Raw genomic sequence first — 143,228 nt, 5'->3', positions numbered from 1 at the left:
GTCGCATCAACGCCAACGCGCTCAATCCGGCTGGCGCCGGTGAGCACTCCAGTGACAATAGGAAGCTCATACAAAACTGATGTACAAATGATTTATTGGCAACTGTTGCGAAAGAGACCACGTGAGAAAGAACAGGACTTTTTCTCTGGATCAGGTATCGCGATGGGCGATGGCGGAGGAGCACGTTGCTGGAAGAACACGCTTAAGGATGCAGCGAAGGCGATGTATACCGTCCACGGCAGTAGCATGCTGATTGCAGCAACGGTGCACTTTCCAAATGGACGAGGACAACGAGATGCTTGAGGCCAATCACAGTACTCGTGAAAAACAGGAAAATCTTGCCCGACACGCAGCTGTCGCTGCAGGGCCAGATCCGAGGTCAGGCCGCACCCGATATACGGAACAGGATTCCCACTTGGCGCGTGAAGTACGGCAAAGCCACAGCCAGCGCCCCTGCAGACACAAAAGTCGATGTAAACAAAATGTTACAAGCCGGGAATTCGTGCGAGGTCTCCGACAGCATCCAACCAGCATTAATGTAGGCCCAGAAAGTTTATTTTCCCCGCCTGACATTTGCCCTTGTGGTAAGGCGAACTGCACGGGTAGCTGGCATGGATAGCCTTGATGAGACGAAAACGAATAAAATAAGTAAAACAATAGACAAGGCGGTTACAAACGCCACATTGCAGACAGCGCATAACTAGCAATTAAAGCTCGTACATACATGGCAAAAAAAACAGAGCGAGTCCTATCAATAGCTAATCAATTTGGAATAACAGAGGAAACCAAAGTGCGAAAGGCGTTTGCTCACTTGGGGTAAACACTGAAGGCCTCGACGCGCCGCCTCTCCCGTGGTTGATGACCGCGGACAGGAACAGGTTAAGGTGGCAGATCCGTACGTCACGTCGGCAGTTACTCGGAGCTTGCACACTGCATGGAGACCTCGCCGCGGCGACGACGGCCCGGAAGCATCGATGTCCCGCAGGCGCTGACCCTCATTGCATTGACAGCAAGCAGCAGCGTGGAAACCGTTGGTGTTCACGCCCACTACAGGTAGGCTTCTGGAAGGAGACGACGAAGCCCGCTTGCCGCGTTGCACCACCGGCGATGAGAACGTCATTCTTGTCATGTGTCGAGTCATTGTGCCACGTCGCTTTTTTTTTTGCTTTTACAATCCTTGCTTCGCCTTTCTCTTCTGAGCACGTTGCACGGGTCTCGTTGGTTTCTCTTTCTAGTATTTCTTACTTCATCCAACCTTGTGTACTAATAACTCATGACAGGAGGAAGTCCAGTGAACATCTCAACACTCGAATATAAAAACTGGAAGGCTCTGATATAAACAAACATATAGGTGAAATACGTAAGGAAGCAGGAAAGGCAGGGTAAGAAGTGAAGTATACAAATAGGGACTAAAATATTTTAGAGAAGAAAGCAACCTTGCACACCACAAAAGAGCCGGACTGACGTCCACCTTGCCTGGTCAAGAGGCTCCCTCGAAAGTATGCAATGGATGTTAATTAGTATATACAGGTGATAAGGAATGACTCCGCTGATGAGAAGGCCTGTTTGTTTTAAACTGTACTGGCAAAGGTGCAACATGAATCGCGATAAGTGAGGGAATGAAAATTGTGTATGAAATTGTTGGGCACTTTGCTGGGCATTCGATAAAACTTGCGTAAAGAACAATGAATGGCGAAAGCTATGAAATTCAAGAGGGAAACGTGTGTAGCCCATAATGGTGTTACCGAGAGGTTTGCAGACAGGGAAGTATTTGCTGATATTGGGATTATTACGCACACAAACGTAAAGCTCGCTGTCTGAATTATGACAACTCCATTGTAGGGACATAAATGTAAGACATGTGCGAATTTGGTTAGGTGCAGATAAACTCTGAAGTGTGTGGCCATAAATAAGGGCACTAACCGCAGCTGAATTGGGTGAATTCAGTGCAACATGGGTGATCGGTAGCAACACGACCAAGCAAGACAGAGACAAGCGCAAAAATAAGAATTTATGTTGAATGAAGGGTGAACAGACCAAGTGTTATATGGGCCATCAACTGCTATAGACTCGTCATTACACAGGCTTGTAAGCAGATAAAGCTCTTGTGGAGGGAGGAGGCATACGTGAGGCAGGTATGGAGTATCCCGCGCGGCGCATGGATACCGGATCGGGCCAGAGATCCGAGCTCGCATTTGCAGAGGCGCCCCGAGAAACTAAGTCGGCGTATCTGAAAAGACGTGGAAAGCATGGATCTCGTGCTCGTGATGCACTTAAGCACGAATACGCCTATACGGGAGTAAAAAGGGAGTAAACAACCCTCTAGCACACTCCTTTTAAAAGAAGAAAGTGCCCTAGAGGATAGCTTACCTCGTTTGTACTCCTTTCTGGCACTTCCCGTACAGCCAGGAGCAAGAATGGCGAATGCCACGCGAGCTTCGATTCAACTACGCTTACCTGGTGTCAAGGAGACAAAAATGAGGTGGAGCTCTTTCATCTCCAGCCCTGTCGCTTATCTCGCTTCGGTCCGTCGTGGTCCGACTAGCAGAAAAAGCGGAGAACTTGACGCTGCAATGCAGTGTAATGGAAACTCCGGACAGTACACCGCTTGCGGCGGGAGGCAGCAGCATACACGAGGCAGAAAGGGAACATCTTGCGCCGTGCATGGATGCCGGACCGGGGCCAGACATCCAAGCTCGGACTGCCTGGTTTGGCTGCCTGCTGTCCGTGTTGGCGTACCTGCAAAGATAAAAAGAAACCTTTGGTGAAAGGCGAACACGGATGGAAGCGACTGAACAGCTCTAACAGAAAGGGCGGCAGAAAACACAGCCTCTTCCGTCCGGTCTGTTAGGGCTGTTCAGTCGTTTCCATCAACATGCACCGACCAACCCGACTAATCCCTCTTGCAACCGTGGATGTCGTCGTGAGCATTTCAAAGGCTTCCGAGGGTCCCGCTGTACACTAGCTGTACTGTCGGCACTTCGACTAAACTGCATCCTCGACCCCCTTCAGCGGCACCTGCTGTTGATACAGCCTTTTGGGGTATCGCTTTTATTTGCAGTCATGCCAGTCTTCTCGCTTCGATAAGTCGCGGTCCTGCTTATTGAAGACGTGGAAAACTGGACGCTGCGATGCAGTGTGTATTCGAAGCACCCGACAGTGCAGCGTTTGCGGTGGGAGGCAGACGGTGCTCGAAAAGAACTTGCTCGACCCGCAACTGCCATATATCGGGCCAGATATGTCATTGCGGGCCGAATGCACCCGTGCCGTTGGACCAAGTATAAGAACGCTGGAGTGAGCACATCTGCAAAGAATAAAAAAAAAGATGTCAGACACGGAAGCATATCGCAGTTGCACATACTCACCGCGGGAGCAAAGTAGGCGCGACGGAAGCCTTACGCCGCGGGGCTGAAAAAAGTAATATAGAACTTCCAACCTTGGCTGCAGCGGAAACACGATGTGCCGCAGACCGTAGGCAACGTCCGTTCTTCGGAGTTGCTGGACGAGGCTGGCGAGAATTTCCGAACGCCGTATACGGCCACAAACCACATGTCACTCAATAGCATGTCCGCCCACGGGCGTTCGGTGGCACGACATGGTGGCTCGGTCGCAACTACGTTCGGAACGAGTTTTTGTTCAGTGACGCAAACGGCAGCGGGCTCGCGTATCTGAACCCCGCTTATCTAAACCTACAGCTGACCTGCATATAGTGAGCTATACCCTAAAGCTGTGTGCATCGCGTATCCTAGCTCGCCGCGCTTCCGTCACTGAGCAGAAACCCGATGGCGATGGCCCGTGAAACCTCTCCTCTAGAGGCTGCGTGTTTCTTGCCGATTATTATCCAATGCTCGCGGTAGCAGCGCGAGTGATCCTTAAATTCCCTCTAACAGGTTTCACGGACACGTCGCCCTCGCCGCGAGGCTTAGCCCCGCACTCACCTTCGATGCCGACGGCCCGGCTCGAAGAGGTGCATTCCTCGGCAGTCGTCGGTCGGTGGCTAGTGCAACGGCTCCTACGAGTCCCCGCTGGACGGTAAAGACGACAGCAATCCACTGGAAACGGGCACTAAGTAATGTCCAGAAGCACTGCCGCTCGTACGGCGAAAGTAATTTCGCTGGCTAGCAGCAACGAAGAAAGAACGGTGGACTGACGGGGCGCATGTATGGACACATTTCCCATCCGCGAGTCGGCTGCTTGCGCATGCGCGTTAATGTCAGCTAGATGAAATTTTCGAGCACGCCCTGCGCTGTGTCTCGCTTATCAACGATAGGAAATTTCCCCTGGCTGCAGAGACCGGGAACCGTGACAGTGCACTTCGCCGCGCCGCTGCTTCCATGGGCGGATGGCTCGTCGGCGCGTTTCCTGCTGCCAGACATTTTTCTTCTCTTTTTTTGTTGTCTGCATCTGCCCCGTCTAGATGAAGCGATAACAAGACTGCTTTAGGCGCGCAAGTTTCGCCATGCATGCACATGCCACAGCTTGGGCGAGGTTTTTCGTGTTCCTCTGATCTGCACTTTAAACAAGCAAACTGATAGAAGAGCAATAATTTTCGCATTCCTGCGTTTTAATTTAGAAACTTAATCGGCTCTAACATCCCCAGAGTGAATGAAGCGCCTTCAATGACCATAGGAGACAGTTTTGCATAATCTATTTATACCCCGACTTTGCAATTTATTATCACAATGTTGCAATGATTGAAACGCGTTGGCACGCATTTCCTTACCAACTCGCAGTTTTTCAGTCTATGGCAAGCAGTGTGCTCGCTGGGTTATTCGTGAGTCTCTTCTTTCAATAAGCCCAGGGGGGAAAAGAAAGCGCATGCACCTGCACACTCTGTTTTGCGTGAACTTGATATCGCAGTTCTTGAAACCTAGCCTGAATGCGGAATGCGCGCCCAGCAGAGATGTGCGCTTGCCCGCTTTCAAAACTTAACGATCCCATCATTCATAGCGCATTAAATCCGATTAAGAGAAGCTTCAAAACAAAAGAACGCAACAAAAATAAGAGGATGCCTGCCTATGCAAAGCGAAGACAATCGCATTTATAAGCAACGTACAATCGCATCACTTTATCTTCCCGGGCGCCTATTGCTGGTAATCCCTATGTGCGACTCGGTGATAAAGTACATCGGTCTATTTTCTTACTCGCCTCACATTTAGCTCTCTTCATGAAAAAAAAAATATTGTTTTTCTTAAGACCATGAGCACTCACTGCGGAGGCTAGACGCCATCAACCGGGCCGGGGCGTTTCAAAAGTCTGTGATGGATGTAAACAAAGTCGCAAATTCAAAGTCACCAATGAAAAATTTTCCAATGACGCTCGAACGTTGTAACTTCGCAATTACGTTAACAATAAATATGCCCTAAGCAGCGGATGTTACGATTATAATTTGTTTTAAGAGAAAGCTTCAACCGGGCCCTATATTCCGCAACGTAACGAGAGAACGCGATGTGTCTCGGCTCTGTAGAATAACTGATGATTCGAATCGTGCGACGATATGAACATTGAAAAGACACTGAACACAAGAATACTTGTTCTTTTACAAATAAGCATGAAAAGTGGTTAAGGCGCCCGTCTACTGAGCCGCAGTACCCGGGTTGGAACCCGGCCGCGGCTGGCCGCGTTTCGATGGAGGCGAAACGCTTAGGCGCCCGTGAGCTGTGCGATGTCAGTGCACGTTAAAGATCCCCAGGTGGTCGAAATTGTTCTGGAGCCCTCCACTACGGCACCTCTTTCTTCATTTCTTCTTTCATTCCCTCCTTTATCTCTTCCATTACTGCGCGCTTCGCGTAGACACCATAGTTCGGGCGTCTACCGAGATATGTGACACAGTTACTGCGTCATTTCCTTTGCCCAAAACCAAATTCAAGTTCCGTGATAAAAAAAAATAAGAGCCCTTCATACAAATTTTCCACGCTCTACTTGTGGACAAGTGACGACATCTTCAAACCGTTGATGCTGGCGCCCTTTCAAGCCTTGACCGATTAACAATAGGTGGCAGCAATGTTCTTTGCGCGCAAACCTGCTGCACGCGCGCGAAATTTAAAAGTATGAGAGAGATCGGCAAGAAAAAGATGCCTCGCGGCAAGAGAGTGCAAAGCAGCGGGATGCTAAACACATTCCCAATTTTCTCCGGAGGGCATTTCTTACACAAAGTTTAGGGCACCGTTGCGACTTGTCCCCTCGGGATGCACTATGCGGTCGCCATACAGACGCATCATAAGGCCTTGATGCGCTAACTTCCCGTTTTATTGCTTTTTTTCATGGCAGCAATATTTTACGAATATTGAAAACAATATCTGCAGCAAAGTTGCCACTAAATAAAATTTTGAGTAGCTAAAATTTGTCGCTTCTATTTGCTGTCAAAACATAGCAATAAAATATATATAAAAGAACATAGGCTCGATTATTTTTTTAAAGACTATCATTGAGGGCATCGCCTTTTTCGTTTGATTCTTCGTCATTTGATTTTTTTTTTGTTATAATAAACATAAGGGTTTGGACTTCCTGGAATGAGGGCCCATCCAAATAATCTCGATTTATTCTGCGCATTAAATTTTTTCTCACTTACTTGGACTTGCTGCTCTGTTTTTCTTCTTCACTATACAGGCCCACCTTGGTAGCACAGTAGACAATTGGATACATCGGACATCAGTAAAGTGCTAGAGTAGGCACTTAATTAAAACCCTTCTCAATGCAGCGCTCGTTGCTGTAATATGCTGCAACGGAGAAGGCGGGAAGTATGCTGCACACATGCGCACCACAGCACATTCGATAATGGATGCGTTTTTGATAGGCTTTGTAAACGTTCGTAGAAAGACCAATGAACGCCTCATAAGGACCCTAAACTATGCCCCGTTATACCTCACAAATGTTTAATCATATTGGAGGCAACCATCAGTGATGTATTGTAACCAAGGCGAGCTGTTCATGTGTGACGCGCTTCAACCATATATCCACTGAGATCAAGAAAGGGGCTTCATCACCCGGAAAAGAACAGCAATGTGACTTTTACTACTGCGGGCATAGCCTCTATGCTGTTCGATGGCGCAAGTTACTCCCAAACTTTATTTAACCTCGCATTTCTCAGTCAATAAGGCATCTGGAATCCCTCTATATATGACTTAGCAAGTTAGCTCGCAAGTCGGCCTCGTTGGCGAACATTCATGTTGAAAGGATACATACAGCGCGAAAATAACAGATGGTCGTGAACGGTAACGGACTGGACTCCCAGAGAAGGCAAGCGTAGCAGGGGGCGTCGGAAAGTTAAGTGGACGGACAAGTTAGGTGGACGGACGAAATTAAGAAGTTTCCAGGGATACGGTGGCCGCAGCTGGCTAAGGACAGGTTTAATTGGAGAGATATGGGGGAGGCCTTTGTCCCACAGTGGGCGTATAGTGGGGCTGATGATAATACACAGCGTGAAAAAGAACAAAGCATAAAGAAAACTGCATGGCAACTAAATTCTTTATTCTGAAGGGAACAGTAAATGAATAAGGAATCAAAATTCGCCGCATGTGCAGCTGGAAGATGAGGCAATCTTGGGAGGAAAAAAAAAACGAAAAAAAAGGGTAGTGCCCAAGGGAACACCCAACCGCATACCACGTGGTTTGCAGAAAACGAAGCTATTTCGCATAGAGTGCCACTTGGAGCTGGCTGACGAACATACCATTATTTTGAAGAATAAAGATGATGATGACAAAAATATCTCCACTGGAACTAATATTGGCCGTCGGTCCCCTATGCCGGGAGTCCATTTGAGCTTGCAGCCGCTCTTGACCTTTCGGTCAGCTCCTGCTGGACTTCCGGGTCTGAGCCGTACAGTATTTCCTCCTACCGCTCAGTCGTCGGTTCTTTTATCCTTTCTACTACTGTGTTGTTTTGGTGGGACCATATTGTTACGTGATGGCCAGCCGAAGAATGAGGCGAGATGACTGATGGCAATGAGATTATTTAATGGCCGCTGGCCTAGCGCGAGAGGTCCGTCCCGCGTCATTGCCAGCTTCGTCGTCTTCGTCGCAATATCATATGGTATATATAGGTCCGCCTCTTTGCCACAGTGCGCATTGTGGCTGATAGTCTTCTGGGTAGACGACGTGGAGTCCCTTTGGCATGGTTTACGCAAAAAAGCGTACAGGCGCTAAAAGAGGAAGACAAGCACACTCAAGACAGGACATGGCGCCTGTCCTGTCTTGAGTGTGCTTGTCTTCGTCTTTTAGCGCCTGTACGCTTTTTTGCGTAAACCATGTCAAGCTACAACCAACTAGCTCAAATGAAAGTCTTGCTGCAACATAGTCCCTTTGGGCTTGAGTATTTGTTTGTTTGTAGTTTCCTCTGTGGTATTTCCTGTTCCTTGCCAAGAATAAGGAATGCCTCCATAACCACTCACATGCGTTGATTCCGACAAGTGGCATTCCCGAAGACTGGCTTAGAAATGGCCTCATTATCGTACTCCGCACTGTGCTCAGTCACGCGTGAATACGCAGATTCTGGCGCGCCTTCTCGTGCTTGCTTAGGGAAATATTCAAGCTACGATCCGTTCGCCAATGTACACCTCGTGGCATGCACTTTTCATGTCACTAGGTAAACATTGGCAAGCGGATAGATGCCTGAATATTCCCCTAAAGAAGGACATGAAAGCGTCGTCAGAATTATCATATTCGCGCATGACTGTGCACAGTACGGACTCTGATAATAGGAGTGTTTTCAAGCCCCGCCTTGAGAAAGCTATTGTCCTCCAAGGCCACCAAGATCAACGCACGTGAGATATTATGGAGGAATTCTTTGTTCTATAAAATAAGATGTGATCCAGCCAGCTCTCAGTCACGCTCTACGGAAAGAAGGTGCGTTTTTGGAAAAACGTCTGATATGTCGTAGGCCATGACCTCAAGGAATATTTCTTTTTTGTTTCTTTGTTTAGCTCTTCTTTTCTTTGTTCTTTTTTTTTTGTACAGATTTCCTCATGCTCCTGTTCAAGACGCGCTTAACTCTGAGTTCGTATTGAAAGATTGTTTTCTTCAGAACAAAAAAAAAATTATTTGCGAGACATACTTTGTGTTGTGTTTTTTTTTGCGCTTTGTTCTCTTTTGCGTTTCGTGTATCGTTTCAAAATCTCACTTAGTGGCCCCCGTGAAAATATTTGTTGATGCTGGAATTAGCAAATGGAACCGATGGACTGGCACGTAATAGTGAATATAAACAAGCTTTTGGCCCCCCGTCATACCTGGAGCAAATTGGAAAGTGTTACCGAACAGGCTTACAGATCTATAATAGTTTTTGTGCTTGCATGGCGACAAAAAGAGCTGAAGGGGAGTTAAAGAAGCTTGAAGCAAAGTTATGCCGCGATGTTTTCCTCTTTCCTATCGCGATAGAGCTCCCATAGGACAGCACGTCAGCATCGATCAGCTTAAAAGTAAATTCGCGGAAGACAACTTGCACTTGAATACTTATTAATTACTCCATTTACTTTTCCTATGCATGAGCTCTCACTAGAAGGTCTTCGCATGTGATCTACCAGAGAACGTCACTGACTGCAGTCAGTTCCAGAAATAAAATTATTTCTAAAGGGGTCGTTTTGCAGCATCTTTGTACAAGGCGTCGAACTGCAGCTGGGTGTTTGCGAGATCACTGGCTATACTGCAGGCAGTAGAGGTGGTTTTATTTCCAAAGACGAATAGCGAAAGTCCTTTATGTATTGGCATTAAAGTACGTTGTAAATACCTTAGCGCGCTTAAAATTATCTTCAACGTCATGAAAAAAAAGGGCGAGAAATGAAGGGAAACAAGGCACACTTACAAGAGGATAGAAGCTGAGTACATACCTTTCTTTCACTCACCGCCAGTCAAGGATGAACGATACAGCATGCTCATAACAAGAAGGACTCTCAATACCAGTTATTTTCGGTAATAAGAGTAACGTGCCGTTAGTCCCAGACTCTTACCCTGTTCATTCAATGTCCGAAACCAAAAACTAGCCAGCCCAACTGTGAGATTATAATGATGTGTCTCTGTCCTTACTTATAATTGTGTTCTTTCTCGGCGCGCATCAGAAATACTCTGACATCATACCACCCATCCCAAATACCTATTCTACTCAACTAACGCTGGCCAAAATTTGTATTATCCCACAGCCTTCTGCTGTGGCGCGTTTGGAGCAGCCCATATGGCCTTTCTCGGAAGCGTCACTTAATCAATCAACACGGTTTTCTTCATACGATCTAGTCGACAGGTCCTTGTGAACCACCTTGATTATTAGCAGTGGCAGCAGCTGCATTACGTCCATCTAGAACAAAGGCTCACACTAAGCGTCGCTGAAAAGCCTCCGCCACAACCACCCTACCACAGCAAATTCTGTTATCTCATAACTTCGGCCAAATTTCAGAAGCCTCGACTATGTTTACGCTCTATTTGAATGCACTCAGTTACCCTAAAAAATTTGCCCATTCTGTTTATGCATTTCTGTTCAAGCCTGCGTCTGAAGGAAGAATAGTAGCAAGGAAAAGAAACCAGTTAAACTCTCGGCTTTCATTCAGCCATCCAACGGCATCCCAGAGTTACAGAGTGACCACAATGCGAGTCAGAGGAACGTGCGATTTTCGAAGCTCGTGCGCAATAACTGTTTCAGCCGGACGCAATTCGCGGACAAAGTATCTCTTCTTGGAAACGTGGTCAGAGCGTTTTGCTTTAGCGAACGCGCGCGCAGGCGTATTTTTGTTGAAGGTCACTCTTTCGCTTCGCTAGCAGCATATTCGTAGTCCAGCAAAGTGTGTTCTTCTAAAGACAATAGTCTGAAACACTCCATGCTGCCCATGTCATGTGACGTATCCCAACGCGTTTCAAGCTTCACTGAACCACGTATTATCAACTTGCACTTGCCTTCGCGCATTTGCACTTGTGAGCAAGCAAGCAGTACACAAATCAATGCCGCCCCTTAGTTTGTTGATGTGTGATAAAAGAAAAAATTTTCAAGGACAAGTCCATTCTCCTGTTCAGGATTTCCATGTGGGCCTTATGACAACTTCTTCTTTCTGGATTTGCCGATAATTCAACGGAACTAAACAAAATGCAATACTCTATTTTATTTTTAATATGTACTGAATTAGACTCCAGCCTTACACTTCTAATTAATAACGTCCCTTGTCTGCCTTTCAAAATAACTTTTCTTAACCACGAAGGGCTTTGGTAACAGCCTGCAGAAAGTTGGCGGAATATTCCAATTACGTTGGGAACACTAAAAAAAAAGAGGAAAACAGAAACGGCAACCTGTCCCTCAACAAACACAAGAAGGAGTTCAACTGCTTCCTTTAGAGACATTGAAAGGTTTCTATGACCGTAGTTAGCGACGCACGTACATGGTTCTGTTCTGTCAATTAGATAACTTTTAAGCACATGGATACGAGAACAATTAAAGCACCCATTGTCATCGGTTCTGGGCCACAGTATTAGACTGAATGCGTAAAACAGCATTTCGAATTCTCTGAACCGAAATAAATTTTTCTCGTCTTCTTTTCAACCAAGAATTATCAGCACAAAGGTAATTTACCATTTGCCTTGGGCATGTGATACCTTAAATGCTTTCGAGCACAAATTGCTGCTTCAAGACCCCTGAGACTAACATAGAAACTAAATCGGAAGTTGGGCTATTGCGGCGATGACAAGGCGGAATTACTCGACTAAATTAGCTTGCAAACTGGAACCCCACCCACCGGAAACTCTGCAATTGAATCCGGTTATCATGCATGACCACGACCACCACGGCCGAAAATCATGGGATGAAAAATATTGGTCGCAGTGTAAAGCCTAGAGATCTGGGTCAAAGTCATCGTAGCTGGGAACCAACTCAAGGACTGTCAGCGGAGCAGAAACTAGACAAAAACAATAGCAACGACGTCCGTATGAAATACTTCCGAATAATCAACTCAGAGAGAAAGGACACATACGTATTTGTAGAGTTCATGACTACACTGTAAAAAAGCACGTAAAGGAACCATCTGCTTCTCTTTTTTTTTTTTAATTCAGCGGTTACAGTGAACAATTTTATATTGCGCATTTGTGAGGTCTCCGTGAATGTGTGGGCTTATTACGCTCTGAATGAATCATTTGAAAGCAGAGCCTGCGAACTTTGTCTCTTGTGTTCGTATCTGGTCCCCGTTGCCTTGTTGCGCTAACATAGTCTGAGAATCTTGAACCGATTGGACCAGCAGCGATCTTTGTAGAGAGCAAATTTAATACCTGCAAAACAAGCGGTCTTCGCAGGGACTCCGGGGCAGGTGAGGCCAAGGAGGGCGGGTGCCTCTTCAACATTTCTGCAAAGAGTGGCAACCCCCCCCCCCCCCCGCCTTCCTACACTTGTTTGTACTCAAACCAGATTTCTCACAAATGCTTCAGTTCTAGGACGTCATCAATGCAATGCACAGTGGGACTGAGCTAGTAGTTATCGTAGCCAGTCGTAAAGCACTTCGTGTGAGAAACCTGCACTAGACTGTGCGCAAACTTGTATAGTGAGGCCGATCACTCCTCGAATTAGCCTAGACATGAAGAGGGAACGGAAGAAGCTAGTGAAGCGGAAGCCCATTAAAGACTTAGCGGTAAGAGGGAAAGTACAGGATATCGCTTAAGAATAGATATTCGGCTTTAACTGTGGACGATGGCCTTAATGTTCACGCTATGAACTATAATCTCACAGCTATCATCTAACAGCTGTGAGGGCTCCCAGGATCTATGAGTTCGAATTTCAGAATGACCTTCTGTATATATGGCAATATAAGCAGAATGACCCATAAAGTATGACCCATGTAGCTATGGCTTTATACCCTTAAGGCGGAGCTTAAGTGTCTCATCCAAGTTTTCTCCTTGTAAGTATAGCTGTTCCTCAGCGCTGCCCTTGTTCTTTATTCATGTGAATGAGTAAATTAAACTGCATCTTCCTTCATGACCTCCCTCACCATCTTTGAGAAACAATTCTGTCATATTTCTGGTTATTCAATGCAATTCCCTTATATGATCAGAAATTTTAAAAAGGCAGGCGTCAAGAAACAAACTACCGTCTTCTAGCGCGACTAAAAGCCCTGGTAGAGTCAGCCATTATGGGTGGTGCTGCAAGACTTGTTCCGCTAATTACAGAGTGTCCTTTAGCCTTCTACGTATGCGGAACCTGCATATGCAACGTGAGGCCCCACTAGTTGACATATTTGCCGTATACTGGGCCATATTCGCACTGTTTTCATTTTAAATGAGTGGCGGTCCACGTTAAGAATGATGGCATGATGAGTTTTCCCTAGTTCCCCCTTTACAAGTGCTTCGTTTCGGAACTGAATATGAAAGTATATATATTCATTAACATCCACGTCCGCATTGAGGTTGTTAACGAGCAGTTCCCCCTAATTGAAATCAGTTCAACCTGGGGGTTTCCCCCAAATGACGAGACGTTTCGTGAGTGGTTATAACAGTTCAATAAAATTTCTGCCCAGAAACCGTCATGAATTACGTGAGTAGAGTCTGTACTTATGTTTATATTCTACCGTAATGAGCATACTTACGAACTAGGACGTGTGACCACCCTCACGTTGACATTAGCATTCGTTATTTGCACCGCTGGGTACAGGGCAAGCTCCCCCTTTTCAGACACAAATACGCATAGGAATACCATTGCGAAGTATTCTATACCTACCGACTACAGAGCACGCCTATTAGGCGGGCGCCAAAGACGATCTAGTTATCACATTTGCATTTAAGCCCCTTTTCATGCCCTGCACCTGAGACACGTCTGGTGGAGACAGATCTTTTCTCCTCAGTCACCACAACCAAGTGTCGTGGCTATGCTCCGTCGCTCACGTAGCATTTTGCACACTGGGGCGTCTTAAGCAGTCGTGGCCTCGTGGTAGAGCACCCGCCTCGGCTACGGGAGGTGGTGGGTTCGACTCCCGCCGCCGGCCGGTTACCCACCGGTTTCCTCAAAATGGGTACAAGCCATTCCCCGGCCTGGTGCTCGGCTTCTCAGGGTGCATGGCTTGGGAAAGGAGCCCGCGCCTTCAAATCCCAACACTGTGTGAGGCTGACTTCACCCCCCTTATGTAATGCCTTCGGGCCTTTAAGGGACAAATAAATGAAATGAAATGAAATGAAAAATACCTGTGAGTTTGTGAACCACACCGCACAACACCACTGTCTCGACGCGGACATCACTTGGCACTCCACTAACATTTCGGGTTTTGTTGTTAGACATACTTATTTTCATTTCATTTTCATTCATTCACACTCAGAGCCGATCCCTTTTACAGAGAGAAATGGGTGATTAATAAAAAAATACATGTGTAGTAGGCAGAATAATGAAGATGAATATATAAAGCAGACTTGAAGACATCAGCTGCAGTGATGGACGCGACGGACGCGGGAAGGTGGTTCCACTCCGTGCTAGCCTTTGGAAAAAACGAATCAAAATTAAGACTTGTCCTGCAGCTTGGCACGCCAACTTTGAATCGGTGGTGCATGCGAGAAGAAAATTAAGTAGGGATAATGAAAACTGATTGCTTTATGTCTTGACTGTTGAATTTAGTTCTCTGAAAAAGACAGGAGCGAGAAATAGGACGCTGTAAGAGAAGGCCAGGAAGATCTAATGTGTTCTTCATAAGTGTTACACTTGCTGAACGGGAGGAGTCAGAAAGTATGAAATAAGAAGAGCGATTTTGAATGGATTCGAGGGCTTGTATAAGTGATTTGGCGTGGGGATCCTGGACAGAACAGGCATACTCTGGTTTCAGGCGCACAAGCGGCACAGGAACATTAGAAAATTACAAGGAAGGAACAAGTGTTCGGTTAGCATTATTAGCAACATTGGTTGGCGGTAATGCGTATGGCAAATACCTATAATCAGAGACAGAAGTTAAATTAGAGTCATTAAGGAAATAGGTGCATGAGAACTGGTTATGAGTAAACGTTACTGTCATTGCTCTGCACTTACCAACTCATAGTTTCATAAAGCTTCTGTGGCACCAAGTAGAGATGTTAGGAGATGTTAGTAGATCAGGCTGAAGGAGTGACTGCATCAGGAGGGTTAGATATTTGTCTGTGTATTACGCAATAATCAGAGTAAAGTCGGATTTGTGAATCAGTGGAATCAGAAATGTGGTGAATATAAATTATGAAAAGCAAAGGACCTAGTACGGAGCCTTGAGGAACTCCGCATTTTACAGTACAAACAGGTGAGTCACAGTCATTAATTGTAACATTCTAGGTGCAGCCTCATTCTATCGTTCTATCAGAGTCTATCAGACTCATTCTATCAGCCAACACCAGACATTTATTTTCTTTGTGCCACATTGCTAGTGAGCACTTTGTTGGCAGTTTTCCCCGCAAGCGATTCAAAGGCATTTTACACATGTTTTTATTTGAACACTGTCGGTGTAACGTTAACAGAAGGAGAGGAAGCAGCATCGGTCATAGCAAACTTGAGTTAAGTGCATTTATCTGATATTAAAATGCAAGAAATGCACATCGGAAGAACAGAACGCTCACAACAACAAATAGTGGCCTATTTGAGCGGCAGAATGAACACTAAGTGAGCGAAAAGCTAATCTTAGTAGCTTACAATTTTGGGATATTCGAAGCTTTTTTTTTTTTCACGAATGTTGGACATCCCAAAATTGTAAGCTACTGTTGTGCATATATTGAAGGTAATGGTCTATTCTTGCGATGTGTAGCAGAACCTTTCTGTTTAAAGTTTTGAAATTTAAGACTGCCATAGAAAACCAATGAAGAACGCTATGAGAGCCCGAAGGAGCCAAGGATGGCTCATAACAACAGTGATTAGATGTCATTCAAGGTCATTGAGAAATGTTGCCCTGAACTCCGTTCCGATGACGATGACAGTGTTAATTAAGATTGAGACATTCCAGCGCAGGAAGTATGGAGCCATTGCGGGGGGCGTCGAATGTGAGGAATCATTTGACTAAAAGAAAGCTCGAGTGAAATATCACCGGAACACTCCGTGAGAATTGTACTTCGTACTTAGAAACAGCGCGAAGAAACGCGGACACCACGAAGAAACGACACACACGAGCGCTGACTCACAACTGAATTTTTATTTTGAAGGAAAGATGCTTAAATAGAAGACATGAGAAGGTGGTTAACAGGGCTGCTGCAGCGATAACCGGCAATCAGTGTGGTCGCGTCACAAAATTTCAAAAACAGGAACGAACGAAGTAAGCGATAAAAAGACAGTGTAAAGAGCCGCAAAAAGGTGGTCAGGTGACAGTAACAAAAACAAGACCAATGAAAAATTACTCAAAAGTGGGGGGGGGGGGGGGGGGGTGCGTTAAAACCATGAGGGACACAGATGGGAAAATACAAGTGAATACATAAAAAATGAAAGGCGTAAAAGCTTTAAAAACGTTCCCCCCCCCCCCCCCCCCCCCCCCAAAAAAAAGGGGGGGGGGTTAAAAGCGTAAAAATCTTAGAAGACGCTGCGGAAGGTGAAACAAGATAAAGGCACTACCAGCAAGAGATCATTGAATCATTTAGCTGTAAGTGGCGCAAAAGAAACCTTAAGTGTTCATAAAGCCACCCAGAAAATTCAGCTCTTTTTCCGAAAAGGAGAGGGATGCAGTGCTCGCGCATTGTTCACCAGCATGATGAATTTGGAGGGCTTTGACGATTTACCTCGTCAACGTATCTCATCCTCGGCATATAGTGGTGCAACGATTAAAGTCAGGGGTGCAGATTCTTTCGGAGTCGTTTTCTGTGATTTTGCACTTCTTACAGTGCTTAGCCAGGTGCCCAGAAATGGCTATACTTTTTACGTTGTTTTGATGTTCTTGGAGACGGATATTGATGCACCTTCCCATATGACCTATGTACCTCTTCCCGCATGACACTGGGACAGGGTAAATTATTTCTGAATCACATTGGACATACTGGTCAGAGTGTGAAGCTGCCAGTCCACGAAATATGAAGCAAGGAGTGGGCGTTGCTATACCTGCAAAACATATATATAGCCCCGTGCTACGCAGTCACCTCGTGCGGTGATCGATGCACCGGGCCCACTGGAACAAAAAAATAGACGTTCATACAGAACTTGCTGCAAAGCCTGGAACAATACATTTTCCTAGCTTTCTGGGCGTGCATGTTTTCTGGTCCGAACACAATGGCATCCCCTGAAACTGCTGCTGATGTCGTAGAGGTCTGTGCACAAGGAAGCCCTTCGGGGTAATGCGCTGGGGCAAGCGCTGCGTACAGCTGCGGCGAAAGGAACAAATTAAAAATTTCGGTTTCTTTTTCTTCATGTGCTGGGCTTCACGGCGCACAGCAAAGCGAATGGCGAGTGGAAAGGCTTGCAGTTTTGATAGCCTTCCGCTGGACGGTCTCCCAGTAAATCGAGCGTTGAGCTGACGGAATGACGACCACAGTTGGACGATGACAATACGGAGGAACCCACTCGGATTTCCTTTGTCCTCGAAGACGTTGCTTCAAGGGTGACGCCAGTTGGGAGAGCAGTGCCGGACGCAAAGGCGACTACGTCAGGATCGGGGTCTTCATCCGGCGTCAACGACGGGATGCAGTCGTCCACTAAACTGCGGCCTCGAGGGTGACGCCAGTGTAATGTGTTGTCGGTAACAGCGGCAGCCTGCGTGACTCTACTGAACTTCGGACACGACGCCACCAGCTAGGTGTCAAGGTGTCGCGAAAACATTTGACTGACGTCACCATCTCACAACAGTCAAGCTCGACCACTGCAAATCGACCGAAACGCGAAGCTTGCGTCACGAAGGGTATACTCACTCGGACGTGTTCGCATCGAAGCCTCGTCTGCTCGTGCATGTGACTTATGAATGTGTGATTTTCGAGAAGCCATGTTGCCTCGACTGTTGCTGGTGTTAGTTGTTTCCGTGGTGTGGGCGACGCAGACAGAGACGGAGACAGAGGCGGAGACAGAGACAGAGACCAATAATGATTATTTTCCCTCGTGGTTGATTGAATCAACCAAAGAACCCGATGACCTTGATACCCATATCATAAGCTCCCGAAAGCCCCTCATCACAGGGAAGGTGAGTGCCCACAGGTGTGCTTGTCTCGTGTCAGCCGCGGCGGAGTTGGGCTGCACAAACGCGTCGTGTCAGATTTTGTTCACTGACATATGTGTTTTACTCGTCCTGTGATTCGTTAGCCAAATGAAATAATTATATTTTCTATAGGTTGACAGAGAATAATTTCGGATATTCTCCTTGGCTAGAAGGTGCGAATAGCAGCTTGGCTATGGCTTCAAGAGTCATTAAATAAGACAGGGGTAGACGCATATTTGCTGGATCAAAGATAAAAAAAATAGCGTCGAATAAGCAATCACAGGAGTACATATTCTGAGTACAAAAATTTCAGCACATATGCAAGCATATTATGCAATAAATTCAAGGATACTGAAAGATTAAGAACGTGCACAATGTAGATAGAGCAGAAGATACATCTATAACACTGAAACAATGAAGTGTTTGCGTCTAGCATTGTTGTCAATAACCTCAGGTCACAATACCTTGACTCAACTATTATAATTAAATTGATCTTTTACTTTCTGCTTTCCGGCCAATAAACTTTCCAGTTCACAAAATTATTGTAAGCGTTCGTCTTGATCTACACTGCAAGTCTGTATTTTGTTAACTTGGCTCTAAGAGATTTCATAACGATTTCTTATTTGGTCAGCATACCCGCTTCAGAACGGGTGTTGCTCTTCTGTTGCAATAAATTATTTATTTTTTGTTTAACACCTTCGGAAATCACTATGTAATGGATGCGGTCGTTCTATAGTAGTTTCGTTTGAGGCACGTAGGTATTTCACAGTTCAAGAGGAAAAAAGCCGCAGCGAGCAAGCGCTCAATATGCCACTGCGCTCTCGTAAGTTGTAAGCATTTTAAGTTGTGATGATAATGATCGTGAATTTTTTATTGCGCAAGAGCAGCTGCGGCCAAAGAGTGCCGGGGCACAAGGTTTTTTTCGTTTTGCTCAAGATGTGGTCAAAGACCGATTTCCCAGGCATTTCTCCCTGAATAAGCCGAGCTCCAGGCCAGGGTATGCTTGGACCCATTGTAACACCGGTGGGTACCCGGTGGCCCTGGGGATCGAACCCGCGCCTCCAGCATGCGAGGTGGTTGCTCAATCAATAGACTACCGCTAGGGTTCAATTTCTGTTGTGTGTTGTGTTGTGTTGTGTTTTATGGCACATAGCTAGGGTTCAATTTAAGGGGTAGCTACGAGTGTTATCTGCGGACACGAGCAGATAATTTGACATCACCGATGTTTGCTTCAAAAGTGCTTATTGAAATAACAAATGAAACTCCTGTAATTCCTTTTCAAAAGACCGCCAACAGCTTTTCAGATTAAAATCTTTCCGCAAGCTTAAAGGGATGTCCTGCTGTTTGACGTGTTCGCGTCATATACATATACGCAAATCTGTGTATTCGATATCGACCTGCACAGGGACACATTTACCGCCGTTGAGATATGAAACTGCTTCTTCTTCAGCAGGTGTCTGTTGAGTAACCAAAATGCTTGTGAAGTGTCACTCATGTTTTACTCGGTAAGGAAGTTTCGCGTGTGTTAAAATGTAATGATTAAAATTTTGATTAGCACATGGCTCACTGGGTGGCATATTGTTATCTCACCAAGTGGTGGTCACTGAACCAGGCCAAATATCAGTTGGAGTTCTCGACCTTAGGCGGAGCCCGATTCATAGTAAATGACCACAGACTATTACAAAAAGAAGTAGACGTCATTTACGAATATTTGTGCGAGTATAGGATGAAAATAATAATTAAATTCAGGGCTTACAGACGACCATAACGTGCGACTGGATGAAAAACTTAAGAAAGTGGCGCATTGGTGACTTCCGAAACGTTGGCTGATTGTCAGTTTGTCCAGGGACTGCAAAGTCCTCCTTACCCTTAAACAGGTTCTAGGAAGGAGTTAAAGCTGGCACGCGTGCGTGGCTGATATCTTAAGATTAAGTGGGACTCACTCGAGGGATGGGGCCGCTTACCAGTAGCGACCGAGTCATCCAACTGGCTGTAAAACTTAAATGACTCAAAGAGAGAAGACAGCAAGAAGGAGATTCCTAACTACACAAGCCAGATTGAACAAGGGTCGAGGGGGAGCCTTCGTCCGCTAGGCTAACGGCTGAGGGCCCGCCTCGATCCTTGTTCATGTTGTTTTGTGTTGTTAATTGTTAGAAGTTTTACGATGAGACAAGGCAAAGAACCCAGTGATAGAGAATAGACCCTTTCCTTCCACCGTCCACTTCCCCCAAAGAATAGAAGCTACAGTGCCGTCAGCTGCGCAAGCGAACACAAAGGCTGCTGCGGAGTAACAATACAGCGCTGGCCGGGGAAATCTTCCATGCTGTACGACCACTCTTCGCTGTCAAGGCATGCCCAGTAGTGTGCGACAGCCAGTGTGGCTATGATGGTTCGAAAAGCAACCAGAACAAATGGACCTCCTAACTTTGCACTCCTCGTGAACCTTGGTTGCACGTGTTTTTAATAACGAGTGGTGTGGGGTGGGATGCAGTCGTGTTCAATCATGAGCCGTCAGGGATGCGTACGCATTTTTGAGTCAGCATAAAATTGGAGATTTCGCTACAAGGCGATCTTAATTGTGATAGGATTAGTAGGGCCATCAAGGCAAACACTGCCCGGCGATGGCGGCGTCGGTGGCATAGGTGTCTGTGTGAAACCTCCACCTCCCATGTGTAGTTTAGGAGGATTTGCGTCTCTTCACCTGCCACCTGTCAGCCTTCCCCCTTGCTCTTATCCACTTCTTGGAGAGAGGAGGGAGACGCCAGACGAAGAATACCCGTGATAATGTCTAAGAAGGAAATGACTCAGACAGCAGCAGGCTTCCGTGCGAAATGTGCAGCCTCCCGTCTATCTGTGCAAAAACGAGGCTTGCGGGAGCTATTCCTTCTCATATTGTTCGGGAGAGCAATCTAGGACTCACAAACCCCTCACAAAGCAACAACTGCCAATGCAGTGGCGTATCGCTTAACCGCACAGCCACTGCGCCGGTAGTTTGGTTTGGATTGGTTTGATTTGTAGGGGTTTAACGTCCCAAAGCAACTCAGGCTATGAGAGACGCCGTAGTGAAGGGCTCCGGAAATTTCGACCACCTGAGGTTCTTTAACGTCCACTGACATCGCACAGCACACGAGCCTCTAGAATTTCGCCTCCATCGAAATTCGACCGCCGCGGCCGGGATCGAACCCACGTCTTCCGGGTCAGCAGCCGAGCGCTGTAACCACTCTGCCACCGCGGCGGCCCACTGCGCAGGTAGGGATGTGAGAACTGGCCGCGGTCTGACGATGTGACCCATTTTGCGTAATTAGGTGGTCATAAATGAAACAGAGTCATAATTGGAATAGATTGTAGAGTGAAATACAATGTACTCTGAATTGGAATAAAATCAAAACTGCAATAGATGGGCAAGTGAAAGAAGGTTGCCATCTCATTTCCTCCGCATCAATCCAGTTAATTGTGCGTAAATTTGTTTCTTTGCTGAGGCAATAAACAATGTACCCTGTATGTTCATACAACTTTTGCACAAGTTCCCAAACACGCTTCATATAGGACCACAGCCAAGCCATGTTCTTGATCTCTCATCGTACTGTTGGCGCTTAAGCTTAATACAGTGACGTGAGCGGTCTTCCTCGAGAGCAACTGGGTTATTTTGCTTTACTAGGTGACTGCTGCCGAAGGGACTTTATGGGTCGCAGACATTTAGCAGCCATCACATCCCGAATACCTCGTTTTTAACAGGAGGTGCGCGACACACTCTGGACTACTTCTGTTCTTTTTCTTCCCAAAAATCTAAAGCCGCCCTGTCTTCACTGGGTAACGGGAACGTGGGACGAAAAATCGACTAAGACGCTCCGAGTTTCGCTTCCGACAGTCAGTTAGCGTGCTTCAGAAAGATCTTATTAGGCTGCTGTGTACCATCCGGTACATCCAGGAATATATAGCGAGCCAAATGTAAAAAAAAATACTGTAACTAGAACTTCATTGAACTTCGACGTACTGCAAGTAGATGCAAATACTTACAGCCCACACTTGTAGTACGTTCCCTGCAAATATGGTTCAGTGCTCGCCAGTCACCTCTTTCTCAAGGGCATTACATAGTGTGTCCTGTCACACAGAAATGCCTTTCACATTGTTCAAACGCTCTATGTATATGTATTTTGTTTTCTATGTGTTATACGCATTATTTCTATGCTAGCGTTCCTTCGAGCAGGTGTAAGTTGTACTGCAGAATAGCGTCTTACTGTGTAACACCCACTCCTGCATAAGGATCAGAATTCTATTCTTCCTGTGTAAGGCCTAGAGCACAGGCTGGCAGTATGTGATAAGCAGCAACCATTAGCCCACTGGCAATCATGCCGGTGCTTCTTTTTATCGGGTTATCCGCTAACCAAAGAACGAGTGCGGTATTATGTATAGTCAAAAGTACAATTACGCGAAATCCTAACTGTGCTTCCAAAAATGAAGTGCTAAAGCATAAAGCAGGATTATATCATCACGCCGAACAAAGATATGCATCTTGAACGAATGAAACAGCGAAATTAAAACCAAAGACCAGTTTCACTGTTTTGTTCTTTCAAGATGCGATACCAACTCACCCACTGTGCTATGCTGCTATAGATATGCAATGTTAGTATGAGCAATACAAATAATTAATAACTGCACAGCGAATAAACAAGACGACTTCAGAGTGGACAAGTAATGCTACGTGGCTGTTACGAACTTTAGAACCACTTTGCAAGGAGCTGGTTTAGGGACAAAAGGTTTCATTTCCGCAATACATTTCTTGATCTTACGCCGTCGAAAAACAGGAGGCAAACTGGTTTGCTACAAACAAAATTTTATTTTTATATATGTGCCCTTGGTGCATGCAGACCACACAGCCCTTACTAAAATGGTCTATAGACAGTCTATAGACTTCTTATTGACTCTATTGCCTTCCTATAGATATTTATTTTTGTCTATTCGTAGTCTATACGCTGTATATAGACAAATGTCTACTAAAAGTATATGGCCATAAATCTTGTCTATAGACTGTCTATGAGATTTTTATTGCCTATAGCCTGTCCTCTAGGGTTTGTCTACAGAGAGTCTATAGACTTTATAGACAGAAGTATATGGAAAGTCTATAGACTGTCTAAATAAATTTTTGTAAGGGAGTAGGCTTCAGCAGGAAACATCTAGGAGACAACAATTAGGCTTTCGCTGTGTTCAATGACTGTAGCAGCTAGCGATCTTTTCCCAGAGAGAGAGAGAGAGAGTGAAATAGGCAAGTAACACCGTTGCTATATATACGCTTTTCCTTCCTCCACCAGGTGAAAGGCGGCACGATCTGCCTCAACACGGACGAGTGTGGCCGCGGCAAATGCTGCCTGCGTCGATCGAAGAGTCCCCGGCGTCGGTGCCGACGGCTGCAGCGGGCTGGTGAGCGCTGTACCGAGGAGCAGATGATGGGCGGCTACTACTACGGCTTCTGTCCCTGCAACAGGCACTGTAAGCGGCCTCCTTCCTCGGTGGTGAAGCCCCATGTTCCATCCCCTCACTTAAGAAGCTGCCGTGGCTTAACTTTCCTGAATGGCTTCTGCTGCTGCTACGCCTCTAATTCGTTACCGCTACAGTATACAGGAGTTACGTGCAGCTTCCTTTAAGAACGGTTCGCTTGCGGTGACCGATGGTTGCGAAAATACCGTGCTTTATGATGGTGCCATACTAAGCTCTGAGAATGTGGCCCCAAGCGTAATATGACCATCGACCTCATTATCACGGTCTTGTCCGATCATTAAGAATAGATGTTACCCAACGTTCCGAAAACGCACGAACAAAATACCATCATATCTTTCTTGATTAAAGCAGCGCCACTGCAAATGTTTTAAAAATCGATGAACTTAAAAAGGGTCGAATGTGTGGAACTTGCAAGTAAAGCATGCGAGATCCTTTCGGCATAGCGTATGAACTGGTGACGTAGTCACCGATTGAAATAGAGACGGCCATCAAGCTTCTCCGCAGCGCACAGCTCCAAGTGAGGATGGGGGGGAGGGGCATCATGACGTCATCGAAGGCACCAGTACATTTCAAGCGCATAAACGCTTGCTTTAAAAAAAAAGAACCAACGCCATCGAAGGCTAGCTAAGGCCTCCGAATGTTACTCGGCAGCATCCAACTAGGCAGGGCAGGGTACGGTTGGCGGCAGCGAACATTTAAATCTTACCTTCCGTGACGTCACACTGAGCTTCTCCGCACTCGTCTGGCACTGTGAGGAGAAGCCTAAAATTTAATCGCCGACTACGCCACTATTCTAAATGCTAGCGCAAAAATATACACTTATTATATACTCTATTGCCTTCCAATAGATATTTATTTTTGTCTATTCATAGCCTATATAGACTGTTTATAGACAAAAGTCTACTGATAGTGTTTGGCCATATATCTATAGATTATCTATAGATTGTCTACAGGGTTTGTACTGCCTATAGGCGGTTCTCTATGGTTGTCTATAGAGAGTCTAAACACTTTATAGGCCGAAGTCTATGGACAGTCTATAGACAATCTATAGATTTATGGCCCTGTATAGGATGTGTATTGCCTATTGACTGTTCTCTAGGATTGCCATTGAGAGCCTACAGACTTTATAGACAGCAGCCTATGGACAGTCTACAGACTACTCTCTATAAAGGGTTGCCTATAGAGCGTCTATAGACTTTATATACAGAAGTCTATGGACAGTCTAAAGACTGCCAAAATTTTTTTTTGTAACGGAGCACATGTCTGAATCTTTCAGCGACAACCGCTGGGGTCGATGTTCGCAACTTGCTATGGCGCTCGTCCACGGGAGTTGGCGGACATGGGGATGGGTGCCATTGTGCAGGGACAATAACCTCTAGTAGCAGACTACGAAAAAAAGTTTGACTCATGGTCTCCAAGGGGGAAGACCTCTTTGGGCGGATGACTGAGAACAATAACAACTTGAACCTGCTTAGGCTATTCCGCAACAATAGCCTCGGCGATTTCTTAGCGTAGCAAGTAGGCCCAAACATTAGCGTATGGCAAACCTTCGAATGAAAAAAAAAAGATTTCTGAAACACTCAGGTATTAGCACATTCTAGCGCTAGCTCTAAAATCAAAATGAGCTCCTGAGGGAAGAATGGGGATTCCAAAAACAAAAAAACTGCGCTGTTAATGAACAGCAAGCCGCACTAAACAAGCAGAACTAGTGGCCTGTATACTTTGAGAAAGGCTGCACTCTGTCGCTTCTTTATTATCTGTTTACTTTCGGAAGCTGAGCAGGGACTCACCGCAGTATCACAATTCTGCTTACCGTTCTTAGTTGGAATATACCATCACCTAATTTCGCCTAATTTAGGCTTGAGTGGCAGTAGCTATAACCATACAAGAGAACAAGTGGCACGTCTGCTGTTGTTGTGCAGGACAGCGCATCCTACTGTGCGCAAGTGCAACTGATATTATCGTACCGTGCCCACCAAGCTGTAAACAAGAGAAATTACTGTTAGTATCGCGTAGAGCAGCGCGTCATGCTTTGCACAACAGGAACAGCTGACGTTATTGTGCAAGATAGCCCATCCTGATGTGCACAACTGGTAAAACTGATATCATCGTGCAAGACAGAGCATCCTGCTGTGCGCAAATGGAACAACCGCTAAAACTGCGCAGAACAGCGCGTCCTGATTTGCGCAAATGGAACAACTGATATCTTTGTTCAGGACAGCGCATCAGCAGTGCACAAGTGGAACAACTGTTATTATTGTGCAGGACAGCGCATCCTACTGGACACAGGCTTAGCAGTGGCAGTGCACTGTGCCGGCGCTGCTGTCTTTTGTGCCGCTCGTTCTATCCAGCTGTTGCGAACAGAAAGAAGAAATTTCTTTGTTCTTCCCGAGCGTCGCTGAGCTCGAACAGCAGTGTTTTTCGGAAGCGAAATTCGTGGCTAACAAAGAGAAATTGAGCGACGCTACACGTGCGGCTGCATTCGTGCGCGAGAGAAAGGGCACTACATTGATCTTACTACATTTCACAGGAGGTTTTCTTTAACGTAAGAAATGAAATGGAAGCATTCTTTTAGGGCTAGTCAAGTTGCTCGCTGACTACGTTGACTACCAGGGGATGTCCTGCAGTAAACTAACGCAGGCAAACTAAGCGTAGGTAGCATACGAGCCGCAGAAGTGAGACAAAACCTAACTTTAAGGACATCCAAAGTATGGAGACTGAAATGCATTCGTATAACAGCCAGTTTGTATAGTAATGCTTCAGTGCGTCCTTCCCTTTCTTGGGCGCGGCAAAATCACGAGAGGAATGAAGGGTTTTCAAGTACTCATGAACCGCAGACATCTGCAGCCGACTGAGTGTTGATACAGTCCCTATGTTTCTGTTTTGTCATTTGTGTTTTTTTTCTACAATGCTGGGTATACTTAATTCAATCTATACAGCAGCTTTGCTCGATAAAACGGCTCTGCTGTTCACACTCACAGTTCTTTATTTATATTTGGAGGTATCTGTGAACTTCCTTGCTGTTCATACCGTCTTCGTCCTGCTCCATTTGGCATCATCCTGAACCCCGGCAAACTTTCACGCCTTCACACAGAAAATAAAATCAAATCTCGCTTGAAACTGACCACACAGTCGATTGCATGCGCAAAATAAATATGCCTGGCTACGATCATGAAGGCGACTTAATTGCTTTGCTGTGTACCAAAATGCACTTTTCTTTGGCTTGCCTTCCTTTACAAGAGGTCATGCCTACAGACTGTAGAGTTTCTGTTGCCACTAGACTAGTCTATAGGATTTGTCTACTGAAAATTTATAGACATATAGATAAACGTGCATGGACAGTCTATAGACTGTATAAAGAAATTTTTAAAAGGTACCTTCAGGAAACCCGGAAATTCTGAACAAACGCTTAAGGGCTGCTGCCACCACGTGCCGAAGGCATATGAACATTCAAAATTACCGCGGCAATTTTATGTATTCGTTACGCCCAGTTGATTTCCTAGGGAACTAGTCATTGCTACTACAGAGGCTGTTTTACGTTATATTTTGCAGCGTATCAATATACATCACTCATCAATAATAATAGTGATGCAATATGCATCACTATCAATATGTCCGCGCGGCATCACCCAACACTGCTTTTTCTAAGGACTATATTTAGAAACCTGCAATAAGGACTAAACAACACCACTAATAATAAATTTACCATAACGGTAATGAATAAAATTTCTCTAAAATTGAAACTTGAAAATATTCCCAGTGAGTTCATCATCACCATCCGGACTACACCCACTGCTGGGCAAAGGTCTCTCCCATGTCTCTCCAATTAACCTTGTCATTTGCCAGCTGCGGCCACCATTTCCCCGCAAACTTCTTAATCTCATCCGCTCACCTAACTTTCTTCCACCCCCTGCTACGCTTGCCTTCACTTGGAACCCACTTCGTTACCCTTACGCACCAGCTGTTATCTTGTCTTCGCATTGTGCCCTGCCTAAGCCCATTTCTTCCTCATGATTTCGACTGGGATGTGAAAGTGAATTTTTTTATAGCGAAATTTATTGCCACAGGGCATCAATAATGGGTGAAGGTGTGATGAAATATGTAGTAGTGATTAAGTGAATGGAAAAAGCAAACTGATTTGATGAAGTCCAGTAGAGAACGATGGTACGGTCCCTGCGTCCAGGCAATGTATAAAGCAGGGTTGCTTGGTGAAAGACCCGCTACATTCAGGTGCCGGATCCTTGTAGGCTTGAGTGAAAGTGAGTTACGTAACGCTTTTGTCCGCAGCCGTCAGATGGAGGCAATGTATAATGCTCAGGAAAGCTGGGCATGATGGCTATTGGCTAATGTGCAGTTATACGCTGCAACTACATCGGTAGGTTATGCAAACGTAAGAGAGAAAGAACTTCATTGCGGCGCGGCAGTAAGTGTCGAGGATATCATGCGTCAGAGTCAGCACGGCCAGCTAGTCCCAGGATGGCCAGGGTCGCCAAACTGGCCCAAACCTTACGCTAATCTGGGACATTCGCTTTTCCTATACCATGTTGCCATGGAAACACAGGAGCTATAATGCTCTAAATACGTAGTGCACAGCGGCTTATGCGTCTTGGCTCGCGTAGAAACGCAGCTATTGAAAACGCTGCTGCGGTTGTCCACCTAATCGCTTAAGGGTGGATAATCCGCTACCTTTTAGTTGCCCTATCAATCACATGCTAAAGGACAGTTGAACTTATTTTAATTATTTAGTGCAAAATTAATATGCCATTTAATGTGAAGCGAAGAGAAGGGTAGGAAGACGGGATGTTATCGTTTGTTTTATCGCTCTTCCTTAACTTCTTCGCGCGCACTTCGCCGCCAAGACTGTGTACTTAATATTGGTGATTGACTTACCGATGCCTTTTATTTTCACGTCTTAAATATTGCCAGTTAACATGTTCCTCGTTCATACCGCCCTTCTTCCTCTTTTTTCTTTATTAATCTTCCCTAAAGAACGTTCGGTTCTAGCTCCAGAGATTGATCAGCATCTCTCCATCCAGATGAATTTGTAGCGAAATTGAGCAGAAATCCATTGCTAACTGACCATAGTATCTGGATCAGCGTGATGGCGTGCGGTTTCATATCAGCGAAATTAGGCTGACACTCTTTTTTCTGGTGCGACAAGAACCTCATTTCTCCGAAAAAGAAAAGTTGCAAACTAAAAAACCCCGAGGGGAAGTTAAATTAATGTATATGTGTGCTTTTATTTTACATGTAGCCGAAACAGTCTGCCACGGACTACTTGAATTCATTTTGACTCAGCCTAAAATGAATAAACTTTAAATCGCTTCATGATGTAAGTCTGTATGCAGGCACGCTAGTTCTCAGCCATAGTTAACTATGAACTCTCATGTTCAGACGTGATTATTCTTGCGGTTGGTTTCAAAGACTACGAGTCCATATACTTAAGGTGGAGGAGAAACCAGCACACGGCTGAGGCCTTGCACTCTCTTGGTTCTAGTGGCCGTCGAACTTTTCGATGTTATTTTCTCATAATTATGCGTCATGACTACTCCCATTTTCTTCTTTCTTGCAGCCGTTTGCATGTACGTCAACGGTACTCAGAAATGCGTCGAAAAGAAAGAGCAACGGCCACAGAAGCCGGTGCCTCTGCCGACAGTTCCTCCGAATAATACCAACCAAACGCAACAAGAATCGCAAGAAAGCCAGGAGAGCCAGGAGGTCCAACAGACACCCAAGAAACCCCGTTTTAACCTTAGCGGTAATAATTTCCCCGAGATTCCTGATTTCCTCACGCACAAGTTGCGGCCCACTGCTACACCAGTACCTGTTCCAGTAACGCCTTCATCTGCGCCAGCTGAAGGGGAGGGCCCAGCACCGTCAGTACCCACAGTGCCAGTTCCAGCCGGACCACCGGAGATTCCTGGTGGCACAGCTATACCTCCACTGCCATATGGTTTTACACTTGTTCCCAATCAAGATGAAGAGGAGGAGGGACTTCCGGGGCAGGGTACCGTACCTGAGCTACCACCACCCCCTATGATGGCTCCTCAAGGGCCTCCAGTCGTCGAGGAACAAGGACTACCGGGAGAAGGAGATGTGCCCCAACTACCACCACCACCTCTGCCACTAGACAATTCCGAAAAGGACGGAGCAGCCTTAAATAGAACTTCACGGTCAGCGCAGCCACCACCCGATGCCCTCTTGGAAGAACAGTCGCTGGTTGCTTCACCTGTGCAAAGCGCCGTTGACGGCCCTCCTTTCAATTTCGACGCTCTCGATGGAAATCAACAGCGAATTCTTTAGGACATCTAATCAAAATGACACTTGTTCCCGGCCTAACAACGCGTGACTATGTCTTTAGGTCAAATATGCGTCGGTTTTGCAGTTGCAAAATATCTTCATACTCTAATTTGGCATAAATCGTTACGCTCATGCCACCCTGCAAAGAAACTTTCCAGCTGCACAAACGTCGGCATCGGGCGTTGTTTTTAATTCCCAACTTAAGCTCTACACTCTGTGATGGCTGCAGAGACTCAGGACCTAGCAACCATTCCCATAGAGCAGCATTATTTGTCATGCTATAACAGAACGTGCCAAGAGCGTTTAAGCAATCGCATGTGAGAGGCCATATAACCTTAGGTACTACATGTTAATTTCCCAGCCGCCACCGTAATCGAAGGCGAGTTTGACAGAATTTCGTGTAGTCGGGTCGGTACATGACGAAAACACAAAAAGCACCGACCAGAAGACAAGCGAATTGACGTTTAGGCTCACTCACGGGAGCTCTTGTGGGAAAGCCGAAATGTCACTTGATTTTATTTAGTCAACACCTTTCTATTTTCGTCATGCCAACGCCTTCGTTGGCTTCTCTAGTATTACAAACCCAGAAAGCAAATTTTCACCCTAATTGACGGGATTACTGTGGTTCAACTATGGCCTATGAGAGAAGCACTATACTAGTTCTATACCATCATTTTTTAAGTAAATTTAAAGTGTCGGCCCGCTTAGATAAACACTAAACGTGTTACACTAGCATCCCGTAAGGTGGCGACGTGCTTATCTGTCTTCACATATTGCCTATGTGCGGCAGGTGGAACAGCTGAACAACACCCAGTTCACATCAGCACCCCATAAAACTGCGTTTCTAGAAAACGTATCTTAGCCTCCTGCCCTTCATGTCAGAAACGCTTTTAGGGCTCAAGTGCAGGTTTTTTTCCCGGCCAACATTTCAGACCATAGTTTGGGACAACACCTTAGCATGCGCACTGCAGAAATCACCTGGAACTCGCTTGAATAAAATGCAAAGGCTTCTATGAGCAACCGGTGGTAATCAATTTCTGCATCAGTTGCATTCTGCGCATTCTTTCCAAACATCTAGAGCAGACTGTGCATTTATATTAAATATCGGTGCATGCCGGCGCTTGTCATTGAGATATTGCACCAGCAAGCTTCTCTTGCTGTGGTATTGTTGAAACAAGTCTCGCTGCACTGTCACGTAGAAGAGAGGCTATTTCTAGACAGAAACGAAGGAAATACCTGGTGCAGATGCGGTGACCAGTACGACACACGCCAGTACTCGCAACAAATTGACGATCATTTCTTGAAGTAAGAAACTAGAACTGCCGCTACTTGAAAGCAGGAATTGAACAATATTGACCTGTAAGGTTTGGTTTATGGTTTATGGGGGTTTAACGTCCCAAAGCGACTCTGGCTATGAGGGACGCCGTTGTGAAGGGATCCGAAAATTTCGACCACCTGGGGTTCCTTAACGTGCACTGACGTCGCATAGCGCACGAGCCTCTAGAATTTCACCTCCATCGAAACTCAGCCGCCGCGGCCGGGATCGAACCCGCGTCTTTCGGGTCAGCAGCCGAGCGCTATAACCACTCAGCCACCGCGGCGGCTTGACCTGTAAGGTATATTCCAAAATCGGTCGGCAAAACTACCGTAGCGTGGCTCACCTTTCAGAAACACTGAAATTCTTCGTTCAAGCGTCTTGTGTCGGAGTTGTTGCATTAGCAAGGGGACGTTGAGTTCGTCATATGTTTGTATGTCTAGCACGTGGCGGCTCGAGTACTACACAATGCAGGTGCCATGTAGTAGCACAGAAGCGCCAGAACTTCGGTCAGACAGGCAGACGTTACAGGGATTAAAATTCGCTCAAGAAGGCGAAGGCACTACAGAATTGAGAAAAATGCTGCATCGGTTCAGCTGGAAGAAATTTAAACTAAAGTTTAAAGCAAATATCTTGACTTCCGTCGACTGTAGTCTTTTTGCGGAAATCTAAAGTTCTTTGCTCAAACAAACGAATGAGAAATGCAGCTAAACAATTTTAAACCTAACTTTTTCATACGGAGATCTCGCTTTCGTGTTGTAGTGGGCGTCTGCAAATACTGGCATCAGGCACGCGATGACACTGGCGCCGCCTATGCGGCGTTAAGTGGCAGTAGTGAGCGAGACATTAACCGAAATGCGTAGGTTTAATTAAAACTGTAGTTGACAGCACTAATGTGGTTTTAAAAATGCTCTCAGTAAACTAACACTGGTGATAGCAGCAGATATCAGCAGTTGCTTTTGTCGGTGGCAGCGCTGCCGATGGCAGTGGCGAAGCTGCACAGTGGCAATCCGCCCTTTCAAAACGGTTGAAGAGATGATGACACAGGGTTAAGCCGTGAAAAAAAAAGTGAGGACAAATTGCTTGAGAAAAGTAATAAAGAAGCCTGAAATTTTTTCTCGCAGAACTAACGTTCTCGCATATTCATAAAGCGTAGTAGCCTTATCAACTCCAGTCGACGTAGCAGAACTACTTAGGAAGAAGCGAAATTTTAACACAGCACGGCGCATACGTCGGCTACGACCTGACTCTTATTGCTGAATTAAAACAAATTTCTGCCAAAATGACGAGTTCTGCACTCCCTACTCTCGTGATAGGAAAAGACCTCCAATAACATGTCAGTGCTTTTATACTTGTCTCCGGCAGCAGCCTGCCCCTTTAAGTCAACGTTATTACGATGTGCAAAGTACGGAACAGAGCATCTCACTGTCATAGGTGCACCATCTTCTGCTCCCTTGGGTTACCAAAATGTAAACGGCTTTTCAGGAGCAAATGTCTGATCATTCGAGAAGTCGTGGAAAAAGCTCCAATAGCACTAGCTGGTGTCTCTCATAGCCCGAGTCGCTTTGGGACGTTAAAGCCCGATAAACCATAAACAAAATAGCACTAGCCGGCAGTATATATGAAAATGTTCCGTCAATACTGCTTCCCAAAAAAAGAACTGACCTTCTTCTCTCTGGGCCAGACACATCGTTCACCACCCAACCGAAAACCCCTATCACGTAGTGTGAGAGCAGTGCCAGTGCTATACGCAGGAGTCAATGAATCGCGTGTGGTGCTGTTACCAACAGTAAGTGCTGTTCGTTGTTGATTGTTTCAAAAGGTAATCGACCTTACTTCAAGAACTACCTCAGAGATTTAGGCACCCGTCCTTAAGTCCGAAAAGGGGGTTTTCGTTTTATAGAAACCTCTTCGTATTTCTGCGCTTTAACAGCAACGGGCGTTTTTTTTTTTTGACTGCCCACCCAATGCTGAACATGGCCAGCGCATAGCAGTGTTAGAGCGGCATTACCGCTCTTCTATTATGTACAGCTTTATTGAGCAAAAACAAACCAAGCACCAAAATGATGGTAATCTGTCACCAATGTTTTTTGTAATTCCTTCCAGGTTTTTAGGCAGTGAAGACAACTGTCTTTTCTTGCCCATTCACCAAAACAAATCACTCGCTTAAAAAAAAACACACAGGACGGTCCCGATTGTGTAACGCGAGATTCAGCGATAGCTGGTGCAGTGGTCAAGTGATGCACCCCTCCACTGGCAGGCGGCTGTTCCAGACAGAACCCCCGTAGGCTTATGAGGCCCAGGTTGACCGTGATATGAGGTGAGTGCGTTAATGATCAGTGCGTGCTTTAATAACATCCACCTAGATGTCACTAGCGCACCCACCTGTTATTCCAGCTGCGACGATGGCGACGACAAAGACGCGCAAACCAAAGACAGGCGTCTAACAGCTATCGCTGTAGAATACTTAATAGCGGACTTCAGAGCCTTTATCTGGGAAATCAACAATGCATGAATTTTAACACTTGTCTTCCTCAGTTTTGTCGCCTTACTTTTGCCACGATGCGACGAAGCCACTAAGAGCTCTACTACATGCCCACCACTTGTAATGGCATTCGCTTAAGGAACCCAACACTGCACGGAAGAAACCTCCCCAAGTTCAAGAATTATGTACACTTTATTTGCATCCGTTGCTTTCTGCACAGAGTGCAAAAATTGCATGCCTATTTATTATCCTAGGCAGAAAATCGAACGTGAAAATATGCAAAGACACTTTAACGATCAAGATATGGGTCAAAACAAATTAATTCGAAAAATTCCTCGCCACCGTCTCCCAGGTGCCGTCCAGTGTGCTGGCGAAGAAAACTGGCTTTCATATGCGTTGTTACTAATATGCTGCCATTACAACTGAGCTTTTTGAAACAAGGCTTTTAAGCTGACGCCAGCATGATTCTAAAAACAAGCCTAGTTACAAAGGCTTATTTTCGTTTGATTTCTTTTTGCTCGCGTCGTGACAATTTCGCATCTGACAAAGCAATGCATTAGTCGACCGCAAGGTTTTCAAACATGAATCACGCATATCCTATCAACCGTGGGGTAACTATGCAGACGAATTGCACTCACTGAAGCAAGGTTTGTCACAATACACCACACCTGACAGGTCAAGGTTGATAGCTTTAAAGGCATCGAAACATTATATTGCTATAATGGAGGGACGGTTCTTGCATATTGCGTTGACCCTACGGCAACGAGCTTTTCTAGCTGCCATCTTATCAACGAAAATTAGGTTCTTTCCCGCAACCACTCCCTGTTGCACGTGTCCTGGTCAAAATATTTCGTTTTTTTTCTTCTTTAATTGATGTCACAGGTGTGCCACACGAGCTGAGAAAAAAATACCTGTTGAAGATGTGACTCCTACTTTGAACAGCACTATTGTAACACCACATGTCTGCATGCCTATGCACATTTACTCTTCCCCCTTCTGTCAGTCGTAGTTGTCGCCCCATTTTCGTCGATGATAGGTTCACGACGGAAACCTAGCCGTGTACCAGTCGGCGATATCCTTCAGCACCTGTTGTCCCATCTCCCCAGGCTCCGTCAGCAGGCTGTGATAGCACTCCTTGTATACCTGCAACAGACGGCACGGTTTTTACGATGGCACTGTAGACGAGTCAGCGAAGATTAGTGGCCAAGAAACACGATGACATGAAACAAAAGACACACACACAAAGAACACTTAAGGAGAGAGGCACCTCCTACCCGTCCGTGTCGTCAGCGCTAGCGACCCCAACAGCACCAAAAGCATGGCGATGTGAAAAAAAAAGCTCCCTATCCAAACTCTAGCACTGACTCTCTTTTAGAAGCACAAAGCGTAGACTTCGGTCAAGAAATCAGTGAGGCCAGGCTGGTGGCGGAAACATATCACACTATGAAAACAGGTAGCACGTGTGTCAGCCACATGTCAGTTTGCTTGTTTAGCTAGAATATGACTTATACTGATTATCCTTTAGTTTTGGCGTTAACATTTCCTGCTATCTCAGCTTGCATACATGTACAAACGTTGCTGGGTGGATTTACAGCGAATGTTCAGAGCCAAATTTTGCTTGGTAGTCATCATTTGTAGTCTTTTCTTTCTGCTTTTATGATGCATTTCCTGCCTTTGGTGCTTGCCGTGTATGGAATGTTCAGCGTTTTCTTTTAGGAGCCAGAATTTCGATCCTTAATTTTACCATTGAGAAACGGACGAATAGTGGCCAGCTTCTTGTCCTTACTATGTCTTCTCTCAAAATAGCCTAAGCTTAATTTTAAAATATAAAGTAGCAGCTAGGGTATTATCACGACCGACTTTACACTGCTGAAAATCTTTACAAGACTGTCTGTAGAGTAATGCTTCGACTAACCGCCTTTCTGGCTTTTAACACAGACTTTTCATTGCCTTGTGGCCTGTAATTTATAGAGTTACGCTTCTTTGCACCCGGCTAGACTGCTTGCAGTGCGCCAAGCACTGCAAGTATTTGAAGTATTTGTGTAAGAGTTTTATATATTCAAGTCCATTGAAACGCAGCATGAAACCTTCAAAGTAAGGCCATCGCACATCATTAAGACCTTGAATTATTAGGTGAGCTCACGCAAAGCCAATGCACCCTCCAGCCATTATATGTGGCATAAGAACACCTTGTCCTGGAAAAGCTACAAGTGATCATTACCGCCAAACCAGTCTTCAGACATATGCCTCGTCTTTGCAGGCCTCAAGCACATGCCATGGGACTCCATTTCATCCATGACTTAACCATTAAATACTAAGCAGAGAGCAGCGACATCAAGTGCCACCATCATCGAATACATACAAATAAACTCCTTCATTCGAGAGTGTACCTTCATGCTTTTGTCCTTGCTGGGCGCCTTCTTGTAGAAGTCTTCGGAACCAGCAATGTCGCAGAGCTTGTCGGCAGAGCCGTGTTGGATGAGGAACGGAATGTCGACCAACTCGATCTTGGCTTGAAGGTCCTGTAAAATACGGAGAGAAACATACTTCGTATCACCTTCATCTGCTTCCGAATAGAACCTCTGACGTTGAAAATCACTCGGTCAGTTTATTGCTTGGTTAATATCACCAAAGAAAGATGATAGCTGAAAGCATTCCCTACCTATTGCAGCATCTGCTCTGCAGTGGCGTTAGCAAGCAGTCGGAAAGAAATCTAAAAATAACTACATGCATGTAACAATAAAATCGGCAAAACGGATACGCTAGCATTTGCAATTACCTGACCACGAGGTTCTGAAGATAACAGTTACGGTTGTGTACTCGCCTTTCGTGACCGTACAGCCTTGACTCTTCCCAGAATAGCATCCTTGGAGAGGACTGGGAGCACAGCTATAGTTCTCCGCGTTCTAGACCACGCCCCCCTGGCCGGCCGATTCTCTCAATTCCCTCTTCAGTTACAAGCCACGCGTCTTACGTCAGAGGTGAGGTAAAAATAGGACGTGCGCAACGCATCCAAGGGCTCGGGTGTGCTTGGTAAATATCTTTTTTTTTGTTTCTTCGTCCTGGACACTTATGCTTTCCATACAATTATTGTTGAGCGCGCTCATTTCTTATTCCATGTCGGAGCGTCTCACAGCACACCCAGCCATTATAGGAACGAACTGCGTAAGATCTAACTCAGCGAAAGTTGATCAGTGTAAGGAAGCACACACGGCAGCAGAGTGAGTGTACCACAAAAGCAGCAGCATTCTTCTGCAGACCTGTTCACAACGGCAGTAGAAAAGAAAAAAATCAATCTGTGCAGCAGCGATCAATAACTAAGGGTACACTTACCTATATGCACCTATATGTATTAAGGCGAAAGCATTTAATGGCTCATTCCCCCGTCCGTCCGTCCGTCCGTTCGTCCGTCCGGCGTTACATTCAGCGCCTGGGGTGACTCATCGACGAGCGCAGCTGCCAAAATATTAAGGCGAAAGCCTTTAATGGCTCATGCTCGCGTCCGTCTGTTACGCTCTTCAACTTGATAAGAAAAGAAATCATTGTGCACGATTGGATTAGAACCACCATCCTTCCGTTCCGCAGCCGAGCGTGCTAACGACTACGCTACTTCCTTCTTTTTTATTGCCGGACGACTACGCCACTTACTGCCAACGCACATGTAGTTCTTGTCTGATGACGCTGGAAAATGTTTACAGAAAGGCGTCGAATCAGACGGATGCCTCCAAAACGCCCTCCAGTGCCTCCAGCATTTAAGATTCACAAACAATTGTGTACTTAATTGACATCTTCACCACACCTCAGTGACACAAGTCGCAACACCGCGCTAAAGGCTTTCGCCTCACCGCACTTGAGGTCAACAAAGTGCTTCCCCTGAATTTTTGTACCTTTATGACAAGCTCGTACTCTATGTTCGTCGCCTCATTTTTGGTGAAAACCACTGAGATAAAAGAAATCACAGTCTAATGATTGCTTTAGGAGCACGAACAACAAAGACCAGGATTCTCTGTCTGGAGTCACTCGCGAAATACCAACGGACGCTGCTGAAGGTGCCTTGTGTATGGTGTTAATAGTCCCCCATTTGGCGTATTTTCTGCTTGCAAGGTGGCCCAGAGGGCGTTGTGGCTCGGGGCCAACGGTTGATTCCCATGTGAACGTCACTAATGGTGCATGCGTGCGTGTGTGTTCGTGCGGTGCGGGGGAAAGGGAAGGGGGGTGACAGAGAGAGATGTACGGCTGCCAAAATCTAAGCAGTACGTATGACAGATACAAAAGAAGGTCAGCATGTGAGAAAGCGCTGTGACTGAAATCGTTGGCGCACGATTGAGTGTGTTTATTGCATGAAGCAAACAAGAAGAAATCAGCGGCAAAGACCTAGGGCGGCACTTTCAAGGTTACCCGGGCATGCCTGCGCATCAAGTTAACCCTGCAAGTTCACTCACTTGTTCTTTTCGTCTAGAATTGTAGCGATACTGGAGCCGCCCAATAACGGCGTATTGTGCCGTGCCGAACCACCATTAGCGAGCGGGGAAAGGGGGGACTGCTGCTCAAAATTCGCTCACTCGCCTAATGCTTGTTTTCCTTGAACTGTCGGGAGAAAACAGCATTTGGAGGATCGTAATCATCCGAAGTCATGCTTTCACTGACGCTCGCAATTCGCCGTAAACAAAAACTTCCTGTCGCTTATGGCGATGAACCAACGGGCATGCAGTCGAGTACCTCAGCGAGCCTTTCTTGTTTTGTTTCGAAGCTTGAACCACCTTTCGTGGCCTTTTAGACACGTAAAGTTCTGCGCGGTCAAAACCGAATTAATACCAAGCCCTTAATCCGCCGGCCGACCTCTCCACCTTTCCTTTCATTAAATTGCTTTCTCTTTCTCTCTGCTCGGTCTTCTTTCAAAGGAAAAGAAATCTCATCTACCCCAAAGTCGTCTTGCTTTCCATTTGCTGTTTGCTCTATTCCTTGATCCTATTGCGGAGATCTTTGGTTAGTTTATTCGCTAGACGTGACGAGAAACTTGCTGATGGGTATCGCCCCCTTGCGTTGAGCGTGAGCATGGCAGTTGCTTGCAAAGCCGTTTTCTCAGAACATGTGCGCACATGACATGATGACAGAAAGGCTGTCACAGAAACAGACGCTATAACGTACTAAACGAAACATAGATGATGCAATGTGGCCCTTTGATCTGTTTTTATCGCTAATTTATTCGGTGCATCTCGCTTGCATAATGCAAGTGCCACCGATCACGTAGTACTAGCAACTCTTTCACAGTGGCTTGCTTAATTTCGCAGGATTTGCAGCACTAAATTGAACATCTAGAAATTTTCTCTGATCGCAGCGCTGCATTTAAAGCGTGTAAAGCACCTAATTAACAGGGAATGAAGTATGTGAACACCTTCATTGTCAGCGCAGATCAGCTCGCTGATTCATGATTCATACGGCATGCATTTTAGGAACATCGAAAAAAATACCATGCATACACAGACGTGAACAAAACAGCCGGGATGGCGTATTGCCCTGTCTGTTTGGGTCACGTCTCTGTCCGTGTTCTCTTGCGCGATTCTTGGAAAAAGCATTTCACCGTTGTCTTCCTCTCAAACCCTCTGCTGTTGTTCACTCCGCTGCAGTTCTGGCCCAACAAACAAAGAAATTCAAGCATAACGTCTCTGAGCATTTAAATGTTCGGTGCTTTATACTGCTCAGCTCATTCCAGAAAAAAAAAAACAGGCGCGGACAATCTCAAACGATGCAAAATGAGCGGTACAGAAGAGTTGACAGGAAGACGACGACACATATTGATGACTAGCCACTGGTTGCTATATTAATCCAGCAGCGAATCTACAGTTGAGCTAACTTATAACGGCCGCAGTTCCAACGAACGCTCGCTCATTGCAAACGAGGGTGAAACTACCCTCAAAATATTTCAGAACTATTACAGTGGGCTTGAGTGTATACAGAGCAACGTGATTTCTTTTGTTCGTTTGTACTGGTCTTGTTCCTTCCATTTTCGCTGCATACTCGCGGCTGCTGGAAATGAATCAGTTCCTAGCCAGTGCTGTGTGCCGCCAGCGTGTACCGTCTTTTGCGCTGTTCTTTCAATTTTCAAGGTGTACCAACTTTCCGCCTCTGCACGAACTCATTAAGAACGCCAGAAATAAATATCTTAGCGCAATTTTAAACAGAAACTTCCGCTACCGAAAGAGCCCAGCCGGTAGTGTTATCTTCCCGATAGTGTTGTTTGCCTTCGTTTCTTTCCTGCAGGTTTCTAATAGTTTTCGTTCAAATACGTTCTGCACGAAACACTACCACAACAACAGCCAACAGTAAACAATAAACAAACAGAAGGAGGTTTCCTTCGAGAAGCGACGGTTCTGCGAGCTACGAATAACGGCTAAAATTGAGAACAGAGGGCGCGAATTCGCACCTCGAGAGCGTTGAGCATGGCGGCAGCCCACCCCATGCGCACGCTGCCGTGGTACCGGAGCGGGTCGTTGGTCATCCAGGCCACCGTTTCTGCGTCCCTGGAAACCAGCGACAGGTCCAGGTCGCCGATGGGAAGGTTGGGCACCACCCGACCCAAGATGCGCGCCAGGGTCATCTGTATTCGATGTGACAGGGCAAGAGGCATACATATAAGCAGAAGTCGACAGTGCAGACACAACAGACGACCGCAGCGAGAGGTTGCACTGAAAAGTTGCTCAGGGTCATATGCATTGTCATGCGGCATGCACGTCATGCAAGATTTCAAGATTATTTGGTTCGCAAACAAGAAAGAGCTGTACGTAGGGACAGGTTTCTACACACCTGTCTTGAATGCTCGAAAGGCGTACTGGGGAGTGCATTAGCATCGCCTACGAGTGTCCTAGAGCTCGAAACATGACCGTGTCGTGCATGCGCATTTCGATGAATAATGTTTAACTCCTCATGTGTTTGACAGTTCTATCGAACTCGGTATAGAGATGAGCTGGTCGCAAATGCAATACAGAGCGCGCCGTTCGAGATTACGCACGAAAGCTGAAAATGCTTCTCGGGATTCTGAAAGTTCTGCATTCAGCCCAATAGTGACCCAAAGTCAAGCAGTGATTAAGAATGTTGGAAAATCCTGCTCATTCACTAGTAAGAAACGCACCTTAATGTCTCGCTAACAGCCGTACTTACTGTGGCTTCTGACATTCCCATATTACCTAATCAGGATTAGCGCGATGACAAACATGAAAGATTGGAACTTTTAATCTTGCGTCAGATCGCGGCCACATACAAGGAACAAAAGAGTCGCACTGGTTACCACTGATACCGCGTTAGTCCACACGCTCACTTCATACCTGCTAATTACACCTGTCGCATATATAGTGCACTTCACAAATAATATTTCCTATGAGATGCCGTTCCTGGAAAAACGATCAGTTCATTAGCATTATTAATGACTCCGGGCAACGGCCGCTGCGTCCGAACATCAATTGGCCTCTTCATGAACTCCTCCCCTTATCGTCAATTATACGCGCTTCCTGAATGTACTTATGTGCAACTTACGACTTTGTGGCCGCGCTTGAAACATTACACTAAAGGGTAGTGTTTGCGCTGAATGTCCTTCATGGGTGTATCCACGGACACGCTGCATTCGACTATTAATTTCTGGGGACACATCTCTTTACTTCTTATTTCTTGCGAAAATAAACGCAGCGCGCCGACAACGATGCATATGCACGGTACACTTCCTCCTGCGGTTATTGTCATTTTCCTTATACACAGCGCTTAGAGACTGCGCACTGCGATGCAGCGATTGGCCTCGATTGAATACGTTTCTATATTAATATTAATCTTCAAAGCAACTAAGCTCCATTGCAAGGACCCGAACTGTATGCCAAGAGATAAAGGATGTTACAAATGTGAAAACGTGTTCCCTAGTGCCACATTAACATCACCACTAGGCATACACCTCTGTCTCTCCCGAACAGGTGCGGTAATGCGCCTGTATTATTTCTGTCACCATCCAAAGCTGTCTCGACCAGACGTATTAGCATCAACCGCCGCGATTCCCACTAGCCAGAGAGCACATAGATTCAGGCAAAACCGCATTCTTTACTACGCTAGTGAACCCTATCCATAGTCATCTTTATCAATGGCATCCTCAGGTGTCGGCGTAATCCGTTTCACCGCCTCCAGAACGGTTTGCCCTCACAACAACAGTGTTAACTTAAGAGTTAAAACTGCATCATGGCGACAAACCAGCAGTAACGTGAGGTGATTCAGGGGCAGATGCTTTTCGCTCGCAAAAATCACGAACCTCACGCGAGTCTCGGTCGGCCTCCAGTAAACCACCCGCAAATGTCTGTACTGTGTCCACTGCAGGAGTGCTAGACCTCCACCACGACCAGCCAACCACCACCACCACCACATCAGCAAACAGAGCTCTTCGATCACACCTGTTGTGAAACTCCCCATAGCCTCTACACATCAAAATTATCCACTACGATCGGTTCGAAAGTACGCTAGGAGATTGTCACGCCACGTTCATCACTCAGGTGAACTGCCCAGGGCTGTTTAAAATATGAAACTGACAACCTGCACTGCGCCGCCGTCAGTTAACAGAATCGCTCATAAGTGGAGCTACTATCTGCTAGCCTGTATAGTTACTGTATACGTACCTACCAACCTCCAAAAAAGTAGCTGGGTGACTAGTAGGGGGTTTTGATTCGGCGCTTCACAACTAGCGTGATAAAGAGCTCCGATCAGCACGGGCATGCTGACGCACCTTAAGCCAGGTGCCCTGTTCCTTGTCCACGGCTAACAGCGGGGCCATCATAATGAGCCCCGCGATGTCTTTGGGCCTCCGCTCAGCCGCCATGGCGACAAGCAAGCCACCCTGTGGAGAGAACGGCACAAACTCAACGAGCTGGTTTCGTTACCTTGGTCCAGGTGCCCTGTGCGGGGTCGATCCGTACGGCCGGACCGTTCAGCACCATGCCGGCAAATTCGCCGGGTCGCTCCAGGGCACTCCTCACGCACATTGTGCCTCCCTTGGGTCGTTTGGAAGGCCGCCGCCACCAGGTAGCGTTGTTAGTAATGCAGGAAGGAAGGGGGTTAGGGTTAGTCGAGGTTGCAAGAAGGACGCAGCAACTTTGCCAATGTATGTTAAGCACGTCAGGTTATCTGGTTCGTGGGCAACTTCATGTGGGATTAAAATAATGGTTTGGTTTGGTTTATGGGGGTTTAACGTCCCAAAGCGACTCAGGCTATGAGAGACGCCGTAGTGAAGGGCTCCTGAAATTTCGACCACCTGGGGTTCTTTAACGTGCACTGACATCACACAGTACACGGGCCTCCAGAATTTCGCCTCCATCGAAATTCGACCGCCGTGGCCGGGATCAAACCCGCGTCTTTCGGGCCAGCAGCCGAGTGCCGTAACCACTAAGCCGCCGCGGCGGCGGGAATTAAAATAATGAAATAAGAGCCCATAAGTTAAACGAAAGGAAAAGAACGTTTAAAGAAGCGGCAAATATTTTTGGAGATGTGACAGAGACATCGGGATGCTTTACAGACAAGGTTAGTGTTGTTAACAGGGATCGACATCATTGATACATTAACGATTTTGAAGGGTTATATTGCCCCCATGTTATTTTTTACATGCAATAAACAGAGAGGAGACTCATGTGCCAAGCTAGGAAAGTTGCACTTAATAATCAGTATAATACCAAAAGTTACAGCCAGCGCTGAACATCGTACCCACCAAACTAAGTAAAAAAAAAAGTGTAACTGGGAAAGGTGCAGGTTTGGGCAAGTTGGTGATCTATAGTACCTAAAAAGGTGAAACGCAATGCGCACACGGGTGAATGACAAGGGCGCAGCGTTTATATCAAGCAGCTTTGTTCTTTGAGGCACACACACAAACACACACACCTTGTTTATCAAGAAGGCAGAGCCTTCAACTCAAGTGCATTAGAAGCTGCGATACTATCGCAGAAGGGTAGAAATGTGGGCCAGTTGGTACATTGTAACTTTAAAAAAAAACAGTCACAAAAGACAAGGGACAAGAGAAAGAGTGTTCACGCCACAACAACTGGCGTGAACACTCCTTCTCTTGTCCCTTGTCTTTTGTGACTGCTGTTTTTTTTTTTTGTCAAGATACTATCGCGACGCGTCAGTTGACTTCCTAGCTTTGTTGTTTGAACTAAGCGCCGAAAAGTCATTGAGGCGGCGGCAGTACACAAGCAAATGAACGGTATACGTTCCACTTATTAGAACGTTTAGTTTGCCCAGTTTTTAGATGTTCATATTAGAAAAAACAGCACACGAAAGATAGAAGGCCAGAAGAAAGAAGCTACATCACTCGTCCTGTGCCTTTCGTTCTTCTGGTCTTCTGTATTTTGCGCGCTGTTTTTTTTTTTCCAACATGAAGGCTATACATGCTTTCGCAGCCGAACTTTCTTATCAAATGTTTTTCTTCATTCCAGTTTTATTTGTTTTAGTATGCCAGTGTCTCATCAGTATCTTGATATTTTTCGTCAGAACAGCCTGATGCCACGATTGTATAGTGAGCCTTGATGCCCTTAGGAAGAGCTCTGTTCTGCATATTTATGCTTATACTAAGCAAAATTTTTCTCCGTGGCCCGTACTTCCTCCTTGACGTCCTGCCCTTTCGTGTCTCCGATTTCGCACTGCCAAGCAACACATAAATGCACACATGTCTGTAAGTGTTGATCAGCTGGAGACACCCATTGTTCCTGTGTGTTCATAAGGGCATGCTCGCAAAGACACGTAACTTCAGCGGTAATGTTAGAGGCCTGCATAGCCGCTTTAGTATATTTCACTAAGCAGTTTTTAGACATTGTGCGCTATAAACGTGGAAATGACATTTATGGCTGCCCAGAAGTTCAAGGTCTAGGACACCGTCGACACTACTGAGACATACGGTCTGGTTTCATTGGCACCTCAACAAAAATAGAACCTGCTGTCAAGCATTTCGACAGTGTTCCTTTATCAAGTCTTGTCGTCAGTTTATTATATCCTCTTTGTCAACATTTTTTTCTTTGTTTTTCTGAAGGAGAGGGTCAAAATGCCGCGGCAAATTGTTAGTCAAATGTTAAGGTGTTATGTTCACTCAAAATTATGAAGGCGGTCAGAAGAAACCTGAAAAGGAGGAAAACTGCATAGGCAGGTTTTATCGAAGTCAAATGGACCAGGGAATTTTAATCACGTCCTGTTAGTGCGTTACTGCAACAAAAGTTGCGTGTCAATAAACCCTGAAGAGCTGTCAGAAAGACAGTGTACTTTGTAAAAAAGTATGAAGCCAAAGCTGCTGCCTACAGGCCGTGTAGTGTGCTTCTTGTAGTATTCGTGTTAGTTCTCACTTTCGAAGAGTTCGTGACGAGTGCTCCCGTCACCTGCAATAAATCTGGGAGTCTGATGATGCACGACGAACCATACATGATCGCCGAGTTGGAAACATCTTGGAGGTTTTACTTCTGACGAAGACTGTGGTCAGCAAGGTCAATGACATCGAGGAAACACAGCTGTCTAGCAAGAACACTGCGTTTTTTTTTTGCCAAACTCTACAACTGTATTCCTTCTCAACACAACGCGCTCAAACCAGTCAGCTTGTTTTGGCCACGTCGCAGGGCATTATGAATACCTTACGACCTTTTGCAAACACAAAGGAACTCAAAACTTTGGGACTGCGCGCCTCGACCAGGAGCGCACACATCACCTACGTCGTCTTCAAAAAGGAAACTTGCAAGTAAACTCAACCGCGCTTCATAACCCCGCGGTCCTAACCCGCCAAAACCAATATGGAGTGGTGCAGCCCCGGGGGAGCACCTTCGACCTCGAGGCGAACCAGGAGCACAAAACGCCAACAGGAAAGGCTAAACCATCGAACCGCGCGACTTTTCCCCGCGGATGACGGCGGGAGATGAAAAAAAAATATGCCTACCCTCACGCTGCGCAGGAGGCGACAGGGTCTAGCCCCACACTTCAGACCAAGGTGCGGTGGGGGGTAAACGAATAAGAAAAAATTCAACTGACGAAATCTGGAAAAACGGCCTGGAACGGCGACGGCAGCTTCGATCTGTCACGCAGTTTAATAACACCTTCGGCGAGGGCAAAGGACAAGAGAGCAGGAGGAGGAGGAGGAGGAGGAGTGGGGCGAAGCTGTCAAACCGTTTCGGTGGGTAAACAACTTTTGCTTTTTTGGCGTTGCTCGGTGTTTGTACACAGAGCACGGTGTGTGCGCCCTGGCTGTTGCCAGCGCGCCCTCTCGCGGCGTCGCGAGGCACACGACAGTTGGCGCGTCTCGATAGGCGAGGGTTTTTGGAGAAGAGCAGCAGCAAAAGCGAGGTGGTGGGCCAGCGCAGCTGCCGGCCATCGTAAAAGCCGTAAAATATATGACGCGTGCCATAGAAAAGACGGCAACAACAAAACACCTTTACAAGAGTCTCGCAGTAAAGGAAAGGAAGTCAGCCAGGCGTGGGTCCCGAAGGAGGATGCTGTTTGCGCCAACCTGCTGCAGACTGTAAACTAAGCGACAGACCTGCAGCTCTAGGACTGCACCCTTGTTCGGCCTTTGTGATTCTTGCTTGCAGTGCTTACGCCTAAATGTGCTGCACATGTTTCTCACGCACAAGTGGTCGGTTACAAGGGAATGATAGTGTTATTGCATCAGAGAGTTAGACAAATTTCTTGAATTTTGTTGATTTTTTTTTGTAAGCGCCTGACTATCTGTGCACAGTTTTACTGTTTTGCGGACGTTCATAAATGAGCCTCATTACAGAATTTAAAACATATTAGCATATTTTTTTCTCTTTGCATGCCTATAAGCTTTTTGAATGTCCGAAATGCACAGGCCAGTAACGAAAAAAATATCGTTCACATCTATAGCACAGTTTCAGTGTCCAGGCTTTACAAGGCTGAGGTGGTTGAGGAGTATAACTTAAATACCCTTCGTGAGGCGCTACAGTTAGAGCAAACATGAAGGCGATTGCGCAATTATGGATCCTCATAACCTGTGTCTCTTGGTTTGTCCCACTTTGACACTGTCCATCCCCCTTGAGTAGAGAAAGGGTAACAGCTGAGACATGTTCTTTTTAGCTAGTAGAAACCTTGCAAAAGTTCACTGAGGCTAATACGTAATGGTAAGGCTAAGCTTCTATAGAAATGCATATAAGTCAACTACAAGCACCATTTCTTTCTGTCGTAGAGGCAAATAGGGGGTATGTAGCAAGCGATAATAACAGCTCAAATATGCCGTAATTATTTTATTCATTTACTAAGAACTAATCAGGCCTCCATGTTACTTACGAATGCTAATCGTTTACTGATTTTTATTTCTGTTTTTGTTTGCGTTTCTTGACTGAACATCTCTCCTGCTCAAAGAACAACGCTTCTTTTAACCATTTTCTTTCGCCTCAGCGAACTTTCATTTGCCTGAAGGATGCAACAACTCAAGCGCCATCCTATAGATTGTCGGCGAGGAACGAACACGCAAGAAATAATTTCCATTACGACGTTATTGCTGTGGCAAGCCTATTCCCAGCCCGCGAAACCGTACACGCTGAATTATGAAACTGCAAAGAAATTTCCCGCTATTGATCTGTGATCATCCGGCGTATTTTTATGTAGTTTTCTTTTTACTGTTTTTGCAACCGGTGCGACAACCGAGCCCGACGAACGCTGCACGACAAGAACAAAAAAAAAATCTCGTTCTGCTGACGATGCTTCCTACGCTATCGAATCCTCGTCCCCATTTTTCGTCCACCATTTTTCTGCAAAAACTGCGATCATCGACATAACTTTATCCGATGTTAGCTCTCCTTACAGTTTATTGTTTAGTTGGTTTTTCACATTTTGATATCAGCGTGTCCCTCTGATGCGCCTCTCGATTGCCGCCTCCCTTCATCATACCTGTTCGATTCGTTTTCTTTCGCCGCTTTTACCGGCTCCAAACCCTCGCTGGGATGAGTGAGTCTTGGCGTAATGACCGCGCAGCCACCAAACCGTGGATCGCCTGACAATTCTATCCTGCCTCTTTTTTTCCCTTCCTCAGTTGGAATGATTACATTTATTTATTCTTTTCTTCTGCGCCGGCTTCCTTATTCAGCACTTTTCTGAGCGATCAGTCTCCCGCGGAATCTGCGCTGGTTTTCTACGACCTCTTTGTTTGCGGACGACGAAATCGCGGCTAGGCGAGCTGTCATCTCCTCGCAATTCGACGTAATAAATAGCCCCGCCGAAACGCGTTACCGTGTTTTAGAGGGAGTTTCTTTCGAATGAATCGTGCTTCGAACACGGCTATCTCACTGTTCCACGACATCAAAATCACTTTTTTTTCATGGCCATTTTTTAAATTAGAAATCGGCAAATGACACGTATTCATGAGGACATGAAGCGCCCTGACGGCTTACCGCTCGGCCGTTATGCTGCTAAAGAATCAGATGCTGTCAGCGGTAACTGATTCATTGATTCTATGATTTACCTGCTAATTCTTTCGTTGATTAATTTATTTATTTATTGTTTAATTTATTGATTATTTTATTAGTTAATTTAAAAATTAATAGTCTAATTAGTGATCTATATGAGCTAATCTCCGCCTTCCTGTACAAACCAGCTCAACAGACTGTGCCGACGTATCTCACAGTTTTTTTTAAAAAAATTCAGTAAAGGTTAAAATTCACCCTGTATGCCCAAGCGTCACGGCCGCCTGTGATACGCTAAGTTCACTTTGTGCGGTGCTTCACCGAAAGACATGAACTGCACGAGTTGCGATGCCAAGGAACATACACATTTCATCTCAGCCGTTTTCGCTAAGTTAATTACGTTATTAGGTTTAATACCTGCTATTTCGAAACTGTTAAAAACATACAGCATTGATAATGTATCACTGACGACAAAGTGACCGTTCTTCATTTGCCCATTTTGTTTACCTAACAACTAAACAAAAAACTCAATGCTGTGGGCGCAAAGGGAGAATGGGAAGCAACCAATCAGACAAGGCTTTGCAACGGGAAAATATGAAGAAATGGTAGTAGTGGTTTTTATTAAGTAATAAATTCTAGTTCTTATAGGCCAGATTTTCGAGGCAATACTTTGGCGCGCATACGAGATAGGTGACCTGAACACAAGGTTTAACTCCACCTAGATTCAATATATTAAGCCCTTGAACGGAAAGTGATCGTAAGTTCACGTAATTTTTTCTCAGCAGAAATTAGTTCTATGGTTCTGTCTAGCTATGTTGATGATGTCCGACAGCAAGAGACTCTTTATTGCTGATGAAATCACATTCAATGCATCTTCCCGCTTCCCACTCAAACTCGTAAGGTCTACACCAAAAGGGACTCAGTGATCACCTTTTAACGTGAATAGGGGAGTAGCCTAGCCTCGGGGATACTTGGAAAAGAAACTGTGTCGACGCGCCGCAGTTTACTAGCAAAATCGGCCACTGATGGCGCCATCTGTACTGAATTATTTGGTCCTTCTTATTTATAATAGCTTTGTTTTCGATGGAAGTAACGTCTTTGTCATTAAAATGTGGTAATCTATAGTTACAGCTAGGCCAAATTTAAATTGTCCTCGGTGTCGATTTAAACTCGTCCACTGAATAAATAGGTTATTACGTAACCTAAAAAGTGTGCACTGCATACATAGGTTACAACGTAGCCTTGAAAATATACACTCCGTAGTTTATCTGAATTATTCATTCTTCTTCCCACGTGTTGGGTAGCATACTGGGCGTAGCCCAGTTAACCTCTCTGCCTCTGCGTTCTTCGTTCTCTACAACCAGGTAAGTCTGTAAAACAAGATGGAGGAGGAAGGAAGCAGCACCAGTAGAGGGAAAAGAAGGCACTCGCTGTAGGAAAGAGGTTTCTACGAGCAGCCCATGGCAATACATTTCAGAATCTTCCGCATCCAGCATTCAAAGTGCGCGCATCTGTAATTAGCGGGCGCCGCAGGGCACAGGTACAGAGGGCGTTGTTGCATAAGGACAATGGGCGGAATGTACTGACCATGGAATGCCCGAAGAGGAAAACCAGTCTTCCCGGGAACTTCTGCCTGACCAAGTCGACGTGCGTTAAGATGTCGTCCACGTAGATGTCAGCCGACTTGACGGTGCCCCGTGGACCCTCGCTCTTGCCGTGACCCACTGCGAAGAAACGAAGAGATATGAATTGAAGGGGGCGAGGGGGGTAGTGGCAAATACGACGAAAACGGAGAAATATCACCAGCTTCGCGGCGAACAGCACATCTTTGTAGCAATCTGCGGCGAATAGCATGTTTCGTTTGAGTTCCTTGTTTTACTGAGAAAATAGCGCTCAGGTCTATTGAAGTGAGGTCTGAGGTCTATTAAGATAAAGCCTCAAACCCAAGTGAGGAGCCTTAACCCTCTGCCTACCTCTTCCAGATGCACCACCTCTCAGCCACCTTCCCACCCAACCCCACACCCTTAGCTTAAGGGCTGCCCTTTCACCCACCAGCACCTTCGACCAACCTCCGCCCACTCTCACTCTCCAGGAGAGTTATGTAGCATGTGTGAAGCCTCGCCATACAGTAAGATCCTCAAACTAGTCACGGACGAAAAAAAAAACAACTGCTCTCCCAAATTTCCCGCATCAGAGTTCTGATCGATCAGTAATTTTTTTCGTTTAAAGGTATGCTACGTTCCCACATTCTTGCTAGTCGCAGACTACATGCATCTACCCGAGTGAGGTGCAAGAACACTGATATCATCTCAACGATGTGCTGTAATGAATGTCAGCCGGCTGACAGAGACGTATAAACGGTTCGTGCGCGCCATCTTTTACGCATGCCGCGTACCGCAAGGACGTTACAAACCACAGGCCACTACTTTATTCGCCTTGTCTAAGTGTTTCGGTGCTCCCCGGCGGAGCTTTTACCGGGTGTTTCACCAAGGTGCTCCGCACATTTTTAAAATGGGCTTTTTGAGTCAGAAAAGTTTCGTTCGTCGTAATGACTTTTGTAGCGAGAGCTACATTACGCTAGCACTTCAAGCCTTCAGTGTGGCACCCCTTGAGCTCCATGACGGCGCCGTGGCTGGTCACGTGGTGCGGAGCAGCTGCCGGCGGTGCGGCGCGAAACCGAGTGGGGGAAGTGGAGAGGGGTAGAGAGTGAATCCACGTCCAGGGACGAAGATGAAGAAGGAACGCCCAGTGAAACGCAGCGGGAAAAGACTTGGCTTTGCATTTCGACTGAGCGAGTTCCACTCGGCCAGCTGTCGCTATCGCGTCACTCCAGGTTTGACCAGACCTAAACCACAGCCGATTTTTTCTGCAAGGAACGGCGTAGGGCAAGCTGGCGCAAAACAATTTGGCAAAACAGCATAGTAAACGTTGCTGAAGGAAAAAAAACATTGCAGGAACGATCGCCTAACATTTTCTAACCTCTTCAACGTTTATCGAATCGTTTTATTGCGAAACGTTGATTATCGCCTGCCGAAATCAAGTCTTTTCCAGCCAACATCCTAAATTTGTCATTACGTGTAACTATGGGCCGCACCTGAATGTTTTAATTTTTTTAAATAAATGTTTATCATTGTTTCTAAGCCCCGCTGGCTTCCGATGAATCGGTACGCTCTAAACATGAATGCGCCTATATGGGGAGTAAAAATAGAAAAAGCTGTCCTCCAGTGGACTCGCTTTTTACTCCACACAGACGACCACTGTTGTGGATTAGACCCCTCCTTCGCCTTCTCCGGTTGCCACTTGAACAAGTTCGCTTCGCCATTAATTTCGAATGTGTAAAGCACCCCCTCATTCCCTACCAACCCCCCCTTACCCCTACCTTGCTAACAATACTTGGACCAAAACGCATGACCCCGCCGTTTCTCCTATACCCAGCGTTGTCACTGACCTCCTGTGTTCGCGAGACATGCTGTTCACGGCGTGTCTCGCAATAAAAAAAAAAGGTACAGTGAGCGAAAATTATTTGGCTCAATGCTACGTACAGTTTGTCAACAATTTGATGGTCTCTACCACTGAGCAAGTAATTCTTTAACTTGTCTCAGCAACGCAACTACGTATACAATAGCTTCTTCCTTCTCGAGCGAGAATGTCCTTCTGCCCTCAGTGATGAGAGAAAACAATCAGATACAAGCGAACCAAGGGTGCTGCTGTAACGTTTAGATGCGTGAAATATCGGTTCAGACAAATGTGAAATGCTGTTGAGTTTATGGCGTCAATCTCGAACTGCTAGGGACTCACGTATTTTCCATCTGGCCCCAGAACGAAAGTTGAAAGCGCACCATGACTTATTTATCTTACTGCGCTATGCACAATGGCTTATTTCGTTCGCTCAATCGTAAAAGTCCTACTCCGTTCATCTTGATACGACCACGATGCTTCCAGCTTACGGCACCCACGCAATGAACCCCAATGGAACCACTTCTCAGTACAAATTCAGAAGCGGCAAGAACAGACAAACTGCACGGCCTACACTTGGTAAACAAGAGCAATTACTATGCATTCCTGAGAAATGATAGAATATACTGACATATATCTCTGTGCTATTATAAAGGCCCTGTAATTATTGGGTGCGATAGACCTCTGCTAACACGTGCACACATGCAAGTGTCACTACTCGCGGCACCTTGTAAATCAAGACGAAGCGTAACAGCATTAGTGACTGCTTCATGTCGAATTCACAAGCAGTACAATGTGAACACATCTAGGCGTACATATCTCTACGCAAGCATTAAACGGCTCTGAAAGACACTCTCGTATACTTCACGGAAGCACTGAGTCTTTGTGTTTCTACATTGAAAGGAAACTGGAGAATTTTTTCTTTAGAATAAAGCGAAATTCAAGGACTCAAATATATGAAGCTTGTAGGCAGATAATTGAAAGCTCTTTCGCGCTAGCGTTTAAAACCGTGGCGCAATCATCAATTAAATCCGCAACAATGTGCAGGCTTCCCCTTCATGCCTATAGATTTTGCGGAGAAGCTCGGTGGTGGCGGCTTGTTAAGGAAGACTTGCAGCTTTCTGTGCCTTCGGCTGCCCACTTCAGTGCCACGCCGAATGCCGCCGAGCAGCGCTCCGCCGATTTTTACCTTGGAACGCGTCTCATTTCTTCTCTCCGGCAAGCTTTCCTGTCTTATAGTATGTACCGCACAGTCCCCTAAAAATGCCGGGAAGTTAGCGACTCCTGATGCACATTTCCTTGCCTAAAACAATATTATTACGCCAATCTTACGGGACTCAGTAGTAATCTGGGATATTTTTTACAAAGGAGAGCATTAATCAGCAAGAAATAATTCAGAAAAAAAGCAGTAACGTTTTAATAAAACTGGTATGGGCGCACATCCGTCAGCGGCCTCCTTAAAAGAATTGGCTTTCCATCTATACCTAACAGAAATCGTACATATTTGCTGAAATTTTTCTTTCAGCTAATGCAATCATTATAACGTGAACACCTCTATTATATTTATTTATACAGCGGAGTAACGTAAAATAAATCGCCATTCTCCCGCAATAACACGATTAAACTCTAGGCTAGGTTTATTTTTTTTAATGCAGTCTTTTTTAAGGACCAACAATGAGCGGCATGGTCTCAGTGACAATGCGGTGGGGCATAAGTCACTGTATTTATTTAAAGAGAATTTAAACTGATTGTTGTTAATTACATAGCGTGATATCTTCTTTGCTGAGCCTGTATGTATGAGATGATTTGTTTTTACGTGCCTTTATTTTTGTCTCTTCGAAGAACTACGTTCCTACCTGCTATGCACTTGGTTCAAAATCGCAGTATTCATAAATAGATAACAAATAAATCACGTGCCTCCAAGCCAGGGCTGCGCAATGTAGAGAAAAGTCTGAACGCCGTTGAGGCTTTAATCGGCGAGTACGTCACCATTTCAAACGTTAGCACAAAAATACTTATCGTGCTGCTCCAGGAAGCTCCACATGTTGGATCCTTTAAGAGTGCAGAATTGTAAAACCTATTCAGTTCCACTTCAAGAAGGCAACTGCAGACACGTGGACGTGTGTGCGGCTTTCAGGAAAAACTGCTGTCCTGAAGGCTTAGCGTACGCACCTGCAACGCTCTGCGCTGCTGGCTATGTGCCACTAAGTTCGCGCTACGCAAGGTCAACTGCTTCCTTTCCCCTTACCGTAAAGCGGCTGGAAACGCATTTCCTGTACTATTCTTGCCACTGCTAACCAGGGACACTATTGCCTTCGGTCAGTGTCAGATACAAATTACAAACATTTAGCTGAGGCCCAACGACCATTCCGGTATTCAGATTCTTAGACAATGAAACTCTGCTGCAAAGCATGGTCCTTGTGGAGGGCTGGCTCGCCCACCGCGATGGCTCAGTGGTTAGCGCGCTGCCCATGAAAAAATGTTTTTAGGTAGTCTATAGAATGTACATAGACTTCTGTCTATAAAGTCTATAGATTTTATATAGACAAACCGACAGTATATAGACAATCTATAGGATTATAGCCATACACTTTCCGTAGACTTTTGCCTATAGACAGTCTATGGGCTATGAATAGACAAAAAGAAATATCTATAGGAAGACAATAGAGCCTATAAGAAGTCTATAGGTTCTTTATAGACCATTTTTGTATGGGTAGGCCGGCTAGGCTACTGAGCCAGAGTACCGGGGTTCGAACCCGCCGCGGCGGCGGCAAGAAACGCAAAAAGGCGCACGTGTGCTGTGCGATGTCAGTGACTAGTATTTAGCAGTGTTCTTAATCTTAAGAAGGCTGCTATACCGAAAGTACCCGAGTACAAAATTGGGGACCTGGGTCAGACATGTAGTACGGCGAATGTGTAACCTGTAGTCGCTTGGGGCTGTAGTGTTAAACGAATTAAAATGCACCCTAGAACAGCAAAAAGTCAAATTGACATATTGATAAGGAAGTCTGCGAGAATGACATAAGGAATGGTCTTTTTCCTTCGCTAGACGGCGTTCAGCTAACGACGATGATGAGCCACCAACGCGAGTGTCCTTTCACAATTTCAAAAAAAAATTATTGAGCCGTTCACTAATCCTCAAGGGCGAAAAGAAGACTTCGAGAGCCGTAATCTCTCTCATTAGTGGTGCTCCATGCTGTAAAAAAAAATAAATGAGAGAGAGATTAGATTGTTTACTACAGTCGACCCCCACGCCACACTCTCCCATATCCTTTTCGGCTGCCCTGCTGACCCTCCCCCGCGGGGACAGCACGCCATCTCCATCTGGGAGGACTGGGAGGTGCTGCTCACGTCTGCAGACCCGACATCGTAGCTTGCTGCGGTGACTCGGGCTGCCGACGTCATGTCCCGACATGACCTGCATGACGCAGCGCAGGACTGCGCAGTGGCGTCTAAAACTCACTTGCAGAAATAAAGTTTTTCTGTCTGTCTGTCAGTGCGAAAGCACGGATTAGTGCCACATAGAAGACGACGATGAGCGGGCAGGACATCATCATCATCATCATCATCATCATCGTTATCATCATCTCGGACATACAGCCATCCAGAGATGATTTCGCTAGGCTCTGAACTTCCGCATTAGTGCTTTCGCACCAATAGTTACATCTACCATGCATTGAGCACTACAGCTGTCGTTAGGAAGTCATGCCCCAAGTTCTCAATGCTTTTCGCATGTTAGGACGATGCATTACTGGCTTGAATTTGTGTGTGTGTGTGCGATGGCATTAGAGTCTACATTCCGCAAAAAGTGTCCAGAAATTCACTGGCTGGTCGAGATGGGTCAACTGACCTTGAGACGTCCTCACAAGCTGACTACCCTGGCAGGTGGCAACCGACCAACCAAATTGAGAGGCCCCGTGGAGTTCAAGGAACACATCTTATCGATGGCATATAGACATCAGACATGTGCTAAGAGCTAGAAGCACCATGCGAAGAAGAGCTAGATGTAGGTGAATTTAGTGAATGAATAAAGACACTGTGTATGTGGGGCATCAACGCCCAGACAGTCCAATCTCCTCTGCTGGTTCAGCTGTGTGATTTAAGTGGACCGGTTGAGTACTGGCCAGTGCCTCAGGAGCAACCCCCAAACGCATAAAGTATGACACAGATACACAATACACAAAAGTAGCAACAATGTAAACCCCTGATGGTATCGCTACTGCCCTTAAAAAGCGTCAAGTGTCCCGAACCATTTTTACTTTAGAGTTTCCTTGAGCACGCTTAGTCCGTGACTTCATTATGTGAGCAGTAGCTATTGCATCCGGGCAAATAATTTATGAAACACAGTGCAGGGAATTTTTCTTTCGTAATCCTTATTTCATTTAACTTTTGCGTCCATTTGGCTTGTTGCCTCAGTGTCTAGTTCAGTGCATCAGTGCCAATGGGCATAACGCCGATGCCTATTTGTTATCGTGCTGATGATTTAGTTATGCACTCGGCTATAAATGTTCACGTGTTTTTCTTTCGAAGTCGTGTACTTCACTGTCCGGGCAGTGCTTTTATGCTGTTGTCGTTGTTGTGTTCTTAAATGGGGGAAAAAACGAGCTTTTTGCACAAATTTTTTCGTCAAAAATTTTGTTCAATAACTATGTGCTTATTGTTTGCTTTACCATTTTTGATAAAGTTCACAGTATTGCCTTCGAAATCTGAAACAGTGCGTTTCGATCCACTTGTTAATATTTTACGTTGTCTGGTTTTTGTAAACACTGCGTGTGTCCTACTAATGCTTACGGTTTTTCACAGGGCTAGCGGTATTATGTAAAAAAAAAAATTTTTTGTTCCTGTGTATTTGAGATGTGCCAGCCTATTTTATGTTATGTTATTTTATCTTATGTTATGTTACGTTGTGTTATGATATGTATATTAACTTAGCTAATGTTAGCTTACGTTATCTTAAGTAGTGGTGATAATTTTGTGTCAAGTGATGGTAAGTTATGGTGATGACGGTGTTATAATGGTCACGTTAGGCTAGGTGATGTGATGTAAATCGGGGATCTTTCGCGCACCTGCTGGAAATTAAGGAACGTCATTTCTGCAAGCAATACATTTCATCTCTGATAAAAAAAAAGATCGGTTTCTGGGGGAATGAAAATGGCGCAGTATCTCACGTATCTCGGCGGACACCTGAACCGCGTCGTAAGGGAAGGGATAAAGGAGGGACTGAAAAAATAAAGGAAAAAAGAGGTGCCGTTGTGGACGGCTCCGGAATAATTTCGACCACCTGGGGATCTATAACGTGAACTGACATCGCACAGCACACGAGCGCCTTAGCGTTTTGCCTCCATAAAAACGCAGCCGCCGCGGTAGGGTTCGAACCCGGGAATCCCAATTCAGTTCTGTGGAGACGCCGACCAACTGGTGCGGAGATTTTTTTTAATCCACATTCCAGTAAACTAGCTCATTCTTCTTACCAAAAACGCGTCGATAATAGCTAAACTAATCCCCATTTTTAATGCTCGTAAAGCTACGAAGACTCTCGACCCGCGTATCCCGCTCACACTGTCTTTCACCAAGCTATTTTAACCGTAACCCGACCTTGAGTTAACCAGTTACGGTGCGGCAGAACTTTTTTTTTTTTTTTGTTGAAGCGACAATTACCTAACTGAGACGGGCAATAACGCGCTATTGAACAACAGCGAGACGCTGTTCATGTCTGGCGCGTCTCCAGGTACATTTCCAAGAACAGAAGGAATTGCTCTGCGGCACGTACCACGGTACACCGCATTAGCATTAAACGAGCAGAGCGCGCACCTGTTTGAAGTTGCATGAAGGCAAAAGAGAGCTTGAGAAACAGCTTGCGTTAGCTTTAACCAGCTGCGGTTGCTCAAGGGCCACCCGTTCGGCTGCCTGAGCCCAAGATCGCAGGGTAGAAGCCCGAAAACGGAGGCTGCATATCAATGGAGGTAAAATGCAAGAGGCGCCCGTGCGCGTCACGATGTCACTGCACGCTACGAAGGTGGCAGAAAATTAATCCGAAGCTGTTCACTGCGGTGACGCTCATAGCGCACATTTCACTTCGGCACGATTAAATCCGCGTAAGCATGCACCCATACAGGTTGTTTTAAATTTCGAAATGAAGGAATTCGTCCTCTGTAAATAATCTGTAAATAAGGTCAAGATTTTGCCTGGCACAGTAAACACGCACTTTTGGAAAAGAGGGCATAAACATACTCAGTGGGTGATGTAAGAATGTGTGCTCTTTTTTTTTTTGCAGTATCATAGGCTTCCGAAGGGCAAGTGCAGTTCCTGGTTGCAGATTATCGCGTTGAGATAAGCGAAGCAGGCTAATCTCATCTTATGACGCAGCCGTAAAAAAAAATTGGGGTGGTTTAGCTCTGGTTAAACATGGAGTGACTCGAGCCAGTCTTTCGCCGCTCCGTTTTGCTAGCCGTTCCTTCATCTTCGTCCCACTTGACACGGCGCATGCGCACAGCTGTGGCAGCTCGGTTTCGCCGGCGCGCCGCGCCACTGGCAGCAGCAGCTGCTCCGCGCCACTTGACTGGTCACGTGACCAACCACGTGCCGAACCACGTGATCAGCCACGGTGCCGAGCCGCCGGCAGCTGTTCCGCACCACGTGACCAACCACGTGACAGCGTGGCGGTGCGGCCCTGTGGCTGCGCCGTCACGCTGAAGACTCGAAATGCTACAGTAATGTAGCTATCGCTACAAAAAAAAAATAGTAGCAGCACACAAAAAAATCTTACGAAGGGCGGTCGTGCTTGAATGCGTGTTGTCAGTACATGTCAGTGCCAATAAACGCGTAACATTTCCACCCTACGTTCAATAGATAACCCATCATTTCAAGAGATAACTTTATGAACAAACATTTATATATGCAGACCTGAGGGTCAGTAAAAGAGAATTTGGATATGAACGCTTGTGATGCATGCTTTTTTTCTGTCTCTCTTCTCATCTGTGCGCGCTTGTCTGTGGTCTAAAGGAATGCAACGCTAAATAGCCTTACAGACTATGCTCTTTACCACAGTCTCCATTGAGTGCATCTTCAAGGCATTTAGCGCGCACTCTTTTAAAGGCGGCATCGGCAGCGGCATCACGTACCGTGGTCGTGGGCGAACACGTAGCAGCCCAGTTGGACAAGCGTCCTGGCCAGGGAGTCGTAGCAGGGGACGTGGCAGTGCTCGGCGTAGCCGTGCGCCAGGAACACCAGCGCCCTGCAGCGGCAGCGAGAGGAAGCGAAGGCAGACAGTGAGACGAGGTCCAGAGGCACAAGCACGATATACTTTTAATCTCTTTTTCAAAGATAAAAAGATAGATTTGGGTTATTTTCTTTACTCCGCAAGCAATACGAGACTAAGGTTCCTTACCCCATTATGTTGAAGCTGCATGCTAGATACGGTCCCGTAAGCTAGGCAAGGGCAGAGGAGAAGCAACAAACTGATAAATGTGCGCAGAGGTCGTACAATGTGTTTCGGGTACTTATCTTGTGCTCCTGCCCACTGTGTGCAGCCGTATATGGTGATGTGCAGTGCTCATTCCTGAATGCCTTCCTTTCAAAGTTGCCGTCGCTTGCCTGACACCTTTCGGCAACTGTGAAATTTGCGTGTGGTGGTTATTGGTTTACGCACTTACTGGTTTCATGCTCCACATCGCCCCTTCGGTGGTTTATAATTACATGCGTACTGTCTTATCAATTTGTGTTGTGTATGAGAGTTTTTGGCCCAAACCAGCATTAATCTCTGGAGTTAGGCTAGCAGTTTGTAATCAAGACATAAATAATTAAACGTAACCACACATAATTAGAGACACAATAAAAACGTTTAATTCACTTATTTTTTGAGGGAGCAACAGCTAATCTGACAAGCTTGACAGGGAGCGAAACCCATAGAACGCAGAAAACAAGCTGATGCTGATTACTAACAGGTTTTACTCAAAGCACCAAGCACATAAACTTACACGGCCAAGGTGGTCGCGTCAAAAAAGAAGAAAATCTCACAAACCAGGCACATCGAATCAGCGCATACGTGTAATTATTGTTTACGCAAAGATTGGTAAGTGTCGTAGTTAGTAGCACCACGGAGGAAAATGATGCAGTGAAAAACAATTACCACTAAACCTGGTCGTGTACTCATAAATAATCTGAACAAATCCTCATTTACGGGTGTCTTGGTCCAAGACCCGTTCTCCAAGCATATCACCCGATAAAAGCCGCGCACTAAGCCGGTGTAAACCTGTACCCATTGAAAAGCCGGTTGGTACTCGGCGTATTTGGGGATCGAACCCAGCACCTCCCGCAAGCGAGGTGGATGAACCACCCGGGCGCCGCTATAAGGCGCTTCTATACACAGTATAAGGTGTTTCTCAGCCTAAGCTTAGTTCTGGCGATCAAAAAGATCCCACTTACGGAATGACGTGCGTAAAAACAGGGAATTTATTAATGAATATCTCGAGACCTATTGCGCTTTGTCAAGTTGAGCAAATTACATTAATCTCGAATCAATGGTCTTCAAGATTGTGATAGCAACATGGAGAATATTTGAAAAACTAATAAACGAATTTCGGCTAATTGGCAGCATAATCGTGATGGGTATATCGGTATGTTGTGTCCACCGAGTCGAAGGCACATTCTTTCAAGGCAGCACCCACGTGATTATCAGCGTCATTTTTTTATAAATCTATAAAGATTAAAAACAATTACCCAGTGTGCAAACAAGCATTCATGTGTTAGTGACCCATCGATTGTTCTATGCCTAGAATAACTAGCATATCTGGGCGAGGCCGATTGATTTCTTCTGTTTTGTAATTCTTTTGTATTCATTTGTACCACTATTATGTGCATATTCGGCGTATCCCTATTAAGCAATGTGTTGCGAGCCAACGCTTGTAGTGTGCCTTCCTCGCATCCCCTTTCGTCTATACGCGCTATTTTTTCCTAAGAATAACGATGTTAATCAGCAAAAAAAATTACGACAAATCACAGAGAGAACACCAACGCCCATGACCAGATGCGGCTAACATCGTCACGAGTGCGTATAATTATCTAATTATACTCCTCGGCGTGGGCTAAACGGCTAAGATAACAGGCTAAGTCTCAGAATCGCTGCCATCATTAGGAAAGACGCGGTTGCGGACAAGCCGAAGTGTGCGTTCTTTGTCACTGAAACACAAGGTGAATATTCTGTACTGTGTGTGATTAACTTAAATGCCGACATAATCGCTCGTTCTCTTGCAGTAGAGCCTATCATCATTGTTCACAGCAGTTTTTTCATTAGATACGTTCCTTAATACAAGAACGAAAGAATGGGATGATACTTTGTCACAATAGCTTCAGCGCCAACATAACTATTCTCTCGGTTATGGTAAGGCCACTTATTAACGCATTAAAGCTGCGCACACGACCCTTCATTGTCATAATTTCCTAAGTAACAACTTTCTTTGAAAGCAACGTTTAAATTTGTTGCGTTGTTCTCTCTTTTGAGAAAAGGGTCATACCTTCGCCCATCAAATCGGCTTTGGCTTTTCAAGCACAAAAATTCATCGTCTAAAAATTGGTTTGGTGTTTAATGTCCATTTTAACACAACACATATGCCTGCTATTATAACCACACAGCAATCGCCGCGGTGGCTGAGTGGTTATGGCGCTCGGCTGCTGGCCCGAAAGACGCGGGTTCGATCCCGGCCGCGGCAGTCGAATTTCGATGGAGGCGAAATTCTAGAGGCCCGTGTGCTGTGCGATGTCAGTGCACGTTAAAGAACCCCAGGTGGTCGAAATTTCCGGAGCCCTTCACTACGGCGTCCCGCATGGCCTGAGTCGCTTTGGAACGTTAAACCACCATAAACCATTACCACACAGCCTCAGCTGCTGCGGCCTTCTAATGCTCTCATGCCTTCTAACGCTCTAAGGCCTTCTAATGTTCAGGTCCGGTCGAAGGGACGTAAACCTGTGCCCGGACGAAACTAAGGTTAGCCCGTGGCTTTCTCACGCCATCGCCTATTCACAGACGAAACTCTCTTCAGTACGTTATTGATCTCGAAACAGTCTAATGCCCCTACACGTTGCATGTTTTAATTCGAAGCAGAAATAAGTGTCGTGGCACGCACAAAAACCGAGATTCATCATTCTTACTTACGTTTCAAGGTAGTGTATGGTGTATGGGTGTAGGGACGTTTAACATCCCGAAGCGACTCAGGCTATGGAGATACCGTAGTGAAGGGCTCCGGAAATTTCGACCACCTCGCGTTCTTTAACGTGCACTGACATCGCACAGTACACGGCCCTCCAGCATTTCGCCTCCAACGAAATGCGACCGCCACAGCCGGGATCGAACCCGCGTCTTTCGCGTCAGCAGCCGAGCGCCATAACCACTTAGCCACCGCGGCGGCACTTTCAAGATCAGAAAACAAATAATGCTGTATATACGCTGTTAATATGTAGCAAGCTAAAGTATTAAGCGTATGAACGAATCGTAAGCTGCTGCATTATACGGTATGTAAAGAAATAACACGGCACAACCACATAGCCTTCTTTTTTTACCTCTCAACGACTTAAAAGCAGCCGACACAACAGGCAGTTCGCGAAGTGAAAGAATCGCAAATGCATCTGCACTAGAACGGATCTACCCGTCCACACTCGAACTCTAATCCTGTTAGTTGGCAGAACGCTTTCGCGTCCTATGATAGTGCTAAAATTACCGTCAGTTTCACCAACAAGAATCACAACTCGGCCCTCGCCCCTTACGGTGTCATACGCATACGCAATTAGTGCATGCTTGGCAGCGGCGTTGATTCATTTGACTGTAACTATCACTAGAAACGCAATAAACAAGCAGGAGAAGTTGTGCAACTCATGCAACCATAGTGATGTTTTCAAAACAAGTGACGGATGTACGAATTCAACAATAGTTTCAAGTACGTGGTTTCATTCTCAGATTCATCTTAGGAAAAAAAAATGAATTTTAAAACGGCACCTATATAGCCGTAATCCTCTGCCCAAACGGATGATGGTAGGTCCACTTTTGGTAATTGTAATTCGAATCGTATCGAAAATTTCCTTACATTACTCGGGGTTTGAATTAAAGAGAGCAGCGTTAATGCACTTCACGTTGACGGCTCTGGAGCGTCAGTTTGAATAAACCAAAAGTTTGAATGAAGCGAGTTCGAATTAATGATATTCCACTGTACGGACCCAGCGAACGGGTTGGCCGGGTTTGACTGAAGAACGGAAAGTTAGAAAATTATTCCAGCAGCTCCAGAAAGGGGTCCGGATATCAAAGAAGGAACGCTGTTTTTTTTTTCATTTTTCCTCTCCTCATTTCGGTTGGCACCTACTTCTGAGTGGCGACACTTTCCAGGTGCTGCCAAGAAACGAAGCAGTCGTGCCAAGGCACGCACTCCAGCAGTGGGGCGAAGCCACGTGCTAGGAACTCCTTTCTCTCTACCACTCTTCCACCTCGCCACAGTCGCCTGGGACGCATTCATCAAGTCGCAACACCGAGTGCATGCAGGAAGAGTAAAGGGTGCCGTGTGCGAGCCGCGCACGACAGCTCCTCTTTGTTTTTTTTCTTCTTTTTTTCTTTTTATGCTGCACGGAATTCAACGCTTCGCACGAGCACGCGATTCACCGCTCTAGCTGCCTGCGTTCAGGCCGGTTTCCACAGCCAGCCAGGCGGGGATACGCAGGGGGAAAAAAAAGAGGAAGAATGGGAGAAAGTACAGTGGTTTACGCAACGCCCCGGTAGCTCTCCCGTGTTCGAGAAATTGATTCGGTGCGCGCAAACTCTTCCTTCGTTTCGTGGCTGTCATACGGCCAGGAGGAAGAAACAGAAGGTTTGCGCGGTCTACAACGCTGGCACGCACAAGGTGGCGCGTATGAGAAGATGCTGTCGACTTCGCACCGACGGCCCGCTGTGCCACTGGTTTTAGCACCGCCGATGGGCTTGCAAACAGAGATAGTTAGAAAATTTGTTATTCTTGTTGCTCCGAGAGATAAGGGAAGCCAACAGGGACTGGTCGTTCTTAGCAGAAAAATGGGAAATAAGATTTGGAATTAAATAGCAACTGAAATGAACGAACCACATAATTTCACCAATACTCAGAGTCACATTTACTAAGACTAAACCACTGATCTGGTGCATGTGATTGATCTTCCTTGGTTTGCATATTGCAAACTGCTCGACAGAAATTCTGGACAAACCTATTTTTTTCGACAAGAAGTTCTTTATGAGCGCAATATTTTCGCACATCGTAGGAATTGCATCGTAGCAATCAATATATTTGAATATCCCCTTCCACGGGACGTTTGTAGTTTTCTGCCATTTATTGTCAAAAACACACTTCGTTGGTTTCCTACAGCAGTCTTAACTGCTCGGTAGGCGCAGGACAAACTTTAAAAGGAAGATTTTACTTTGCATCTAAAGATTCGACCGTTCCCATCAATATGTTCATAACACCATCTTACTGTATTACACCGTTACAAAGCGATTATAAGGGATGCCCAAAAAAGATGAACTTGTATAATTTGTATAATTGAGAGAAATTATTTTATTTGTTGTATTAAATTAGTTTTCTGCGATAACTTCCTTTTATAAAAGAGAGCTAGTGCGCAAGAGGAGAGCTTACACCCTTCTTACTACATTCTGTTTAGAGTGTACGTGGTAAGGCACAGCTGCTTACAAAAGCATGCGCAGAGAAGGCTTCGTGTGTTCATGCTCCAGCTCCAGCGAAGTCGTTTACACTGGTAACATTCAGAACTGTATTCTACACTGTTCGGGTTTTCCTGGACACTTTTCGCGCAGCGCGCAGTGAACAGGCCTGTGCACTTTCCATTTCTTCCTGGCAACAACAGACTGGCGCACAAGCGGTGTGCTCGTATTTCGTTTGAATTTATGAAGAAAACATGTCGCTTTTCCTATTCCATGACGCACTCATTATTTGGGTTCCTCTTTGCTTTCCAGATATCAGGATAATTTTGAGATAAACATGAGCAGGTATATCTTAGAAATGGAGCTTCTTTAACGTGATTGCATCAACGGTCCCGTTCTACGCCAACCCGGCGTCTTCGGCGTGTCGAGAAAAACCGATGTACCAGGTCACGTGACCTAAATTATTTCGTTCACACTACCTTGTGACGTCATCACAACCTGCCGCAGTGGCAGGTGACGACCTGCTCGTCGGATTGTGAGCAAGCTGCCCACCATAACAGGTGGCAGTTAAATTAATGACCGGTCACTAGAGATTGCTTGGGAAGAGTATACCTCTGCCTCACAGGCCTCACCAGTGGCTGTGTTTGAAGCAGCCACCTGCCAGGGAAGTGGCGCATGGGTTAACCACGATCTATAAATGTAAAGTAGAGATTGACCAATTCCTCAAATAGTGGCATGTAGGCAGAGCCAATAGGCGGCACAGAAGGAGTGCTTGCGAGGGAGGCTTATGTAATGCTTCTCTGAACATTGTAGCGCTGCATGGCAGACGACGGAGGAAGAGAGGACGAGACGCATCCGTCGTCTGCCAGCGCTACAATGTTCGCTACACTTTTTCAAGGAACATAATGAGACAGGGATCAGATAATGGCGTGGCTACTGCTTGTAGAACAACCTTTTCTGGGAGAAGTTGGTCTGTGCTCGCCGACAAAGAAAGCACGAAAACCAGATGATCAGATAGAAAGGTAAACGGGACAAGTGCTGCTTTGACTGGTGCGGCTTCTAACCAGCATTGTCTTGAGGATCAAGTGAACAAAAGCAACGCTCAAAAATAAGTCTAAATATATAGTCTAAAGCAGCACCCCCGAACAATTGATAACAGCAAACTATGCAAGTTATGTAGGTGGAGATTTTTGTGAGGTCCACCAGCAGGAAGCGGTCTATTGGAGACAGCTGCAAACGGGAACTTTGCCGAATCTAAACATGCTAAGTAAGATCCGTCCAGGGCTATATAGCAGCAAATGCCCATGGTGCGAGGACAAAGCCACGTTAATTTATATAACGTGGTGTGAAAAGAGAACAAATGCGGCTGCAATAAACAGAATTCCGAGTGCGGAGCAGTGGGAGAGGATGCTTTCCAGCGAGGATCCGGCGGTCCAGGCAGGACTGGTCCGGAAAGCCTACCTGGCGGCAAGACTCAGTGGGGCCCTGGACTAGGGGCTCCAACCCGGCCACAAGAGCCACAGACCACATCAAAAGATGTGAAAAGTGGCTCTACACCGAGACCCGCCCATATATTTCTATGAATAAAGTTATTACTACTACTATGCAAGTTATGTAAAGGTCGGTGATCATTGATTTAGTTAGGCTCGTGAGGTGCCCAAAGTTTGTGGTTCGGGGGAACAAAAGTGGAAACCTCATGACGCTGATTAAAGTGCATCCCTTACTCACAGGAAGAGAACCAGAAATATCAGCGCGTGAGAAAGAGTAAGCCGGATGATTCTCCTCATCCGGAAGACAGCTCATCAGAGAGAGGAATAAGTACAGCGGCTTCAACTCGCCCATGATCTTGTATACTGTCGCCGCCCATAGGGCAGCTGAACTGTTCTGAGGAGTTTCTGCGCGTCTGTGCTTGAAAACATAAAACTTTTTAAAGCAATGTTTATTGCCTCGGGGCATAAAATGGTATGGAATCAGTAACGGCGGAAATCCTTAAATAAATGAAGAAAGGTTCGCTGATCTAATGAAATCAAAAAGTGAACAACGATGTGGTCCCTGTGTCCAAGCGATATATGAATCCGGATTGTTCGGCGAGAGACCCGCTGTCGCCAGGTGCCGAATTCTCGGCGGCTTCAGCGCCGGGCAGTCCCGTAGCAGGGGGTGGATATCCGCCTCAGTATCTCTGATCTTGCAGACTGGACAGCCGGGGCGGGGATATAAATCTTGGAACTGCGGTCACTTGCGTGTCACAGCTGGAGTTAGTGCAACCCCGACCCGTATCCTCCAAAGCGCAACCTCCTCTGCACGGATACGAAGGCGGGGGAGGATTACCGCACACGGAGGGATTAGAGCACGTGTGCGGCGCCGGAGGTGTTCCTTTCTCGTTAAAAGGAGGGTGGTGTCATCCAGAGGGAGGACTCGAGGCAACGTTCTCTTCGGCAGCCTTCTGTTGTTGCTTTTTGTTACCATTTAAGGTGAAGGCACTGCCGCCCTAAATGAACTGTCCATTTTTGGTAGCGTAATGTAAATCAGGAAAATGAGACGAGGAACTATCTTCTTTCGACCAAGGTAACCGATAATTTGCTTAAGGAACTTTTTTCTAGAAGACGCTTTTAGGGCGCACTCATTCAGTTTCCCCTCACGAAACCAAAGAAAACGATTTCGGATGCAGATTGCCGATAAATCGCAAGCGAAGCGATGTTAGAGGTCACCAAGTGGCTGTCGTGAAGGCTCGGACGACATTCCTTTTGCGGGCACACGTGGCAGCTATCCAGTGCAATTCACGTTTGCACCCTTTAAGTTAGCTGCGTCCTTATCCTTCGCTCGATCTTTAAGCCTGGAAATCTTTGCTTAAACACTCTCCGTCTGCTCTCTCCACGTGTATGAGCCTGTGCAGCCATTGTTTCCCACAGCGTCAACTATAAGACAGCCACGCTAAGCAGGCCGAGCACTGGGCGCCAGGCGCACTCATTGTTTCGAGTTCTGCGCCACTGTTTCGAGCCAGGTGTACCGCATCTGTTCGTGTGTTAGAAAGCAGCCGTCTCGGCCTCACCCCCAGTGAACCAGCCCTCCGCACTCAATCAGGTCGCCCATAAAGTTTGCGTTAAAGAGCGACACTATTAAGCGAAAAACAAATTTCGTCGGAAGGTCAACCAGTCAATAAATAAATTTAGCGATCATTTTTACATACCCAGCAATTCTGAACAAAAGCATTTTTGAGCGGGAAATCGTTTATGAACGCAATTTTTTCATATAATGTAAGATTTCTTTGTAACAATCAATACACCCGCAGATAACCCGACGGCAGTCTTGTACATTTTTCCATTTAATGTTCTTGCTATCGTCGAAAGCGTTCCACAATGGCTTTTTATGGCAGACTTAACAGTTCGGTGCGATCGGTGGAAACACTTTAAAAGAAAGATTTTGCTAGACATCTAAATAATGGACCATTACCTTCAATATTTACACAACAGTGTCTTACAATTTTCAAATATTCAAAAATTCTGCCTGGGAAAGCTGGATGAATAATAATAATTGGTTTTTTGGGGAAAGGAAATGGCGCAGTATCTGTCTCATACATCGTTGGACACCTGAACCGCGCCGTAAGGGAAGGGATAAAGGAAGGAGTGAAAGAAGAAAGGAAGAAGACGTGCCGTAGTGGAGGTCTCCTGTATAATTTAGACCACCTGGGGATCTTTAACGTGCACTGACATCGCACAGCACACGGGCGCCTTAGCGTTTTTCCTCCATAAAATCGCAGCCGCCGCGGTCGGGTTCGAACCCGGGACCTTGTTTCATCAATCAAGATGATACTGGGCGCGCGATCAAAATGCTAACGAGGCCGAAGTAACTGGTTGTATATTACACGTCTAACCCTCGCAGCGAGAACACAGAGACCTAGGTTGATGGTTTTATGTTAATCTCGTTCGTTTTGTCTTATACCGCGTTGGTATTCGAAAATATTCGACAGCAGAGTGCTAAGCACCCTTCAGTCATAGCTTAGTTCCCCGTCAAGCGAGATGTAGTAAGGCTTGTGCAGAAAAAAAGAAAAATAATTACAGGATTGCACTTGAATCTGCTTAAGAGCGGAAATGCGAATCGTTTCCCTTTCCTCTCTTTCTAGCTCAATTTGTTTAATTTTTTTATTATTGTTTGAAATTTTGTATTTTAATTTTTAGTTAAATTTGTTTCGTTGGTATTTTATTGATATTTTTAGTTTTATTTCATTTTTCATTTTATTTATATTATTTCACTACGTTTTTTTATCAACACACTCACGCAAAAACCGCTTCACAAGCAGCAATTAATTATATAACTGATATACTAATTACAATGCATGAACCAAATTTCTCCTGTTTCAAGATCTACTCCCACACTACCTAACACAGTCAAACTTTTTCACACCCATCTGTGTAGGACGACATGATCGTGCGGGCAAAATTTGCGGACACTTTTTGCTGACGCGACATAACCATATAATGCTTTCGCATTAATAATTAAATGCGAGCGGTGCTTTTTATGCTCATTGCAGCCACGGAAATAACGTGTTCGTCGTGGGTCCTCCCTCGCATCAGTTCAAGATTACGAGGGGGAAATTTGCGAATCACGTTTGCATGCAGGAGGTGGTCGTCATCAAAGCTAAAAACAGGCGCGGTTGTAATTCCAGAAACATTTGTTCACCTTTCTACAAGAAAGTATACGTTCTAGCTTTTTCCCTTGAACGTTCAGACTTGACAAGTACGGCTGCGTGATTGATGCGCTTCAACTAAAGTTGCATTTCACTGTCATGCTAGTCCTGTAAATTTTACAGATAATTGCTGCGATCTGCTGGCTTATATTCCCATTGTAACAAACCAATATCTCTTGAAAGTTTTCTTCTGTAATATGATATCTCTCTGACGTAAAAGGCCTTGTTATAATTTTCTTACTTTACTAGGAGCGAATGTTCATTTTATTACAAATATGGATCTAAAAATTGTCCCACTCCCAGGAATTCCGGAAAACGCCCAGGCAATGACGCTAAGCCTATTGGTGCGTTCTGTTCACGGCCATGGGTCATTCTCTTCCTTACGACACGGATGATGTCAGCATGCGATTTTTGAATCCTCAAAATCCATGCGCCACGTATCGGAAAACAAGGCTTTATAAAAATGGTATTTACTTTCTATAGACTTCTAATAGACTATATTGATTTCCTATTGACAATTCTTTTTGTCTGTTCATAGTCCATACACAAAAGTCCGCTAAAGAGCATGACCCTAAATGTACCAATTGTTTATAGGCTGACATTATAATTTGTGTTGTCTATAGACTAGTCCATTGCATTTGTCCATAGAAAATCTACAGACTTTACTTAGAAAAGTCTATGGACAGTCTATAAACTGTCTAAACAAATTTTTGTAAGAGAGGAAATCAGAAGCGCTTTTGCAGAATTCCTGCAACGGCTATATAATCAATCCAGCAGTGTGGTGTGTACCTGTTGCATAGCGCCATAAAGTAAATTACAAAAAGGCTTCAGAGCCGGGCGAAGACGAGCTCAACGGCACACTGCGAAGTCACCCGTAGGTGTAGCGGAGAAAACGCGGTACACAGCAGGCGGCTGCGCGCAGCTTGATTGTTTCACTTCTCGCCGTGTTGCCGTTGACGCCCCTTTGTTCTCCGCTTAATTGCGTCACGTTGTCCGGCCAGGGAGCGGCGAGATGCGGACGAATGAAAAGACAAAATCCGAGCCAGCATGGCGGCCTTCGTTATCTCTGCCCTCCAGGAACTTCGCCGCCGACCGTTTCTTGTGAGTTCCTCGTCCGGCCGTGCCGGTTAATGTGGATTGAGATAAGGCTGCAGCTGAACGTGCTAAGCTACTGCGCAGAGCTCCGGAGACAGCGTGCTTTTTAACGCTTCTCGGGCTGAACTTCGTTCGTGTTTAAACTCGCGTGCTGTTTCGAGCATTAATTGGCCGACCGACTGCTTCCATTGCGGCTTGCGAAAGCTAAAGGTCTGAAACTCGCTGGAATACGCGCAAAACTGGAACCTCACACCGTAGACGCTTGAGCGATTTCCCAATCCCGCAACAGTACAGACGAACTGTGGCTCAAGAGCGCAAACAATGCAACTCGGCGATGTAATTAAGGTGGATAGTAAACAAAACCCTTGGAAAGATTCCCAGATGTTACGCAAGTGGCCTGAGACAAGCGAACAGCTTCGGATAAATTCGCCATATTCTGTCAAGATTCTCTTTACTCTCTTTCAATCTTTTCTCTTTGTTGCAGTAAGGTGGAAGGCATGAAGATCCGTTTGTGCTGCGAGGGCGCCTCTAATAAACATGATCAAAATGGGGAAAAAAGTATCGCAAAATTAAAGCCAGACAATGCTGTCGCACAAACGTGCAGAGTTTGGCTCGTTTATGTATCTTGTGATGTGTACTTCTACCATCGGACCAATTATTAATAAAAGCGTCGATAACTCTCCTAGTATACAGCTTCAGTGATGTGCATATCTGTTTGCCTCGTGCCTGTGTTATTTCTCGCTGCGTGGACATAGCCATCACCAACTCGCCCAGTTTTATGTTCTTAATAACATTGTGTAAGCTTTTGCTTTACGTATTAGCTAACTGCTAACGGGAAGAAAAAAACAACAACATTAGGAACCTGCTATAAGGCACTAGTTGAATACCTAGTTTGGCCTAGTTCACACGTGATAGGCCTATAATAACTATCAGGTGAATTAAAAGCCGATGGATAATGTCAACAGAGCATAGAGTTTGTAGCAGAGGTTCCCACGCCAGTTCTATTAGAAGAGTTTTCTTCGGTGTCCAAATTGCTCAATAATTTCGTTGTTCTGTCCTTTCCAGCAGCCTTTTCTGTCACTGCAAGTTACTGATTTTTTTTGAGCAGATGACTTCTTCTCTGACTTCGCAACAATAGAAACAATGTGCCTTAAGCGGTGATTCTTTTTTTGCCCATGTAAAAATCGAATTTGACATTCAAGAATTGTTCGACTAGAAAATGCATCTCCAGGGGCAATCGCCTTCTCGCTACTAACTTTAGCAGCAGGTAACAGTAGCAGAAAAAAAAGAGGGCTCTTTCAAGTTCCATTAAGCAGACAGTCAATATTAAAATTTTCGCGAACACGCTCTGCTTTATCTCGCTTAACATTAGACGCTCTCAATCGTGTGTGTGTGTTTTTTTTTTCGCGTAATTTGAGGGCACAGCGGAAGAGCTAGGCAGCGCTTAACAAAGCCCCTTTTACCGTCTCTGTCTTTGAGTGCTCTTCAAATGTCTCGACAACTCGAGCAGAGCACAAAGACAAAGTGGCCCTTGTGAGTCAGGCTGTTTCGTTATCTGCAGGGACGGATTTAGCCGAACATCGCAAAAATGCCAGAACTTGTTCTGTCCGAAACAATGACGTTCACTGCGATAGTGTATATGCTAGTTCGGCAATTCAGTTTTGTTTCTTTTTTCCTTTCTTTTTTTACCTGCATGCAAGGCTACTCATCGATTTAATGTGGGCGCAGTATTTATAGCTATAGAAAGGCACATGTTCTGATTAGGCAAGACGACCGCACGGCCGACTCTGAACGAGGGGTGGCCGCCGTATTATATAGAATATATGATGGATACACACGCGATGTGACTGGAAGGAAACAGATCTATTCCTTCCTGTCTAATCGCGTGTGCATTCACGATTATTAATAATGTATCTATGAATAAGCAAATGAAAACTATAATCGACAGGCCACTCAGCAACGATGTTTAGTGGCCTGTCGATAACACAGTTTTGATTTGTTTCTGAAACAGCTTACTGATAGTAAAGCTGCAAAAGCCGTGACAGGGCAGGCCAGCGAAGGCTAATTTAGGAAATACACGCCTCGCTGCTGTAGATGTTGCTTATTTTGCGAGCAAGGCAGATGCGGTTAGTGAGTGCAGGGACCAGCGTTACCGGTACCGATAGGGAAATGAAGCCAGCTATACATTATGCAGTAACAAGGATGCGTACGTGCACGGATTGAAACAAAGATGCAGAACTACACTAGGGATTCATTGCATTAATGTCTAATCACTACGGCTTCGGTGCGTAATTTTTTTTTTTTCAGATAGGGACTAGAAGCCTCTCAAGCCCGATGGAGCTTTTACTCCTAGTGTTCTCTAATTATTCCATGGTAATATAGATAATTTTGTAATTTATTTATTATCTAATTATTTATTAAACGCGTGAGTTCCAGTGAGTGAGTGAGTGAGTGAGTGAGTGAGTGAGTGAGTGAGTGAGTGAGTGAGTGAGTGAGTGAGTGAGTGAGTGAGTGAGTGAGTGAGGGAGTGAGTGAGTGAGTGAGTGAGTGAGTGAGTGAGTGAGTGAGTGAGTGAGTGAGTGAGTGAGTGAGTGAGTGAGTGAGTGAGTGAGTGAGTGAGTGCAGTTAACTGCATTGTACGTACGTACAGTTGCTGCCACGCTCAACGGGACCATCCATTAAGCGCCCTTCCATGTCGTCAGAAGACATAGCCTAAGTTTTTTGGTTGCGACGTCTAACACGTGCTTCCGCTTCGCGTGGGACAAAAGCCTTACTAGTTTTTTTAGGGACACATGCTTGATAGGCGCCATTTGATCGCCCTGTTTGTGAGTGCGCGAGTATTGTGTATGTTTGATTTCACACTTCACCTTCTCTTTTATTTTTCCCCTCTTTTTCACCCCCTTCCTTCATCCTCATGTGGAGTAGCATGAGAGGCCAACAACCAGGCAGACATCTCCTGTATTCATCAAAATCTCCCTCGCTCCTCCTCCTCGCCAACGTTCGACAGCCGTCAGAATTCTTTAAGCTTCTGTTGGTGCTTTTGTAACTCTGGTAAAACCGCATCCCACGAGGTCGACTTCAGTGCACGGGTGCTTACATCCTGACCTAACTAGCATTACATGCCAGAGCTGAGACTTGCACAACAGCGCATCCAGTGGATGCACACTCAGGAGTCAGTTACTGCGCACAATATCGAACAGCATAAACAAAGCCCCAGAAATCAATGTGCGGCACCCACGCACCAATGCTGTATTTCTCCACAGAGCAGATCACAGAAAGTGCGAGCACCCGGCGCCTAACCTGGCGTAAACCTGCAGGAGTAATCGGTAGAAAAAGGGACAACTTAAATACAGAATGCTGTACGCATATAAGCTCAAGCAGGGAAGCCTATAAAGCACCTCCACGCAGACAATGTGCAGGAGCGAACTAAATTAAAAGCAAGTTGATACCCAGTACAACACCGAATTTACTTCATCTGCATCAAGCTGAAAGAAAGCATAAAGGTTATTACTACTCAAGAAAAAAGCCTGCGACAAAAAACACAAAGCCACTTCGCACTTGAGCAGTGGTCGCTGCTTGCACGCCAGTGATGTGTTTTTTCCCCTACATATTGCACCTTTATTAGCACCAGGTGTTGCTAATGAAACCTTAGTTGAGAGTCAGCGCTCGTCGCGTGTCCTTCTTGTTCTTGTCCGACGTTGTTCGCGCTGTTTTACAAAAGATGCATATTGCACCTGCACATTAGGGTGCGCGATATTGAAACCTTGAGTCCATGTGAGAGATTAATAGGCAGAGACCTAAGCGCCGGACGCATTGGTAACGGTTCTTGTTCTGACATAGGTGCCGCTGCTTTTAAGAAGATAAGTAAGTAAAACTGCAAGTAAAGTTAAATAATAAGTTGACATGTACAACGTTCTTGAGCAAAAATTTTGAGTACTGAAAATTTTTAGAGTACTGTTATGGAGAATTGATTGTAACGGTTCATTGTTCCAATTTGTAGCAAAATCTTTGTATTAAAGTTTTTACATCGCTCGCACCGAGCAGTTGAGACTGCGTGAGAAACCCAATGTGGAACGCTTTTGACGATAGCAAATACATCAATAGGAAAAATCGCAAGCCTCCAGACGGGAGATCTACGGTTATATTGATTGTTAGAGTAAAATCTAGCAATGTATGAAAAAATTGCGTTTATAAAATCTGCCCGTTCAAAAATGCCATTGTCTAGTTAGTATTGTAGAGTATGAGTACAAGAAAATTAACACATACATGCCCAAACTTCACGAATTAAAAAAGATGGAATTTTTACATGAAATGTTTATTTCGCTTCAGAATTTAGAAATATTCTTTAATTCAATGAAAATATGTTTCTCAACATTGATGATTGAGCCGTCCTACGATGTAGGATTCTGCAGGCAAATTGGCTGCCCATTTCGTGTAATAAATCTCAAAATATTTGACGTCGACTATAAATTCATATGCCTCCTCACGAGTAGGGGTTTTCTTAAGATAGTGCACAAAACTTAGCTGATTTTTGTTTTTCGGAATTACAACGTGATCGCTGCGGTCCAATCTGCTCCCTGCTTCCAGAGTAGACTGGTGTCTCTTGCTGAAAGCACACAACCCAAAAATTGACCACACCCAACGCATTGCTTGCACAGGAAATGTTTAGAGCCTCTTAAACCCCGACTGCAAAGTTGTGCACAATAAATTTTAGAGTTACTGCGGCAAAAAGTGGTGCCTGACGTGCCAGGACGATATGCATAAATGGGTTAAGATGGCCTCCGTATAATACATGGCCTCCTACGGGTTGGAACGGTGAGAAGTAATTGCTTCAGCAGTCGCAACCACTGGTTCGCATTTCCATCTGCCATTTTAACTTTCTTTATTTTCTGGGATGACGTGTTCAGAGCCGCAGCTTTGTGCTCCTGCATTTTTGCTTAGTGATAGAGAAAGCGCTTGCAGGTATCCTCGGAGCTGGCTATCGGTAGAGCCCGGTTTGAAAGAAAAAAGATGGACTTCTGTGCACAGTTCTAGACAGAAAAAAAAAACGAGGCCTTGGGGAGATGCACGAGCCCTGGCATGCGGCGGAAGTTTTGAATCTGAACCGGACGGTGTCTTCATCCGAGCTACCGGAAGTGTCTTTCCCGGTGAGTGGCCCGGCGCCTATCGTCTGCGTGACGCACCGTCTGCGACCGAGACACACAGCAAGAGTTTTCTTCGAGGCGCGAGTTGCCGCTGCATCGCGTAAATTTTGAAACCCAAGCAAATCGAGGGGCTGTCACGCACGCGCACTGTCTGGACGAGAAGCGACAAGACCAGCACGTGTTGCTTCTCAAGGATATGAATGACACCCTCTCACCCACAGAAGCTCGTCGCTCGGGTCGACTTGCGAGGGGTTATTACCGTGACTAGGCTCGACTATTCAGAAGCGTTACACTGGCTTTCGTCGCTAGAGTGTAAGATCGCCGTGTTGTCTCAGTTGGTGTGAAAGAGAACGAAGTGTCGTCGAGGTGCTTTCATATTCCATACTTCGTTCGCGTCTGACGTTTTGCAGGAATGCGCAGAACCTGCCTCAAGTCGCATAGCTCACTGCCGCCTGACAACGCGTCGGTAGCGACAGATACGAAATAATGAGCTCTCTCGACTTAACCTGCACGTTAAGTATGATATGAACGAACGAGGGAGAAAGGTCAAACAGGCGCTCGTGTTTTTATTACTTGCTCCACAATTATAGGTCACGTCCTTTTTTAACAATCACTCCCTTACAAGAATTTCTTTAGACAGTCTATAGACTCCATATACTTCTGCCTATAAAGTCTATAGACGCTCTATAGACAAACCCTAACGAAGTCTACAGACAATGCAAATCTTATAGACAGTCTATCGACAATCTATAGATTTAAGTTCATGCACATTTGGTAAACTCTTTTCTATAGAAGTCTATAGACTATGAATAAACAAAAAGAAAAATCTATAGGAAAGCAATAGATTCTATAATGAGTCTATAGACCATTTTTGTAAGGGCTGTTTCCTGCTGAAATCTCGTTTTTTGACGTGCGGTCATGGTACGTATCGCAATTGGAAATAACAAGCCCGATCGCACCCAATTGTGCACAAACTTCTTTTTGCCGTGTCGTAACGATATATTTTTGTGGCAATATTTTCGGTAATAACCAATTAGTGCGACAAACAAAGACATTCTCGTTGAAGAACCGAAAACTGAGCGAGTTGGTGCATAGAATAGCTAGAAACATCGCCGCGACGACGGTCAAGAAAGGAGGACAGGCGCTGATTAACTGCTGAAGGTTTATTGAAAAAACACAGGTACACACTCCCCAACACAACCAGGACGCATGCGCCTCCGTAAACACTTCTAATCATGAGAATCCAGATATTCAATCTTACACTCGTGATGCAGCACTGAAGCTGTGATTACTGTCGTGTCACCATTCACATGAACATGTCCCCATGTGCTGAAAGGGTAGTGTAAAACGTTGAATTTTCAAGCGGCAAGAGATATATCGGGCAGACCGGAAATTGTGCAAACACCCGTCTACGCCAGCATAATACATCGTTAAAGGGTTCCCCGTTGTCTAACATTGCCTTACATTACAGGGATTGCCCCTTGAATAATATCGCTGATTCCCCCGATACGAAATTGTGCCCACCCTTTTCGAAGAAGCCGAATTTATTTTCAGGCATAGGGACAATGTAACAAGAGAAATATGAAGCCTATTACATCCATGTGAATGATGACACGTCTGTAAGCACGACTTCAGTGCTCCATCATGACTGTGAGATTGCATATCTTGATTCTCATTATTACAAGCATATAGGTTTATGGTTTATGGTTTATAGAGGTTTAACGTCCCAAAGCAACTCAGGCTATGAGCGACATCGTAGTGAAGGGCTCTGGAAATTTCGACCACCTGGGGTTCTTTAACGTGCACTGACATCGCACAGTACACGGGCCTCTAGAATTTCGCCTCAATCGAAATTCAACCGCCGCGGCCGGGATCGAACCCGCGTCTTTCGGGCCGGCAGCCGAGCGCCATAACCACAAGCATATAGGGAGGCGCATGCGTCCTGCTTGTGTTGGAGAATTCATTAATACTTTGTTTGTTTGTTTTTTCAATAAACCTTCAGTTTTTAGTCAACGCTTGTCCTTCTTTCTTGTCCGTCGTCGCGGCGCTGCATTTAGTTATTCTCGTTGAAACAACTCGAAAGCGGCGACCGACGGAAGCGAACGCAATTGACACCAGGTACCCACTCGTGTCTCTCAGTTCAGGAGCCGACGCTCGTTTACAGATACCGCTCACCAAGCTCCAGACCCGAGCGTGCCACGCTGCCAGCGTTCATAGAGCCACGGGTAAACAGCGGCTAGGAAGCAGCTGCGCAAATTGACGGCGCAGCTGCAGGTGTACTACCTATGCATGAGAGCCGGCCTCTGGAACGAGGTCGGCTCCAGCAGTGCCGCCACGCGCAGCAAACTTCCGTTCTGGGCACAATGGCAACGGGGCGCACTACGAACAGCGGCGGCGGGCGTTTGGCTTCTCCCACTATTTTGGTGCTGTTTCCTCTACTCTTTTCCTCTCTCACGCGGGATCACGCCACCGGGACCGGTTCTTCCCGGACAGAAAATGACCGCTGTACACGGTGCTGCATGCTTTCCTCCGCTATTACGAGCACGAGTCGGTGTAACATACGAGCTCCGTCACGAATAGCCCGCCGCTGTGGCCGGACAGCGGAGAGGAAATCAACGCGCAGACGTGACAGAATATAGAAGGAGGCTATAGTGTAGAAAAATCTACGAAGAAAACAACATTAGGGATGTAAAACGAGCAGCTTGTTTGGGCTATAGTTAGTTGCTCAAAAACAGGGACACGATGGCGAGCAGACACTGCAGTCCGGTGAGCTCGTGTTTCCTCAGGTAAACCGACCGTGTTCTTTTGCGCTTGGTTTAAACGAGAAACAAAGCGTGACTAACACGTCTGCATTCCAGGCCGCGTTACAGAGATGAATTTCACCCTTTTCGTGGCTACCCTGCTGTTTTAACCATTGTGACCTGGTGATACTTGGACGTTTCCATTGTCAGTCGACTACAGGACACATAATAATGACTGACGGCTAACAGAGGTCAGCAGTAGTAGAGTGCAGTGTTTTGATTTTGACTGTAGAAGAGAGTTTTTGCGTGCCTGTCATGATACGCAAGAGGAGCGCATCACGACAGTTTGACGTCACTCGATATGCGTGGCATGTCACATGAGGAGGTCGCCGCTCACATGCGTATACATTCAAGCTGGGTGTTAATGACAGCACAGAGTGAGTGAATGTATGTATTGCCTCGTGAGTCAGGTTGCTGTTTCACTTTTCACTCACTGTATTATTTCATTTTTAACTCCCGAAGAGGGTGCACCTTTAGAATATGCCATGTCTTTGCGGATGAAAGGAGACAGAGCGCAAATATAATGTGGACCTGTGTGGGCAGTGTGAATGGGCATTACCTATTAAGGTTCCGCGAGGCAAGGAAGCGTGTCTTCCCTAAAAAGTAGAATATCCCTCATAGCACGTGCAAGACGCTTGTCCAAATGCGTGATTCTTGAATGGTGACTGTTTGCTCCAGGAATAGGCGCCCAGTCACACAGAACTTTGGAGGCCGCGTGTCAGCAGGCAGTGATCACACCCCTAGAGACAACGACTTTATTGGCGTGGGATCAATAACTTTGCAGCATCAGGTGACAGTCTCCTCACTGCAGTTATTTGTGCAAGCTAGGGGGGTTTTCCTATCAGAGACATGATGCTGCTTTCGCGTCCGTTTCTGTCACACAATCAGGAGTGATCACATCTGTCCTCCATTAGGTCGCGTATCTAAAACAATGAATCTTCACTGCACGCTGTCCGTGATCATAACAAAGGCGCCAAGATAAAGGACTAGACAATGGACGTTGGGGACATGCCGTCGTCAAAGATACCTCTTAATCAACTCGTCGGTTCCTGATAGCGGGAACTAAAATATCTCGGTCGGAATGTTCTGCGCTATGCGGGACACGCAGAGCCATGCATGGTTGGCCCTTGGAAAGGAGACATCATGCGCACAGCCTGGCATCATCAACAACATGTGCTGCAGACGTCGATCCCCAGAAGCAAATTGTTGTTGGCAGGAGGACATTAAAATAAAGCCGTCTACGCACTCACAACTCTCTTTTTCCGCTCATCCGAGGCCTAGATATTGAAATACGTCAGTAAAGCCGGTTCTTTATAGCTACCTGCACTGCATAAGATAGCCGCCAGTTTTTGTTACGTTCACTATTTCACAGGTATGCGCCCGGTGATGGCGATGGCACCGAACCTCACAACTCCACACCACGTTCCCTTCTTTACTCATTTAGCAACGGCGTTACGAAAAACCGCCGATAAAAGGCAAGGCCACTCCCACGGCGACTTCCCGTCGTAGCCTCTAGCTAGAAGCAGTGCGCCTTTCCTTGTTTCTAATCCTCTTTTCTTCTGGCTTCTGTCCATAAAAGGTGCAATTCTAGTTAGATTACCGCTTTCGAAATATGCAAATTTTTGTGAGCCAAGGAAAACGCTTAATGCCCTTCATATTCATGAGGAAACTCGTTCGACGATTGGGGGGAAGCGATGAAGACGAGAGAGAGAGAAACATTCGGCCATCACAAACGGCTTCGGATTTGCTCCAGCCACCTGGGTCTTTAGAGCGTGTGCTGAAATCGCACAGCACAGCGGCATTTTTGCGTTTCCCTCATATTGAAATGCGACTGCAGCTGCCGGGATTCGACCCCGCAACTTCGTGCCACGCTACTGGCAGCTCAGTTGGCGAATGAAACGCGGCTTTACGACGCATGTGGGGCGACTATCATGGGTCATACCAGCGAAGAGCAGAGGTCCGCCGATATCCACGCTTGCCAAAAGGACACACGTCGTTCCCCTCACCCGTGGAATCAGTACACCTTGCCGAGCCCTATTGTTCCAGCTGCCCGAATTGTCAGCGAAAACGCGGGCGCTTAGTTAATCAGCTACCTCCTTCTGGATCAGCAGATAGTTCAAAGGCCCTTGATGTAGTGGTGTGATATTCTGAGAACTCCTGTGAACACACCATTTTCACCGCGTTTCTTTCCTCTTTTTATTCATTATTATTTTTTGTTGTGGGACACAAGGCTTCTTAGTACGTCACGATGGACCGTAGAGACGTCCATTAGCCTGTTATCGCGAAATTATCTGCCATTTGTAGCCGCTGCTTCACACGTGTCACAGTACTGACAAGCACAACAGGCCGCTCTCAGACCCTGCATGCGGAAATGCACGCATTCAAGATCGCCACCAACGACAGCGCAGCGCGTCTAAGTGCCAAAGGCGGAAGGTAAAAGACGCGAGCGTTTGCGTCTGACGCGTGTAACGACCTTGGGCTGTCACCCCCAATGCACCCCTCCCTCTCCTAAATTACAGCTTCAACAGATGAGCCATACCAGCTCAAACTTTCCTACCCGGTAAATACGTGATCCACATCCTAGCACTGGCAGTGCGGGGCAATTAAGGTGGTTAGTAAGAGCAGCCCAGAGATAACCCTTTACGAAGCGCTAACAATATACAAAACGCAAAGCAGCACTTACACGCACGAGTCGTGCTTACAAATTTCTTCGAAGCCGACACTGCTGCAGGCATCGCTACGAGCAGTACACCGCTCGAATGATAGATGTCAGTTCTTTCGAAGCGTCGACGTGACGTCAGCAGCTGTGGTATTAGACTCACAAATGCACTTCGTGTGGACTTCCGCGACTTTAAAGACAGAAACCTTTCGTGATGCATGCTTAACGAAGTTACGCACCGCGACCAACTCTGCTGGCAAATAGGAGCAATCCACCAACCGCCGGGGGAGTACTTGTGCACTCCGGGCGTCTTGCGTAAGCAGGGGCGAGAAGTGGAGGAAGAAGACACGTGCGACCGAGGTCTTGACTTAACTATAGCATGCAGACTCACAACAGAGAGAGCACTAGCTAGGGGCGGTCAAAATGCCCGACACGCCAATTTGCATGTGGTAGAGGTTCTACAGCACTGTTCTTGTCCGGGTCACCTCACTAATACACTAAACTTTAGGATGGCGTGATACAGCTTAATGTCCGATCTGTCTGGAGATCAGGTCAGACACACAACGCATTTTATATCCATGTAACGCCACCATTATACATTCGCTTGTTTCACAAACCCTTCCGCCTTGAGTGTTTGGCTTCATGAGAACTCATTGAATGAGCGGAACAAGCATGTGACGTCATAGGCGCCATTTTGTATTTCAGCGTGTAGCTTTCAGCAGTGCAGCCTGGAGCAGGATGCGATAATTCCTTTGGACACGCCGGCAGCCTTTCGCAGTGCTTCACAGACAACAAAATGGCAGCCCTGTGACATCCGCGAATGTTCCGTATAGTACAGGTCTCGAATAAAGCTTTTTCTCCTCCTCATTCTCCTACGCTATGTCGGCGCGTTTATGAAGTTTCCGGAAAACTCGCGCAATGCAGCGAACCGCCCGGTGGCAGAGTGGTTAAGTGAGAACATTGTGATAACCCGTGCGACGCATTTATGGCACCATCATATTTATCCACAGTCGCTTGGCTTGGCTTGCGCAGTTAATTTATTTTTATTTTTAAAATATCTGCACAGTAGAGATGCGAAATTAAAGAACAGCTGCTCCAACAAGCGTTTATGTTTGTTTTAAGATAATTACTATTTGCTTCTCAGCATGTTCGTTGTAATTTCTTCAGTCACGTCCAAGAACATAATCCCAGGTAAGTTTTCACAATTAAGAAGACATTTTTTCGAAGCTTTCCGCAGAATAAGATGAAAAAGTGAGAACACGTTAACAGGTACTTGCACTGCCATAAATGTTCACGCTACGCTCTTGCAATTTGCTTCACGGTGTTCCTTGCAAAAAAAAAAAAAAAACACGAAACACCTTCCACCTCCCAGTGTGCTCATTATGACTAAAGGGGTCCAAAACGGGGCAGGAATGTCGTCTGAAGAATTCTATTTCATGATAATAACGGCGATCATGGTACCAGTTAGAAACACATAACCTGAAACACTCCATGTTGCCAGATTAGTACTCCATAAAGTTTGTCCGCTCCAGAGTGGTAGGCCGGCAGGATGCATTGCCGAAATCGCTGCAACCCCGGTTCGCAAGAATGTGGGGAGGTTGTGCATGTTGCCGCATTAGCTATACAGTCAGTATGTAAGCACCCCCCCCCCCCCCCTCAATGCCATCACTTTAATCTATTCTTTCTAGAATTTTTGAAGCACTTGCAAATTTCCAATCTTCTGACGTCCGTTTGTGTTGGAGAATTTTCGTCGGAAAGCTATAACACCTATTTCGTTACAATACGCTTTACGAACAAAACAGCGAAAAATTAAAGCGAAGAAGACAAGAGGAAGGTACCAGCTCAAACTAATAAGTGACCTTTTGAGAACACAGAGAGATTCAAAACAGGGGAAAGAAATGTGCTAATTCCCGCTCCGCACGGGATGCTTAAGCCGTAAGCGGTTGTCGTGCTAACTCATCTGCCCCGTGTTATTCCGCATAAGAGGTCGTTTTTAGGAACACTAGTTGCCTTTCTGCTAATTTGATGCTATGCTAAAGCATGAATACTTGACGTGTGTTACATTATGAAATGCGTTCCACAAAGCAGTTCTGGAAATATCGGTGACACTTTACATCACGCCACACAGGACATGGCTCATGCGAAAGCACTACACCAATCATGCCAACACAAGAATAACTGGCGTCAGTAAAGACGACATGTGGTATTTCCTATGCGGAATTATACGTGGCAGATGAATTGCTACGAAAATGGCTCGGGACTTGAATCGTAGCGGGCAAAGCAAGGAACCATAAGATTCTCTGCTCGCCTGTCAACTTTTCTCCTCCTTGAGTGACGGTTGTAGGCTTAGCTCGCAGTGTTGTGCCGACTTCTTCACCGTTTCGACCGCACACAAAGCTTGGCGCAAACGTATCAGGATGCGCAGCGCCAACTAGTTGCAGCCCCATTTCTCGCCGTTTTAACGGCAATGCGAACCTGAGATGCAGCTCTCTGACCAAACACTGCGAAAAGCCCGACCACGGGTTAGAAGAGTTCGACAACGAGGAAAACCGACACCGAAACTAAGCCATTAAAAATGCTTTTTCAGAGCCGCGAGAAGTTCACTCTACACGTGAAACGTGTGAACGACCTCCAAAGGTGCCACTATGTTAACCACGTGTGTTGTTCGCAACAATTGCAGCAGCGTCAGAGCGCGGTATCAGCGCTCAAAAACATTCCATCTGCGCGTGCAGGTGGTCGTGGCTTTCACGTTATCTCGGACCGGACACTTCGATGACAGCACCGCTCTGCTACTTCTTTTTTCACCTTACCCCTCGTTCTCCAACAAGGCTTAGAAATCTCCAGCGTCGACCTCAATGGAAGACCCCGTGGAATAATGACGCTCCAGCGCCGTAACTAGCACTAGGCGTTACTTCTAACGTCCCGGACTGATGTGTTTCTCAATACTGCCTTGAAGAAAAGACACCGAACACTCATTGCGTGGTCAGCAAGACACCGGTTTCGCCATAAACCTGCTAGCATCGCCCCAAGTCAGCCATGCGAAGATACTATCTTGGAGAGAGTTTTGGAAAGTGCCAGCGCAGGCAAGTGCGGAAGTTCGTGCGGCCGGAGCAAGATGTGCAAGTTGCACCATCGATGTCCTTCAGGGTGACCGCGGGTGCTCTCAGAAGGCAAAACTAGCGGTTTCCTTAGTTCGTCAATTCCGTCTCTTCCTCTCCTGCTAGCTTGGTTTCTTTCTGATCGTCTGGCTTTCGTCCGTTTCTTTCTATCTGTCCGCCCTTCCCTTACGAAAATTGGTCTATAGAAAATATATAGACTTCTTCATTATAGACTCTGTTGCCTTTCTACAGAAATTTCTTTTCGTTTCTCTATAGTCTATAGACTTTATATAGAAAAAATCTACTAAAAGTATATGGCCATAAATCTATAGATTGTGTATAGACTGACTGTAGGATTTGTGTTGCCTATAGACAGTTCGCTAGGATTTGTCTATAGAGAGTCTATAGCCTTTATAGTCAGAAGTACATGCACAATCTATAGACTGCCGAAAACAATTTTTGTAAAGGTAGTTTTTTTTTCTTTTTCATGCCTTGTTTTTTCAAGTTTACGTTCGTTTTCTTGTTTCATTTCATTTCTTGTTCTCACGCACTTCGAAGTCACTACGTTCACAACATCGTTTTAGTAGCCGTTCAATGATACCAGCGTATCTAACATCCTTTATTACCTTCCTCGAAAACTGCACCTTGCCTCTCCTGAGACCCAGGTCGCACCACCAGCAAAGCAAATCCGACACGCCTTACTACTGTTTCTAATCGAGCACGACCTTGACGCCTTGACAGAGGAGTAGAAGCGACATGGCCGGACTGCCTCCTGTGTATCCTCCTCTTCGAAGACGCTCTGCGCGCAAACTGTTTCGGAGCTGGTAAATAGTGTCGGCTTAATACTGGCTCTGTGTCGGCCTGATGATGCCGCAGTCAGATACAGTCCAAGGATATGAGCGGTGAATTACTCCCAAAATGTGCTCAGCAACCAATGGCGCCGACCTACTGCCATGACCGTCAGGGTCAACCGCCTTCCGACTGCCGCGGCTAATAGCAGGCATGTGTTAGCAAGACAGCTGACCGCGATGTCATGACAGTAAGTAGACGCCACTGGTAGAGAAGCATCTCTTGACTGACATTCGCCGCTTAGTTAATGAGTTGTATTCGAATATAGAAGTGATGAGTCTATTGCCGGCCCCTCTGCATCTCATTATTCAGGTGGAGATATTCTTCGTGTTCTTTTAGGTGTTGCGAAAATATTTCAGCACTGGACGGGCTTTGCAAAGCTTGCTCGCTCTCCGTAAAAGCGCTAAGCCGGCGCATTCGAAGTATACAGCTATGAGAAATCTTACAAGGACAACAAAGAGTGGTCAATACGGGGTCTGCAACAATTACGGCTGCGATTAATTGCTTTGCCCCTTTATTAATGCGATAACGTTAGAGGTCCCGTTAATGAGAGGAGCCAGCGTCCCGTCCGTCCGTGTATCGAAAAATTAGGTGGCAATGAAATTAACTGAAATTAATTCAATGCATATAACACCTGCCCACCGTGGCGCTGAGCACCAACTCATTGGTCGAGACATAGACAGGCTCCCGAAGAACTACCTGTGCAAAAATGAGCCTTGCAGGAGCTCAGCAAGAGGAACCTGAGTCTCACAAGCCCCACTGGTGGGTGCGTTTGGTACAGCCACCTGCCATCGCAGGGCAATGGCGCTTCCTTTAACCGCTGCACCACTGCGCCAGTAGTGGTGTGAGGACTCACCTCGATCTATGCATATATGAAAGAGAAGCAGTACTTGCTCGGGAGGGACCTCTAATGATATCCCATTGAGCTCTCTTGAGAGTAAGTTACGCGTCGTCCAGGCTTTTATTCATCGCTATCGTCAGTGGCGTCACGACTGATAGCTGGAGAGGAATGCGTGCCCCCGGCTCTCGCGTCCAGTTCGGTGCCGATCAACGAAGAGACAAGGTGATACGGAACCAGAAAAATAAGCATAGATAACAGCTGCAAGGTAATGCCCCCAAAGCACTCGTTCGTGCGATAGCCGAGCTATCCGCGAAAGTTTTGCAAGCTTGGCCGAAGCCGCTCGCCACGCTGGCCTGGTCTGCAGCTTGCTCCCGCCAGAAACACGATGAGGCAAGCGTTAGTGGCGACGCTTACACGATCGTTGCACTTTCCGCACGCGTGCATCCTTGGACCGCCCTCTTTCTTTTCTTTTCTTTCTTTCTTTCCTATTCGCTCCATCTCTCTCGGAGATGTCAGCTTGGCCGTTCCGTCACGTGCTCATGGTCTCTCACGCGGAAACTGCACGCGTTTTTCTCTTTCCTTGTTCCCACAACGGGCGCAGCGCGGTCGGCGCCGCCGCGGGCTCCTAGCGACTTGCGCGTGTAGCGGTAGCGACAGGCTCGCATTTCGGACTCTTATCAAATGCGCTGCTGCTGGAAGTGTCGTTGCCCAGCACGTCTAAGCGACGCGCGGCCACAGACCATAGTTGTTAGCGAGCGGTGCTTAAAGGGGCGAACATAGCGCGAAGACTAGAGTCGTAACGGTTAGAGTTTGATGTAAACACTCTAGCAGATGGCGAAGCGAGAAGGCATGGTCGGCTGCAGCCGTGTCCTGCCTGTTGAAGGAAACCTCGCATACAGCGAGACGACAGCACAGAGGACACGGAGGGAGTGGCTCAACAAAAACGTAACTCAGTGATTTGCAAGTGGTAGATTCTACGGCGCCGCTGCATTTGAGGAGATAACAGATAAGGGAAGAAATCTGACGCCTCACCGAGATTAGCTGTAAGCTCGCATTACAGTGAACCGCTTGATCAGGAATATTTATTTATTTTATTATGTTTAGCCTCGGCGTATATATGCAAGGTCGGCCAAACGTCCCAGTGCAACAGGGTCCGCCTCTGAGCCTTGTAGTGGTGCATTTACTGCAGCCTCCGAAGTTGATAATCTCTGGCTGGTAGAGACTCGAGAGGAGCCACATCCTCACCCCTGAAAATCTTGGTGGCTTCAGGGGCGCCGCAAGTGCTCGGCTACACAGCTCAATACCAGACCGTGTGGCCTGGAAACTTTTGGCCAACTCTGTACGTGCACATATAAGAGCTGAGAAGCAAACATTTACAACAAATAAGAGTACAGAGCAAGCGGGGAAAAAATGCGCAGGCGTTCATACGAGGTGATGCGACAAATCTGTGTTAGCAGTATTGGTTGTACAATTCGCATCTACAATGATCGCCTAGCCGCTGCATACTTGAATTGTATGTCGCCGTCGCTTTTACATTTAAGTGCTGGGTGGACTTCTTACGGGTGGAAATGAGTGTATGGGTGGTGGGTAGGACCTGTTAGCGGGAAGAGGTGGGTTGTTGGTGGTGGGTGAAGCTTCAGTAGGGTGGATTTGCGATTGTTGTTGATGGGTAGCGGCTTCCAGACAGTGAAGATGGGTGGCAAATGTGCGTGGGTAGTAGGTGGAGGCCTTCTGGAGGGTGGAAGCATACAACACAACACCAGACGGAGATATTTTGCGAATATGAGGGTACTGATGCGAATGCTTTAAACACACACACGCACACGCACACGCACACGCACACGCACACACACACACACACACACACACACACACACACACACACACACACACACACACACACACACACACACACACACACACACACACACATTTTTCATTTACAATGGAGCGAAATCAGAAAGAAACATTACAAAATTTATCATTTCTTTGTTGCAATTTGTATTCATTTTTTCTGGAGGGGGGGGGGGGGGGGAACGTCCGCCTTCTCTAGGCACTGGTCGTGCAATGTTCTTGTGCGACACGCTTGCTTGTTTTACGGTCGAACTCAGCAAGCGTCGCAACGGGTAGGCGTCGCAGCAGCCGCACGCAGCTTTTCGAAACCAGCTGTGCCTCGGTGGGCGGACATCAGCGAGCAGACAGAGGGTCGTAATGGTTCACGTGTGATGTCGAAGGCGTGGAGGAAAACTTACAATGTTTCGTGATTTCCTTTTTTTTTTCCCCGGCTCTTAACCGCTATGCTTTCGCTCCGGACAATCGGGATGGTCGTAAGCGACGTGTTTTCGTCTGTGCTGAGCCAGCGATCTCAGCGCACCCAGTTCGAAATCAACAGTATATTCTATAAGAAGTATATAGAAAGTCTATAGATGTTTTCGATAAGGGCAGCCCCGTTATCACCCGTCGCGGCAGTCTAAATAATGCTATTCTTTCCCTCCGAGCAATCTGGATTATGAGCGACGTGTTGTCGTTGGTGCTGAGGCAGCGATCCACGCACGCACCCAGTTCGGAATCGATGGTATGCCGAAAAAAAGTGGTCGCTGCCTCCAGTGAAAGACGCGAGTAAGGTTGGGCAATCCGGACAACTGAGGACAACTGCATCCAAGCTTTTTATCAGTAAAATTCGATTCTGCGGCTGCAAAATACGTTTTATTTTGTTTCTCATGCGTTTCCAAACAGTGTCCCTTTTTTTTCTCTTCTTTATCTGTACATGAGTGTCAACCGCTACTTGCCACAGGGTGGCGTGACCGCGTCAGGCAGTTTCCTGCCTTTAGTTACATCCCCAAAGACAATAATGTATTATTGTCTTGAATAAATTTTAAAAAAAGAAACATTCTTTGCTGAGACAACTGGGTTTTTAAATTTTCCCGGCATTCGACTCAGGCCAAGACAAAAAGGGACTCCGTGATTGTCATTGAGAAATGAACTGCGATGAACCCTAGCCTCGAAGATCCGCATCAAAACCTGTATCGATGTAATCGCAACGTGGTGTTTGGAATTGCCGACAGTGGCGACATCTCTATTTTATTTGTTGCTCTTTTATAGCTTATAAAAAAGCCGTTTTCAGTGCGAGTAGTACTTTTCTCGTGAGAATGCGGTAAGCTATCGATGCAGGCAACTTGAATTGGTCCCCAGTGTCCGTTTAAATTATTTCCTCTTTTTTTTTTTCTGACAACCACAGAGATGCAGCAACTGCAAGAATTCGACCTCATATTCCAGGGGTCAGCATAACACGCAAAAACACTCGTATCAGTAAGGAAAAAATAAAAAAAAGTTGCTGCATACCGGGGCAAACAGCTGCTGCTTCCACAACAATAGGCGGCAGATAATGTGTACAGTCATGGACGGGAGTTTACGGTATTCGGATTGGCAAAAAAGAATTTATTCTTGCGTAGCCTCGCTAGGCAGTCAGTTGGTATAGGTTCTAGCTGGTGGGACACGCTCACAGCTTCATGACCCTTTTGTTCGGTTCGGCCACGTAGAAGGAAATTGTTTCCCCCGAAGCCGCAAACTTTTCTCCGTGACTATAGGCCACCAAGTTGCGGCTCAGATAGACTACTTTCTGTTTACCGCATACTGTCATTACGAAATTTAAAGCCTGTTCAAAAAAGGTAGGCGTTTAGGATCGCTCATCTATACCAGCTTTGTTCACAGAGGTACCCGAAATGTCTTTTGTCTTTAATTCCTGCTTCTGTTCTTTTTTAACCATGTTTTGTGTCTTCAATATTCTGCTTCTTACTTAACGTTTCGAATGACCTCAGCAGGGTCAGCGCTCTGCCCCGTGTTAAGATTAAGGCAGACCCTGCTGAATAACGTCCAACTCTGGATTACACCGAAGCGTTAACACCGTCCCCCTTTATCGCTCGTCGCGACTGTCTAAACAACGTACTGTAAAGCGGCTCGTATGAAAGATTAGGCGCCATCTGGAGCGACTACAAATATATCCTGTGCACACCGTGTCGTCGCAAAATCAGCGCAAATAGGGCTCCTCGTCTAGCGTCACCCTTGCCCACTTCAACAAAACACAAGAAATAACAATGCTGCCCTCACTTCTTTTGCTGATTTATAAAGAAATTACAGGTCAAAAGGGAGTGTCACTAAGCCGCATTTTGAAATAATAGACTTCTGCGTTCTTGCCAGTGGGGAGTCCTTTCTTAGCGCACTTCACTATCTGGGCTCCGTCAGAAAGGCTGCAGGACCGTCATTCAACTTTAGATTGGTCCAAGTAACTCAGGATAAACGGTCACGCGGCTGTCATATGCAAAGACGAAAGCAACAGAGAGCGCGCGACTTCGCCAACGTCCGGTCCCGCCCCTCAGCGCACGTCGCGCGAAAGCTTAAAAGACAGCGGGAAGACTTTCACGGCCATCCAAGACGCGGCCTTAATTGCCTTCAGCGTCGCTTAATCGTCGTCGCAGAATGGTCTAAGGAGCGTCCTTCCAGTTATTGGCGGTACAAGGACGGGTCTTCCGGTTTAAGTAGCAGTTGACCTCGTGTATGCAAGGCGAGACACGCCGAAGCAGACGGAACTACGCGGGCAGTCTTGCATGCATTTCTGTACGGCAGACGGAAACAAAATTTGAAAGCGCCGGGCGTCAACAATGGAACGATGCTGAATCCGTCTCGCATGATTCCAACTTTCGGTTTATTCGAACCAGCATCCTGGCATCATTGACACTGAGCGGATATTAAAAAGGCGCTTTGCAATTCCAACCCCGATTAATTTGAAGAGTTTTACAGTACGCTTCGCGCTAAAATTATTTGGAGACGACTGTAGTAGTTCTCCGTGTTCCTTTCACAGCAACAGAATTTACTCCTCCTTCGCAACGCGCGCTTCTCAATGACTTTGATCCATGAGGCCATCTGTAGGAACTCGCTTTATTGTCACCACTTCAGCAGTAGTCAAGAAGCCGCATTTTATGAATTCGCACTAAGGCTAATTACATTTTACAAAAGGTGAACGACATCAACGAAAGGCCCCATTCAGAGCGCTCAGACATCCGAACAAATGGAACAAGGGAGAGGCACTGTTGGTACGAAATAGAATTATTGGCGCTCTTCCACGGACTTGGAGTGTTCGTGCCAGGGAGTTCGGCGTCCCTCTGACCTTACACGCTTCGTTGCTTCAGAACTTGAGGTATGATGTAATCAGCCTGCCAGAATTGGTTTGGTTTGGTTTATGGGGGTTTAACGTCCCAAAGCGACTCAGGCTATGAGTGAGGCCGTAGTAAAGGGCTCCGGAAATTTCGACCACCTGGGGTTCTTTAACGTGCACTGACATCGCACAGTACACGGACCTCTAGAATTTCGCCTCCATCGAAATTCGACCGCCGCGGCCGGGATCGAACCCGCGTCTTTCGGGCCGGCAGCCGAGCGCCATAACCACTCGGCCACCGCGGCGGCTCCTGCCAGAATTATAAAGTTAAGATGTTTGCGTACAGGGCTTGTCAAAAGCCCATGTGCCACAGCGTCTGCTTCTCAGACAGATTCTGGCACTTAACATGCCAATAAAATCATCAAGGTTCTCAGAGGTTACAATAATACTTATACTGATCTCTACAGAAATTTTGAACTTCGGAGGTTTCGTAGTTGTCCGACTATGGTGCTGAAAAGCAGACCCTGGGACATGGAAACCTTTGACTTACCTTATACAATTCACGGAACAACCTCATGCGTGGTCTGATCAAGTCCCTCTATATACCCATTCACTGTCGTTGCGGTTCTCTGTGATACCCATTGTCCTTCCTAAACAGTCATGAGTTAGGAGCCAAAGGTATATCAAAATCACAAATTCTGATATCAAAATTTTGGCCTTGCGAAGCATTTAGATGTTAAATACGTCATTATTACGTTGAGGGCTTCGCTATTAATGTGATCTTTAATAACTATCGAAGTATTTGTGCAATGAATGATAGCCAGTGTGGTGGCCGAAGTAAAATATGATTTAAGACAATCTGCGTTTGAAATTTCAGGTATACCAGACGCCTCAGCGGGTATGTTTCATGCTTCGTGGGGCACGCGTAATACTGCAGTCGAAACAAGCTGAATAGTCATCACGCTCGTCTGCAGACACTGAGAACAAGCGCAAGATGAGCCTATAGTTGTGCGAATGAAATCCGGCATTCACAAACCTGGGTTGCACTTCGGGGCTCCAAGTGGTGCAGGCGATCTTGTAGCCATCCCTATTCCGGAACGAGCCGCTGTCGTCTGCTAGCACGCCGATGTTTGATGACATGGTGGACCAGCTCTTGCGGCGTCCTCCGATGCGTGAGAACATGGGGCCGAGATTCCTTTCGTTTCCAGCTGCTTCCCCTCCTCTCAGCTCTGACTAAATACACCGGATGCTTTCGTGCACTTCGTGCACACACCGCTGATTAGATACCGGTGGTATATCCAGAAGACGGAAGCGGCACACAACCACTGCTTATGTCGTCCGTCGTCTGCAACAGCCGTTCTTCGTCGTCTGCTAAAGTGCGCGCACCGTCACCGCGCCTCGTCGTCGTCCACTTAGGTAGCACAGTCAATACACAAAGACAAAACAGGCTTTTAAATATCTCCGGACACGATAAAATCAATAAGCTTCTATCAAACTTGACGGATGAACTTAAAAACGAAGTTAAATGCTGGGAAGCGGAGTCGTTACTGTGGCGTCGCTCTCGGCGGAGCGATGCCAAGTGCGCGGCTGGCGCGGCGCGTTCCGGTTTTGAAGGCAGGTTGTTGGCGCGCTGCGCTCGATTCTTGTTTCGCTTTTGTTTCCTGACGGCGGCGGCGGAGGCGGCGCGCCAACCGGTAGTGACGTTGTGGTGTGACGTGACGGAAGTAGCAATCTTTTTTTCGCCTGCTTTCCTCCTCTTTGCCAATCGACGCTCCGGGTCCCCTCTTCCAAACGGAGCGCGCGCTTTGATTCTTATCCGCTTCTCTTTTTACGTTGCAGGAAGAGGAAAGTCAGGAGAAGCGGAACAAACTGCCTAGAGGCACTAACCAGAAATTATGGCCTTTCTTAAGTAGCCACGTGGTATTTGGGGCTCTCCTCGACGCATAAACAAAGCGTGATGGCGAAGCGTAAAAAAAGATTCTTGCTCCTTTGGATGCCCCAAGTAACTGAAACCAAAGTATAAGAGTAGAGTGGGTTTAAGAGGGAAGCAGCAGATAATTCTGAAGCTGGTACGCTGAACAAAACGTGTCTCTTCATTAAATCTTTACATAACTCTTCTTTTAACGGGTAGAGGTGTGAGGGTAACAGCATACTGAAAGCACGAGAGCGTATAAACGAGTCCGAAACAGCACCGCTTCCGAAAATACCCTTTACTGCCGGCATTCTTCTGCTTTTCTCGTTTCTATCCTTCTGCAGGAAGCAGGAAGAACATTCCCCGTGTTGCTGACCTCTGCCGTCTGGCCGCAACAACTTCGCCCGCTCCTTCGCAGACGACTTATGCACTGCGGGCAGACCGGGTGCGACGAACACAGTGCTTGTGCCTTTTCAGTAACGCACCACTCATCTCAAGGAGAGGGACGCCTGGAATGTCTGCATGCACTGGAGATCACTTTGAAGAGACACTACAGAACAATTACCATGCACCGATGACAATGAGGCTACTTTCAGAGAAAACGAAGCTTTCATAAGCGAGAAAAGAGCAGAAAACAAAATAAAACTGTCACAACTACCCGCCGCGTTCAGAAGTAAACTGCTATGTCATTAATAGTTATTTGAGTTCACTGATCTATGAGGCCAGACTGCACTGCCATTTACTTTTTCTCAATGATAATGAAATCCACATGTCTCGACACCATATGGAAAATGTGCCAAGAACTGTTCGGGTGTGACGAAGAACAAAAATTGGCCGGGAGTTTAGCATTGCTGAGTACGAAATATTATACGAAAGCACAGTTTTTTTTTTTATGTAGGACACCACCGCCACGTACCTGAAAGCGCGATTGAGGTGTCCACTGATCCAGGGAGCCAGATATGCGGGTCTTCAACTTTTTCATCATCGGTGCCAATTTACCCAATGTACGCCGTCGTCTATGCTCCAATACTGCATTTCGGCAGCATTGTTGTGAGCGACAATGCGCATTGCTCTAGTTCCTGCTTCTGCCCCAATGCACGCCAACGCATGCAGCGCACATCTCTGTCACTGCCGCCACATAGCTTAAAGTGCGAATATTAGTTCTACAGTAGTATTAGTTGATGAAGATGATGTGTCATGAACAGCGCGAGAGTGTGTTGCAGTTTAACACAAGGCCTGCTCGACTGCGGCGATAGCCAAGTGCTCTCGCGCAGTGGCCAGCGAAGCTGATCTGTTCGTGCTGCCGCGGGTTCCAATCCCACTCGCGGATATTTACTGCATTTATTTTTATTATTTCATCTGGCACGAACCCACACACGCCGTAAGCATACAAACATCCCAAGATATTGCTCGGGGTTTGCCCATCGCCAACAGGGCTTTCGCACTAATAAACCTGTATGGCGATCAAGCTGGATCGTTTGAATGCGTTAGCGTTTTCTGTTGCTGCTTATTCTGTAGTAGCTCCACCTCAAGGGTGTGACGCGATAGCGTTAAAGGGTTAATTAACGCACATATATGCGCAATTAGTCATTCTCGACTTTACACTCATACAAGAAATGGTGCAGTGGTTGAGCGATGCGCCACTGCCCCGACAGGTGGCTGTTTCAAACGCATCCACCGATGGGGCTTATGAGACCCAGGTGGCTCTTCCAGAGCGACCTCTTGCGGCTGGTCATTAATTTAACTGCCACCTGCCACCGTGGGTAGTTATCTCACAATCCGCGGTGAGCAGGTTGCCACTGAAATGGTGGGCAGGTTGGGATGACGTCACAATGTTCTCAACACGTCACACGTGACGGTGACATCCGCTTTAGCAGACCCTTCCAATGTTAGCGCATTAATAAGAGTCGGAACGATAATAGTTTCCACGACTAGCTATTTAGCAGTTTAAATGATTCAATAGAAATTTTTCTTTCAAAAGCCGTGAGAGATGCGATCTGTGCAGGTGGATTCGTCAGAATGGCGGACACTATGCACCTTACAGAGCTCTATAATCGAAAGATTAATTAACTAAATTTAACTTTGGGATTAAACTGCGGAAAAAAGGAAATTACTCTGTTATGGTAGCGCGTTCATCGCCCTCCTGGCGTATAACATAGAGATAGAGGAAGATGGTAGGCACGGATGTTAAGCAGAAGGGTGTTCCCGTCGGCTACCCTGCACTGGGGAGGAAGGATGAAGGGATTGAGAAGGGAGAAGGGTTGAGGAGCACAGTCACAATTTGTCCCACTCCAGCGAGTCGCTCTAGCCACGTGCAGGTTGTTGGCTTAGAAATTCAACTGCAACCTTTCGGGCTGCATTTGAGTTGAGCCGCAAGAACTGAATGTAGCACGTCCAGTACCTGCAGCGCGCGTTGTACTTCTGGCGTGCACAGGCCAGAAAACAGATCACGCATAACATTCATCAAGGACGTGAGCATTGCAGTCACTTGCAGATTTTGACCATGGTCCGAATCGTGTCTTTTGTATGGAGCAGTTGCGGGCGTTGGACACTGAAAATGCGGCAACGACCCTGACCCAGTGTGCGTACTACAAGGCTTCGGTATTGGTGGCGAAGTAATACCTGACGCAGTAGGTCCGGCGTCACCAGAAGCCGGCTCCCTTTATTTAGTGCTGTTGTTGGAGAAGGCGGACGCCCTGCGGTGGCTCCTGAAGGCTTCCCTTCAAAGGTAATCGATTACCTTCTTTGAGGACCTTCGGCGGCGCGAACGACATCGTCTCACCTTTGCAGCGGCCTCTTTGAGCGTAGAATGGCCTCGCACCATTTGCTTGAGTACCGCCAGTTCAGTCTTTACACGGGGACAGTCTTTCGAGAAAGAGCCGTGTAGGCCACGACAGTTGCCGCACGTCACGGCAGTCGCGCGGCAAATATCGCTGCTGTGTGGCTGGGAACATCTTGGGCATACGATGGAGTTGAATTGCACACGCGGCTCACGTGACAGACCCTCATGCACTTCTTTCACTGTAGCGGCTTAGAGACGAAAGGTTTAACTGGGTGTCGAAAGTGGCCAACATTCACGTATGATGGCATACAGTTACCCTTGAAGGTCAGCTTGATGCATTTGAACCTTCCAAGGCGCTGAACTTGGATTTAAAATGCTGTTGATCATACCCAGCAATTCTGGACAAAAGCATTTCTGAGCGGGAAACCGTTTATGAACGCAATTATTTCATTTAATGTAAGATTTCACAACAATGTCCGCAGATCACCCGACGGCAGTCCTGTATATTTCCTTTTTCTGTTAACGTTTTTGTTATCTTCAAAAGCGTTCCCATTGATTTTCTATGGGAGTCTTAACTATTCGATGCGATCGCTGAAAACAGTTTAAAAGAAATATTTTCCTAAAGATCCGAGTAATGGATCATTGCCTTCAATGTTTCTATAACAGTGTCTTACCATTTTCCAATTTTCAGAATTCTTGCGCAAGAAAGCTGGGCTTGCACCGGCTTGATGAGCATGGGCAAATCGGCGTCACAAATGGCGATGTCGTCATTGCAAATTACGCCAGCCGTAGTGCCGCTGTCTTGGAGGATAAGAGGGTGGACGGTGATATTACCGAGTTTGGTGGTGGCGGTCAAACTTTCTAGTGCGCTCCGCCCCACGACATCAATGGAAACGAAGAATTTATAGGGCTTTACTCTCACATCTTTCATCCCTCGCGGTACGAGGCTTTCCAGGTGCATAGAGGTTCAGGTTGCCGGTTGGGTGCTGCGGCACAAATAAGACTGTATGTGCCGGGGCACTTCAGACCCTGATAATAGTTGACGGGCTTGATAAGGACGACTCGGCTTCTCTGCGCAGTCTGCGCTTGGCCTTCTTGCTAACGACCCGTACGAACCCGTCGTCGGTCGAGGAGCCATCACTTGGCGCCGAGTTTAGATCACAGTGTCGTGGCTGCTTGAGTCACTCGGGCGATAGAGGCGCTTTCTCTGGGCGGCCACTGCCGACCCACCGGGTTCTGAATAAAGCCCAGAAGCCTCCACTTCCATCGCCGCGACAGAAAGGGAGCGGAACCTCCCTGGTTATGGCACAAAGAACCAAATAACTGCAGAGACGTGAAGGCTGCGTTCTGATATAGAACAATTTCTTCGTCTTCTCTCCCCGAATATCTTAACTACAGTCGGATACAACTCAAGTCTGCAGTGAAGCTCCGCCCACATTTAGGACCCCCGCAGAGAACTCCTCCACGACATAAAAGTCGTCCTTTGTTAAAACTTTGCTTGCTGCCTGGACAAGAAGCTAGTCAGAAGAAAAAAATAAGCTCTACAATTTGATGCCCGGCTTGTTTAATAAAGTCAAGCATTAAAAAGGCTTATTTTGTTTACTGCTGTGGTTGGCTGGCGGAGTAATACAGGACGCCGCGGACAACTGCAGGACGCCCAGTGTTAGCAACTGCTGTTTTTTTTAAGTTGTATCCTACTATAGCTTTTGATACTGGCCTCAAAAAATAAGCATAACTAACCAAAATAATCTATGGTTAGCCAGCTTCACCCTGTCGTTGGTGTCCCACGCCTATGCGGCCAGTGTTTAGCTTTTACAATCCTTGCGAGATCGCTGTGGCATTCCTGCCTATTACAGAGAAAGAAGGTTAGCTCGTTAGACAGAGAAATGTATTTTCTTCTCAACAGCATGCGCTGTTACTAGCAGTTTTTGTTGGCGCGAAAGCAGGGACGGAGAGAACAGATTGGATAGAACAATACTTTTGCAGTGGTTTCCTGCTTGCGTGAAGTGTTTGGAAAAACTAGACGTTTTTAGCATACCGAAGACGTATTACCGGAGACGTATACCGGTTTACCGGACCCTTCTTGCGCATGCGCAGTGGTATTGTTGGGGTCGGGGGAGCCACTGCGCGTGCCCAGCCGGCGTCCGGTAAACCGGTATACGTCTCCGGTAATACGTCTTCGGTATGCTAAACACGTCTACTACCTCGTTTCCGTTTAGACCTTCGTGTCCAAGGGTCCATGTTACTCTGTGTGAGTAAGAGAGCCTAATGAATAGCGTACTCGCCTTTTTCCAGTATAGCTCAGTTTCTCCCGGGACTTGTAATTCCTGTATAGCCTGATAACTTCGCATTTCTCTGGGGAGTACTTAAGATCGTTCTCTTCGACCAATTCCTCAACCAGGTCTATAGTTGTTTGCAGAGCTTCTTCCTTCTGCACCAAGGATTCCTGTGTAGCCCATATGGTGATGTCATATCCGTAGAAGATTAACCGATATCTCCCCGAGTTAAGAGCTATTTGACTAAGTTTAGCATTGCTGTGTTGAAAATCCTTGGAGAGTGCGGAGCCCTGCGCTGTGTCTTTGAATAGGTAGTATTGGTGAACAGATCTCCCCCGTTCCTGTTTTGGCTGCGCGATTGAAGAAAATGGTCTTCACGAAGTTCAAGATTTTCTTCAGCAGTTGAGATCGTTTAATTTTTTGTAATATCGTTTGGGGCCCGATATTGCCGAAAGCTCCTGTAGATCTAGTTTTCGCCGTGTTTGGGGATTGTGTTAGTCACTGAAAGAGCCACACAGCAGCATCTTCGAAGGTGCACAGCTGTAGACTAGAGGCCCATTTCAGAAAAGAAGATCAGATCGCGAGAACACAGACTATAGGGGGTATTGTCAATATAAAACATTTCAACTGGCGTAGCATTTTTTTGTCGTTCAGGTGTTATGCTCAATCAGTAGTCATGTGTCAGTGGTTCGATGGTTTAGGGTAGCTCACTGTTCTTGCTTCAAAAAGGTAGCTCATCAAGCAGGCGAAAAAATTTCTTCGGGTTAAAGTACATTCAGGCTACTTGAACATGTTTCTGCGTAGCCTTAATTGCTAATAAAAAGGCCGAGTACAACAAACGCTAGTTGGCGTTAAAATATTGAGAGCGCGGAAATGCGCTGAGAGAGTTAAGACGGAAAAAACACCTGGACCTTCTGTTATTTCTTTGTCTTAATTACCTGTGTGCGCTTCCACCTTCTCAAGAAAGCAAGAACTCGTCAGGATACCTTTGTTAGCGTTCTCTAGCACTCTGGGTAAATTAGAAACACCAGAAAAGTTCAAGGTGTTGATATCGCAGTCGAACTTAGACAATGCTAAGTAGCAGGGGAGGCCTCAGCAGTATACTATGAACAGCCATGCCGTTATCGAAATCGGACGCTGCCTGCTTGCAGTGCAGTAGCGAGACAGCAAGCTTACCGAGGCATTCGCCATGGCAGCCATAAATTAAAGGCTGCATACTAATGCGACTTTAGTATTCCGCGTGGTAATCAGTGCAGCCACGTGATCCTTTTACATTTCTTTCCTGTTTTATATGCAGTGCAATAGCGAGACAACGAGTTTATCGAGCCATTCACCACGGCAGCCTACAATTAAATGCTGCATAAAGTGTTCCACACGCCAAACAGCGTAAACCACCACGATCCATTCAGAAAAGCGCATTAATCTCGCTCTGCCTCTTGGAGCACCCCTAAGCCTTGCATCGCATTGCGGAATGCCCCGCTATGCATGTTTACGTAAGACTGGCGCGTGCCCACAGCGGGCAATTGTCGAAGGTATCCATACTGGGCACTTGTCCAGGGGATTGAAAAGCTCTCCAGGCAGTCTTACGCATCGACTGGTCAAATGTTTGAGGGGAATCCTACAAGGAAGAGTAGATTTGTAATAAGGAATTAATTACTCATTGGCATCCACCCAAGCGCAGCCATACGGCTATAAAGGAAAGCTCCCTTATTACAACTCTTACGCATCGCTCATAAGTCCAATTTGTCGTATGCTTCCGTGCATTCGCCACTGTTTTCCGTCCAATTTCTTCTGTCATAATAGTATTTACTACCCTCTCCCCCTGCCACGGTGCATTATATAGTGACCCCAGTGCACTACCTCCCTTGATCCGTTCCTTCACGGTGCGGTTCAGGTGTTCGATGAGAGTGCAGCATTTGCTCGTTTATTAAGCATTTTATTTCCTCCTAACCAATTATGAACATTGTTATGGGTGCTGAGCAAGAGGCTTCGAGATCGTAGCTCAGGCTTAAATGTCTGCCTTTCAATGGAAACCTCTCCTTTTCTCCATTTGTAGCTACTGCTTCCAAACAGAGCCTCTTGATTGCTCTATGGGCACCTGTTTACTGAAGAAGTCGTTCCAAGCGCCAGACATCGATATCTTCCAAGGCGACTGCGTTAGGTTTGCACAGCAGCTGCTATAACGCATCCGTATGCGTCACTAGAGTCACTAGATAAAATGTTTTTATTTAGTGGCTCTACGCGTCACTACACGCTTTTCTTTTCCCTGCACTATTGCTGTTATTGTCGTCGTTGGCGTCATCGTTGTTGTTGCTGCTGCTGCTGTTTGTTGTTGTTGCTGCTGCTGTTTGTTGCTGTTGCTGTCTATGTCGCTGTCTATGTCGCTGTCTATGTCGCCGTCGTCATCGTCATCGTCGTTGTTGTTGTCGTCGTCGTCATCGTTGTTGTCGTTGTCCTTGTTGTTGTTGTCGTCGTCGTCACCGCCATCGTTGTCGTTTTAGTTGTTGTTGTTGTTGTTGTTGTTAGTGTCGTTGTCCTATCACCACATGGCACTTACCGACACTAGGGGACGGGCATTGCTACAGTCAAGAGAAAGCATGAGAAAGAGGTCGACGTATGCAGATACTTAATGGCCGGAAAGCCACGTTTTTACTACAGTGCACGCACATGAAACTCAAATGAAGATATGATAAAGAGCGAGAGGAATAAATTTAAGGCTTTTTCCCCCTTCAAGTTTCCCCTTCTGGACTTCGGGAGCACCGTCGGGATCGCCAACAGTGCGCTTAATTTCTTCACTATGGCACGAACAGCGCTAGTGCATCGACTGCGACTGCGCTACACCGTTGATGGAGTCTATGCCTATACTTCGAAATGTAGCGAAATCCTAGACAAGAGAAATATGGAAACCTTCATTTGAGATTAACAACCTTCATTTTTATTAGTTCATGAGAAGTGACGACCAAGGAGACAGTTGCATGAAGCTGCACATGGGCTATGAGAGACTCCATTGTGGTGCGCTCTGGATTCATTTACACCACCTGGGAATCTTAAACATGCGCTGACCTGTCACAGTGGAACTCATCAACAGCCGCTGAGCCACAGCGGCTGGTTAATTTAAGGTTTTGCATCCTGTTTATGAAAACATCCTGCGAAGTGCTTCTAAAAAATAAAAAAATGTCGCGCGACTTCTTTAGATTGTCAGTGAAAGCAAACTAATAAATGTGTAAACTAGTGGATTCAAATAAAAAAAAACACGAAAATTATCATCACAAAAACGCTGCTTGACGCACGTTTAGATTCAAGAAAGCGGTAAAACATGGCTGTTCGTACAGTGGAGGAATCAGCTCATCGAGCTAGTCACCGCGATGTGAAAGTGTACCACTGACTTCTTACAGGCGCCAGTGAAAGCCGACGCTACATGCAACTACGACTTCTCAGTTAAGACTCATCAACTGCCTCGTGCACAAACAAACAAGCACGTCTCGTGCTTGTGTTTCATTGAATGTTAATTTCATGATGCAGGAAGGTTTGGCTGCGTCGCTTTTTCAATTCCCTTCTTCCGTTGTCCTTTCAAAGCTGAACCGCAGTTGAAAGGATGCGACTGCGCTGGGTTGTTGCGTGATCGACACAGTGCTCGGTAATTCGTGCTTCTTTTCCAAGAGTGCTCCGAAGTTTTGTACTACGCTACGCAAGCCACTTCGCGAGGTCAGCGTGGCTGTCGCGTCACTCCAAGTTAAACCAGAGCTAAACCGCAGCCATTTTATAAAACAAAACTCGCCCTAAAGCCAAAGAGTGTTCATGTCGAGCGCTGCTGCACGCAGTCACGCAGGTGGCGTGAATGAAACTTACGCACAACCGGTTCGGACGGCAATTTCATTGCAAAGAAAATAGTAAAAAAAAAAACAAGTTTCAAACACTCATGTACTACGCCTTCCACTTGTTTCAGAAAGGTTACTCGTCGAGTCAAGGGTCTTTTTTTTTTCTTTTATGAGCGCCTTCCGGTTACATTAATTCCTCTTCACGGATAAAACTTAGCTACGAGATGAAATCTCGTAGATCAGCATCTCGCAACTTTTTCCCAGATGTCGCAAGCCGCCGCTGCCTTACAGATATGTCTGGCCATCATTGCCACGCAGGAGACGTAGCACAGATTTGAGTTCACGGAAAGATAATGCCTCAGAGCGGTTCAAAGATAATCTTGCAAACCGATCCCCCTCGCCATATTGCATATCAGTGCGAAACGCTCCACCGTCAAGGTCGTTTTGGGAGAGCAGTTGCGAGGGCGAACTCTAGCATCATGAGCTAGATTTGGGTGTGTGTAGAGTCCCCTAGAAGCTACGAGCGAGGCATTCTCTGCACTTCTGTACATTCACGGTGACTGCATGTGATGAACGCATCTTGTACGTCACTTGTGGCGCGTGCATTGTGCTCTACGACTTTGTCTGTGTGGAACGACTGGATTGGTTGAGTTGGGATATAACGTCTAGGTTTAATTTTTTTTTCATGCATTCTTCATGTAGCGGTTACACTTAAGTATGAAATTAACACCTTAAATCGCATCTAAAAGAGAAATCTTTAACAGGCATTGCAGTTGCGCGTCCTGAGTCCAGAGTCGCCCGCAGGAAGTTGAATAGAAGTGCAGCTGGATCTCCCTACAGCACGTGATTGACACCTGTCTTCTCGATTTCGACTAGGATGTCATTAACCCGTGTTTGTTCCCTCACCCACTTTGCCCGCTTCCGATCTCTTAACGATACACCTATCATTTTTCTTTTCATGTCTCGCTGCGTTGTTCTTAACTTAGTCTGAACCCTTTTCGTTAACCTCCCCGTTTCTGCCCCGTAGGTGAGTACTGGTAAGATACAGCTGTTGTGCACTTTTCTCTTGAGGGATATTGGTAACCTGTTGTTCATGATCTGAGAGAACCTTCCATATGCGCTCCCCTTCATTCTTATTCTAGTTATTTTACTCTCGTGGTCCAGATCTGCGATACATACCGACCATAAGTAGACGTACTGCCTTAGCCTTCTGAGACCGAACAGTACTTTATATTTCTTCATATTAAGTTTTAAATCCACCATTTTCTTTGCCTATTTAGGCTCTAAATCAAACGAAGCGCATTTTGAGGACCTCCGTTTTATTTATAACTCCGAATAAACCGTACGCTTTATGGTCACAAAAAAATTTTCCCTGGGCCGCGCATGTTCCTACTAGACTTGCCTTTATGTTTTCAATAAATATTCAACTGAATACCGGCGTCTGTCTCAACCGTGTCCCTCCATCCTTTTTTATGTGCCGCCTGAAAATGCACCTCCTGTACTGGACCAAGATTATTTATACCATGAGAAGGCCGATGTGGGCTGGTTGGTTGGTGTTGACGGAGAGTATGTAAGCGCTTGAGGCGGAACAAAGGGAACGGGACACACACTTGCGCTGACTAGCAACCAAATGTTTCTTTCGTGTATCATTGTTTGTTCCGAAAATCCGACTGATATTTCACTAGAATTGAATGAAATCTGTCAACATCTCAAATAACATATCGAAAAAAATTTCGCTTTTGGTTGTCTTGCAGCAATAGAGCCAATTAGCCCACATTTCTACTCTCAGCCCATGCATTTCTTCGACTCCAGTAGATCATTTTCTAAAGGACAGCGTTGATCATGGCCTCATATTGTCCGTCGCCTTTTCACACTTTTGGCCGCCGCGGTGGCTGGGTGGTCATGGCGCTCGGTTACTGGCCCGAAAGACGCGGGTTCGATCCCAGCCGCGGCGGTCGAATTTCGATGGAGGCGAAATTCTAGAGGCCCGTGTACTGCGCGATGTCAGTGCACGTTAAAGAACCCCAGGTGGTCGATATTTCCGGAGCCCTTCACTACGACGTCCCTTATAGTCTGAGTCGCTTTGGGACGTTAAACCCCCGTAAACCATAAACCATTTTTACACTTTCATAACAATGTCATCGCATTTCTGCAGCGGGAAAAACGATATAGCTTCTATAGTCCATTCGCCCAAACCTACACTGTGCCGTGTCGACGGGTCAGTTCCGCAGCTCGTTGTAGGAAGGCGGCTGTAAACATGTCTCGTTTCGCGAAAACTTTGCCCGCCTGTATTTCCAAGCTGACGACGAATGGTACCTTAGAGATATCACAACAGATAACGAAAGAAAGGGCCAAATTAATTCACTGTGTCAGCAGCGATGGTCTTCAGATTATCCGTCTATTTTGAGGCTGCGCTACCAGCCGTGTTTTTTTTTTTCGCGAGCTCCTGGCCATTACCCCCGGCGAAAGCCTATAGTTTGGATCCTTTTCAGATTTGTTTATTTTTTTACTTATACGACGCTCAAGGCACCTTTTATGACATTAAAGTGCTTTGCCCGATATGTAATAGCTTTTCAGACGCTAAAAACAAGTTGTGCGATATAAGAGCACGCAATATCGTGTTGTTGTCAACATCAAAATTAAAGCTGCAACTCGCCCGCAGCGTACACCTGATGAAGGAACCGAGCAGGTTCTGAAACGTCGTGTGCTTTTTAAGTTTTTGTATGGCATCCTTTTGCAACTTAAATTAAAAATTGTATATTACGAGGGTTTAACGTCCTGAAGAAACACGTCGGCTCTGGAAGACATCGTATTGGAGGGCTCCGAGAGAGAGAAAGTAATTTAATGAAAGGAAAGGAGGAGAGGTTGGCCGGCGCTATAGGTGACCCTGGTTTTAAACTCCACACTGGGTAAGAGGGAAAAGAAAAGTAAAAGGAGATGTGAGGGTGTGAATGGAGGGTGATGATGTCAGAATGCAATGGATTACTTGGAGTGTTCTGGGTTAGAGGAGACTACACTGGCTGGCACTGACATGAAGCACATGGAGCGCATGTCTTCCACATGCATCATGTGTCTCGCGCTCCGCATTCAATCGGACACTATGGGGTTCTTTAATGTGCATTTCTCTAAAATTTTGATTATTTCATACAACTCGATGTGTATATTCTGCTTTTCATGTATGCACATATGTTCAAAAAATGTATTAGTGATCATTAAGTACATCTTTGGGATTCTATTACATGTGTATTTCTTGATTACGTATTATTTACCACTAGACGAGCCTGGAATCTGTAGTTTTAACCATACAATTTTATTTATTAAGTGTATTCATTATTTGTATTTTATAGTGTGTATTTTTCTTCTCATTTGTTGTATCTTTCTTATGTTTATTTCCAACACCTGATATGTCGAAGCCCCTGCTATCGCGGCCCTGTTTTCGGGGCCATGTCAAGCTGCAAAAGCAGATTTTTGACTGGAAATCCTTCCAGTTGTTCTGGAAAATAAATTATATTAAATTCAACGCTCAATTAAGTTTAATCTTATGTTTATGTTTATGGGGGTTTAACGTCCCAAAGCGACTAGGCTGTGAGGGACGCCGTTGTGAAGGGCTCCGGAAATTTCGACCATCTGGGGTTCCTTAACGTGCGCTCACACCGCACCGCACACGGGCCTCTAGAATTTCGCCTCCATCGAAATTTGACCGCCACGGCCGGGATCGAACCCGCGTCTTTTGGTCAGTTTAATCTGCCAGTACATTTTCCGACTGCTGTTTCAATGCGTCTGGATATTTATTTCCCGTCCGCAAAATGTTCAGTAGAAATAATACCGCCGCTTTAGCTCGAGCAACTTGCCGAGGTTGTGCACAAAGACGTCACACCTAAGGGCAACGAATGCCCCTGCCAGCATATCGTTAGGGGGGGGGGGCGTCTCAGTGCTCCGCGAAACCGTGAGCCATAAACACCAGCGCCCTGCAAGGTGAAGTTACGAGTTGGTCCGAACGACCGTAGCGCTTACATTACTCTTTGTTTACCTCTAACTGCAAGCTATGAAGGGTGCAGGTAGAGTCGCTTCCATCGTCCCACTGTGGTCGCTCTATCTATTCATATTATAACATCGAATCTCTGCCCTCGCGTACCGCGTCGAAAACAACAAATCGTGACGCAAAATATGACGCATTAAACCATCGCTTTTTTTCAAAAGCAATTGAACGAAGATAGCTATCTCGCAGCCATTAAGCGGCCTCTTGGTCGACGCAAGATGTGTAGCGAAAGAGAAACAGTGCCCAGTGCATCAAAAATGTCCATTTGTCGAAATGCCTTCAGGGATGAAAGTACAAGCCGGTTAAGGATATGGAAAATTGTTTCGTCGGCTGAGCTAAAAAAGGTGCCCGTTACATGGAAGACGCTGAATAAAAACACTCACGAAACACCGTTACAGGAGACAACAAAGAAGACCACCAGCTCTGCGCTAAGCTGCGGGTGTCGTGTACGGTAAATGGGCTTAGCACTCAGAAAACACCAATGACGGACGTGCCTTTACAAAGATGACAAAATACCAGCGCCTGTGTCTGTCCGTTCCTTTAGTCCTCTCTTTTTTGCGCTAAACCTTTTCCTGCGAAATATACCGGCGCTGCGCTGAGTTGCTGTAGTTCTATAGCTCCGTCGTCTTTGTAACATGATTTGCACCTCACAGACATGCCAACAGCAAACTCATTTCAAACCCTTGCTGCGGTGGCTCAGTGGTTAGGGCGCTCGGCTACTGATCCCGAGTTCCCGGGTTTGAACCCGACCGCGGCGGCTGCGTTTTTATGGAGGCAAAACGCTAAGGCACCCGTGTGCTGTGCGATGTCAGTGCACGTTAAAGATCCCCGGGTGGTCGAAATTATTCCGGAGCCCTCCACTACGGCACCTATCTCTTCCTTTCTTCTTTCACTCCCGCCTTTATCCCTTCCCCTACGGCGCGGTTCAGGTGTCCGTCGATATATGAGACAGACACTGCGCCATATCCTTTCCCCAAAAACCAATTATTATTATTATTATTATTATTATTATTATTATTATTATTATTATTATTATTATTATTATTATTATTATTATTATTATTATTATTATTATTATTATTATTATTAACCTGTGCTGCTGACCTCTTGATTGCATCCTTAAGGGTTGGTGAAGCGTTGTCCACGTTCTTATTCAGAAGGATACACGCATATTGTAACCGGATAGAGCGTCCGGCAGACAACCTACCACCGCCGTCCGAGTGCCCTGCATCGACGAAGAGGAGGTGCAGAGGGAGAGAGCGATAAAGAATCACCGCGCCCGGTCGTGTTTCTCCTGGTCTCTTGCGTCCTCCTGTGGATTTACCTGGACGGGCCCGCCGTCCCGCTACAATATGCATGTGTCAGCGGTTCAGAGAGAAGAAAGAAAAAAAAACTTTGCCTCATTTTTTTCTTTTCCTCGTACTTGCGAATACAGGGTGATTTGAAGGTAGCCGGAAAAGTAAAAATTCAATAATTATAAAGGTATAGAAAGTAGTACGATGCGCTCTCCTCAGAAATGCGCAAGAAAACATGATAATATCTTCAGTAACGAAACTTCTTGTTGCGAGAATAGTAACATTTGCCACCGACAAGGGGCGCTACCGTTGCGTCAGTAGCGCGGGAGGCAGAGAGTAAAATATGGTATGAAGAACGACTAAGGACTAGAGTATTTAAGTACATTTTTAGAAAGAGCGCTGACTCACAGAGGCGGAAAAGGAATAGGAAGCTAACCTATAAGAACGCAGGATACCTGGGCAGAATAATAAAGATTGTCAAAAGGCAACTTAAAAAGGTAAAGCGTAAGAACTGGGTAAACTCGATGGGAAAGAAACAGTATGTCGCATGCGGCGATTAACACCCCAAAGCGACACATGGCTGTGAGGGACGCGGAAGTGGAGTGCTCCGGATTAATTCACACAGCCTGGGGTTCTGTAACGTGCTCTAACACCGCACAGCTTTAGCAGTTTGCATGCGACCGCCACGGCCAGGATTTCATACTGCGACCTTCGGATCAACAGTTGAACGCTAAATCCACTGAGCCACCATGGCGTGTATGAAAAAAGCCGACTGTGCACTTATATAGAATGTAAAAATGCGATATCAGGAAGGATTCACTTTATAATTAAAGGCGGTGCTCTGCTGTACGAAGCGAGATCAGGATGCCTTAAGACGCCCTGATACAAAAGGAAATGTACCCAGCAGGATGATTCATGCAGAAAGTGGGATAAGTCCCAAGAGAGAATGGAAGATATTTTGGTCGAATGTCGTGCTATCTGTTCCGATATCGATGCCGGCCAAATTAGCATAGCTGAGGCACTGGGTTTTTATATAAAACAGGTAAAGCCCGCGGTAGAGGTCAGCGAAATACAAGTGGTGAATCCGTGGCTTAAAAGCAGGTAAGGACGTATGCACAGCGTTTTGTCATTCAAAACTGGTATAACCTAAAATCAATTTGAAATTGTAGCTGTAATAAAGGTTAATTCCGTCATCGTGACCGCTGTAATTAAAAAAAATGGTTTTAAGGTGAAATCATAAAATTCATAGCCTGGTGGCGCATCCCCCAGTTTCAAAGGGGCGCTCCCATTGTCCGTCCGTCCGTCCGTCCGTCCGTCCGTCCGTCCGTCCGTCCGTCCGTCCGTCCGTCCATCCATCCATCCATCCATCCATCCATCCATCCATCCACCCACCCACCCATCCATCCATCCACCCACCCACCCACCCATCCATCCATCCATCCATCCATCCATCCATCCATCCATCCATCCATCCATCCATCCATCCATCCATCCATCCATCCATCCATCCATCACAACCAATCAATCAATCGATCAATCAATAACCAATCAATTCATTCATTTATACACCCATACATTCATTTATACGTGGCGGTAAAAACTTTGGCTACTAGCAGTGATCAGGACTTCGTTCAGGCGCCATTGTACGCCGTAGCACGCAACGACGACTCAATTGAGGCATCGAATATTCCTCGGAATATCCCGGCAATTGCCCGCTCAAACCGACCTGGCCGTCTGCTGCTTTATTTAGCTCATTCCGCGTTAACTTTACAATACCACTAGGGGTGCTGATGTCCTTTTGTTAATTTAACTTTGTTCTGTTATCGCATTAGGTGCATGGTGTTCAACTCTTTCAGGGGCCATATGCTGTAGCATTTCAGTTCGTTTTCGTTTCATGTGATCGTGAAGAAAGCATCAGAAGGCGGGAAAGCAAACGACCAATCACAGGCGCAGCAAACCAGTTTGGCCGAGAAAGAGCGACCATGCTACAACCCAATCCGGCCACAGGCATTTTTCGGAGACGAGATTAAGCGCCGATAAAGCTCGTGAGGCCCGTCAAACTTGTCGTCGTGCTCCGTCATTCATAAGCGTCGGCGCCTTACCATGAGTTCAGCGTAGGTGCGGGGCGGGGCGCGTTAACGAAATTAAGCGACATTACGGGCATGTTTCTGCCTCGGCCAGCATGACGTCATCCTCTCCGTACAGCTTTCACTGAGAGCAGCGACTATCGGAAGAGTACCAAGTGAAACGGGAACAAAATGTTATACTAAATAAGAGTTCCCCCCCCCCCCCATTTTTAATTCACGAGGCTAGCCTCACGCTAGATGGCACGCCTGGATTTGCGTGCTGGACACGACTCTATTGCACGCTGCAGTGTTCAGAACTTCGCTGAGAGACGAAATCTCGAAATGCATGAACGCTCCGCTACTCTTTCCTGTTTCGAAATGGGCTTCCGCCTTGCAGAAGTCCTCCGCACCGTTTAGAACATTCAAGCTTTCCTGCCGAAATGTCCGACAATTATTGCAGTAACGGAGATATGAACGCCCAACAAGGAGAGACAGTGCATATTCTATGCGTGCAAGGTAATTTTGCCAAACGATCAGCCTAGCAACTGCGCATTGGAATGCGCAACGCTTTTTTCCAACGCGCTTGTATTCCAATTGGAACCTCCCTCAAGGAGACTGTTGAGAGGGAGAACTTGGTAATCAGGAAGTGACCTTGGTGTTGGTGCTATCACGAAGACGACGAAGCCGGCAGTGGCGAGGGAAGATGCGCTGGCGCTAGGCCAGCAGCGATTACATCATCTCTTTGCCATCGGTCATCGCGTTTCATTCATCGGCTGGCCGCCACGTAACATTTGGTGGAGGTGGGCGATACCACCCAACTCTCATCCTCCTGGTCATCGTGCTTCGGAGCCTGTGTCTACCTTCTCCCATCGGCTGCTGGTTCCTGGTCCGCGTCGTCCGGCTGTGCCCCAGCCTGCCAGACCCGAATCGACCTTGGCCTTGCTCCCCGCCCTTACAAAAATTTCTTTAGGCAGTCTATAGTTTGCCCATAGACTTTTGTTTATAACGTCTAGAGACTCTCTACAGACACACCCTAGAGAACTGTCTATAGGCAATACAAATCCTACAGACAGTCTGTAGACAATCTGTAGATTTATGGCCATACATTTTTAGTAAACTTTTATTTATAGACAGTTTAAAGGCTGTGAATAGACAAAAATATCTATAGGAAAGCAATAGAGTCTATAAGAAGTCTATACACTGTCTATAGACAATTTTTATAAAGGGCGGACCACCTGGCACGAGGAACTGCAGCCGGCGCATTGACCCCACCCTACCGACCCGAGGCGCCACCCACATGTGAGGGACACCACCCATGCCCATGTCGTTCGGTGCGTCCAAGGGCCTCGGCAGTCTACTCCTGGCGACCTGCGGCCAGAAAGCTTCGTGGACCAGGAGTCATACGCCCGTCTTTTTCGTCGCGGCGGCCCGCACTTCACCACCTTGCTATTTCTGTTGTATCGTCCTCTCAACCCATACTTATTTCGCGCGTCTCTTCGTCAGTGTCTTTCACGATCGGGACGATCTCTCGGTGGCCCCGGGTATAGTGTCACGAAGATGCTGGCAGTGGCGTGGGACAGACTGCTCTCCTAGGCCAGCAGCAATTAAATCATCTCCTCGCCATCGATCGTCACGTCTCATGCTTCGGCTGGCCGCCACGTAACAGTATTATAACCCTGTCAAACAAAAATAAGTAATACTCGTGACGGAAGCCAACAGTCACCGAAACAAAGTTGCATATAGGGGAATATTTTCTCTTATTTTATAATTTGCGGGCTCAACCAATGGGATATTAGTAGTGTAATTATTTTATAGCTGAAATATAATTGAATAGACAGCAGAAGACAAATGACCACATGCCGCCGGTGGGATCCGAACCCACGACCTTTGAATTTGGCGTCCGGTGCTCTACGAACTGAGCTACGGCGGCGGCGGCGGTCCAGCCTTCTGCTTTCGCGGGTATTTATGTAGCGTGTAGCCTAGCCTTGAGTGTGGCCACCAGCGCCACCCACATCTATTGCGGTGGACGTAGCACGCCCTGTTTTAGCACGAGCGTCACGTCAAACGTCATCGTATGAACAGGGCGGAAGCTGTGAGAGAACCCTCGTACGCTACCTAAGACATTAAGGCTGCCAGAACAGAGGCCCTCGTTAACTCATTGAGCTGACAAGGGATTAAATATAGACAATAAAATAATTACACTAATACTATCCATTAAGCCCACAAGTAATAATAAAAGAAAACATTCCCCTATTAAACTTGATTTCGCTAACTGTTGGCTGCCGTCATGTGTATTTGAAATCGAACGCCTCAATTCCCTTCCCTTGTATGTCCAGAAAGTGAAACGTCACTCGATTCCACCGGCATTAGCATCTGTTATAATTAATAGTCTGCTACGCGGGAACATTTAATGTCACTTGGTTTGAGCGATGTTGGCCACTGAATAAGTTTGCGAAACTCATTCGTATTCGCCCTGGAACCGAATATCTACTCTGGACACCAGACACTCTGCAGGAACAAGCAAAGCCAAAAAATAATTTGCGCTCCGCCAAAGCCTAAAGTTTTATTTACTTAGTTCAGCAAAGAAGGCGTTCAATTCGGTGTCAAACTATTTGCACAGCATGCTGTCGTGAATAGCGATTATTCTCGGTCTCAGCCACTCCCTAAAGGGAAGCACGGCCCTACCCGCGACCGTTGACAATTTTAGTTCTGTCTCTCTTATTGGTTGGCGTTCCGCGTGCATTTAGCTCGAAAGTTCTTGAAGCTGTAAACGAGAGCTTCACCTTTTGGATGCTTATTCCCCCCCCCCCCCCCCCCCCCCCGCGTCTCCGCTGCATCTCTGCGCTCCACCGTGTCAGCCATATTCGTTTGCATTTATCGGATTTGTGGCTGACGTTACACTTGACTTGGCTTTTGATGGCTAAAGTGCAGCAGCATGGCCGGTAATATTGACGCCGATAGTATCGCACAAAAATGTTTTAACTCGCATTAGAAATGCTCAACAGCAATTTCGAACACATCTTTTAAGCGTGCTCGTGTCCCTTAATTGTACTATTTTTTTCACTGATCATCGTTGCTATACTTTGCGAATGGCATTATCTTTTATTGTGCAGTATCGAAAGAGATCGAATCACATAAGATGCATCGAATGCACTGCAGTGATAAAATGTCTCAGTCCGACAAGGGTATTACTATGAGCATAACGTCTATATACGTACGTGTTGGTCATGACTTTATATGCTATGTGCGGAATACATGTGGTATATGTAGGTGGCTCTAATGTGAAAGGGAACATACTGCGAGCATTCAGCCAATCAGCGACAAGCACACTTTTTCCTGTTTTCAGCTGTTTTGCTCTGGTCATATAACCGTAAGGCAGACTCAACTTTATTGCGCAAACAGCAACGAAATTCATTTTTGCGTGCAAACAGTTCCCTTTTATATTGAAGCTCCCTGAACATTTTGCCCAGTAACACGTTCTATGTGCGGAAGGACTGGCCGTAGCCCGCTTTGTTCATTTCGCAATATCGACAAGTTTGTCCCAGACTATGTAACTAGAGAAGGAGTACCCGGCTCCTATAAAGGATGCCGACAAGTCAAAACAAAACATAAATAAAAAAATTCTGTTCCCGTGATTTCAAGTCACACCGTTCCTCCGCCAGATCCGTGGCCAAGGTAAGAAGGTGGCTGCACACGATGCACCCATGGGTCACTATACAATTCAAGAACAAAAAATGCAAGCAAAATAGGTATATTTCAAGAACGCCCTGCCAGAGGGAGTTTTGTTTTTGTTCATTGTTTACTGCATTTATGCACAGGCTTGGTAAAAAGTTTCCAGGCCACAGGGTCTACTTTTCAGCGAAATATCGCACTACTTATGGTAGCAATAAAGTCAACAAGGTTCTCAGAGGTACTGATACTTCTCCTATCCGCTAGAGATTTTGGGCTTCGAGGGTGTCATACCTGCCCGATTAAAGCGCTCGAAAGCAAACCCTGTGACCTGGAACCTTTTGACTGGCCCTGTACGTGTACGCTTTTTAATAAGCTTCATTGCAGCCAAGCTCATCGGCGCTCTTACCTCCATCGACGCGCCTTTTGAGCTTCAAGTGCGCGGGAACTGTGCTACCGAGTAGCACCTCGAACACCTAGGCAGCCGAGTGGGCGTAAGAGCGCCAGAGGTGGTCGTGCGAGCACAGAGATAAGACAAGGTCTATGGAATCGCTTGAATTTCGCCCTAAGCGCTCGAAGCCATCGCTTCCAGCTCTTCGCCGCTCCTCGGATGGTCGAAAGTGAGGCCGCACGGCATCTCCCGCGATGACGACGCCGACGGAGGAGGAGGGGCAGGGAGCCTCTCCGAGCACCAGTTCACGATGTCCCCCTGGACTCGTTGCCCGACCCCATCCGGCTCGTCCAAGAGGCAGTGGTAAGCCCCGCTGTACATCTGCCGTACGGAGTAGACAGCGCGGTGAAGTCAGCGCAGTTGCGTTCATCCTACAGTTCGCCTCGCGCCTTTCTCAACGGCCATTTCGATTCAGAAGAATTTCAGCATCTCACCTTGCAAGGTAAAACATACCCAGGGTAACACGCAATCTACTTATGGTCTGCGCTGAAGTCTGCGATTCACCCTCGAAAATGAATGAATGAATGAATGAATGAATGAATGAATGAATGAATGAATGAATGAATGAATGAATGTCTAGGGTGTCAACCTACTTGGTGTCAGCACACACTGCGGGTGTTGCAGTCTCTTAAGTCGACTGCGTTTTTGTTTGTGTTGTGTGGTATGGTATGGTATGGTATGGTATGGTATGGTATGGTATGGTATGGTATGGTATGGTATGGTATGGTATGGTATGTGGGGTTAACCTACCTAAGACCTCCTATTGCATATTTCCTTCCCGATATTGACCCCGTTCAAAGGAACTCAACACAATTTAAATTCAAATGAAAGCGGACAAGGCCTATGGCAGGGCCTGTAGTGGAGGGCTCCGGAGTAAATGCGGCCCCCTGGGATCCTTCAACGTTCAGTAACATTACACAGTGCGCGATCGTTCTCGCATTTCGCCCCAGCCGAAATACGCCCGCAGTGGCCGGGTTTCGATTCCGTGACTTTTAGATCAGCAGCCGAGCGTCGCAGCAGCAGTAGCAGCGGGTCAGGTAGTTAATGACGAACTGCTAAACGAGCCCAGCTGGGTGGAATTAGGGGTTCACTCACCTTGAGAGTTTTGTCGCCACTGGAAACCTTATCAAAGAAGTCACGTGACGCATCTGGATCGCAGTTCTTGTCACCGGAGCCGTGCAGAATCAGAAGAGGAATCTGCACGGCATCCGCCCTGGCATGGGCGCGCTGCGGAGAACGAGACAAACATTGCCAGGATTTTTTCTCGCCGTTCGTTGGCAACAAGCAGTTACTACTACAATATATTTGGTTGCGACGCGAAGTACATATTTTATAAACAACGAAATGCTCCGTCATTTATTGTCTATAATTATAATGTTGGTAGCCTTGCCGAGACCGAAGGCTGACAGTTCGTTTCCCGAATAATAAGTGACAGGAACCTCAAAATAATACCTCACAGGTGTTTTTGGAACTCCCAAGGACGTGCTAGTTTAACCCGAACGCATTCCATAGGCATGTTCCCACAACCAGCTCAGTCAGAAAAGTTGAGCGGTAGCGAAGACAAGAAAGTGGACGCAGGGGCAAATAAGACGATAAAAACGATAACGAAGTGAGCTTTCGACTCCAGGACTACGTGTAATATCTGCCTTTTAGGATCGCGCATGCATTCTAGCCAGTTTACACAACGCTGCCAAAATATGAGCAATAAAGAGAACACCAGTGCTTGAGAAAAAATCCTGCTATTCGCCTTTACTTTTTTGTGCTCAAGCACAGCAGTGCACCTGACTGCACACAATGAATATTGAGAAGGGAGTAATGAATGAATGAGAGGGGAGTAATGCCGCGAATATTTGCAGTGTGTTCGTTTTTCAAATCTTCCGCCACATCACTTTATCGCTTTGTTTGCTACGCAAGACGCGACTAGATTTATCTCGATTGATCGCAGCCAGGCAGAGCTGATTCTACGTTGTTCCGGAATGTTCGAGTAACTTTGCGCTCTTTATCTCGAAAGTTCGCTATCAGCTTTAAATTGAGCACGGCCGACAGCGGCCGGCATTCTGTTCGACGACCGCCGAGCACGCTTGTCGCTTCGCCGCCGCCGAGTGGTTCAGTCCATTTTGGGTGCAAGTCAGCCCAATAAACAGTTCTTTTAGAAGACCCTTTCGTCCGTCTTCATCGCTGCTTCGACTGCCGTCACCACTACGTGACAATATCGTAATTGTTTTTCTGCTGTAAGCCAGAGGGTCTTACCTTGAGTGCCTGCACCATGGCGGCCGCATAGCCGGCGCGCAGACTGCCGTTGTAGTTTAACGGGTCGTTGTCCATCCGCTCAATAACTGCGGGGTCTCTGCAGGCCTTATAGGAGCCCACACTGCCCAAGGGAAGGGAGGGCAGCACTCGTCCAATGACGCGAACAAGGGCAAGCTAGAAAGACAAAGTCGACGGCAGCTGAGAAGAATGTGATTTATAGGGGTATCCAGACTTGTCAGAGCCACACTCAGCTTAAAAGGCGAGCTGTGTTATCTTATGCAATGTTACGCTCCATTATGTGGTGTTATTCCATGTCGTTTTGTGTTGCGTCTTGTGTGTTTTGTGTTGTGTTGTATGTTGTGTGCTGTGCGTTGTGCGTTGTGTGTTGTGTTCTATTGTATTTTGTGCTGTGCGTTGTGTGATGTGCGTTGTGCGTTGTGTGTTGTGTTGTGTTCTGAGCTGTTGCGTTACATTCAAATACGTCACGTTAAGCAGGCTTTAACGGCCCAGAGCTGCACACTGGTTATCAGAGACGCTGCATAGTGAAGGGCTCTGCATCCACCTCGGCCACCTGGGGTTATTTAAACTCACATCGCACAGCGCACAGGCGTCTTTGAATTTCGCATCTCTCAATATGTCCTCGCCGAGGCCGGGATTCGGTCTCACGTATTTGGGCTCAGCCGCCGAACGCCACATCCAACAAAAAAACCGCGGCTGGTAGTAAAGGGCTCTGTATTAAATCCTGCCTGAAATTCTGAAGTTCTCCCAATATCCGAGCTCAGGTATTTTATTTCCATTTTGTCTCCATCAAAATGCTGTCTGCGTGGCCAGGAATAAAACTATTTCTCCGCATCGGATCACTAGCCACTTATTCACAGCAGCGAGTGGAAGATCCTGGTTGCCACATTCTGCACTCCATTGCCCACGTACTTAAAGCAAGTGCGCCAATATTTAAGTAGGCGCGTGTTACGCCGACTTGCAGCATGTATATACGGCCACGGTCAAAAGTTCGTCAGCTGATTGGAGATTCGCTGAAACAGCGGGGGCAAGAGAGGGCGTGGATGGGGGTGGTTGTATTTTGAAGCGAAAAGCTTCACTACGCTAGGTAAAGCAGTCTTTAAGTAGGCAGCACAATGACCTTGAATGACATTCAGCCCAACCAAGGATAGCCGTGTATGACCATATGTGGTGCAGTTATGGTGTCAAAAACTTGACCCATGACCTTTAGTTGACCTTTGACATTGGGTGACCTTTGCGTTGACCGTTGACCTTAAGAACATCCGATGGGGTTTTTTAAGACCACGTGACCACGTCATAGCCACGTAGTCGTGCGGGTACGGGCGTAAATAGTATTTCCCCGTAACAATATAAAACGGCTGTCGCGAGCGTGTAGCGGAGCTGCCATGGACGAGCCTCAGACGCTTAGCAAGCGTTCTTGCTTTTCGCTGAATTCCAGGGTTACCCAATTTAAGCCACTGGCAATTTTTCTACTTACGTCGTCCTTCGAATTTCTGGACATTGAAGTAACTCGACAGTGGCTCCTGCGATCGTCAGCCATAAAATGTTATAGTGAGCTACTCCGCATCTTATGGACGTCTCGCCTGTGTGACAAGTTACGACAGTGCTGCACGCTCTCGCGTATGCCGGCTGCATTTTACCTCTTTCTCTCCTTTTCACTTATCCCCCCCCCCTCTGCCTTAGCCAGCCGAAACCCTCAGCGCCTTTTTTTTCCTTGTTCTCTCCTTTTCTCCCAAGGCAGCCTGACCCACCTTGAACCAGGTGCCGTCCTGTTTGTCGGGTCCCAAGAAAGGCGCCACTAGAACCACGCCCTCGAAATCCATCGGACGACGTTGCACCGCCAGGACGACGAGCAGGCCGCCCTGGTCGTGAAAGCAACAGGCGTCAGGAAAGAGCTTGCTTTTAAACACCTTCCGAGAGTACAAATCATCTGAGCATAGAATTACTGAGCACGGTAACTTAATCGGTCCGGCGTACGGCAAGATATCTGGGAGCTGCAGAGCTTTGTAGGCTGGACTCACCATGGAGTGGCCTAGGAGGTAGACCGCCTTTCCCGCGAACTGGGCCCGGGCAGCGTCCACGTGCGTGAGAATATCGTCCACGTAGACGTCAGCGGACTTGACAGTCCCGCGGGGTCCCTTGCTTTTACCATGGCCGACTGCGCGATTGCATTAGTGCTGTTCCGTTGACTGTAGACTCGACAGTGTGCACGACAAAGCTTCACATATAGCTGGCCCGCACTGTTCTTAAAAAGACAAAGAGGAGAACCACACGCGATTTTTGTTCTTATAATAAAAAAATCGATTGCATTGCTTATTTGTGGCTACATTTTTTTATTGGGAAGCAAAAAACGCATTTATCGCTAAAAAAATGATAAATTTTTTCCTGCCCCTCCATTCAAACTTCTGACGTCAAGACCAAAAACGATTCCGTGATCACAGTCTGGAACTCAATAGCGATGTAGCTTAGCCTCAGCGAACAGCACAAAAATACTGTCTCGACGCACCGCAGTTTACCTGCCAGAACCGACTTTGGTGGCAAGGCAGGTGTTTCTTTTTATCTTTTCTAGCTTTTAAAAGCTTCTTTGTCAATGAAAGTGAACTACTTGTTATCATAACGTGGTAATCTATCGACACAGACCAATTTCTTTTTGTCTTTAGTGTCCCTTTAAAACTGCTCGGGCATTTTCCAGCGGTCTGACAGAAGCATGCCCAGCGCACTATGTTGTTTATGTTTGTGTTGTTGGCGTAGGCTGACTGATGATCATGATGATGATCAAGATGATCATGATAGCCATAAAAGTCATGCTTTGTGGTAAAAAAAAATTCAGGGGGGCACTTTGTTGACCTAAAGTGCGGGGATGAGAAAGCCTTTAGCGTGGTGTATGTGCTTGTGTCACTGATGTGTGGGGAAGATGTTGATTAAACACTACACAATTGTTTGTGAACCTGAGTTCCCAGTTACGACATACTACACCAACCGCTACTACAAGTAATTAACTATTTGCTAATTTACCGATTAGTCCGTTACTGTCTTGTTAATTAATATTACTAATTAACTAGTCGCTAATTAGCTGGATAAGTTTGGTGCACTATATATAGCTACGACATACTACACCACTGATGACGTCATCAGTTTGACTGACAGCTATAGTGCGACACTTCGAACATCCCCGCTGGCGTGTCATGAGCCTATAAAGGTTTTCGCCTTATAATTGTTCCCTGGGCCGCGCATGTCCCCGTCAAACGTGACGCTGTGCAGTTGAAGTTCAGCGTCCGTGCTATCCGTGTCTAGTGCGACGCCAACTTGCCGTGGTCGTGGGCGAACACGTAGCATCCGAGGGCCGCCAGCTCCCGCGCGAGCAAGTCGTAGGTGGGGCCGTGGCAGTGCTCCCCGAAACCGTGAGCCATGAACACCAGCGCCCTGCAAGGTTAACGCACCAGTTGGTTCGATCGGTCGTACTACCGATATCGATCAATATACGAAGCTACAAGAGAGCAAGTCGATCCGATTCTATCGTCCTTCCGTCGCCGCTCTATCTATTCGCATTGTAACGTCGAATCTCAGCCGTCGTGTATCGCATCTAAAAGAAGTCCTGGGGCGAAATGTGAGGTATTAAGCCATCGCTATTTCGAAGATGATTGCTATCTCGCAGCCGTTGCCAGCCTCTTGGCCAACGTAAGGTGCGTAAGGAAAAGAAAAACATTACACGGTGCATCCAAAATATCAATTTGTCGGACCGCTTTTAGGGCTCAGAGTGATAGCTGGAGCGCATTGTTTCGAGGGCTGAACTTTAAAATGCTCTCAGCACGTGAAGACGTATGTAGGTTGGGCTTTACACTCAGAAAACACTATTAAATGATACGACTTGACATCGACGACATAACAACAGCGCTGCGCTAACAAAGCACCACAAATTTCCTTTCATAGACGTCAGTATTCTTCGCACAGCTACTTAATGAATGGGACGGATATATCTTCTGTCTCCTTTTTAAATATTTGGGTGTATTTCCAGCGGCATCAAATGGGTTTCTCACTATATATGTTACTAACCATGCAAACCACACATTTGGCTTCCTTCAGCGCTGCCTAGGTCATGCACCTTTTCCCGTGAAGCAACTAGCATACGTGGACCCCCATCAACACAACCTAATTGCTGCCACTCAATCGACTCAAAACCGTGCAACCAGATTCATCCCCTCTGGCTACTCTATCGACACAAGCGTCACTCACGTAAAAGTTAAAGCCGGCCGTCCAAGCCTACAAGAGCGCCGCACTGTGTCTCCACTCTACCTGTTCCATAAATTCTATCATGCGCTGTAACCTAGCAGACCAGTCATCACGCCAATCCACCGGGCTTCTAGCTACATCACCCACACCATGGTCGTTTATCCGCCAACGTGCCCGAACGATGACACATCTAAACTCCTTTTTTGTAAGGACAGTCATCTTCCAACATCTCAACCATCATCTCACCCATCATCTCAACCGTCATTTCAGCCATAATCGAACAACTTTTCCGTTAATCCCCTGCCTAACCCACCGCCCAAGTAAAATCCCACTCCTCTGTGGTCCTTGAAGTATTGGAAATAAATATTTTCTTGCAGCTCTCGTGTTCCTCCTCTCCGGCCCGACTGACACCTGACGCACAGACTGCAGTAGCCAGCTCAAGTTCAAGCCTTCGCTGCGCACCTCGGTTCTCCATCGGGCTTCCAGGACTTGCAGGCGATGCTGTGGCCGTCTCCATTCTTGAAGGTGGCGCTGTCCGTCAACCCGCACTCTTCGGGCAGACGCAGTGCTGGCCGGCTGCGTTAGGGAGCGGGCTGCTTCGAGTCGAGGTCTCCGCCGCTGGAGTGGCCATTCTCAAATGGTGTAGTATCTTCATCTACTGCCGCAGCTTCTTCTGCACGGCCCCCGCGCTCAGCCGAGGCACGAGCGCCTCTGCACGTCTTCCTCATCGCCAGTGGCTCCAAAATGCCGTGTTGCAACCAGTAAACACCACCTGTATCTGTTTCTTTTTTCTTGTTGCTGAAATCCCATCCGTGGTTCACGTGCCAGTTTCTTCACTCACACCTCTCCGTGAGTTTGTACGGCATAGCTCACTTAACAAGGGGTAAAAAATTAAGCATCAACATTGAACATCCCTCGTGCCCTAACAAGCGTACGCTGCGTAGTCGTTGTCGTCGTTGTGTTGGTTGCTGTTCAGACATTGTGCTTACCCCAACACGGTCCCACACTTGGTTGTGAATGCCAAAGAAAGCTACTGAAGTGATATCAAAGTAAAGTACTGAGCGTATAGGGGGCAAGAGTGACTAGTCTAAGAGGGATCGGCGTGTGCAGAAACATTCGTTTGCTCCGTTGTGAAAGCTTCGTCGGCGTATTCCACCTGTGGCACACTGTTAGGAACCTGTATTCGTATTAACAGTAGCACGTGATAAATAAAATTTTAAAAATGGGTGGACCTTTACCTGTCAATACTTTGAGCGTGAGTGACAGAGCTCTAAAAACTTACTACGCATATATGGGAGTGAAAAGGCAGTGAGTTGTCCACTAGCTCACCATCCCTAGAGTACAGCTTACTCCTGTCTGTTTAGGGCGTGCCAAGCTTTTGTGGCTTTGTTTCTGCGCGAAAGGCACGGAAATCTCTTTGTCTCGCTAACTCTTATGCTAATTACAGAACATAGCATTTATATCTCTGCCATTCAGGCGTTATACACGAGTTCTTAATCGTTGATGTCACTGATTTGAAATTCTCTCCGAAGAAAGCGTCGACAGTCTACAGCTCCGATTTAACGCCGGCCGTTTTTTAGCGCCAGACAGTGATTTCTGCGGTGCTATTCAGTGCAGGCACGAATCGGACAGTGGCAGCGAAGTACGCTGAAAGAATTGATGTATTCCTTTAACAAGGTCACCGGGCGAGTGCCATCACGGGCTGGGGCTGTCGTCGGTGACAGGTCAGGTATACAAGTGCGCCGGCTGCACATGACGCCGAGGTACATATTTATGGCCAGCATGGGCCATAAATGTTGGCCTACAGTATTTTGAAAGCAAATAAATAAGCGCTTATCAAAGGTGCGTGTCACAGTAGCGCACGTGGTAGGACATTAGGAGGCGCGCAGCACCACCGCTACAATTTCCTCCTCATCTCTCGTTCACTCCTTGACAGGCTCGGGAAAAAAAAATTCGGCTCTCCAGTTGGCTGTCACACATCAACAAACACGCGTGTCCTCGTGGCGAAATTTTAAAGGCAGGCACGGCTCAGAATGGCCTGTCCACAGAAGGAGTCCTCCGTAATGCTGCCAGGTTAGAATACCTGAGGCGCCTCTTTAGGTCGGCAGAATCGAGCCAATACATTGAAGGGCGATCACTCTGGCATCGTAAGGACACACGGGAGTCCGAAAGTACCTCTCGGAAATTATATTATTCGAGACCACACTCAATGCTCTCCCGAGCTGGCGTGCCCACGCACGACCCTGAACCTAGTCGGGTAGGCGGCCCCTACTTGCCTTTTGAACTATAATTATGGGATAGCTCCTGTTTTCACTGGTTCCATCGACACACGGACGTACAAGTAAGATCTTAAATTGTTCACCGCTGTCGATGTAATTGATTTCAGATATCTTTATTGCGCCGTGTCGGGCGCTAAAACCATTACGGGCCTCGCCTACTGGAAAGGTCAGTTGTTGTCGCGGCCTCAGCGGACTACGTGAGGCCGACTGTAAAAAATGCACCTTTGCTCTGACCCCTCGATTGAAGCGACCTGCTCTTTAGAGATAAGCGCTATATGGTGCTTTTGTACTTGCCATGTTGCAAAGCATCGCAGCCCGTTACAGTCTTGCTCGATTTCATTAAGGGTGGTGAGTTGGGCTTTTTGGTTCATCACAGAAGGGGAAATTTGCAGCGCAAAAGGAACGCACGGGCGACAAAAGAAACACAAGCACAAGAGCTTGTGCTTGTCGGCACTTGTGCTTGTGTTTCTTCTGTCGTCCGTGCGTTCTTTTGCGCTGCAAATTTCCTCTTTTGCTCGATTTCTCAATCGACTACTCAGCGTTTCACTTTCCGATGCTTAGTAGATGTTTCTTTGGAAGCTACAGCAGTACGACAGATTTTCCCCCAGAGTAGATGGCACGGCGTAGAACGTCGTAACGAAAAACATTGCGTTCACCTTCTGGTCAGTATAGACGTTTTCCAAGTGGCTCTGTACTGTTAGACGAGCTGACATGGGGCAGCCCGTCTAGGTGGAAAGAAAGAAAGAAGAAAGAAAGAAAGAAAGAAAGAAAGAAAGAAAGAAAGAAAGAAAGAAAAGAAAGAAAGAGAAGAAAAGGAAAGAAAGAAAGAAAGAAGGGAAAGAAGGAAAGAAGGAAAGAAAGAAAGAAAGAAAGAAAGAAAAGAAAGAAAGAAAGAAAGAAAGAAAGAAAGAAAGAAAGAAAGAAAGAAAGAAAGAAAGAAAGAAAGAAAGGAAGATAGAAAGAAAAGAAAGAAAGAACAAATTTTGCTTGGAAGAAAGTGTGCTTCGATCTATTCATCTAATCGCGCCGCTCGCGCTTGCAACGGCATGGTTTAAAACTTCATCATCGACGGGCACCGCGCATGGATTCGTCTTCCCGCATAAGGACGAGATTCTGGTTGGTTTGGTTTGGTTTATGGGGGTTTAACGTCCCAAAGCGACTCAGGCTATGAGAGACGCCCGTACTGAAGGGCTCCGGGAATTTTCGACCACCTGGGGTTCTTTAACGTGCATTGACATCACACAGAGAACACGGGCCTCTTAGAATTTCGCCTCCATCGAAATTCCGACCACCGCGGCAGGGATCGAACCCGCGTCTTTCGGGCCAGCAGCCGAGCGCCACAACCACTCAGCCACCGCGGCGGGCTTTAAGGACGAGATTCTATTCAACTGCGAAGTTCCTACGAAATCTGTGTAGCTAGTACTTGGATGAATGCCAATTAGTAATTACTTAATTTGTTAAAAATATACTCCGCTCTGAGCGATTCCTCTATATTTCGCAATAAACATCGGTCCCTCTTTGAGTTGTTAATCGATTCGATATCGCCGTGCCATCTGCTAGCAGTCTTGGTTAGCTTAGTTGGTAGAGATTAGAGGCACCCCGGGAAGGCCCGCGTTTCGATGGAGGTTGAAATGCAACAGGCCGTCCATGTGCTGTGCGAGGTCAGTGCACGTTAGATTCCAGGTGGTCGAAACCAGTCCCGATCCCTCCACTACGGCACCTCTTTCTTCCTTCATTCCCCACCCTTCCTCCCTTCGCCTACGGCGTGGTTGAGATGTCCGATAAGTGAGACAGTCACTGCGCCATTCACTTCCTGAAAAAAAAAAATTGTGCCAAAATACATGCGCTTTCGAAAAGCATGCAGGCAAAGCAACCTTTGCGGTGCATGTAACTAGTCAAAAAGGCCCAACTTTTGTCGACCCCACAACGCAAAGGGGTAATGTGTTTTCGGAATTCTAAAGACTGATATGGTTGTTATCAACGACTGGCTTCTAACCTCGTTTTGCACCTAGCTCTAAAGGTTAAAAGTTAATTATTAAATATTAGTCAGACAGCTTACTACTTAAGACGCACGGTTCACCGGTTTCCTGGTGTCCGCAAACACTGGCAATACTATGCTGAAAAAGAAATATTTTACCTCAGAAGTCCTATTTTTGAGAATTACTTGAAGCCTTCCCTGAAACACCTGGTATCCGCTCTGTACATTGAGTCATTGACAGCCGTTATTATGGGAATATTATGGGAACGGTATCTTTTCAGGACATTGGCGTCTTCGTGCCATGATACAGCGTTTAACTGAACAGCCCTTTGACAATTCCGCTCAAAACTTCATTTGTTAGTTATATTGTTATCCACAAGCACTCGTAGTTATCCGAATAAATACCAGAAATAGAAATGCGTACCACGGACATTGAATCGATAACATCTAGCACATCTCTAGAAAAAAATAGTCCCAGAAAAGAAGGACTGCGCGACTTTGCGAATTACTTTTCTCACGCAGACTGACGCAGTCGTAGCACGTAACACTGACGTCAGTAGCTACCGCGTCCCTGTGCAAGGTTAAAAAATACTAACCTACCAGCGGCTTTTCTCGTATATTCATTAACCATTTGACCGTTGCACGATTTAGCCTCTTTTACAAACAATACCACGCGGGAAGCGTCATTTTTTTTTTTCACCCAAGCATTCTATCCTCCCCATGGTTGACCCAAAACAATGCAGTTCATATGAGGTCGAATGTCTGCCTTCAACAAAGAGAAATGCTCTCCGCGAACAACTGGGGTCAATGAGCTTGAGATCTGTTTTTCGAACTTGCGCCAGCGTGCTGGACATGCAGCCCGCATTCGGGGATGCGAAACTCTAACCCTTTCCATAGGGATGAAACATGAGCCCGATGCCCTTGTATCTTCTGCCCGCATTTATTCGCACCGCTCTTCTGTCATGCCAGATTTACCGCAACGCGCAGTCACGTATTCGTGCAATAGTTTATTTATTTATTTATTTATTATTTATTTATTTATTTATTTATTTATTTAGTTATTTGTTTATTTATTTCGCAGTGAAGCCTTTCACGGATTTTTACACGATAAAGTGGCAAAAAACATGTACTTTGTTCTTATTTTTATCACTGCCCATGTGCCCTGAACTGAGAGTTTATGAATCAGATGTAACGAAGAAAGGTTTTATGTGTGACAAGGCTACTAGACAAAAAATAGAAGCGACATACTTCTTTCTTCCGTTTTAGATTATAATAGGAATAACAGAATGCAGCAGCAGCAGCTCGTTCTGCTATCCACAGGTGACGAACGCAGGGTGAAAAAACAAAAACAAATGGACGATTTATCGAGGCACCCGGCCTATTCGGAATGCGGGTCACAGAAGCCCTATAAAAGAAGTCTGCCCCGTTGTGTCAGCAACTGTTTGCGAAGAGCCATCCAGCAAGAGTCTTTGCAGACAAAACAGACGACGCAGAACATGGGTTTGGCACTCGTCTTCGTCATCGCGGTCTCCGCCACCCTGACGCTGGCCCAGTCCGGCAGAGCCGTGGACTTGGAGTGCGTCCAGCGCTTCCGGGTCTGCGAGCAGGAATGCGTGGCCGAAGCGGAAACTTCGAAGCAGATGGCGAGGTGCACCAGGGACTGCGAGAGGAAGCACAACTGCAACCAGCCGAGTAAGTGTGCAGGCCACGGAGCCGCAGCTGTGTCCTTGCTCATAACCGCACCCACTGTGTGCGATGGTGAGAATCTTGCAACGTGTAATGGCTGGGTCATTTCTTTAGGGGAATCCCCCAAGGTGGAGTACATAGCAATAAGAGAGTAATACTAATTGGCATCCACCGAAGCGATTAGACAAGAAAGTTGGGCTAGTTGGTGCTGGGATCTAGCGTATGTCCTGTCTGTTTCTCTGCCTCTGTCCGCTGTTTTATTCATGCTAGTTGACATGTCGCAGCCAGTATCAGACCGAATGGTACCCATACAGCTACAAAGGGAAGCTATTCAGCATCCAAAGAAACTTGGTAGTTAAAAAAAAATTCGTATTTTATTGGCGATGTTGGTAAGCTTCTTTTCCACCATAGTACCCTACGTAACAGAACTCTAGTAATATATCTGCCAATTCCCGCAGCGATCTAGTAGAAAGCGGCCCGCTAAGAGCCAGAAAAAAGTGTGAAGTTTTTTTTTTTTTAAAGTTGTGTGGTTTTTATCTCCTCAGCTTCAAATTCACGGGGCGCTTAGGACATCTTCATACAAATCTTGTTCTTGGTAAAAATCGATTCTATTGCTTTTCCTGGCTATATTGTCGACTGCCCAGCAGCAAAAACGCATTAATTGCCAAGAAAATTTCATTTCAAGAATTTTCCGGCGGTTCAAATTAGTGACGTTTACACGGAAAGGGACTCCGTCATCGACATTTCCAAGTAAAGGCGGTTGTCGCATAGCCACTGGGATTCGCGCTTATAAATAAGTCGGCCGCCGCTGTTTACTTGCGATATAGGCTGGTGCTGGCGACACATGTATACTGTTTATATTTTTTGTCATTTCTAGCTTTTATTATCAGCGTTTGCACTGAGAAAAGCGTCTTTGTCTCAGAACGCTGTTACCTAACGAAACGAGTCGACTGCAATTTGTTCTCAGTCTGCCTTTAACGACAGTTTGCATATGGTGAGCGAACTCGGTACGTAGTAATATGATATGTGTACTACAGGCCTCTCTCATCAAGCCAGTCGCAAAATCTCCACATGGTGTGTGCATAACATATTTCCCCTCTCTGATCGGCGAAAAAACTGGAAGAGTGGCAGGTTGTCACGCCACCTGCATCGTTTAGAAAGTATACCCGGTGCTTCTGAAAACACGGTTAAGTCAATAAAAGAAGCCTGCACAGCAATACCGTCAGTTGGCTTACTGTGCTAACCTCCAGAAACTGGCCATCGGCCCCGCCTGGATTTTAAAGGGGCTCTGAAACGCCTTCCGAGGAGAGCACATTAACTCACTTGATCACGGCACTGTGTTGCCATGAAAACCAGAGCCAAATTATACCCTTCTACACGCAGCAGACGACCCACAATCACGCGTCAAAATTGGCGAGCCCTTTCCGGCGACTTTTTCATGCTCGCACCCTCCTCCGTCCCCCGCATCTGCGTAGACATGGTGAGAGGTGGCCATTGCTTAGGTTCTTTCAGACATCAGGCAGCTACCGTGGCCGCGGCCAATAAGGCGCTTAGCTCCGGCGGGTCGGGAAGCTCCGCTCCCAGAGAGAGGGTCGGCGAAGGAGCGCCTACCTTCCAGCGTGCAAAAAGTGACGAGAGGAGAGGGAAAGGCGCAAAGGCGCTGAAATTCAAATTTTAACTACAGATAACTCAGCTTCTACAAAGCGCATTTAAAAAATTCTTGCTGGACACTATTCGTGAAGCGGCGTGCTTCAATATCCCAGGCATGCCGCAGCTTTATTAGAGCCCCCTTCACAGCCCCTTTAATGCAGAGTTTCAGAAAACCTATATAGGAATGAGCAACTCTGTGCGCAGTCCGTTTGAGATCAAGCTTCTCGAGTATAGAGTTCATGTTTTGAGATTGTATTGCTGACGAGTTCACTCAACGTTCTTTCATGATTCATGCAATGTCCCCGCGCAGGCTGCCCACAGGACTACGACGAATCCAAGTGTCTTCTGCAGACGCCGTTCCTCAAGACGTGCTACGTGGACGCCATGTGTCCCGAAGGAAGCCGCTGTTGTGCCACGGGTGACGAAGCCTGCGGATGGCGTTGCACGAGGCTCTACTGACGAGGGCACCGTTTGAGAGCACGAGCGGATACATTGCTCCTTTGACCTATGGAATCTTTTGCTCTTTATACTGAAATACACAGTAAAACGATGTTTATGAAGCCGCATTGACTGAATCAAACGAGGTGAAGGGCGTGTTTCTTAATGCTCGGGGGAATTAAGGCATGAAGGTGCGTTGTCTTTCGTAACATCCTGTGGTGTCTCACGATGGCTAGCAGTACGTACATTTACACTCTTACTTCCGCTTTCATTTTATTCCGTTTTTTTTTCGACAGAGAGGAAAAAAAAAGAAAATAGGCGAGGAATAGCTTCTTTTAGTTTTTATGCTCGCATAAAGTCCTCGCATTGTCTTACAAAAGGAGTAAAGCAGCTTTAAAGAACGTTTGATGATGTTAAGGACAGGCACGGCCACCTTTTCGACAAAATATGAATGCCGATGCGCAGTTACACTATGGCGTGCGTGAGTAGCCTGAAAGTAGCGTATAGTCCAACACTCAGGTTACAGGTTAGGTTAGGTTAGGTTAGGTTAGGTTAGGTTAGGTTAGGTTAGGTTAGGTTAGGGTAGGGTTAGGTTAGGTTAGGTTAGAGGTGAAGAGAGGCAAAGCAGAATTACGGTTTTACTCTGGGTAGACACATCGGCTGAGCCGTGAGGTAAGGGTGGTTAAAAGTGGGCAGAAAAACGTACTCGTATACACACCACTCACGATCCGGGGCGTGAGTGGGTGCACGTTCCAGGCCATTTGTGCTCGGGACAGTGTGATGTCGCAGCCCACCATAAAAGCCGGCACACCTTGAGCACACCAGCGATAATCATTTCACGCACTTGCTCCACACCTTGCACGTCTATGGCCTGACCGGGAGCCAAGAATGGCGTCGCCGGACTGTGGTACTTCTCATGAACGACATAATACTTTAGCACACGTGCCGTCGAAATTGCCTGAGATCACCAGCTTTGAGACGAAGCTAGAAAAGCGGCCTGGGAACTTGGCAAAAGCGCCGAATACGATGGAGCCACCTTATTTTCGGCGACCTTGAAGTACCTTCCCAGCGCTGTGGATGGATGAAAGTTCCCATGCGTGCTCGCTAAGAAAAAGGGCGGGAACGAAGACTGTAGGTAATCTCGAAGCTCGACGCCCAGAAGCTCGACGCCTGGCAACGTGCGGACGCAACCTTAGTTCAACAAGGAATAATATCCTTGTGAAAAAGCAACATTTGTACGGAATTTTCGACTGAAACGACCTTCATAAAGTACCAGTCTGAAAGATACTGTCAGGCCAAGTGACACGACTCAGAGAAGAAGTTAATTGAAACTACTTTCAGGGAAAAGCATAGAATGAGTTGTCATTAAAGTAATATTCAACTATTTATACACCGCGATGGCTGAGTGGTTACGGCGCACGGCTGCTGAACCGAAAGACGCGGATTTGATCTGGCCGCGGTGGTCGAATTTTGATGGTGTTACTGTGCGACGTCAGTGCACGTTAGATGGCCTTTTATTGTAACATTAATCAAGAGATGGCTCCACCGTACTGTTCATCCTGGAGCCCCGCTTCCCCCCCCCCCCCCCTTCATGCTAATGAACCCGTCTTGGTAAGTCATCGTCCGGAAAGAGAGTGAACTACATTGGTAGGTTTTGCTTGGCTTACGCTCCTGAATTTGCTGTGCTCGTCGGCTTCAGGCCGTGTGCCTGAGCGACATGCGAAGCGAGAGAGACACTTGGCATTTTTGGTATCTCAGCAGCGCTCGTTTACTTGCTGTCCTAACTAACATCGACAGGCCTTCCCGTCGAAATAGCGTTCAGCGTTTTAAACAATGAGCCAGTCGGGGCAGGGCGAACAATTCACTTGAGCAGGCGCAGTAACCGGAATTCTCGAGTGCCACCGCTACAGACTTGTTTTTCCGTAATTTCTGCCTCGTCCAAGCTCTGCTCGCGGTGAAGATGACATAATTGCAATGCCGGAAAGCCAATCTCTTAATTTACCCGGAGATAGTATTTCCCTTATTGTCCCAGCATATAAGCGGCCTAGTGAGGCACTTAATTTGAATATAGTCTCCTTTAAATGCGTTTTACTAGTTTCTGATGCCGATTAATTCCCGTTCATCAATTTTTTTTTTCGCATCATTCCTTTCTTTTTCATTTGGGAAAGAGTGAGTGCTTACAACAACGCATATTATCGCACGATATAGTCTGAATGATATGGTCTGAAACCTTTGTCCTGTAAAATGAGTTTATGGCATCGTCCATCGTACGAGCAAGTCACCATCACGATCGGCATTCAGTGAGCACTGGCCTCAGTCTTTTTGCACTGTTTGCTCACATAATAGCGCCAACGCTTGCCCTGAGTGAAAGGAACGTTTACTTGCGCTAATGAAAACTCACTTTTCATTCGGCAAGTATAAAGGCGCATTCCTTTTCACACCCCAATCAAAGCTCTCAAACTTAACTAACCGCACCCGCGACCATCGTGCCCTCCGTGTCCGTGCTCCGTACTACGCCTAGGGCATCGTCAACCACTCCCGCGAGATGGCAGAGCGCGAACGATACCTCTTCATTCCTGTCACAGATGGCAGCACGAAAACAAGGTGCGCGCTTGTTACTTTGCTAGTGCTTGCAAGCTTGAATTTTCGAAGGTACGCGCTTTTGAAGTAGGTGGACTATCAGCAAATTTTCATCGCACAACGAGCTACTACGAAATAACTAGCAAGTTCTTCGTGAGCTCCAGCATGGGTTAGGCGAGTCCAGCGTAGGCGAGTACCCTTATTTGTGTGTATGTGAGTGTGTGTGCGTGCGGGGGGGGGGGGGGGGGGGGGCATAAGAATGCAATGTAGGAAGTGTTTCGGTGTAACAACAAGATGCAGGGGGTCCTGGTTGCGCACAAAGGTCTACTTCGAATGAAAACGACATCGTAGCAACTGTGATTTGCCACAGCTTAACAAGGTTAACGAATCCTGTTTTACTGAAATAAATATAATGCTTGGTTGCCAAGAAATTTCCTCCGCGTGTGTATACATTGCAGTGACGAGTCCTCAAAAACGCTAGTCTTCACGGCGAAGGCGGTGTAAAAAAAATAGTGTGCAAGCCAGGAATAGCTTGCATACAGTAACTGCCTGAAGCAAGCACGCACAATTTGATATATGTTCCAAAGCGCAAACGTACTACTGGGGACAAAAGTTTCCGGCACGAGAGTTCTAGGGAAAACGTTTATTTTAGATCCGCCTCGCTACCCAGTCGACTGATATTGTACGAAGGCATGAAAGGCCTAAATGCTCCTTCCTCTCTTCATGATATCAGGCGACTGTCCCCAGTAGTCCTTTTTGTCCCCATGAGAACCTAATTGTCCCCAGTAGTGTACATATTCGAGACAGGTTCCACTCATTTCATCCCAGGTAAGCTCTTCCTTTCCGTTGGACAAGCCGGCTCACTCCCCACAACTGAATTGCACGGAGCAACATAACTCCGGGGAAAAAAAAAAGAATTGGATCCAACTGAATGGTCCGACTGGAATCGAATGCACTCAGTAGGTCGGCCATTTGGACTCCATCATAAATTCGATTGGGTATCCCACTTGGCTTCCCTACTTCCTGTTGGGCAGACCAACTGGTTCTAACATAACTGAATCATCCAATGCGGACGTCCAAATGCAACGTGTATACTGAGGCTTCCAATTGGAACTTATTAGTCTCCTGTAAAAAAAATATTATTAACTTAATCGGCTGAATTGTTCCTATCATTTCGACGATCACTGCAGTCGTGATTAAAAATAACCTCACCCAACGGACGAGCGGCACTTGCTCCAGGAGGAGGGTCCAATAAATGGCGCACACAAAGAAAACAAAGGAAGTGCTTGTTTAAGCACACATATATTGAACAACTGAAAGGTGTCCAAAGATATATGAGACAGATACTGCGCCATTTCCTTTCCCCAAAAAACCAATTATTAAATCTAAGGCTTGACGGCATTTTGTTTGGTCCGGTAGTACCCCACTGAGCACAGAATATCTTGTAGATGTCGCGCATTGGTAGCGCGTCCCCGACTTTCCGAAGGGGAACGCTATCGCGTGCAGATTCGAATAAGAGGGCAAGAGAACAAAGAGATCAAACAAAACAAAACGAAGCCGTGTTTATAATTGAAATGAAAAGGGTCCAGTAAGAAACGGACAAGAAAACAAGAAAAACACACACTCAACACGCGTACAACACTACAGCATAAAAGAGAAGAGTCCACCAGGTACTGAGCGTCCCAGGTGAAGCGGGGATGCCTTGCAGACAGGGCGGACGCGGGTCGATGTAGTGCGACGCGTCGCTGGCGATGCGTGGAAGGAAGCGGCGGGAGCAGAGTGGTAGCAGGAGCGGAGAGGAACACAGGGTGACGCCGGTGGTCTCCCTTCAAAAGCCCGAAGAACTTGGCAGCAGCAGGAGGAAAAACGCTAAGGCGCCCGTGTGCTGTGCGATGTCAGTGCACGTTAAAGATCCCCAGGTGGTCGAAATTATTCCGGAGCCCTCCACTACGGCACCACTCTCTTCCTTTCTTCTTTCACTCCCTCCCTTATCCCTTCCCTTACGGCGCTGTTCAGGTGTCCAACGATATATGAGACAGATACTGCGCCATTTCCTTTTCCCCAAAACCAATTATTATTATTAAAAAACGTTGCCAAGTCCCGTCGACGCCGTCACGAAACGTCAGAGGCTCCCGCCGCGGTGGCTCAGTGGTTAGGGCGCTCGACTACTGATCCGGAGTTCCCGGGTTCGAACCCGACCGCGGCGGCTGCGTTTTTATGGAGGAAAAACGCTAAGGCGCCCGTGTGCTGTGCGATGTCAGTGCACGTAAAAGATCCCCAGGTGGTCGAAATTATTCCGGAGCCCTCCACTACGGTACCTATTCTTCCTTTCTTCTTTCACTTCCTCCTTTATCCCTTCCCTTACGGCGCGGTTCAGGTGTCCATCGATATATGAGACAGATACTGCGCCATTTCCTTTCCCCAAAAACCAATTATTATTATTCAGAGGCTCAAAGCAGGCTATCCAAGAGTGCCTTATGGCAGCGCGGATCCTCAGTCCAATGGCTGCCACCTCCACACTTGCAGAGAACGCAGGAGGCTTACGTCAGTGATCCAAGGGAGGTCACGGCAGCACGGACCCAACGTCCGACGGCTGCCACCTCCACGCTTGAATGACCCGATCTGAGAGAGAAGAGAGAAGTTGTTGCAGGAAAAAGGAAGAGGAAAGTGCAAAGGCCTGCTCACTGGCTCAAGCCGAGCCACAATCGCTACCACGTGCAGATAGCAGGAGAGTTGAAAGATGGGATAGAAAGACAGGATAGTAAAGACGCGCTAAAGACAAGTCCGATCCCGGAGGTAGTGCAATACCGGGCCAACCAGTGGCGGGAGTGAAGCATCCTTCAAACTCTCCGCCACATTTCCAAAAATAAGTCCAATTGGGCCTGTAACAGATACTCTACGGGGTCCGGACACCTCGCAGACCCGATCTCCGCTACGCTGCCTTCCTTTACACCTCAGTTTTCTGGCACGTCAGCTCTCCGCTCCTCGTGCTTGCCACGCTCTTTGTTGCCGTCGCCTCGCACACACCCTTCGCACGCGCACACGCGCTTGGCTGGCACGCGTAGCGCTCCGCTTTCCGACACACCACTGTCGACGCACCGCGTTCACAAATCCTCCGCAGATCTTTTGTGCACCTCACATAGATGTCTTGAAATGCCTGTAACGGTCATAGACATCTTGAGATACAAAAGATACCTACAATATGCTGTTTGATACTTGTCTTGAAGACACCTAGCCAAGATGTCCGGAAGCTGTCTTAGGGAGGATCCTTACGCCTTCAGCAACTACGCAAGAAGCTTACTAATCCGCTTAAGCAAGTTGTCTTCAAGACATTGTGCTTCAGAGGCCTGGAGGTCTTCCTCACATGACGTTTTACGGCTTGAGCTATATGTAGCTGCAGTGCAATGTTTATGTTTGAACAGGAAACATCTAGAGAAAAGCGTGGACGTCAGAAACATCGCAGAAAGAGTTCGATTAAGACGTTGCCAATACGTACACTCATGCATAACTGCCTATGGCAGGAATAATTTACTGCCCCGGACATGCTATTCCGATTCATGTGGCACATGCGGGACAACAAATTCTATGCCCACTGGGCACCAATCTACCAACTAGAGAGATATAATGTCTTGCCAAGATGAACAGGCTGTCTTAAAACGTCTCTACTGACCCCTGCGACAGTTATTGAATGCTTATAAGACGTCTTAGCAAGATGTGCAAGACATCTTGTTGATGATTACAAGACATTTCTAGGCATCTTGAAACACTTTGTAGACACCTTCTAGCTGAGCTAATGCTCCCACTTTTTTTAGCTACAGGGCTTTTTGCAAGACTTCTTGAAGATATCTCAAAGACAAATTGTAGAGGTCTACACGAGCTTTAATGACTATCTACGACAGGAAACATGTATAACAATCGTAAGTATCAAAAACTCATTTTGGGCTGCCCTCGAAAGTACTGAGCACAGTACGTCTAAAAGACGGAAGGCTACGCTCTTCTAATTCCTGATTGCTGGCTGTCACAAGCCTGCTGCACCCCGACTGTAACGGACAAATTGAAATTCCATCTCAGAGTACCGAAATAAGCATTCTGCTTTTTGCAACCTTCTGTCTGCGGTCTAATAATAATAATAATTGGTATTGGGGGAAAGGAAATGGCGCAGTATCTGTCTCATATATCGTTGGACACCTGAACCGCGCCTTAAGGGAAGGGATAAAGGAGGGAGTGAAAGAAGAAAGGAAGAGAGAGGTGCCGTAGTGGAGGGCTCCGGAATAGTTTCGACCACCTGGGGATCTTTAACGTGCACTGACATCGCACAGCACACGTGCGCCTTCGCGTTTTGCCTCCATAAAAACGCAGCCGCCGTGGTCGGGTTCGAACCCGGGAACTCCGGATCAATAGCCGAGCGCCCTAACCACTGAGCCACCGCGGCGGGTCTCTGTGGTCACGGAGGACTAAATTTTCATTTGGCAACACAAAGAATAAATTTGTTTACAAATCTTGCAACAGATGGTTTCAAGTTTCATTTTTGTCGGCTGATGCTGGACCCGCCCTGGTGGCTCTGTGGTTAGGCGCTCGGCTCTGATCCGGAGTACTCGGGTTCGAACCCCACCGTGGCGGCCGCGCTTCGATGGAGGCGAAACGTAAAGGCGCCCGTGTGCTGTGCGATGTCAGTGCACGTTAAAGATCCCCAGGTGGCCGAAATCATTCCGGAGCCCTCCACTACGACACCTCTTTCTTCTTTCACTCCCTCCTTTATCCCTTCCCTTACAGCGCGGTTCAGGTGTCCAACGATATATGAGGCAGATATTGCGCCATTTCCTTTAACCAATATTATTATTATTTTGATGCCGGGTTTCAGTTTCGGTTCTCGGTCGCCTACCCGGCAGCCTTGGCCGTTGGCAGTGATTGAAATCAGGCCTCTAATCAAGGGATAACATTTTAGGCCCAAAGCTGACTGTTGTGTTCATTCTCAGAGGCCTAAATTTCTATTTAACAGTTCAGACCAAATGGGTTCGCTTTGTTTGCGAAAGATGGCGAAAGGTTTCATTTCGTCAGCTGCAGCTGCTGCAGCCCGCTGCAGTTTCGTTTCTTGACCACCTGCTCCAACCTGCACAGCCATAGCCACGATATCGCTGCTAGCTGCTGCAGCCCGGTCCGGTATTAGTTCTTAAAATCCAAGTTCCCCTTTTAATACCAAGATAAATTATTATACCCGGTGCATCCCTTTGCCTTCAGCACTAAATTCCCATTTAAAAATCGGACTGGTGAATGAGTTTGCTTTTTTTGTAACAGATGGCGCTAGAATCCATTTGGGCAACTGCAGGGCAAACTGCAGCCGGGTTTTAGTTTTGTTTATCGGCCACCTGCCCTGCCGGAGCGAGGATATCGGCGCTGCAACCTGGCTCTGTACTGACGGCTAAATTAAAATTCTGCCTCTAATTCTAAGATAAAACATCACGCTCGACGTTGCCCCTTCCCTTATGTTCTCAGGCAAAGAAGCCCGATGTACGCTAAATGTGTTCGCTTCCTTTCCGGTAGATGGCGCGAAGCTGCAATTCATCGGCTGCAGCCGGCTTTCAGTTTCGTTTCCCGACCACCTGCCCAGCCGGCTGCGCTGCTGCAGCCCGGCTGTACTGCGGCTCTCGACTGCGGAGATTTTCTTGCCGCGCTTCTCAGTCGGTGGTTGCGCGCCACACCGCACGCAACTGCGCGGGGGGCTGCCTTGGTGCGCGAGTTTCTTGCTCTTCGCGGCGGTGTTTGCATTTTTCTTATGTGGGTGCGCGGACTAGGGGTCGGCTCCTGAGGCCCGAGCCCCGACCCCAACGGGCTTCGTGTGCTTTTTTGTTTCGTTGCTTCCGTTTTGTGTCTCGCGCCCTTTTTTCCTCGGATTATTTTGCTTTTCGCGTGTCCTTAGAGGATCAGCTGTCCACTCTCTGCGTCTGCCAAGGAGGGAGATATGGGAATGCGATATCTCCACGTCCCCATCAGCCAAGTCGTGAGTTGCCGCTTCGCCAGATTCTACTGACTCTTATTCCCAGCTAGCTATCACCCCTTATCTCTCTAGTTTCATTTAACTAACGCGAAGTTATCCTAAAAACTGCTTTACAGAGCCATTCATTTCACTACAGCTGTTTCCTTTGCTTCAACTCAGAGGCTCTTCGTTATCTCTTTGCGCTCAGAGAGGTCAGCAGTTATTTATTAATTTATTATCATTCCTACTGCTCGCAGTCAGTCAAGATAACTTACAATCCGCAATCCAGCGCATTCATCGGAGATTGCGGTTATCAGGGTGCGGCCTTTCCGCTCTCGGAGCGTTATCATCTGCTTTGCGCTACCTCTCCAGCCTATCACTCTCTCTTTCGCTGGCTCAACCTCGCGCGCGAAGCCATAAGTCCGTCAACTGAGAGCAGACGACGACACATTCCAAGTCACTGATACAGCGGAAGTAGTTCTTAACGAACGCCCGCGCGTATAAGTGACCTTCCTGCGCACTTAAGCGGCGCGAAGCCTGGAGGAGAAGCCGAACCTAGTTTTCGCTTCGGCCATCGCGCACCGCGAAACTTCTTGATTGCTATTGCCGATAGCTCGCGCGAGATTTACGAAAACAAAATCAGTATTTTATCAAATCACGATTCACGAAGTTACAGAGTGTAGCGCTGTTTGAGGAAGGAACCGATAGCGTGAAACAGGGGTAAACTAGAAGGAAGGTCAGAAAAAAAAAAAAAGAAAGCTGGTTGTATAAGGTGTAGAAGCGGAGCAGACGACGTCGTTTCGAATTCGAGCAGACAAGCGGTATTTCATTGCCGAGAGCAGAAGACAACGGTCGTACAGCGAGCATCAGCGAGGAAAAAACGCGGAGAAATTGTTTCTGAAGAAGCAGAAAAGAACTGGCAATTTGAGGGGAAAGGAGGCAATCGGGTCGTTGTCGCCGTTGCCGCCGCTCTTTTTTTTTTTCCAAGATGTCGGCACGGCGGCCCGGTGTTCTCGCGCGCGGTGGACGGAGGGCCCAAGAGCCCGGGCAGCTGTCGCCGCCCGAGGAGCAGCCTCGTCGCCTGCTGGATAACGGTCGCAGCCGCGAGCAGACGACCACGGCAATGCCTGTCGTCTGCTCCTTTGTGCCCCGCGGTTCTTCTGCGTGGTGAGCCCTCGCGAGTGTTTTTGTGAGCGCAGATAAAAAGAGAGAGAGAGAGAGAACGCTGTGCTACGGGCGGCTGCAATGACGATGGGTTGCGACGGATTCGGACCGCGGAGTGACGATTGAATACGTGAGGAAGAAGAGTGCTTGAAGAAGAAGACGCTGGTGTCGTCATCGGAGGTTGTGCGTGTGTGTAGTACGTGGAAGTCGGTGAGCCGGGGCGTTCAACGGCACAGCCATGCGCATCGCCGGGAACTTGACTCCTGCCCCGTGCAGACTGATGATGATCAAGCCCCGGATGATGACGTCTACGACTCGACGTGTCGCCCGCACTCCACTGCTCCTCCTTCTGCTTCTTCTGGCGGTCGTCTGCGACATCTTCCTAATCACCCCGTCTGACGCCGCGCCGGCTTTCGATAATGGTGAGTGCGCATGTGCTATGCGAATAACTTCTTTTTTTTTCTCCTTCTGCTTCTTGTTCAGCAACGCTTTCGATAAGGCGCTGTTGTCGTTCGCGCTGCGAGCTCGGTTATGCAGTTGGTCAAGGTCGTCGGTGCAGTTTTTGTGATTGAGGTCTCGGTAATGAGGGGATGGACTCGGCGCCTTGAAGATAACCGGGCACTGGCTGCTTAAGGGCTTTGCTTCTGATCAATGCCTTTTCCTTCTGCTTTTTCTTTTCTTTCAAGTTTTTTTTTTCTGAACAAAAATGGCAAAAGGAAAGAGCGTTTCTGGGCCATTGCTCTGTTGGGCGCGTGACGTTGTTTTTATGAAGCTCACTTATGAGCTGCAACTAGCTGAACAGCCTGAGTGCTGCTCCCCATACATTTCTTTTCTCTCAACGATCGTAAAGTATTTCCTTAAATTTAATCGTTGCGTCCTAGTTTGACGAGATTTCGTGTAAACGTATTTGAAATGCTGTCATTTTTCCCCACTCTGTAACAGCCCACAGGGGGTTAACAGTATTGTAAATAAATAAATATAGAAGTTAAAGAGGCACAAGGAATACACGTGCACCTAAATCAGAGTGATATCAGTTTCGGCAGAAGAGCTGTCAGCGAATTTTGCTAAAATGCGGGTTTCACCCTCACTGTAACTATTCACCTCTGCTGAAGAGAAAAATATGTATCAAGTCCAGACTAATTCTGCCAGCCTTTTAGAGTGGCAATTCATCACAGCGGAGAACTTAATTCTGCCACCACGACACGCAGAAAGTCTTAGGCTACTACACAGGCAGACGACGATTGCCGCCTAGACAGTGTTTTGTTAAATTGAGACTACAAAACGGCTGCCATCTTCCCTTTACCGGCAACGGGGGAACGAACATAGGGCCCCAATGCTTCAGTGAAGTCCTGCGCACGCGTTACCTTTCACTTTGACTTACATAACGATTCACGACCTGAACATTAGTACGCGACTGACATCATTAGGTCCTTTTTCGCCGATGACAAAGCGATGTTAGTCGTTATCAGAGTCCGGTATCTCTGGGCACAACGCGGTATTCAGCTCGTAATTACGCTAAGGACCTGCATGCACACAACTGGCGAAGGCGCTTCCGGATAGACAACGGGGGGGGGGGGGGGGGGGGGGGGGGGGGGGGGATTGTAGTAAAACGCGCGGAGTAGGCAATCGTAAATCACTACACTGACAAACGATGCGATAAAGATCTCTCTTATCTTCCTCTCCATCTACAACTCACAGCGTCCCCATTCGAATGGATTCGTTCGCGTGCTGGAAGAAAACGTGTAGCAATACAAAGCTCGAGCGGAGGCAATAGGACGATATTGTTTTCAACCCCAAACTTTGGCCAATAAAGCTTATCGACTTCCGGCTATAAAAGTCGATAGACCACGAGCAGATATAAAGCAAAAGATGCCATATAGACTTATGTCTATAGACAGCCCATAGACCTCGGAACAGTCCGAGGAGGTAGCTTTTTCCGCAAATTGGAAAAAAATAAGCTCATACTCCTATCCACTTCAGCCTGTAGAAAAGCTTATAAATTATCTAACCAATTAAAAGTTGGCAGTACGGTGTATAAAACTTTATGGCAGCCTTTACACACCTCTAATTAACAGAAATAGATTCATTACCCTGCCGACTCCGGTCTATGGTCAGCCTACAGACTATCTTTGTACAAAAGCAAATATCTATAGCGTACCCATAAAGTTTATAAGTAGAAACTATACAAGCCTATGAACAGCGTATACACGCATGGGAGGAAAATAAAGTTCAACTTCATTTGGCTAACATAAACAGATGTTTCGGTGACTTCAGGTTATCGATAGCCCATAGGCTATAGATTATGTACCTACACACGAAAATACTACGTAGTGTCAATACCAAGCTTATCGCACAATCTCGTGGGCACTATGTGGACTCTTTTTGTAGCGGCAGTTTCGATGACGACACGTTTGAGCTAAGCCACGGTGATAGATAGCCAAGGGACGATCCCTGCAAGCCACGTTCGATCCGGGGAAGGCCACCGTGATTCGGAACCAGTGCACGTCCTCCTTAATATGCCTAATGGGCCTCCGATTAAAGCGCACTCCCACGACGCTTCCTCGATTGCGACCGCGCTATAAATTGCCCCTCCGTGATTCCGTGCCGCGTATAATACGACTGCGTCGAAGGTTCGCCCTGCGGAGTCCACGCCGGCGTCCGAAGACCCCCTTCTCTCCGCTCTGGATTTGTGGGTCCGTTGGTCGGACGGTAGCCTCTGTGGGGAACGGGTTTCGAGCAAATGCGTGTGACTCGTCCCCGCCAAAGAGCATTTGTCATTCCGCATCCTTGTCTGGCCAACATGGTTATCTTTGAAAGGGTGTGGAAGTTGCGCTCTGTGCATGTCGCGTGTGTTTCTTTGTTGTGTCCCGTCTTCTTCCTCGCGCAACTATGTGCGTATACCCTTTCAAAGATGAACCAAGTCGCCCAAAAAAGAATTTTACTGCAACATGGTTAGCCTAACCTCTCGTCTCCTTTTCTCTTCGTGATTAGATGCACTCACTACAACTCACTTTTTCTATGCCTATTTCGCAAGGATGAATTGTTGGACTAATTTGCGCCCTCGTTCTCAATGGCAACTGTAGTAGAAGCCTAGTTTTTATAACGGACAGCATCGCATACAGGGAAGCGTCAAAAGACTAAAGCAGATGACAAGATTTAGCACTTTTTGTAGCGTATCTGACTTCCAAAGCAAAGATGAACATACTGAAAGCACAATCACACTTGTAAGGGGAAAGAGTCTATAAATTGCGCATCACGCCACAAGCAAACAAAAAGAAAGGAATGGTGGCGAAAAACCGCAACGCTGTCGAAGTTAACGCAACTCCTCGCCACACAAACTCCTCGTCCCGCAAACTAATAGACGTAGCGCTTGTACCGTGTGACCCGGGCCTATACACCCTTCGTTTATTCCTCGAAAGTCCGGCGAAAACAGATGCGCCGACTTTGGAGGAGCAGTGCTGAGGAGTCGACTCCCGTTTAAGTTGTTGCAAGCAGAAAAAAAAAAAAAAAGATGTATCTCGAATTGTCCATGTATGTTCTGTCCGTTCCTTCCACTGTTCACGCTCTTGTACCCTCCATGCCCATAATGAACCGAGTCTCGAAACTTTGTGCACGCTGTCAGTTCGAACCTTTCCAGCGCGGGGGTAAGCGTGGCACGGAGGTGTGGTATCGCCGCGCGCAGCCAGCGGTTTCCGGTCGTTGCAGGCCGGCGCGTCAGCTTTCGTGCCAGCGCAGACATCTTTCTTTTTTTCTTTTTCCGCGCTCCATCTCTTTCTGCAACGCAAGCGAATATTGCCCAACTGAGTTTCTTTTTCTTTTTTTCTTTCACTCTATTTGATTTTTTTTTTATCCGCGCCGTATCTCGCATATGCACGTAGGCGGCTAGGCTCGTGTGCCCCGGACACGTAGGACGACCTCTTTAACGGTTTCGGCCACGAGAAAGTTAACCCGCTTTTTCCTCTCGTATCCAGCAACTCTTGGCAAAAACAATTTTGAACGGGATAAAGGTTACGAAAGCATTTTTTTTTTACATATTGTAAGATTTTGCTATAACAATCAATATATCCGCAGATTTCCATTCGTACAGGCTTGCATATTTTTTTTTGCTATTAACGTTTTTGCAGTCGTCAAAAGCATTCCCCATTGCTTTTCTATTCAGTCTGAACTTCTCCATGCCAGCGATGGATAAAGTTTAAAAGAAACATTTTGCTACACGTCGGAAGAATGTATCATTACCTTCCATATTTCCATAAAAGTACCTTATAATTTTCCAATATTCAAAATTTTTCCCACAAATGTCGGGAATGCTCATAACCACGTACGCAACCACAAACGCGAGTCCATCGCTCCAAGAAGTGAAGAAAATTTGAAGCCTAGAATTACGCACAAAAATCACAGATACCTAATGCCATTATGCGTTGGCAATGCTATTGCATTAGCAGCTGTCGATGCTTTTACCGGAAATGGCTCCGCTTCCGGTCACGTGATGCCGCCTCCCTCCGGCCAATCAGCAAATTTAGATTCCCACAACACATCTCCTTCTCCATGAGGCTTCGCATTAAAGAAAAAAAAGACAAACCTTAAACAAAATCTGCATACCGCCTCGTTGTACTCTAATCACAGCACAAAGCAATGAAGCATTCTAAAACCGAATGACCACAGTGTAACTGTTTATCTTCCAAATGTATGGTGTACGCCGCTGCTTTACAAACAACCAGTCATATCTATTTGAACCGGTTAACTGTATACCACATCCGCCTGTAGCTTCAGCTAAGTTACTTGGGTTCTTTTAGCGTTCAGGTATATAAGACTCACTTTTCAGCTGTAAATGCGGCAAAAGCATTGCCATTTTTTCTGGCTACACCTGAAAAAACTCAGAGCAGTGATGAATATCACTGGCGTCAACCACATACAGATTGACGCGCGCTGGAAAAATTGAAACAAACATGAACAGAACGCGAAAAAAAAAGGCAATAAACTGCGATGCCGCCATCTCTGCTATAGGAAACGGAGGAAGAGGTCGAAAGATGGAGGTCACATTGCGGACGACCAGATCGAAGCCAATCGAACTCAAGCGATGTTGGGGCCGCGCGTCAAGAGATATGCATCGATTCGGCTCCGTTTTCTTTTTATGTTTTTTTTTGCTTCTTCAGCGATCTGACCCTTGGACGTATTGCACATATGGCTCCAAAAGACGTCTTCTCGATACAGAAAGGCGCCCAGTCTTCGCTCCGAATCTGGGCCGAAGAAGTATAAGGTGTTCTTCAATCACGCTCCTGAGTTTAGGCCTGTGTAATTAAGAAAAAGAAACTATCGGAGAGGCTTTTAAAGCAGCTTAACCTGTATGCGGACAACAATGCTTTCAAAACCTCTCGGCTTTTTTTTTTTGCTTGTTATCTTGGCGCACTATAGTGGAGCGGGAGAGTTTGTTCTCTACAACTTCACTCTGTATTATGTCACTACATGTGCGCTTCTAACTTCAGAACCAAACGTTTGACAGCATCAATATTGGTTTCCTGGGCTTGTCGGTCTTTCATGATGAACGAAAACAGCGCCAGCAAACAGATATATTTAAGAGGCATAAGCACCAAAGGCGCTGACTTTCAACAACTGTGTTTATTTTAAAGACGTCATGCAGCAACTAATAAAAGACGCACGAATAAACAAAATAGGTCTTGTCACTGCTTCGCGTGTGAGCCGCGAGACGAGATGCCCGATTACGAGCGATTTAAAACGGAGATTTATTCGAGGAAAGATAGATTGACGAAACGCTTGCGAATTTTTGTGATTTCTGCCGCTTCAGTAATTACTTCGCGCACCGACTTTTGTTTGTGAAGCTTAAACAAAATTCTTCCCCGTGAAAGCTGAGGTGCGCAGCTGCTATCATTGCAAAGCGCTCCTGCAGGTTCTCATTCGCTGTTTTATCTACGTTACAAAGGGGCTCTTTGAGCCTATCGATCTTATCGCTACCCGAGCGTGTAATAGAGGAAGACGATGAGAGATACGTGGTTGTGATACTATACATCCACGATGTTTCCTGCAGTCTGAAGAGGATCGGACTTCAAGCCGGCCAGAGATAAGTGGGGGAACTCGTGCGAACGCGTAAAGCGAGCCTGCGGAGGTAGAATATAGGCTGCAAACTAAAGCATAAAAATGGCTCTATTGATTGTGTGG

General features: G+C 46.6%; 6 protein-coding genes, 1 long non-coding RNA gene and 1 other non-coding gene across 15 annotated transcripts in view; 3 read left to right on the top strand and 5 right to left on the bottom strand.

The window, feature by feature from the left end:
- Positions 1 to 91: 91 nt before the first annotated feature.
- Positions 92 to 2,834, bottom strand: LOC144107985 (uncharacterized). The gene is made up of 3 exons (XR_013309455.1): positions 2,458 to 2,834; positions 812 to 2,230; positions 92 to 453 (listed from the first exon to the last, which is right to left on the bottom strand). It is a non-coding gene; the product is annotated as an uncharacterized LOC144107985 (long non-coding RNA).
- A 14,329-nt stretch (positions 2,835 to 17,163) lies between these two features.
- LOC144106534 (uncharacterized) lies at positions 17,164 to 30,869 on the top strand. The gene is made up of 3 exons (XM_077639379.1): positions 17,164 to 18,040; positions 23,365 to 23,542; positions 29,124 to 30,869. The coding sequence occupies exons 1-3, from the start codon at positions 17,825 to 17,827 to the stop codon at positions 29,852 to 29,854; spliced, it is 1,125 nt and encodes a 374-aa protein (XP_077495505.1). The 5' UTR covers positions 17,164 to 17,824; the 3' UTR covers positions 29,855 to 30,869.
- A 2,955-nt stretch (positions 30,870 to 33,824) lies between these two features.
- On the bottom strand, positions 33,825 to 92,082 carry LOC144107671 (monoglyceride lipase-like). Of its 2 annotated transcripts, none has more exons than XM_077640787.1 (7): positions 91,536 to 92,082; positions 58,637 to 58,749; positions 49,647 to 49,783; positions 42,558 to 42,668; positions 40,076 to 40,249; positions 36,042 to 36,173; positions 33,825 to 34,794 (listed from the first exon to the last, which is right to left on the bottom strand). In XM_077640787.1, the coding sequence occupies exons 1-7, from the start codon at positions 91,679 to 91,681 to the stop codon at positions 34,690 to 34,692; spliced, it is 918 nt and encodes a 305-aa protein (XP_077496913.1). In that variant the 5' UTR covers positions 91,682 to 92,082; the 3' UTR covers positions 33,825 to 34,689. The 2 variants fall into 2 exon arrangements, with proteins under 2 accessions (XP_077496913.1, XP_077496912.1); XM_077640786.1 differs by lacking the exon at positions 42,558 to 42,668 and adding an exon at positions 42,404 to 42,514.
- An 18,462-nt stretch (positions 92,083 to 110,544) lies between these two features.
- On the bottom strand, positions 110,545 to 110,617 carry TRNAW-CCA (transfer RNA tryptophan (anticodon CCA)). Its single transcript has one exon. It is a non-coding gene; the product is annotated as a tRNA-Trp (tRNA).
- Positions 110,618 to 112,151: 1,534 nt separating this feature from the next.
- LOC144106784 (monoglyceride lipase-like) lies at positions 112,152 to 117,227 on the bottom strand. Its single transcript, XM_077639717.1, has 5 exons — positions 117,097 to 117,227; positions 116,827 to 116,937; positions 115,058 to 115,231; positions 113,903 to 114,034; positions 112,152 to 113,128 (listed from the first exon to the last, which is right to left on the bottom strand). The coding sequence occupies exons 1-5, from the start codon at positions 117,097 to 117,099 to the stop codon at positions 112,922 to 112,924; spliced, it is 627 nt and encodes a 208-aa protein (XP_077495843.1). The 5' UTR covers positions 117,100 to 117,227; the 3' UTR covers positions 112,152 to 112,921.
- A 306-nt stretch (positions 117,228 to 117,533) lies between these two features.
- LOC144107367 (monoglyceride lipase-like) lies at positions 117,534 to 121,001 on the bottom strand. The gene is made up of 3 exons (XM_077640361.1): positions 120,988 to 121,001; positions 119,768 to 119,881; positions 117,534 to 118,498 (listed from the first exon to the last, which is right to left on the bottom strand). Exons 1-3 carry the CDS (start codon positions 120,999 to 121,001, stop codon positions 118,366 to 118,368), a joined length of 261 nt encoding a protein of 86 aa, XP_077496487.1. The 3' UTR covers positions 117,534 to 118,365.
- Positions 121,002 to 124,707: 3,706 nt separating this feature from the next.
- On the top strand, positions 124,708 to 127,454 carry LOC144106785 (uncharacterized). Its single transcript, XM_077639718.1, has 2 exons — positions 124,708 to 125,254; positions 127,209 to 127,454. Exons 1-2 carry the CDS (start codon positions 124,849 to 124,851, stop codon positions 127,355 to 127,357), a joined length of 555 nt encoding a protein of 184 aa, XP_077495844.1. The 5' UTR covers positions 124,708 to 124,848; the 3' UTR covers positions 127,358 to 127,454.
- An 8,043-nt stretch (positions 127,455 to 135,497) lies between these two features.
- Ptp99A (Protein tyrosine phosphatase 99A) overlaps positions 135,498 to 143,228 on the top strand; it is a 211,307-nt gene continuing 203,576 nt past the window's right edge. For 4 of the 7 annotated variants that reach the window (XR_013309232.1, XM_077640139.1, XM_077640135.1 and 1 more), the window contains exon 1: positions 135,594 to 137,476. Coding sequence is in view for 5 of the 7 variants with exons in the window: in XM_077640139.1 (XP_077496265.1) it covers positions 137,293 to 137,476 (184 nt within the window). In the remaining 2 variants the exon portion in view is untranslated. Of the gene's footprint in view, positions 137,477 to 143,228 lie in introns of all 7 variants that reach the window. The other 3 variants (XR_013309231.1, XM_077640138.1, XM_077640137.1) reach the window with 2 other exon arrangements.

This window comes from Amblyomma americanum, chromosome 10, assembly GCF_052857255.1.
Source record: "Amblyomma americanum isolate KBUSLIRL-KWMA chromosome 10, ASM5285725v1, whole genome shotgun sequence".
NCBI lineage: Eukaryota > Metazoa > Arthropoda > Arachnida > Ixodida > Ixodidae > Amblyomma > Amblyomma americanum.
This window is presented reverse-complemented; position numbering and strand designations above follow the sequence as displayed.

Bases quoted from the DNA above. Each gene is read 5' to 3' on its own strand.
- LOC144107671 (XM_077640787.1), bottom strand. From the start codon at position 91,681: ATGTTCTCACGCATCGGAGGACGCCGCAAGAGCTGGTCCACCATGTCA. The intron at 40,250-42,557 runs GTAACGAAACCA...CATCGAATACAG, and splicing joins CACAGGGCACCTGGACCAAG to ATGACCCTGGCGCGCATCTT. The intron at 34,795-36,041 runs GTACACTCTCGA...CGTCTGTTGCAG, and splicing joins GCAAGGACAAAAGCATGAAG to GTATACAAGGAGTGCTATCA.
- LOC144107367 (XM_077640361.1), bottom strand. The intron at 118,499-119,767 runs GTGCGCAGCGAA...TTAACCTTGCAG, and splicing joins AAGCCCGATGGAGAACCGAG to GGCGCTGGTGTTCATGGCTC.
- LOC144106785 (XM_077639718.1), top strand. From the start codon at position 124,849: ATGCAGCAGCAGCAGCTCGTTCTGCTATCCACAGGTGACGAACGCAGG. The intron at 125,255-127,208 runs GTAAGTGTGCAG...GTCCCCGCGCAG, and splicing joins GCACAACTGCAACCAGCCGA to GCTGCCCACAGGACTACGAC.
- LOC144106534 (XM_077639379.1), top strand. From the start codon at position 17,825: ATGTGTGATTTTCGAGAAGCCATGTTGCCTCGACTGTTGCTGGTGTTA. The intron at 18,041-23,364 runs GTGAGTGCCCAC...TTCCTCCACCAG, and splicing joins AGCCCCTCATCACAGGGAAG to GTGAAAGGCGGCACGATCTG. The intron at 23,543-29,123 runs GTAAGCGGCCTC...TCTTTCTTGCAG, and splicing joins CTGTCCCTGCAACAGGCACT to CCGTTTGCATGTACGTCAAC.
- LOC144106784 (XM_077639717.1), bottom strand. The intron at 115,232-116,826 runs GTGGGTCAGGCT...TTGTCTTTCTAG, and splicing joins AGGACGGCACCTGGTTCAAG to CTTGCCCTTGTTCGCGTCAT. The intron at 114,035-115,057 runs GTAAGACCCTCT...CGTTCTCCGCAG, and splicing joins CCATGGTGCAGGCACTCAAG to CGCGCCCATGCCAGGGCGGA.